General features: G+C 41.0%; 5 protein-coding genes across 6 annotated transcripts; 2 read left to right on the forward strand and 3 right to left on the reverse strand.

The window, feature by feature from the left end:
* Positions 1-1,428: 1,428 nt before the first annotated feature.
* Positions 1,429-26,568, reverse strand: recql (RecQ helicase-like). Of its 2 annotated transcripts, none has more exons than XM_080050879.1 (16): positions 26,432-26,568; positions 25,739-25,815; positions 24,407-24,616; positions 24,150-24,329; positions 23,929-24,035; positions 18,978-19,176; positions 18,691-18,857; positions 18,032-18,113; positions 17,253-17,401; positions 16,705-16,822; positions 16,393-16,531; positions 16,144-16,235; positions 15,832-16,048; positions 14,622-14,742; positions 7,718-7,834; positions 1,429-1,543 (listed from the first exon to the last, which is right to left on the reverse strand). In XM_080050879.1, exons 2-15 carry the CDS (start codon positions 25,761-25,763, stop codon positions 7,751-7,753), a joined length of 1,890 nt encoding a protein of 629 aa, XP_079907005.1. In that variant the 5' UTR covers positions 25,764-25,815; positions 26,432-26,568; the 3' UTR covers positions 1,429-1,543; positions 7,718-7,750. The 2 variants fall into 2 exon arrangements, with proteins under 2 accessions (XP_079907005.1, XP_079907006.1); XM_080050880.1 differs by having other exon boundaries at positions 1,440-1,558.
* Positions 26,569-27,082: 514 nt separating this feature from the next.
* Positions 27,083-36,166, forward strand: golt1ba (golgi transport 1Ba). The gene is made up of 5 exons (XM_080051283.1): positions 27,083-27,223; positions 27,949-28,040; positions 29,011-29,189; positions 31,956-32,037; positions 34,598-36,166. The coding sequence occupies exons 1-5, from the start codon at positions 27,199-27,201 to the stop codon at positions 34,634-34,636; spliced, it is 417 nt and encodes a 138-aa protein (XP_079907409.1). The 5' UTR covers positions 27,083-27,198; the 3' UTR covers positions 34,637-36,166.
* A 4,737-nt stretch (positions 36,167-40,903) lies between these two features.
* spx (spexin hormone) lies at positions 40,904-45,008 on the forward strand (the record flags this gene model as incomplete). Its single annotated transcript, XM_080051077.1, has 6 exons — positions 40,904-40,909; positions 41,360-41,443; positions 41,543-41,600; positions 42,237-42,299; positions 42,417-42,503; positions 44,944-45,008. The coding sequence occupies 6 exons, from the start codon at positions 40,904-40,906 to the stop codon at positions 45,006-45,008; spliced, it is 363 nt and encodes a 120-aa protein (XP_079907203.1).
* Positions 45,009-49,470: 4,462 nt separating this feature from the next.
* Positions 49,471-93,120, reverse strand: gys2 (glycogen synthase 2; the record flags this gene model as incomplete). The annotated part of the gene is made up of 16 exons (XM_080051078.1): positions 49,471-49,656; positions 51,751-51,831; positions 52,238-52,401; positions 52,675-52,770; positions 53,707-53,833; positions 54,897-55,010; positions 62,210-62,288; positions 62,432-62,491; positions 66,648-66,754; positions 67,432-67,552; positions 67,641-67,758; positions 70,411-70,555; positions 87,622-87,807; positions 89,409-89,600; positions 90,742-90,923; positions 92,997-93,120. 16 exons carry the CDS (start codon positions 93,118-93,120, stop codon positions 49,471-49,473), a joined length of 2,082 nt encoding a protein of 693 aa, XP_079907204.1.
* An 8,203-nt stretch (positions 93,121-101,323) lies between these two features.
* On the reverse strand, positions 101,324-121,001 carry ldhba (lactate dehydrogenase Ba). The gene is made up of 8 exons (XM_080051188.1): positions 120,847-121,001; positions 113,557-113,693; positions 112,848-112,965; positions 107,206-107,379; positions 106,502-106,675; positions 106,265-106,382; positions 102,086-102,209; positions 101,324-101,574 (listed from the first exon to the last, which is right to left on the reverse strand). The coding sequence occupies exons 2-8, from the start codon at positions 113,683-113,685 to the stop codon at positions 101,407-101,409; spliced, it is 1,005 nt and encodes a 334-aa protein (XP_079907314.1). The 5' UTR covers positions 113,686-113,693; positions 120,847-121,001; the 3' UTR covers positions 101,324-101,406.
* Between the last annotated feature and the right edge of the window lie 23,178 nt (positions 121,002-144,179).

Below are 144,179 nucleotides of genomic sequence, written 5' to 3' on the forward strand. Positions count from 1 at the left end.
AACTACTAAACTGCATGTGTGTTAACTCCATTCCGTCCTTTAGATTCCAAGAATTGATCTCAATCTCTAATCCAATCTTTCCACTTTTTGGAAGTTCAGTTTATTAGTTAGTGAATAGATTGGCATATAACCAAGATCATATTCAAATTGAATTACAGCTTTAAGAAGGTACAAAGGTTCAAATTATATTCAACACATGTTCAATTTCAACAATCTAAGGTATGAAAGCCCCAATGAATACATAAAGTATATTCCCACATTATTTATTTTTCTTTGTTTAATAAATAAATAAAACAATGACGTCATGATGTTCTTACAGTTCATTCACCTGTATGTTCCCAGGTCAGATGTGTGAAGTTAAAGAGCTAACAAAACGTATATGTAGGCCTACAACAAGAGTCTGACAACAAACTCTAAAGATGGTATTTGGAGAGAAATCATACACCAGGGTTCCCACACATTTTTACCATTGAATTTTCAAACTTTTCCATGGCTTTTCCATAACCTTATTTGAGTAGCTTTAAGTAGCTCGGCATGTTTCGCAATCACATGGCTCAACAATGAGGATCTTACTGCGTTTCTCTTTAGCCATAAATGATTAAACACGTACTTCCAGTCATTCTAACGGATAATCAAACTGGTCGATTTTAAACAATAGCAATTCAAGGACCTATTTTGCATAACATTAGACATATTATGGGATTTGAATGAACATTCTTTACTAACCACTATCTAACATTTGTGTAACTTCAAAACTTTTCCAAAACATTCAGTTAATTCCAAACTAAATGTAAAGGCCTGCAAAACAGTTTTTGAAATTCCATAACTTTTCCAGGAAGTTCATGACCGTGGGAACAGTGCTACAAAGTGGCTTCTACACTGTGACAGCAGATCAAACTATTGTTATCTAAGGAACAGAAGACATTTAGTGACAATACATTCTGTATATATTAAACCTAACTTCAAAGGGAAGTCAGTGGAGAACCAGCTTCCTCCTGCCACTGACTCTAGTCCACAGGCTGCGTGCTGTCTGTGCGATGGTCCCCCTACGGGGCAAACGGAGGCTCCTCAGAGGCTCTCTGATACACGCCAGCACTCCTGGCTCTGCCTCCTGCCCCAGGCATTCATGGGAAATGTAGTTTATTCGCCTGAGCTGGTTGCTGTAGTAGTTCCTCAGGTCACAGAGCTCCTCGGCTGCACTCTCAGAAATAATGGAGGAGGCCTGGGATGGAGAGCTGGGCACAGTGTTGCTGGATGTGTGGGGTTTCCTCCTCCCTCTCTGAGGGGTGGTGGCTTTGCGTTTGGAACAAGGTTTAACTGGATGTGAGGGCCTTTTCTCTCCATCAGCGTTACCTTTATTCTTCATTTGAACATCAACCTCAATGGCTTGATGAAGCTGCTCCTCTTCCTCTGTGTGGCTGAGCGGCTTGACGTGTTGTCTCCTGGTCCTCTGTTCTTTAAATGCTTTGGATTGTGGACAGCTGTTGTCCATTACAATGGGGTCCAAGGTCACATCAACTCCCTCCTCATCAGTTGAGCTGTCCTGTAACCATGGAAACTAGTGACAATCAACAGTAGATCTTAAACCTGCCATAACATTTATAAAAAGAGACACGTCACTTTAATGGGTTACCATAATATTACGTATCGTCTTTTTATAGTAGTAATCGACTCAAATACAAAGATTAAGAGAAAAAAGGAATCCATAACATACAGTGCAGCCTGTGTACGTAGTCAGTGAGAATACATGGATGGAGTGAGTGAATGTTAGTGGCAGTGAGCATGCTGTGAGTGTGCACATGAGTAAGAGGCTTGGGCGATGTCAGCGTTGTCACTGTCAGATGACTCATTCATGTCCCAACATGTCCACAGAGACTCAATGACTTGTTCCTTGTTTCTATCAGTAAACTGTTGTTCTCTTGACTAACGCAGTAGAGTAACAGTACAACAACACTGAAACAGAGTCAGGCAACTGAATGAATTCAAATCAATTCTACAGCCTGGTTTATGATTATAAGCTTGAAAGTAGCCTAAAATTCTATTGAGGTTCTGAGCTTGTTGATCGCCAACTATTAGTTAAATCATCACAGATCCATTGATTTTGGTTGGATTTTTATAATTTCTTTTTATGGAATGAGTATACTGATTAGGGAATAGAATGGCATATTGACTGATGTCATAACTTGAGGGAATAGTTTATTGCCAATGATGTAAAGATGAAAATATTGGAAAATAGTGAGAAAACGCCTACTTTTTTTGCATTAAATTGAGCGAAAATCATGTAGAAATGTGTTTTAAAAGTAATTTTTTCATAGTATTTTGTCACCACGTGTTCTTTACACCTGGAATGCATTTATTGACAGCTTACCCAACCCACTAAGGATTTGAGGAACTTTTTTATTTTCCCAATATTTCTATCAAACAATGACGGATACATACACTAAAATAGCCACAATTTTTTTTCGCGATATTTCCGGCAGAGCAGACCCTCCAATTATTGTTTCTTAGGATCAAAGGTAACAGAAAAAACACAAATAAAAAGTATATCAGACCAGGTCAGGTCCAACCCATTTTAAAGAGCTTTTGAGACTTTGGCCCCCCGACTATTAGGCTTTATAGATATAGTTTCAATTAAACCGAGTAATTGCATACTAGTACAGTCATGTGAAAAAGTTTGGGAACCCCTCTCAGCCGGCATTATAATTGACTCTGCTTTCACACAAAAAAGATAAAAGTGGTATGACTTTAATTTACCAGGAACAGCTAAGTACTGGGATGTTTTCCAAACAAAGATTTTTTGAAAAGCAGTATTTAGTTTTATGAAATTTAATAAAATGTGAAAAACTGGCTGTGCAAAAATATGGGAACCCTTGTGGTCTTGCTGATTTTAATGCATGTAACAGCATGTAAAACTGATGACTTTAAACACAAAGTTGGTTGGATTATGTTGTTAAGCCTTGAACCTCATATAAAGGTCTGTTTAATCATGATAAAAGGTATTTTAGGTGCCTTAATGCAAGTTCCACTTCTCTTTGACTCTCTGCAGAAGTGAGACAGAATGCGATTATCAAAACAGCTCCCAAAAGATCTTAAAAACAAAGATTATTCATTGTCATGGTTTAGGGGAAGGCTACAAGAAGCTTTCCCAAAGGTTTCAATTGTCAATTTCTACTGTAAGGAAAGTTGTCAGGGAATGGAAGGACACAGGCACAGTTGCAGTTAAACCCAGGTCTAGCAGACCAAGAAAAGTACAAGAGCGGCATATGCGGCGGATTGTGAGAATGGTTGCACACAACCCAAAGATCACCTCCAAAGACTTGCAAGAACATCTGGCTGCAGATTGTGTATCTGTACATGGTTCTACAATTCAGTGCAATTTGCACCAAAACATCTGTATGGCCGGGTGATGAGAAGGAAGCCCTTTCTGCGCCCACGCCACAGATACAGTTGCATGGAGTATGCAAAAGCTCATTTAGACAAGCCAGCTTCATATTGGAAGAAAATGCTTTGGACTGATGAGACAAAAATTAAGTTATTTGGTCTTTATAAAAAGCAGATGTTTTGGTGCAAATTGCGCTGAATTGTTGAACGATGTACAGATACACAATCTGCAGCCAGATGTTCTTGCAGGTCTTTGGAGGTGATCTGTGGGTTGTGTGCAACCATTCTCACAATCCTCCACCTATGCCGCTCCTGTTTTTTTCTTGGTCTGCCATGCCTGGGTTTAACTGCCACTATGCCTGTGTCCTTCCATTTCCTGACAACGATCCCTACAGTCGAAATTGACAATTGAAACCTTTGGGAAAGCTTCTTGTAGCCTTCCCCTAAACCATGACAATGAACAATCTGTGTTTTTCAGATCTTTTGCGAGCTGTTTTGATGATCCCATTCTGTCTCACTTCATCAGAGAGTCAAAGAGAAGTGCAACATGCATTTAGGCACCTAAAATACATTTTCTCATGATTAAACAGACATTTCTATGAGGTTCAAGGCTTAACAACATAATCCAACCAACTTTGTGTTTAAAGTCATCAGTTTTAGATGCTGTTACAGGCATTAAAATCAACAAAACCACAAGGGTTCCTATATTTTTGCACAGCCAGTTTTTCACATTTTATTTTATTTCATACAACCAAATACTGCTTTTCAAAAAATCTTTGTTTGGAAAACATCCCAGTACTTAGCTGTTCCTGGTAAATTAAAGACATACCACTTTTATATTTTTTTGTGAAAGCAGAGTCAATTATAATGCCGACTGAGAGGGGTTCCCAAACTTTTTCATATGACTGTAAGTGATTTAGGGGTTGATCTACTAAACGTGTGCGCGTATAGAAACATGTGCAAACAGGACACGCTGTCCGTTTAGTATGTTTGCATTAATGAATATGCTAAATCAGGCGTTCCTTCCAAAATATGGGAGAAGTAGAAAAAAGGTTTATGTAGCACACGCACTGTGATTTACAAAGCCTGAAAATAATTGCGATCATTGTGACAGAATGAATCCAAACAGGGTTTTTACGCGTTACGGTTTCCAACAGGAGCGACTGTACTCATGTGAAACCTGGGGCCTGTTGCATAAAACCAAGATAAGGGATTAACCTAGGATATTTTGGTTATCCTGACTTGCGTTAGCCATGATCCGGTTGCATAAAAGCGGAGGGACATAAGTTACCATGGAGATTTATCCTTGTAAAGGATAAACTTATTCTGTTGTTCTGATTGGCTCAGTCAGCTGTCACTCCGATCTGAAATCAAGGTGTTTAACAGTTATTCCATGATCTTCTGTGTACTGCTTTAGTTTCATTAACCTGTTTTAAAGTACCACATAAAAGTCTGCATTGTCATTTAGTGAAATAGTTATTTATTTATTTAACCTGAACCATTTATAATTTACTTAATTATAACTAGTTTTAGATTCAATTATATAAATTATAACAATTTATGTGATAGTCTGTTCATATTGCAGGCTATATTTATACAATTGATTATCGATGGCAGATGACGTTGCAACTGTGGGTCACTTTGGATTCACTTTGTACTTATAACCATATACAGGTGCATCTAAAACAACATTGAATATCAATGATCAATTTCTGTAATTTAATTCAAAAAGTGAAATTTAAATATATTCTAGATTGATTACACATGAAGTGAAATTTATCTAGAATAAACACACTTTTGAGAAGGTCGACATTTTTGTATTATAAATCCTTTTTTTGATTGTTTTGTAATATTCTAATATTTTGAGATACTGGATTTTTTATTCCATGATCAATCAATCATCCTAAAAAAAGGCCTGACATATTTCACTTTGTGTAATGAATCTAGCAAAGTTTCACTTTTTGAATGGACTTTCCATGATATTCTATTTTAGATGCACCTGCAGACTGCTCACTGTCAACTATTCTATCATTAATCAATACAGGGACATCAAGATCATTTGGCAGAAACAGGTGCTCTATGAAATGAACTGCCCCGATTTACAATAGCAAGGCATTTTGGGAAAATGGGCCGTCTTTTCCATTTTTACATCAGTACATCTGTGTTCGATCATATACTATCTATGGTTCGATCTCTGGGGGCCTCTACGGATCCTCTTTTTTGCATAGGAAATTTCCTTTCCTATCGAGATGACCCAGAAGTACTCGGCGGATAGGTGATTTGAATTCTCAAAATGCTTAGGAAAGGCATAGGAAAGGAGCCTCGATTCATCCTTTAACCCTCCTTTAGCATAGGTTACTCCAGACCAACCTATGCGAAATGAAAGGAGATAGTGGTATCCCATAATCCTTTACGGCGGCAATATTTAAAGCAACAAGCCACCGACGAAGCTTACCGACTCTTCACATTTAATGAAGACTAGGCTACTGGGGGCAGTTCATTTCAACATCAACATAAGTGTAGCCTCTTTTTTTCCACATGTGAATTGGGCTTCAAGTGACCTTAAATATTCCCCTTGGCCAAGTCCGATCTAAGTGGTTCTCACTCTGTTGGCGACAACCTGATTAAAATCAATATGAAAAGAACGCATGGATCAAACAAGCGCATGTTGTAGTCCATTTTCGGAAAATAGTGTAGTTCCACGCTAGTGACACACGTCAGCAATACTCGCTGTCGCACAATGACGTCGGTTAGGAAAAGTGGAGTCGAAATCATTTGAAACAGTGCTGTCTTTTCCTATGTTCGATAGGAAGCACCTTTCATCTCTCCTTAACCCCGATGACGTTTGGGGTTAAGGCATAGGAAAGGAGGCGTATAGGTTAGGAGATTTGACTATTCGTAGAGGCCCTGGGTCTACTTCTGAAAGCTGTGGGCTGGCACTTAACAGAATGATTTACACCTGGCTTGACAAAGCGGCCCCTTTTCATCCTGGATTGGCGTTTATGCAACTGACTAATCCAAAGTGCCCAGGCTAGACTTTGTCAAGGCTGGCTTGATCAATCATCCTGGATATCTTAACTCCACTTTTATGCAACAGGCCCCTGTTTTATTTGCAGAGGCTTTTTATTAAGATATGTGTTCTTTTGTTCTTCTTCTAGTGTCTCTTCATTTCATCAGTCCTCCTTTTACCCACAGCATTTATTTCCTCACAGATTCTCTCTCATATTGTTTCTTTGAGTAATATTAATATTAATGGCTGTAGCTCAACAGTGCGTGTTTTCCTCATCCATTAAGACGTCTAATTCCATGGCATTACATTTCTCTTAGCGCTTGCTGTCCCTCTGCTTTCTGTCCAAACACAGAAACCAGTAACACACTAAACCCTCCTTTAGATCTACTTCCTCTAACATGTTTGCACCCGTTGTCATTTGTGCATTTACTCTCAGTTGATCACACACAGAACAACCACAAACCAGAAAGTGCATCTTTTAGAATGCTCACGCAGTCTAGCACTCTCTATTTAGGGTCTTAGTAGATCAACCCCAATGTGTGTTACAGTCAACACTAGTTTTAATTAAGGCTTTTTACTGCAGACATAGAAATCAAACAAATATGTGATTTTTAATAATCTGTTAGATCAGGGCTTATACTGGTTAACTACTACACTGTCTGACCAACTGCAAATAAGCACACGGTAACATTAACTTGTCACACCTGACTGAATGGAACAAAATGTATTTTACAGTGTAGTTTGGGATTAGACAACATACGTAGGTTGCAATAATTTGAACAATTTAAGCCTTAGTTCTTCTTCGCTGTCCATTATTGTATCTGTAAATTCACAGCCATAGTTTAAACTTCTGAAAAGAATCTATAGGCTTGATAAGGAAAGTTATGCTGATTAAAGGTTGTGCAACGCATACAGCTCTTAATTACAAGAACATTATAGAGAGTAGAAAATAAGACAATAGTTACAGCAGTAGCAAGCTAGCTAGCGTGTATGAGGTACAGCATCTGATGTTATATTTATTTGCAATAGGTCTCAACAGCTCATCAAATGAACTCATGTAAAACAGCACTAAGAGGTTGTGGTGCAACTTGTCCTTATCGCCCAAGCCTGCTGGTTAGAACAATTAGGTGATATCATGCTTGGATGACTTGACCATTGGGGATCCATTAAGACACATCTGATCAAAGCATTTGAAAAGGAACAAAAAACGCTCAGTGTTTATTTATCCTGCAGCATTCACAAACATAAAATCAATTTAGAGTCAAAGCGTGGACAGTGCCATGCTAACATAAGCAGTAGTATAGAATGAAGAATGTTGGACAGTACTTGGTCAGCTTGTCTTCTGGACAGGGTGGGGGCTTAGGGGAGGTGTGTCTTGACTTTCTTGGACTTGGGGGCGTCTCCAGCACTGTGACCTGATCTCTTTCCCTCTTTGGCCTCTACCTGCAGGTCATTAAAACAGCCTTTACCTGAGAGCCCTACAGGGGGCACTAGAGGCCAGCACATGGGACTATCAAGTCTACACAGGGATAGCAATGACACAATCCTCAATGTATCACTCGCAGGTCCCTCACTCACTGACTAGTTGGCTTCAGGCCTTTTCATCAGCAATCACAAAATGAAGACAAAAGGCTGTGTTTTCTTATGTGTAGAGCAGCAGTGGAATCTACAACTATTGACTGATTATTAGTGATGAATTAGAGATTAGCAGCAGCTTTGTGGTAATAGTGTGAAAGTTATTTTTATTTTAGAGATTGTAAAATATTGAAAATACAATTAGCGTTGACACACAGGCTTTTGTAAAGACTAAATGATAATTACACTGTAAAAAAAGGTCACAACTTTAAGATTACATTCAATTACGACTTACCTGTGGTTATGTTCTTAGAAACAAATAGAAATCATGTGGGAACATTTTAAAGTGGAATGGAAGAAAGTCACATTGGAAGAACATTCTCATTATTGCACAATGACAGGAGATGTTAAGTGGAGCACTAAAGAGAAGAGCATCTCGCTGTGATGACATTGGCCCTCATGTACTAACAAGTGTTTGGAACTGTTCTTACTTTTAAAAAAATGTGAGTACGCAATATCACCGTCAGATTTATGACACTGAGTGGGTGTCATGGCTCCTTAAGTAAAGCATTTCACACCTCAAGAGACACACAATACATGTGGCCTGAGATTCAGACCGCTGCTCAGGTGAAAAATGAATGTTCCGATATTAAAGTCAAAGCAAAAAAAAAGAAGTAAGAAGAAGAAAATAAACAGGTGGAGGACAAGGGCCACCTGATTTGTTAAAGACTGTCTGGAATAATTAGACAAACGGCCATCAGTGGCATATTAACAATACATGAGCAAGAAAGGATTTTTTTTCATAATTGTAAGATTATATATTTTCAATTGCCTAAGTTTTTATTTTTTGGAATGAAAAACAGCAAGCGGCGCTAATCTGTATTGTGGCCCGAAAAAATACGAAAGCCGGAAATGATGGGACAGCTCTCTAGAGCATAAACATAGATAGAAATACGTATTTATATTTATGGACCATAAGAGCACAATTTTTAGCAGAGAGTGTCGAGCATGGTGTCGAGCAGTCAACAAGGGTTGATGCATGCGAGTACTCGCAAAACGAAACGAACAAACACATTCAAACGACGGCTAGCTGTTGTTAGCTGTTTGTGCTACCCGCCTCACTTCCGGGCTTCACTGATTCGCTAGCCCTCCACCAATCAAATTGCTCCAAATGAAAGACGGTCGGCGCAAAACAAGCACGACTACCTCTACGTCGGCCGACGTCACGGCACACACCAAACAGATTTGTGTCCCGACCCCCTACCGACACTACGACGGGGATTATCTGGCCGGTGTGTCCTGGCCTTAACGCTGCATTGCAAGGTAAGACTGGGAACTCAGCTTGTAGTTAAATGTTTTTATTATGCCAACAATTTAAGATGAAATTGCATCAATTTCAGGGTTATTCAATACATTTGGCCAATGCATTATTAAATTAGAGTTAAAAACATATTTTATAAGCCTTTTTTTAATGAAAGTGGTTTTAATATTCTATGTCTTTAGTTAAATGGCCTTTGTTTACATTTGCTAAGACAGTCGACAGTCAAAGACAGTCGATTTGTGCTTACGCATGGTCTGAGGCATTTCTAAACTTGTTCTCAGAATAAGAAGAAATTCAAGTACGAAAATATTGATAAATCCTGGGTTTGTGGGTGAAACATTCATATGCACGGCTTAAGCAGGAATCTGTGCGTACGCACTGTTGATTTATGAGGGCCAGTATGTTTACCCATTATTATCACAGAGAAACTGTTTTTTACAGTGGACAAACCTAGCGAATGTCAGCAAGAATAGTTTACCTATGTTTAGCATTATTATTTTACACCTAATATAATGTGTACAACAACAGTATCCACTCATACCTTTTTAAATGACTTTGTTAAATAATAAATCCTACCTTAATGTGAGCTACCGAGCTGAATTAAATATTTGATCAATATTGTCTTTTTGAGCTACTGAGAGTAGAAGCTGCTTTACTGAAAAGCATCTTAGCATCTGATCTTACCTCAAATGAACTCATTCCCTCTGTCATGATAGTGGATATGTATAATGTGACTAAACTGTCTGCAACCAGGTCCCACTTTATATTACTCTACTATTATTTAGGGTTGGGCAATATTATGACATTTATCAAACAACTAAACAAATCCCAAATCAGATTTACTTTCCTGAGCGATTTAATATAGCGTACTAAAGTGTGATATCAAACATGAGCTGAATAGCACTGTGTTTCACTAAGGAGGCTTTCTCACCTTCCCTGTTTGGTCTGGACTGTTCTGTTTATCTGAACCTAAACTACAGGTGTGAAACCTCCCGTGGACTAAAGAGGCGGACCTAAAGAGGCGAACCTAAAGAGGTGCACCTAAAGAGGTGGACCTAAAGAGGCGGACCTAAAGAGGTGGACCTAAAGAGGCGGACCTAAAGAGGTGGACCTAAAGAGGTGGTCTCAGTCCGGATTATACTGTTGGGTTTGTGTCCAGTGTGAGGGCAGGTTTTGGAAGGTTCAGACTTTTGGACCAATTACAGGAAGTCCTGACCGGCTATCTCCAGTCACACAGAGGAGAAATGAAGAGCAGACGAGGGAACTGTAGTCATAGCCGGAGGTGTGCGTTGTCTGGGCGGCTGCCTGAACATATCAACGCCTCAGGAAATGACTCTGTTTATAATTTTTTCTTCATTCATTCATTCAAACTGGTGAAGGCTAGCCTGGAAATCCAGGCCTGCCGCTGGCAAATATAATTTGCTGTGCCTGTTGGTCTGGACACTCTCCATTGAAGCTAACGTATTTTCCGCACTATAAGCCGAACTGGACTATAAGCCTCAGGTGTTTTAATGTTTAATTACCATATGTAAGAGTACGTGCACAGAGGGGATTGTCGGGAAAGTAATTAAATAGATGGGCCAGTTATTTGCAGTTGCTGTTCGACACAACGCTCAGTTTATTGCACTTGCATCAAAATATTTAATTTTGTTAAAACTTTCTTTTATCCGTTTTGTGCCGTTTTGTACACGTTTATAACATTGGATTGGAGTTCATTTGAAACGAGGAGTACTCGATTATTAACGCCCATCCCTAGTAGCTACAGAACATATACAGGTCCTTCTCATATAATTAGCATATTGTGATAAAGTTGATTATTTTCCATAATGTAATGATAATAATTGAACTTTCATATATTTTAGATTCATTGCACACCAACTGAAATATTTCAGGTCTTTTGTTGTTTTAATACTGATGATTTTGGCATACAGCTCATGAAAACCCCAAATTCCTATCTCAAAAAATTAGCATATTATGAAAAGGTACTCTAAACTAGCTCTTAACCTAATCATCTGAATCAACTAATTAACTCTAAACACCTGCAAAAGATTCCCGAGGCTTTTAAAAACTCCCAGCCTGGTTCATTACTCAAAACCGCTATCATGGGTAAGACTGCCGACCTGACTGCTGTCCAGAAGGCCATCATTGACACCCTCAAGCAAGAGGGTAAGACACAGAAAGAAATTTCTGAGCGAATAGGCTGTTCCCAGAGGGCTGTATCAAGGCACCTCAGTGGGAAGTCTGTGGGAAGGAAAAAGTGTGGCAGAAAACGCTGCACAACCAGAAGAGGTGACCGGACCCTGAGGAGGATTGTGGAGAAGGGCCCATTCCAGACCTTGGGGGACCTGCGGAAGCAGTGGACTGAGTCTGGAGTAGAAACATCCAGAGCCACCGTGCACAGGCGTGTGCAGGAAATGGGCTACAGGTGCCGCATTCCCCAGGTCAAGCCACTTTTGAACCAGAAACAGCGGCAGAAGCGCCTGACCTGGGCTACAGAGAAGCAGCACTGGACTGTTGCTCAGTAGTCCAAAGTACTTTTTTCGGATGAAAGCAAATTTTGCATGTCATTCGGAAATCAAGGTGCCAGAGTCTGGAGGAAGACTGGGGAGAAGGAAATGCCAAAATGCCTGAAGTCCAGTGTCAAGTACCCACAGTCAGTGATGGTCTGGGGTGCCATGTCAGCTGCTGGTGTTGGTCCACTGTGTTTTATCAAAGGCAGGGTCAATGCAGCTAGCTATCAGGAGATTTTGGAGCACTTCATGCTTCCATCTGCTGAAAAGCTTTATGGAGATGAAGATTTCATTTTTCAACAAGACCTGGCACCTGCTCACAGTGCCAAAACCACTGGTAAATGGTTTACTGACCATGGTATTACTGTGCTCAATTGGCCTGCCAACTCTCCTGACCTGAACCCCATAGAGAATCTGTGGGATATTGTGAAGAGGAAGTTGAGAGACACCAGACCCAACACTGTGGATGAGCTTATTAATAATAATAATAATAATAATAATGGATTGGATTTATATAGCGCTTTATTTCTATGTGACTCAAAGCGCTTACAGGGTTCCAGGTTCCATTCATTCACACACAGTCATACCGGTGGTGGTAAACTACCATAGTAGCCACAGCTGCCCTGGGGCAGACTGACAGAAGCTTAAGGCCGCTATCGAAGCATCCTGGGCCTCCATAACACCTCAGCAGTGCCACAGGCTGATTGCCTCCATGCCACACCGCATTGAAGCAGTCATTTCTGCGAAAGGATTCCCGACCAAGTATTGAGTGCATAACTGAACATAATTATTTGAAGGTTGACTTTTTTGTATTAAAAACACTTTTCTTTTATTGGTCGGATGAAATATGCAAATTTTTTGAGATAGGGATTTTGGGTTTTTCTTTACTTTTTTGCCAAAATCATCAATATTAAAACAATAAAAGGCTTGAACTACTTCAGTTGTGTGTAATGAATCTAAAATATATGAAAGTCTAATGTTTATCAGTACATTACAGAAAATATTGAACTTTATCACAATATGCTAATTATATGAGAAGGACCTGTACTGTGCTGTGTAATTATTATATTATTAGCCGCACCGTTATATAAGCCGCAGGGTCGAAAAATGGGGAAAAAGGCGCGGCATATAGCCCGAAAATTACAGTAATTATATTTGTCAGAAAATTCTGAGCTACGTTTCAATTGGTTCTTACTGATATGGGCGGGCCAGAGCCCTATGTATGGTGCTCTGGGGCGGACGTAACCGGATGACGATAGTGCTGTGCATGCGCTGCCGAAGCCGTGATAGTAAACAACAGAGATGGCTGCGGATATGTTGTTTGAGTTTGAGACGGCTTTGGCCTCGACACTTTACGATGTGGAAGACGCCATTAACATCTTTCATTAGCAAGTAAGAGGAATGTTCTGTTTTGCCAACCGACCACGCCAAAAGTTTATTTAACCAGTTAACCCGCTGTTCACTAGACGAACGGGACATAAAAGGTGAAGTAAGCGGTTTATTTATGTTAATATAAGTGTTAAATCGCTCTTTATTCATACAGTGATCACTTACATAATGTGCGCGTTTCATAAAGCCGATCCCTCAGTCAGCTGCTTTGCATGTAATCGGCAAATAAACTTATTGTAGTATCCCGAAATTTTTATCCAATCAGAAGAGAGAACGCTACAAACCGACACTCGTCTCACTCATATATAGTATATACACTCCATGGTCTAACTGACGGTGCACGCCAGAGCAACAGATGGGTGAATGTGTATGCGCCTACAATGGCAGAGCAGGTAAAAATCCTTCCCAATGTCTGTTTTGATGGTTTTTATCATGTTTTATCATACTTATGGATCTGAGATGATGCTAGATAACTCGCTGCTTGAAGACCGCAGTGCATTAATGTGGTGACGTAGGGACGAGACTGCTTACTGCAGTAACTGACAGGAAGTTAGCTAAAAGAACCATTCCGCTTACAGCACCTTTAATATGTCACCTTGTTCATTGCTCTGATTGGTTGTAGTGCTATCCAACTGCGTGCAGTGGTATTTGAAATGCACGCGCAGGAGCCGCCCCTTGAGTTGGGAAGGTCTATTGATCGTGGCCAGACCCTCTATCGTTCTAGATATGGGTCTGGACGTGGGTATGTCATGGAAAGTTATTCAGTTTGCTGGCAAAACTACAATGTGAAACCAAACCTACGACGATCAAATCCATGCAGAGAAGACCCCTAAGTCCAATATCAAATCCAACTCCTTTCATAAACTCCTCATCAAATCTAGTTAGATTTCATTTTCCACATTAGCAAGTTACTACATATACATGTCCTAAATACTTACTTATACTACAAGACAAGTGTGTGTAAGTAATGATAAAATGTTCAGAATAAAATCCCTCCGAATTGGCCAAAAAAAATCTATTCCCAGTGACACATTTTGCGGCTTCTTTAGAATAGGAGTAAAAGCAATGACTGGTCGTGTCTAACTAAGGGAATCACTTGTATCTTGCCAAATAGTTTGGGCGCTCCAGAAGTATCCCAATCAGTTAGGAGCTGCACAGGTGTTCACACAGAGACGTGTGAGAGGAGAGAGATGCTTTGGGACACGTATTCCTCTAGAGGAGAGAGATGCTTTGGGACACGTATTCCTCCCAAAGCCTAACAGAAGACAGACTTTAGAAAAGGGACTGAAGGGAGCAGTCTGCCTTAACTTTGCTGCAATGAGTGGAGTTGTGGAAGACATTTGGAACAAGTTATTTCAGTATAATCCTTGGTTTCATTTTGACCAAATGAAAACTACATGATGCAATCTGCTAAAGACTGTCTGTCCTGACTCACCCCAGCAGATTGTGTCACCATCTTCATGCTGAGTGTGTGATTGGTGTTCTTGAGCAGAGGAGCTCTGCGGCCCAGCTTCATGTAGAAGATGGTGGTGTATGGAGTGAAGCTGAAATCCTCTCTGAAGAGTTACAATACATACGTTACAATCCTCAAACACCTTATAATCAACATTTTATTATTGTCTTTATTTACAATCTATCTGCTTGGAGTTAGCACTTAGATAATTACAGTTGGATATCAACAGATCTTTAATGGCTAAATCGTTGCAGGTAAGTCACAGGTAAGTCCTGTATAATTGACAGGAGAACGGGTTTGTAAATCAACTCTACTCAACTATACTTTATTGTCTTTTACAGTGAACGAAATGATTGCTTGTGCCTACCAAAGAGAAACAGATACAAAAAAATAAGTAAACTGTTATATGCCTCGTTTCCACCGAGTAGAGCGGGTCAGGTCGGGTCGGGTTGGAGCGGCTCAGAGAGGGACAGCTCACTTTTAAGAATCTCGGTGGTGTTTCCACCGCCGACCCTACCCTTACTGATAGGGCGGGTTTAGGCTGGACTGCGATAGCCGCCGCCAGAATATGGGTCAAACTATCGGGCTGTGGAACAACTGTGGTCAAGCCAGCGGTCTCTCGTTTTTGCTTGGTCAAATCAGCCGTTCTTTATTTATTCCCCCTGTGTTGTTGTGAGCGTATTACGCCGGTAAACGCACAGGGACAGCCCAGTGCAACTGATAGAAACAGTGAGCGAACAGCGCTGGCTGCGGCAGCTACGTGACATCGTAGCAGTGGGACACAGTGTAGCCAACTGATTAATTTAATGACGAGGAAAAACACCACGCAATAAACAGTGCTGCGCTCAGATTTTCTCCAAAACACAACTCTCCTCACTCTTGCCGAGGTGACTACACACGGCGGAAATGATTCTTTCAACCAATAAACGGACGGCATGTGTAGCTCCACCTTTTCGGCACCCTTTCAAGCGGCTGGTACCCCAACGGAGGAGTACCGAAAATAGGAGCGGCTCAGAGCGGTTAGGCTCGCTTATATCCGTAACCTACCCAACTTTTGGCAAATGGAAAGCCAAAATAACCGGACCGAACCGCTCTGAGCCGCTCTACTCGGTGGAAACGATGCAATAGACAGGACAAGAAACAGGACATAACATGACAAACACATGCATGAGGTGGTGTACATGAATGTCACCTGAGATATCCCTGCAGCAGAAGGCGCACTATGACGGCCTCAGCCTGGGCTCTACACAGGGTGGTGGTGTGGATCAGAGCACGCTGCTTGGCTGGACACTTCCCCATCCAGCGCTCCAGCAGCTTCAGAGGAGTCAGCTTCTCATCCTGGGACGCTGCCACCTCCAGGACCTGCACCAGCTGCCGGGCATGCTGGGTAATGTCCACTGTGCTGAAGTCTGGCGGGGCAGAGGTCACATGATTAGACCTAAACCATACTTGGCCAACACTTGCAACCAGGAATTTGATTTAAACATGTCACATACATACAGACCTTTTGCACAGCGGCATGTGTCACACATGTGGTTACATCCTTCATTATCCCACACCTCATCGAAATGAACAGCCATGAGCGAGCGCCGACACCTTCACACAGCAAGCATGGCACTCAATACACTTTCATTTATCTCACCCATCACACTGTGTTGAGTTCTGAGTGTGTGTGTGTGTGTGTGTGTGTGTGTGTGTGTGTGTGTGTGTGTGTGTGTGTGTGTGTGTGTGTGTGTATGTGTGTGTGCGTTACCTGTCAACATTCTGACAGTAGTCCACCATCTGCTGCAGCTTCTTCTGACCAACGTTCTCCATCACCACCATGGTGCTGATCCTGAAGATATCAGAGAAGCCAAAGTAGACGATGCAGTCTGCTGGACGGTCATCTCGACCTGGACACACACACACACAAACACCACACACACACACCCCCCACACACACACAGACACACCACACAAACACCCCCCCCCCACACACACACACACACACACAGACACTTAATGTGGTATATTTGCTTAAAAATCTGAGCAGTAATATTGTGTCCTGACAGAAGTCAAAGTGTACCAGCGCGTCCACTCTCTTGGTAGTAGTTCTCGATGGACTTGCTGAGGGTGTGGTGGATGACAAACCTGACATCAGACTTGTCAATGCCCATACCAAACGCAACTGTGGCTACCACCACCTACAGGACAACACAATCAAGACATGCTATTAAAACATGCTCAAATATGCATACAGGGCAGCATTACATGTAGACCACATTGTCCCATTAATAGATCACTTCATCCACCCAGATATCATCCATTCATTAGGAACTGGTTATTAGCATTTATCACTACTGTGTGTGTGTGTGTGTGTGTGTGTGTGTGTGTGTGTGTGTGTGTGTGTGTGTGTGTGTCGTCAAGACAAGTTTTTTCCAGTTTTTTGTTATTGTTGTCTTTCTTTGTTTTGTTTCTTTTTTTGTTGTTGCTGTGTAAACTGCTGTGTTAGGCCTATTAGTTTAGTCTTGTATTTGTGTACAGCACTTTGGTAAACCAATGTTGTTTTTTAAATGTGCTTTATAAATAAGTCTGACTTTGACTTTGTGTGCAAGATGTGTCCCACCCAAACACCTTGATTTTGTTGCCACTCCATTTGCGGTGGATTCGTGACTTGTGCTCCGGCTCCATGTTAGCGTGGTAAGGATAGGCCAGGATGTCTCTCTTCTGGAGTTCAGACGACACTGACTCAGCATCCTTCTGAGAGAACACATACACGATCCCTGTGGCAACATATCAGGATATATGACTGCAATGTATGGCAATACAGTGACTGCACAAAATATTTAGACCTTCACTTTGTTAAAACTTTGTTTTAAATTTCAATATTAAAAAATTGCTATTTTGCCCATCCATCTACACGCAATAACCTACAATGACAAGGTCAATACATATATTCTTTTTTTGCAAATGTATAAAAAATCCCCAAACTAAAATCTCTTATTTACAATAGTATCTAGAGCCTTTGCTGTTGTAATCCAAATTGTGGTCAAGTAGATCCTGTTTGATTCAATTATACTGGAGATGTGTTAAAACTTCATTGGAGTCCATCTATGGCATACTGAATTGATTGGACATGGTTTAGAATGGCCACACTCTAGCCATTCAGTCTACATGTCCACAGGTATTTTGCAAACCGACCCCTGAGCTGCCTCAGTGGAAAAGGGTTATCCAAGACTTAAATGATTTTAGGGTCTGAATACAGTTATACAGTCAAAGTTTGCCGTTCTTGTTTCTTTATAAATTTGCAAACATTTTAAGCCACTGTGTACTTTTATATGAATCTATGTCATATGCAGTCTTAATGAACAATCACTTAACCTCAGTGTGATGCTTTATATTTGCTGAAGTACCTGACTGGTCCTTGTATCTGTTCTTGATCAGAGAGGCGATTTCACTTATTGATGCATCAACGTTAGACTCTTTGATAAGCACCTAACAAACAAGCAGACTGTTAGTGGCACAGTTCCATTGTCTACCAAGGTGTTAACAGTTAGAGGAGGGATGACCCTAAGGGCCAATAGCCTTTATGTTGGTTCGTATGCTTCAAATGTTTCTGGGCTTTTCAGCTCTTCAAATATCTACTTTGACAGTATTTTTAGATAGAAGTACTTTGTTTTTTGTCTCTCATGTTTAGTAAGCAGGTGCAAGGCACTGCAGCTGATGTTTACAGACAAACAGGTGTGTAAAGCCCAGTTCAGACCAAAGATTCGCCACGCAACGAGACGCAACTGCTCGCAACGAGCTGGCCTGGACATTCTAGAACTGGACCTGGCGGTTAGACATGTTAAATCTTTGGCCTTGGCTTGCAACACGCTGCAACGAGCAGTTCACACTTCTGCCACTTCTCCCCGCGACGTTCTAAAACCGTCTCGTTGCAAGTCGTTGCGAGGTGAATCTTTGGTCTGAACTGGGCTTTAGCGGGTAAGAGCATTTGCTTGCCAGAAACATTCTGTGTGTGTGCTCGTGTATGGAAACTTGAGAGAGTGAGTGAAGTTGCTATGGTTACCACCTGGTAGTTGAGATTGGTTCGGTTGAAAGATGCGACGATTGTGATTGGCTGTGGCACACACAGGATCTCCTTACAGTCCTGGAGGACATTACTGGTGGCTGTGGCTGTCAGGCCAAGCAGTGGCACTTTGGGGAACTGTCTCTTCAGAATCCCCAACAATTTATAATCTGCGCACACACACACACCACACCACACCACACCACACACCCCACACACCACACACACACACAGTTAGTTAGATTGTATGTATAGAAGGTTGTGTCCATCCAGGTAAGGGTCCCTCTCACCTGGCCTGAAGTCATGGCCCCACTGGCTGCAGCAGTGCACCTCGTCCACAGCAATACGACTCAGCAGCTTTGCTTTGTAGGCTTTCTCCAAACGAGACACGAACAACTTGCTCTTAGCAATCTTCTCTGGAGTCACATACACCAGTTTAAAGGGGGCGTTGGGATCTGTCATTCCAGCCATCACTGTCTTGGTATGCTCCTAACAAATGGTTTATACGTTTTAGCTTTGTTACACTAGGAAGGGTGACATTTCATACCTAAACAGGATCATCCATGATGACCCAAATACATTTAGACATTCATTTTTAACACCTTTTGACAAAAAAAAAAAAAAGACTTAATCTCAGTGAAAAAAAAGCCTGTCTTATGTTCCATTGCAGTTGATACAACACAATTCATTGTCACGTGACTCCACTGAGGCAGCATCAGCTACACTTTAAGGGCACACTCACACTAGGGCCGCTGTTCCGTGCCCGAGCTCATTTGCATACTAAAGTCTAGAATGTTTGGCTAGTGTGAGCACGCCATCCGTATTCCAGCATGGAACACCCCCTTGGCCACGGCACACTTGGGAGAGGTGTGCCAGAGAGAACGGCACAGATGCTAATGAGATGACACGCGTACACGCACATATACGCAACCTGAGCTGGATGACGTAGTCCATGCACGACCCTTCTTCCCCACAATAATTGTAAACAATGGCGGCAAGAGGTTCACGAGTGGGTTCCGGTGCGATCGCAAAGTGGAGAGTTTGCTAGAAATTTGGGCAGCTGGATAAGACCCACAAAAATTCTGAGGTGTTTGGGGCAATCCGAGACTACTGTTGTTCTCCATTGTTGTTCTACTAATTCCAGCAGTGAGTACGCTTGGTGATAACGTATGTATCGTATTACGATGTGATGGCGTATGTATGATGGAGCAATCGTGCCCAGGCCACGGCCATTGGGAGAAGTGTGACCACGGGCCAGCGGGGGACTGGGGAGGGGGGAATCTTCCTGCAGCATGGAACAGGGAAACTTGCCTAGTGTGCGTGCGCCCTAAAGGCCTGCTACAGTAAAATACATGTTTAATATAACAAAGCCATCAGATATAAAGATTTTAGCAGGAAATCTGCATTTCAGCATGCACCAGGAGTGAGTACTTTTTTCACACTTTGTACAGTATGTTATAAAAGATACACTTGGAAAGCAGGATGTTACTATATAGAAGGAAGCCAATCATATCTAATTGTGCTCTAGACACAGTAACTTTAAGTGATTTTTTTACAATAAACTGCTGCAGACTAAAGGGCAGTTCACCCACATTACAAAATAATCTCCCATATTAACTTGTAGGTACCAAACTGCAACCAAATTCTATAGAGGAGCTTGTGGTATTCAGCAGGTATACTTTCCAGAAAAGCTTCCATATTGTTACGGGCACGTTTAGAAAACCTTTCCTGTCTATATTCCTTTTGTTTACTAGAGCTGATTGTTGACATGCTGTAGCTGTCTTTATGAGGTTTATGTTAGTGACTACACTTCCCAGCCCAACAGGATGTGATGTCACACAGGTGCACAGTCTGTTGGGTAATGAGCAGCAGCCGGGCAGCTGGAGGAGATTGTTTGACACTAGGGCTGGGTATCGTCAAGGACTTTGCGATACGATACGTATCACAATACACTGGTCACGATACGATATATCACGATATATTGCGTATCTTGATATATCACGATATATTGCGATATTCCATAAACAAGTTGCCTTGTCAAACATAACAGCACAATATATTGATATTGCACAGACAAATTAAGTCAATACTATTTCATTCATAACTTCCTTTACTATTTTCTTCCTTTTTTTTGGTTTTGGCAAATGATCAAACACTGCTGCAGCTGCTTAACATCAAAATAACATATCCAATTCACTCTTGTACTAACTGTACAGGACACAATGAAAATGAAAACACATCAGTGTGCTTTTGTGACAAAGTGAATCTTAAGTATTCTTATAAACAAAACTGATCTAACTTCAATAGTCAGTATCCTAGAGGCTCAGGCCTGACAGCAGACATGGGTTTGAATCCGACCCGTGGTTGTTCTCTGCATTTCATTCCCTCTCTACCCCATTTCATATCTGTATCTCTGCACTGTCAATAAAGCCTTGAAAAGCAAGAAAAAAAATATATATATATATTTTGTTATAAAAATCGATACTGATATCGCGAAACTAAGTATCACGATTAGGGCTGGCCCGAATTATTCGAATATCCGAGTATTCGTTTGTTAAATTAGTATTTGGAGCTCAATTCAGTATTCGGGATATTCGTTTTTTTTTCACAATTTGTTTTTAAATTTTTTGCAAAGGTAGCTCAAACTGCAGTATATTTTGTCAGCAAACAATATTTGGATACACAAGTTATAAAACAATTGTAAAATACAAATTAGATGTTCATTTAAAATATATTATTGAATTATTTGAACTTTGACCTAGTTGGCCGCTGCCCTTTGCGCAACCGGTGATGTAGTAGGCTACGTGATGTTACAAGAGTGAGGCAAACTAAAAGCGGCACTAAGCGCAGTAGGGAGAGAGAGATGGAGGAAGAATAGATTGTGTTCCTAATAACTCTATAGGCTACCACAACATTAGCGCGATTTCGGAAGGAAATGTAATGCTTATGCTTGGCGTAATGCTAACGTTAGCTTAGCTCAGCTGTTTGTTTACATCAGCCATCATCAACCGTGACTTGCTTGCATCATGGGAATAGGCAGTCAATAATGGATATAATATGGACACAAAAGACTATCAATATTGGATCTTTGTATGGATTTATAAATCGCCGAAAAGATGCACGTTCCTGGATGAATTGATAAGCTCCTGTACGGTTACGATGGCGCAGAGGACCGCTGATTTGGAACGAAAAACAGCTGTTGGCTCCACGGGGAAAAAGTAAGGAACTCCAACTTTACTACCGTTCGAAAGTTATTAAAGCATCAGCAAACTACGCAGCTTGCTGTCTCGGCTCACACACTCGGTTTCAGTGAGTACATTGGCATTATTAATGTTGGTTTGATGGTGTGTTTTTCTGGAACGAATATCCGAATATTCGCTCGGAAAAAACAACGAATACTCGAAGCCTGAAAAATGGCATTCGGGCCAGCCCTGATCGCGATATATAAATTTTTTGACACAGCCCTATTTGACACAGACACCTGCAGAAGACAAGAGGAGGATCGGTGCTTGGCTCAAGCATAGCTGGCGTCAGTGAACAGTTATTTGTTTTAAGCTTTCACAACTACACTGAAGGATCTCTCTTCCCTATCACACTACTCAACGTAATACGACTGGACTGGAGGCTCATGGGAGCTGGAGACGGGGCTCTTCTAACCAGTGGACTAGGTGAGCATAGCTCCACTTGGCCTCTGTCTCATCAGCTCTTTGCTGGGGAAGGGCTTGAGAAGAAAGAGGAGTGCTGTAGCGGAAAAGGGAGGGACTGGAGAAGAACGGGGAGGAGTTGGTGGGAAAGGGGAGGAGTTGGAGAGGAAAGAGGAGGGGATGAAATGGGAAGGAGAGGGGTTGGAAAGGAAAGGGGAGGTGTTCAGATGAAATGAGAGGAGCTGGAGATGAAAGGGGAGGGGCTGGAGTGGAAAGAGGAGGAGCGTCAAGGTAAGAATTTACCAAATTATATCCAAATATATGGCGTATCGACTTTAGTTTAAAATGACACCTTAAATGTTTAATTACATTGCATGGTTCTTAAATTATGAGTTTGAACATTTTACCCAGCGGAATGGCGGCCATCTTGGATTTGGCCTCTCACTGTCCGCAAAGGTAAAATCTGACTTCCCTCCACATCTGAAAATCAAATTTATGGCATGTACTTACCATGGTAGAAATGTCATGCTTTTCTCAAAAAGTGCACAATTGTTATTAATATGTGACTTAATCTGCTGTACTATTTAGTTCTTTTTGTTTTGTTGCAGTATCAGCAGTCAGAATACTGGGCTTGTGGCGGCTGCAGTACAAAACTATTTATCTAATCTAAATTCTCCTCAGTGCTCAACGTTAACATTTTTAATATGTGCTGTTGTATTTTAATTTATGTATTTTATGTAAAGCACTTTGGTGAATTTAGATTCTTATAAGGTGCTATATAAATAAAAGTGACCTTGACCTTGAACATTGAATTAGCTTGATCTGTTGAATGTGAGATGTGCGCTGTTTTGACAGCTGATACCGTAACATGGGATAAACAGAGTGAATAGTGAGCTGAAGGTGGTAGGATGTCCTAGAGTTATCTAGGTTCCTCCCAGTAACCATGAGGTATCTGGTTCCTCCTCCCAGTAACCATGAGGTCTCTGGTTCCTCCTCCCAGTAACCATGAGGTCTCTGGTTCCTCCCAGTAACCATGAGGTCTCTGGTTCCTCCTCCCAGTAACCATGAGGTCTATGGTTCCTCCTCCCAGTAACCATGAGGTCTCTGGTTCCTCCCAGTAACCATGAGGTCTCTGGTCCCTCCTCCCAGTAACCATGAGGTCTATGGTTCCTCCTCCCAGTAACCATGAGGTCTCTGGTTCCTCCTCCCAGTAACCATGAGGTCTCTGGTTCCTCCCAGTAAACATGAGGTCTCTGGTTCCTCCCAGTAACAATGAGGTCTCTGGTTCCTTCCAGTAACCATGAGGTCTCTGGTTGGATCCCCGGCACCGGACAGGAGAGTGTTAGTAGTAAAAATGGTGGTTGCTGCTAATATATCTACAGTGCACACCATCTCTAACATTATGTCCTTGAGCAAGGCACTTAACCCCAAACTGCTCCAGGGGCGCTGTACTATGGCTGCCCCTGTGTGAGGACCCCCTCCGAAGTGTGGTGACTTGAGAGCAGATATGCGGAAAGACAAATTTCAATGTGCCTCGTGTAAATTGACAAATAAAGATAACTTAAACTTAAGAAGTGAATATGGCTGCTATTGTTACCTTGCTACTGGAGGCACACAGCATGACTGCTGACACATTGATGGAGGTGAGGTACATGATCTGGTCCTCCATCAGGGACACCAAGGGACTGATCACCAAGGTAAAGCCTGAAACACACAGCAGGATGGATCAATCATTAAGCTGCTATGGACTCACTAAAACATTTCATGATCTTATTAAGTGTATAAGTGTTGTATGATATGAGCAGTGTGTATGTGTACCCTGTGAGCAGACAGCAGGCAGCTGGTAGCAGAGGCTCTTCCCTCTGCCTGTAGGCATCACCAGGAACACATCTCTGCCTGACAGGCTCAGGTTGATGGCCCTCAGCTGCAGAGCTCTGAACGTGGACAGATGGAAGGAGTCCTTCAGCTGCTGCGCCACCTCTTTGGACCAGGGAAAGTCTACAAGACATCAAGAGGTTAACAGAGGCCAGCACACAGCTACTGTGCCTCACTGTATAACCCTGTATGTACACTACCTGTGCCATCATACTGCTGTAACTCCTGCTGTGTCATGGCTGGCTCAGGCCCACATGACTTGTCAGCAGAGGAAGATGGTGGCTGGTCTAGCTGCTGCAGCAGAGTCTTCTTATGAGCAGTGAGCTCACTCTGTTTCTCCAGCAGCTCTGCTATCTGCAGCTCCACCAGCTCCAGCTCTGCCTCCACACTGTCCAGCTCTGCCTGCACATCTGGACACAACACTAAAACTGTCAGCAGCTAGCAGCAACTAGCTGAAAGTAATGTTCTCATGGTACTGTATATGAGAGGGGAAAAAAGAGATGTGGAACACAGCCCATTTTACTCATTGTATTCTCCTGTTTTAGCAAATAAATAAATAAACCAAAGAATTAGACAAACTGAAAAACTGACCAGATAACAGTGATATATTTCATTATAAACAGAGCTTTGGAAGTTTGGAAGATTTCGTAAAATCAAAAAGGGGAATTTGTAGAAAAACATAGTCATAGGTATTTTCTCAAGGTTGCAGGTGGGTTGAAGTAAAAATACCAAGACGATTGTTACTTCAACCTAGCCTGGTCCTACCAGACCATCGTACTTCATTTCATTTGTACAGAAGGTCTGGAATCGCTCAATTGACAAACGTAAACTCATTTGAAGGCGGGTGTCTGTTGAAAACTATTGGATCTGCCCAGTGCCACTCTGGATCTGCCAACCAATCGCATAACGTTTGGTTGTGACGTATGTCATGCGCCGGCTTCTGACTACAACTGAAACAAACTGAAACTGGCGCACTCATTGTTCTCAGCACCTCCCTCTGTTCGCGGATTGGACCGGTAAAAAATCTACAGGAGAAAATCCACGAATATACAGCGGGCCCAGACTGACTATATACTGAAGGGAAATGAAAATTGAGCGGGACTAGGTAGGAGGGCGGTGCCAGGCTAACGTCAACCCAGGTGCTATTGAAATTATTTAAAAAATCTTGTTGGTGTAAAATTAGGACACAGGGTTAGACAGGATGTTTGTATGGTAACATGTCATCCTTACAGTGTGAACAGAGAGAGGCCATGTCTCACACTGCAGGTGCACTAGCCCTCTAGGGATCACACCTACAGCTAATCAGCTAGGGGCTGTTATGGTTGTAATCTAGTGTAGAGTGTCATATGGTGTCAGCCTCCTCATACTAAATAACAACAGGATTGGTACAGGAGACTGCCTGTTTACGTATTAGCACTCTTTTGGTTTTAATGAAGTTTGAGTCATTTTTCAAACAAATACAGTTTTTTGAAATGTAGTTCAGCCACTGTATGTCTCAGATGTGTTTCTTGGTCTGGAAAGAAGAGACCTACCACTAGTTCTGCCATCCCCATCCATATCTCTCTTTAGCTCAGAAAGGAGTGGACCTTCAGGCTGTTGATATGATTCCCTGGAAGACAGACAAACACATTCAACTAATTCATTCAACTTTTAACCTTAAATCCTTATTTCACAGATAAATGCTGTTGTCTACTACAGAGGTTCCTCGTGTGCCTTCACTTTACAGGGCTACTTATGATTAACCTAAGACTGACTGCCTTCATATCATTTATTTATTCAATAACTTGTTGACTTAACTGAAAACGGGGCTTCTAATTATTGCTAAATGTTTGATAATCAAGTATTCATTTTTTGTTTAATTTGGTAAGTTTAAGATTTTTACCCCAAAATATCTATCCATTGCCAGTTCTCCTATAAAGTCACAAAGTAACTGAACAATGTTAAGTAACAACACAGCAAGGTACATGTTGTGTGCCATTATGATCAAGCCTGCGACAACATTAGCGCTGCACCTGTGTCATCACAGAGCAGCAACTTACTGTTAGCTGCTAGCTTGCCATAAACCATAACATACAAACCAGGACCTGTAATATGGAGTATGTTACGCCTTCCCTTTCTTTTATTGTCTAAAAGTGCCGCTACTTGAAAAGCATTCCATCTTTAGTAGGCGAAATTAACGAACTGATCATGGACTAAACTTCGAAAAAGCATAGTTTATGACTAACCATTCAGCGGCTCCGCCCGGACCGCTTTCTTGTTGTTCAATTCACGTCACGGTTGCTATAGTAGACACTGTGCAAGCAAAAAGACATGACACCGGGGGGCTGGCTGCTGCTGGCTACTCAAAGTACCCCTGGCTCCCATGGACATGTAAAGAAAGCCGCCAAGCTCAGGCAGGAAATACACGTGGGGGAAATACAAAATAAAATCGTAGTGAAACGTCCGGTGGAGGTTGGAAGAAGCGATCTTTTTCCATTTAATAAATCAACATTACAACACAAAAACTCTTGGTTTCCACTATGTGTGCGTAATATATTGCTCTTACAACATTTTACTTAACGCATATTGTTGGTACGAGTGCAGCAACATTAAATCAATAATTAAAGCTATCAATAGCCTATGTATTTATTTTATTCAACGCACTTCATAGGACATGAACTCCGCAATACCAATTCAAGGAAATAGTGTGTGTTAGGCCTAATGAGACGGTGTGTGTATGTGCGTGCGTGTGTGTGTGTAAATGAGACGGCAGAGATAGTTAAATCATGGACCCAATAATGACTGTAAAGAACGATGGTTTACAGTTGCCGTGTTGAATGCGACTCGGCTCTGTACCGGAAGATGACATCGCGAGAAGGTGTGTTTCCGGAAGACGTGGCTGTTGCTGCAGTGGCAGCTGTCATCCTTATTCTTCTTCTTAGAGTATACATTGAATTGTTACTAATATATTCTCTGTTTGTATTTTACCTTCACTCCTTCATTCGGCGTCAAGATGATTTCGCTAACCGACTCCCAAAGTAAGAGCCTATGTATTTGAGTGTCTCTTAAGTTTGCTATCCTTTCTATCAAACCTGCTCCATCTGAGATTCAGCCTCTGGCTAACTAGCAACTAGCATTCAGTGCCAGTAAAGTTAGCTTAAGTCTTTCTAAAGCTAGAGAAAGAGAGAGACTACCTACACACTGTCTTTATTCTTTAACATTCCATACACTCTGGCCCAAACCGCTTACCCTTACAAGTTGAGTTGCTTCTGTCAAGCTCCTGGCATTAAGGTAGCATTATTTACTATCTATGGGTAGCATACAAAATGTTGTATTACCGTACGTTAAACAGCGGGGCTCTAGTGAAATTAATAGTTTTTGTTTTGTTATCAGAAATGTTGACATTTATTTGTTCACTCAACTTACTAAATGATTATGACATGCAGAACTAAGCTTAGATAACTGTGTCCTGTAAAGTGTTGGTCACTGGTGGTCAATCACATGCTAAGGATATCCAGCTCTATATTTCAGTGTACAAGCTAAGTGAATCGTGTGTGTGTGTGTGTGTGTGTGTGTGTGTGTGTGTGTGTGTGTGTGTGTGTGTGTGTGTGTGTGTGTGTGTGTGTGTGTGTGTGTGTGTGTGTGTGTGTGTGTGTGTGTGTGTGTGTGTGTGTGTGTGTGTGTGTGTGTGTGTGTGTGTGTGTGTGTGTGTGTGTGTGTGTGTGTGTGTGTGTGCGCGCGCGCGCGCGCGTGTGTCTTGCAGAGATCGGAATGGGATTGACAGGCTTCGGTGTGTTCTTCCTCTTCTTCGGGATGATCCTGTTCTTTGACAAAGCGCTGCTGGCTATTGGAAACGTGAGTATTTGTGCGTCATTGAACTGATCTGTCTGTTATAGGCTGCAGACAAATATACAGGAGGTGACCCTATCTTTATTTCCTATTAGCTGGTCTTTGCTGACACTGATATGCATTTGAACTAGTAGAATTACTGGAAGAAGTCATTCACCTAACATGCTCTTAAGTATCTGTACGTGTGTGTTATAAATCTATCTGATCTTGAGAAGTATCATAAAACACCAATCGAGCTGGACTCTGTAGAAGCAGCTCTGACACCATGTCTGTTGCAGCCATAGATAGTATGTAACATTGACAGCTTCTTATTCAAATAAAGCTTTCTCAACACCTGCACCAGCTTTGATGTGCTGCTTGCATCACTTGCCCCTGTCTCTTACTGTTGGATCATGTTCAGCTTTAGATGTCAGCAGGGCTACTTTACTGATTAAGTTTTACGCGTTAAATATTGGGGACTCATGAGAGACAGACAAAAAAAGAATGGTTAAAATTCAAGAAGCATATGCTGAGGTATCCTGACCCTTAGTCCCTAGTTTGGCCCTTTATGGTTCTCCAAAGTGAGATTTCCTCTGAATCGTCCAAGCCCGTTCAGAAACCACAAAAGAAACGATACACCTGTTTATAAAGGAAGTAGTAGTCGCAGCAGTACATTAATAAAGCAACTCTGATTTGTCAAATCTTTGCCTGCTTTTGTTGTGCTACTATTCAATATTATATTTAAAACTACAATTTTTTAAAAAGCCCAATTTGTTGAGCACCAAACACAACACATTCCAAGTCTTGATATTGTCTCTAGCAACAACAACCAGTGATTTTTCTCTCTCTGATTGGATACTGTGTAGTTCAGATGTGGCAGATTGAAGGGTCACAAAATAAACTCTTCCGACAAGACATATGACAAGTTGTCTATTTGTTCCTGCCGTTTGAAAGGAGCAGTGATTGTCAGCTCTCATGCCATCTCTTCTCATGCTAGATCCTGTTTGTAGCTGGCCTGTCCTTCGTCATCGGGCTGGAGAGGACCTTCCGCTTCTTCTTCCAGAAACACAAGATGAAGGCGACCAGCTTCTTCCTGGGCGGGGTTCTGGTGGTGCTGATAGGCTGGCCCATCATAGGAGTGGTGCTGGAGATCTATGGCTTCTTCCTCTTGTTCAGGTCAGAGGAAACACACACACACACACACACACACACACACACACACACACACACACACACACACACACACACACACACACACACACACACACACACACACAGCACACTGACAACACAAGGCCCTAAAAACATGACATGAGAAAAACTTGCATCTAGTTGTCATACCATGACCAAGATGTGGGTGGGACTTAAAGCAACAATAGGTAACTTGTCCACCTTATTAAACATTTTCAAAGTCAGTCTAAGGGAGAATGGAGTGTACTGGTGGCCTAGCAGTAGCAGCGTTAGTTCACAGCATTCAGCTGTTAGATCTGGTACAATGGAGACAGAGGAGAACGGTATCGGAGGAAACCATGAATAAAAACAGAGAAAGTGGCCGAGCAAGAAGCTGGACCAGCGTGAATATTGGACAGGCTTTTACATGTTGGAGAGAGCTTCACCAAACAGTGGGCTGCAACACCAACTTTCAGTCTATGGTCCAACGACGAGCTAATTAGAAGTTGCACCAGGTGACGAAACTCATGTAATCCAAATGATGTATCAGCCTTGCATATAAATGAATAAATCGACTTTACAGCGCTTCTTTCTGTTCAATCTTCTAATTGTATAATGGCGCTTTTCCACCGCATGGTATCAGCTCGACTCGACTCGACTCAACTCGCATTTTTGGCTTTTCCACCGCAATTTCATGGTACCTGGTACCACGTAGCGGCTGCTTTTTTGGTATCGCCTCGCTCTAGGTTCCAAGCGAGCTGAGCCGATGCTAAAAGGTGACGTTGGCAGACGGCCGGCCACTGATTGGCCAGAGACTATTGTCTGGCCAATCAGTGGCCAGAGACTACCGGCTTCATTCTGTTGTTTATTCTCCCCAACTCTCCGGGACTTTTGAGTGTATTTACGCCGCGTGCAGCCTTCTCTGGCTCTCTATCATTTGATTTGCAACACAGATCTGAATTTATTTTCCATATATTCGCTAAGCTCACCCAGTGTTGGTTGTTGGGGAAGTTACTTATCATACGAGAGGAGACATGTAGGGCAGCTAGCAGCTAGGCTAATAGTAGCCAGCTGGGACAGACATGATAGCGAGCGATTACATTACAAGCCTCGGACTGAACTGATTACCTCAATAAAATATTCAGGCTGAGACACGGCTTGCATTTGAAAACACGTATCCTGAAACAAGCACTAAACAGTCAACTTTATCATGCACGTGCTTACGTGCATAGGGATGTACGTGACGCATCCCTACAGCTGACTGTGTGGCAGAGTCACACATCGGGACAACAACCATCCCTTTTAATGGCCCGTAGCAATATTCTTCTACTTCTTTTAGCAAACAGATACAAGGGGGGTATTTCTTAAACATTTTTCATCCGTGTTTTTGGCGGTTGGTTCAGTTAATAGTGCAACAACTGCTCGCAATTTCTGCTCTGCTACTTTGCTCCGGAGTAGGCTTTCAGCCCCTTACGACGACCCCGCCCACGTTCAGCAGGTACTATTTGCGGTGGAAAACGACCCGTGCTGCTACCAAACCAAGTTGAGTCGAGTCGAGTTGAGTCGAGTCGAGCTACATTTGCGGTGGAAAAGCGCCATATGTTTGGAGTCTTACAAAGCTATATCAACTAACGTTAGCATCAGCGTTAGCCACAGGCTAGACATCATGGTAACAGCTGAATAATGTTACACATAAACACAACATGTAAACCCCACATGTAAACAACGGGCTGTAGACGCTAGAGTAATATTCGCATGTAAGGAAACATTGTTGAGACTGGAATTGCGTACCGCAGCGGCCATTCCGTAATACTACAACACACCCTTTAGCAATGACTGAATATAAGACCTCCCTGTACTGTGCATCTGCAGGAGCAAGCGTTGTTAATAACTTTAACACTACAAGTTTAGTATGATTTTGTGATTTCCAATGTTTTAATTATATGCCGAATGTATAAACAGACCATACTTTTTTTTTTTTAACCTTTATTTATACAGGTAAATCCCATTGAGACCGGAGACTCTTTTTCAAGGGAGACCTGTTTTCCTTTTCCACGTTACCATTCACACACACATTCATACACCGATAGCAGGCTAACTATCGACATTCACACGAGGCAAGGTGGGTGAAGTGTCTTGCCCAAGGACACAACAACCATGACACAGGTGGCAGGGCGGGGATCGAACCTCCAACCCTTTGATCATCGGCCGATCCGCTCTACCACCTGAGACACAGTCGCCCACACAGTTTTAATAATACATTAACTTATGTACATTCCAGATTTACGTATCTGGATAGATTAGTAAGGAAACATTGAATTGACAGATCTCTGAAGGGAGTTTTGTACCCGTGTGTTACATTACCGTACTGCAGCCAGACTCTTTCGCCAAACCAAAATTCCTGATAGTTCACCGACCTACACTGCCTTTCAAAAGGTTGATTGGCTACAGTCACATGGCAGAGAGGACTACTCTATATTTTTGAATGATCAAACATGCTCACAGTTTGTAAAAGTCCTACAATTAAATGTTATATGTTGTTTGGAGGGTCTTCCAACAAACAAAAAGTTTGTTGTCCATGTAGAACAGTGCAATAGTTCAACCGGACTGACAAAGGGAAGATACTATGGCGTGACACATCACAGTTTAAACCCCCTTTACCATAACCAATGAGCAGAATACAGAGGGTCATAACACATCTCTATTAGGACTCTGACTTACGTTTCTCTCTCTGTTTTTGTGTCTTGTCTTCCCCCCTCTCATCCCATCCAGGGGTTTCTTCCCAGTGATAGTAGGCTTCATCAGAAGAATACCAGTGCTGGGCTCCATCCTAAACCTGCCCTTCATCAGTGCAGTGAGTATAAGGCAGCTGTGTAGCAGCCCTGTGCTCTGCTTTGTTCACATGCAGCATGCCTCTTCCTCTTGTTTAATACTCCTTCAACACAACCACAACAGATGAACCAAACTGCCCAGCTCAGCTCCGACACATCTCAGCTACTCTGATCAATCAATGCTTTCCCTTTGCCTGGGTTAGTCGTACACTTGGAGAAAACCCTTTAAAAAGTTGTTAAAAATCCATTCAAAGTCTGACTCAAAATCTGATTATACATCGCAAGAATGTTGTTTGAATTCAACCAGAAAAAGGCAGTTTGGTAAATGAACTGTTGTCAGGACTTGAAGGTGGCTGTCACTGTTAGATGTACAGCTTGGTGTTAGCAGCTTGAGATATCTGTGTGGCTAATGACATGCTCCTACCATGCTGTTGTGTGACAAGTGTTTTGTTTTGAGGTGAATGTCTCTCTGTCTTTGTTTTTTGTTAAAGCCTTCGTAAGGCTCTGAGGACAATCAGCAGTCGTGGTCAGTCAATGCAGATTTCCCATTGCATGCTAACATATTTAACATGCTTTACAGTCATTACAAAACAAGTGCTTCATGATAGAAATAATTAATAATGATTTTATAATTGTTTTGCCTCTCACTCACACACACCACACAGAACTGTGAGTGTGTGCACTGCATGGTGACGGTCCTGGCCAACCACTGGGAGGGTGTAACTACTGAAACACACATCCTACCTCTACTGCGCGTCTGCATCAGACTTTTTTTTCGCCTACCATTTTAACACACTGCAGCGGCCACACATCCATCCTCGGACACGCTGCCGACGGCCGGCGGAGGCGCTTCTGCAGCGACGCTTCACTTTACCTCAGGAGGCTCGCCTATTTTTTCAAGGAGACGCACGTCTCTGCTTTAACTGATAGAGAAATACTCTGTTGACTGACAGTCATACCAGCAGCCTTCAGTGTAATTTCACGATTTCCCTGTTTGTTTCTTTCAAAATAAAACTCCCCACAAAATGTGAAAAAAAAGGCAACGAGGCACTATGATCACTGTCAAGAATCAATATTAATCATGTGCATCATAAAATGACATGAAACAACTTGATATTAATGGGAATTATCTATGAAAACTCTGTGTAAAAAAGACAGGGCTTTTAGGAGCAGCGCTGCAGCAGCAGCTGAGACGTTCCATGTGTGGCTGAAAACAGCGCTCCAGAGGCAGCAGTAACAGACGCAGACACACTCCAGAGGTAGACGTAGGATGTGTGTTCCAGGGGTTAGTGCTTCAGTCTATTTAACATGTGGAGAACCCTGCCATCAGTGGACTGTCCCCTCCACCTCCACACAGATCGCTATCACTATTACTTCATTAACTCCAATTGACAGTAAATCATGTATCTTTGCAAAGGCAAAAGTCTAAAGTGGACGATGCAACAATATGCAACAGTGCAATATGTTGTAATATTAAATTGTTGCCTTAGCCAGCTCTCCTTTGCAAAGAGGGTTTTGTCTTTAGCTGGTTAAATCAAATCATTTGACAGCTTACTATATTTTGAACTGGCCCTTTATAATCCAACATTGAAAGATATGGGTCTATAGGGGGCGCCCTTAGCTCAGTTGGTAGGGCGTCCAGCAGCGGACCGGGTTTGATTCCAGCCCACGGTCGTTCTCTGCATGTCACTCCCCTCTCTGCCCCATTTCAACTCTGTCTCTACACTATCAATAAAAAGCATAAAAATGCCAAAAAAATATCTTAAAAAAAAAAAAAGATATGGGTCTATCACCTAACAAGAGATTCATTGCACTTCCTCTGTTCAGGCATTCTAGGTGAAGATATATCAGACCACAAAGTTTAAACCCATAAAAAACATCACAAACACACAATCAAGTGTTGCAATATGGTAACATTGTAATAACAGCTAACTCACTGGTGGTCGGCTGGCTGTAACCTTGCTAATAGGTTAGTTCTCCATCAGTTGTGCTAGTTCATTTAACCATCATTCCCTTGAGCCAAGGGTCACTTCCTTGATAGTCTCCCATTTTATTTTCAGTTTTCAAGTTTTATATTACAACATGTACAGACAGGGGAAAAAACTGAGCAGAATCCAAAACTGCAAATCCATTGGTCCATGATTTTCCATTACACTTCACTTTGAATTTTCTGTTATCAATGCCGGTGTTCTAATTTTGTAGACACACTCATTAAAGGTTTTGTTTGTTGTTTCACGAGATATGAAAAAGAAGATTCCATATAAAAAAGACAATTTTAAACATCCTAACTAAAAAGCTTTCTTTATATAATCAACGGCTCAATAATTCTTCAAAAATTAAAACTGAAATCTACACTGGGAAAAGTTTAGTGTGAAAAATGGGAGGAAGACTTCTTCTGTTCACCTGGGCTGTGTCCCTTAAGTCATGCATGCTTTCCATTACACAATGCCTCAGGAGTGTGAGCAAATCATGGTGTAATTCACTTTGCATCTCATTGACAGTGTGTCAGATCATTCTTAATAGGTTACAACCTCCAGGTGACCCTAAACACTCTTTCTTTCTTTCTTTCTTTCTTTCTTACAGTATGTGGACAAAGCAGGCGAGAGCAGCTCCATGGTATAACAGTGTTGACCCAGCAGGCTGTTTGACTACAGCAGCTTGTGTACATGTCCCATCAGGCTGATTTCTACCTTCCATTCCCATCCCTCCCCCTCCAGCAGGCAAAGACTGCTTTCTGTCTGTCTGTCATTTTACTGCCCGGCTCTTCCAATGGAAGGTTGAGCAGATTGTTGCAGCCTCAGTCTGTTACTATAGGGTGCAGTTACTGAGGTCACCATAAAGATCTATCAAATGCTATTGATCCCGTCACTGTTGAGTGCATCTGGTATGGACATGGAGGAGGGAAGACTCCTTCCAGGCCCCATGGACTCTCTTCAGGACTTTCTCACTTTGTGGACACAAACAGAGACTCTCCACAGGGCCGAGGGAAGGAGCGACAGCTTGCCATATTGTCACTGTTCTGTGCCTGTGCTTTTACAAAAGCTTTCAAGTCCAAACACTTTACTCCATTTTGTCTTGCAGGTATTTTAATACCAACTGTTACTATTGTTATATGTGTTCCTTTGTTACATGTAATTTCTCTTTATGGGAGGCTAATGAGTATTTCAGTTTAAATAACTGGACTGATTAGGGCTTGCCTTCAGGTAGATTGAGAAGTAATGGGATGATACTAGAAAGTGTTACTATCATTATGACTAGTGCTATGAAAGTCTGGTCATGCCAGAACCTGGTAAAAAGTCAGTCATGATGACACATGAATGGTAAAGTTCATTTAGTTTATTTGGGAGATAATGTGACTACTCCCATGGCTAGCTAGCAAACTACTCGACCTGTTGAGCGCTAACACAATAATCAGCAAGGAATATACTGGTGCTAGTCTGTCACAAAATAACTCCATGCTAGCTTGCTCACTTACTGGTAGTAGCAAGCTAGGTAGCTCAGTCTATAATAGGGAAATACTGTAGGTTCACACAGAAACATATTGGACCATCATGATCAGCATGGTTACAATATCTGCATATTGATATTTATAGCACACTGAAACTGATGGCTACCTGGAAGGCAGAAATAAATAAAAAAGTATGGTAGACTTTCAAAAATGGGTAGGGATATATAAGGTATATTTAAAAAGTATATATATGTTAGTTTTTTCAACTTTGATCTTATTGAAGCCAAAATGATAACAGTAAGACCTAAGTTTTAATAAACATATATGGTGGTGAGGGGGGGGCATGTAAAACACTGGTATGGTTCTTTGAAATCAAAAAAATATTTCTCCAAGAATTCAGATCAGTTATTACAGTTGTTTTTCAGTTGATTAAGTTTCAACAAATGAATTATTTTACAAACATATAACATGACAAGCCTTTTGACTGGAATGAGCCTAAAATTGTACCACCAGAGAATCCCTTCCTGCCCTGTATTCACACCTTGTGTTTCTCCAGAGTCCTTCAACCCTGTGAGCAGCTTTAAAGGAACTGAATACAACCAATCCTTTCAGTTCAGAGCGTATCAGAAAACTCAAGTTACCTGTGAAATGATCATTTTCTTGTATGGCACTTTTGTAAATATACTATGGAAGTAAGCTTCTTATCTGCCATGTTGTTTCTGGTCATTTATTCCTGTTTTACAAACTGTTCACTAGATGTTGGCTATTACTCGTGTCTGTTGTGGTTGTGTCATTTTAGATGAAATGTGCATGCCTTAAAGGTTCAGTAAGCGGAATGGTCGGTTTAGCTAACTTCCTGTCAGTGACTGCAGTTAGCAGTCCCCTCCCTCGTCCCTACGTCACCACATTAATGCACTAAGGTCTTCAAGCAGCGAGTTATCTAGCATCATCTCAGATCCATAAGTGTGATAAAACATGCTAAAAACCATCAAAACAGACATTGGGAAGGATTTCGAATCGCGGCCATTAATAACATCCATAAACTGTAACTTATATCAGCGATCGGGACTGCATGTAGGCTACTTACTCACACACGGGTGATCCAAATAAACACGTTTCAACTGTGGAATGATCGATTACTGCGGCAACATGCCCTCTCACACATCTGACCGAGAGAGAAAAGAAAAGGAGATTAAACAGACTCTCCGGCCGACTGACGTCACTGCCACTAACTGACAGCTATAATGTCATCCACACTGAACAAAACACATCTTAACACACTATAAGAAATAACAACACTGTAACCTATAAACTTTGGGGCTGTTTCTACATGTAGCCTATGTGTGAGTGTCTGTGCATGTATGTGCTGTCGGTACAACATCCAATCAAATGAGACCAACGTAGTTTTTTGATCCGACAGCATTCATCCAATGAAATTGCAGGACAACCAATGAAGATGAAGTGCTGTCAAACAACGTGCCAGTTGGAAAAAATGGTAACACTTTACAATAAGGTACACAAAAAAAAGTACTTACCCTTTTAAAAAGGGTAGTTTACCTTTTAAAAGGTAAACTAACCTTTTTAAAAGGTAAACTAACCTTTTAAAAGGTAAACTAACCTTTTTTAAAAGGTAAACTACTCTTTTTAAAAGGTAAACTAACCTTTTTAAAAGGTAAACTACTCTTTTAAAAGGTAAACTAACCTTTTTAAAAGGTAAACTTACCTTTTTAAAAGGTAAACTAACCTTTTAAAAGGTAAACTAACCTTTTAAAAGGTAAACTTACCTTTTTAAAAGGTAAACTAACCTTTTAAAAGGTAAACTAACCTTTTTAAAAGGTAAACTACTCTTTTAAAAGGTAAACTAACCTTTTTAAAAGGTAAACTAACCTTTTTAAAAGGTAAACTAACCTTTTAAAAGGTAAACTAACCTTTTTTGAAAGGTAAACTAACCTTTTTAAAAGGTAAACTACTCTTTTTAAAAGGTAAACTAACCTTTTTAAAAGGTAAACTTACCTTTTTAAAAGGTTAGTTTACCTTTTAAAAGAGTAGTTTACCTTTTAAAAAGGTTAGTTTACCTTTTAAAAGGTAAACTTACCTTTTTAAAAGGGTAACTACTCTTTTTTTGTGTACCTTATTGTAAAGTGTTACTGAAAAAATGATACCAAAGATAGTTTTGTTCGGGTATAAAAACTACGAGTTGGTCAACATAAAACAAATTAATAAATGTGTTTATTCTGTAACGGAGTGGTTTAAAATGAAGAATAGTATTGCATGATATGAGTTAAATGTCAAAAATCACTGGTAAATAGTGCATTTAGGAAGTGCAGTGTCCGTACAATTTAAAGGTTAAATTTAGGTTAAAAGGACTTGAAATGACTCAAAGCTCAAACTGCAGGACTTGGGACTTGACTTGAGACTTGTCAGCATTGACTTGGGACTTGACTTGGGATTTGCCTGACTTGACTCGAGACTTGACTCGGGACTTGAGGGCAAAGACTTGAGACTTACTTGTGACTTGCTAAACAATGGGCCGGTTTCACAGACATGGATTAAGCCTAGTCTTGGACTAAATGGAATTTTGAATGGAGATTGTCCATTGAAAGTCCAATTTAGTCCAGAACTAGGCTTAATCCATGTCTGTGAAACCGGCCCAATGACTTGGTCCCACCTCTGCTAACAAGTGTGTCAAAGAAAAATTGCTCAGTCTTGGTACCACCCCCAGTGGCCACCGGAAGGTACTACAATTGTGGTCACTTCCTTATTGGATGCTGGTAAAAATCTGAGGTTTGGGGCTTGGCGCATACACATTCACCCATCTGTCGCTCTGCACGTGCACTGAGACGGGTGCCGGTTTGTAGCGTTCTCTCTTCTGATTGGTTACCAGTTTCGGGATCCCCGAAAAGTTTATTTGCCGATTACTTGCAGAGTGAGTGACTGAGAGATCGGCTTTATGAAACGCGCACACTATATAAGTGATCACTACGAGTAAAGAGCGATTTAACGTATTATTATATTAACATAAATAAATCGCTTGCTTCATCTTTAACACAAGCAAATACTAGATAGTGATGTGAGCCCTTGGGAGGCCATCCATCACTTTGGTGACTGAATCTAAACCTGAATAACTACAGTAAGTGTAGAAACAGTGAATAAAGAGCACAGAGGACTAACTGAATGTGTGATCAGTGTGAAGATGAATGGGCGACACAGTCATAGAAACAGACAGTAATCTTCTGTTCCTTCCTCTGGTAGAGTTCCAATGACGAGGAGCACTTCATGTATTCTAGCCACCACCCCACCAACCAAGGATGAAAACCTCATGCCCGTTCTTCTAGTACCACTATAACATCCAAGTTTACAGTTGAAAACCAGACATTCTAATGGTTAAATTGGCATTAAATGTACCAGTAGAGAGAGAGCACATACACCTAGAAATGTGAATATACATAGTGCCTTGGCAATCAAAATGATTGATTTTGGTCCAATAATTTGGTTTGCCATGTGATCAATTCAATTCAAAGGGTCTTGGTATGAAAGTTCCAATAACAATGTTGCCAAAGCATCAAAATACAATTTGTCCAAATTTTCAGACATTACACAATAAACAATTATTGTGTATAGTTATTAACAGTATCCCATGCATTCACATCATATGAGGTGTTGACATTATAGCCCTACATCAATTGGACCTGGGGTTACATCATTTTGTTAGATTCAATGAGGCCCATGAAAGACCGTTCCCTGTTGTTCACTGATGTATATCGTCAGAGCTTTCAGAGAAAATATCACAAATTGTAATAATGACTGATTGGATTGGCTGTAACTGGCTAATGGTTCAATAGCTGTTTAAAGCCCTCTCCACATTGCCAGCCATATCATTCTAACTGAAAATAGGCTTAAGTCATTTTAAATGTTCAAATATGATGATACTAAGTGTAAAACTATCTGTATGTGCCTTCAGAAACCTATCAGGTCTAATGTGTGTGTTTTTATAGAATGTAAAGTCCCCATCAGGTCATTAAAAACCCAAAAGTCTCCCTAACAACAACCCTTATTATATCCTATTGACATATCTGTCTTTTTTATGGCCTAATAGCTCTTAACTACTGACAAAACAAAGAAATCGTTAGCAAACTAAATAGTACTATATATTATAGTGTCAGACCATTCATTGATTGAAATTGTTGCAGGAAACCAAATGATGCTGTATATATATCAGCCATTAGCACTGATCAGGGGCCATTCTAGGATCAGAGCTTTAGGCTAGCCTTTTGACTTATTTTTCAACATTATTTTACAAAACAAATGCAGTTAATGTCATTTTTGGCCTCTCATGAATAGCTGTTTTTCGGGGGTCGGAGGGACCATTGGATATCATTCTATGGGAAAACTGAATATTTTGAATATGCAGTATCAATAACTGAATAACTGGAAATGGGTAGACTTTGAGGCCATTGCATCACACATGAATGCAATTGGGCTCTAAGAATCAGCTTTTAGCCCTTTCAAATTTCTATAGTGCTAAGACTTATAGGTAGGCTACCAGTGTGCAGAAAAAGGGAAGGGAAGAAGGTGATAATAATATAGACATGTATCAGACGTGGCTGTACAACTGAGACTCTCACCAAAGCCAAATATAGCTCATTCACATATCTTGATGTGAGAGTTGAATGGACCTGTTTGAAAATGATGCTCAAACGCTTTGCCGACTTTCAAAGGCATGTGATGTGACCACCACTTCCTAGCAGCTGGAATAACATGGTCGGCATCTTTCTGTTCATCTGGTTGTGCTGTGGCCCAAACACACTGACTCTTCCTGACCTTTTAGGGGGCCATGGATTAAATGTAGTGGGTTAAAATCGCACCTGTCGCTGACTCTGATTTCACAGGAACAGTCCAGACCAAAATCCTTTTTAAAACATGGAGATATTTATTTTACTGCAATGTATTCATATGAAACTGAGTTACCCAACCACCTGACCGCTGTGTTTTATAATAGAAAAAAGCAGCTTTTCTATTACAGTTTATCTGGGGTCATGACCTCAGGTTAGACAGTGAATGGTTGATCCTCTGGAGTTGTGGAGCCTGGGACCATGTCTGGATCTCATGTCAACAATCAGCATTCTGCAGATCACTTTTTGGCACCACACCGGCTTGCAACCCTAACAAGACTCACTTCAAACCCTGACAGAGGAGTGCACAGTGCGTATGGCAGCTGTTTAAATTCAGAAATATGCCTGCTTTACTACGGCTTTCTATGAACGGAAGAGAATTGATCGGTGTCTCGGTTCATTCACTCTCTAACCCGTTTCATCAAATTGGCCTGACCTATCGCTGCTGGCGTCATGGAGCAAAGGGTATTTAAACCAGGCAGAGCGATCTGCACCACAGGTCTGTAACCGTTTGACTGCTCTACACCAGGCTCACACATCTCCGACACCATGAAGGTAAGTAGGCTACAGAGCAACACACGCACACACACAGATTGTTTTTCAGATTACCTTTCTACAGGTAGAATGCAGACAACATTTTGAACAAATGTTTCATGATAGGCTATTTATAAAAACTCTGTCCGCTGATCACTCTTTACAAGTTGAGGATTTTTAAGTGTAGGCTATAGACCAAGATGTTCTTTTAATGTGTTGCACATTATTAGGCCTACTTCTTATTGGAAACACCTTTTCTTTCTTAACGAGGTTCGTACAGATATATAAATTATATAACATAGCCTACTCATTTTCTCTTAAGTTTCAAAGTTAGTATACTCCATGAATTCAAGGTTTGCTGTAGCCTGCGTTTATTACGTCTGTCCCCATGTCTCTCTCTCTCTCTCTCTCTCTCTCTCTCTCTCTCTCTCTCTCTCTCTCTCTCTCTCTCTCTCTCTCTCTCTCTATCAGGGTCTAAGGAGCGTCACATTATCCTCTGTCATCACTGTGTTGCTGTTGGCGTCCTGTATCTCACAGTCCTGGAGCGCGCCTAAGGTAAAACTCTTTATCTTTGTCTGGACACTGAGATGTATCTGAATACAGCAGAGGCTATATAGAAAAGACTTTGTCTGTCTGTCTGTTTGTTTGTTAAAGGGCTCTTTCCAACGAAGAAACTGGAGTCCTCAGGCTATGCTCTACCTGAAGGGCACGCGTATGTATTTACAGTCACACTTTATAATAAGGCAGAAACATTCCTCACAATTCTAGTTGAACTGTTCTTGACAGAATCAAGCTCTAGGAGCCAGATGGTTGTCCAGTGGGTCATACTGTAAGCTATAGCCCATAATAATACCTGGGACTTCAAGAAAATATCAATACATGATTTGTTTCTAGATTTGTACTCCCTTATTAACTAGGCTTACTAACTTCCAAAAATCTTCTTCCCTTGTACCATGGTATGTAGCCTACACCGTAAATAAGGAAATACAATGTGCATTGAGAATAATTAGACTGTACTTTGAAACATTGTGTAGCCTAATAATATGATATGTCATTTTCAAACATTTTTAAAGTAAAAAAAAAAAAGGTTTTATACATAGGCAGTCTGTCTGTCAATCAAGACAAACAAGGCAGAGTTTGTGTGTGTCAGACAATACGTTTGAAACACATATTGTGGTGCTTCACTGTGGTTGGTCTGCTATGTATCATGTGTAACCCTTTTCATGTGTCATAGCCTATGTGTTTCTTTCAAGGGGTGAGTAGTTAGTGTGTCCATATTGCTCTCACTACAGGGAGACAAGCTGCATTACAAAGTCATCTCTCATCTGTTTTTCTTCTTGTTTTCCAGAGGGACGCAGGTTCATCTCAGAGGACCGCAAAGAAGGAGACGTCTATGACACACTACACTTAGGTACAAACAACATGACTGAAGAATGAATCCCAGCTTTATGTTAAGTGAGAACTCATTGTTAGAAGTGGAGTCCCCTTTGAGCAGACAGTGAATGTGTGTGTGCTTGTTCCCTGTCAGAGACACGCAGTCAGAACACAGAGAAGCTGAGTGTGGACCAGGCTGCCACTCTTCTGCTCCACTTCCTCCGGCAGGCCAGAGAGACAGGTGAGCTCTGCAGCAGATAAGACATGTCTTTATATCTATCTATATAGATATCTATCTAGCAGGGCCTAGGCTACATTATGATCAAAACCATTATTGTGCTTTTATAATAATTATGATTAAACACAGTTCATTTGTAAATACGTTTATTTCTTAAGCCACTAAATGGTTCATAGGACCAAACTGAACTTTATTCAGGGATAATATTGTTTTTGTATCATAAACATGAAGTGAACATACTTACAATTCTCTCATTTTGTTTTTCACTTAGACATTCCTCTGAAACTCAAATATATATCAGAAGAAAATAGATCCTAAAAAGGGAATTAAAAAATGTACATCTCGGTCCTGTGGCCATGGCGGTGCTGCCAACATGTTTCATGCTGCTGTTTGGAGGTTATCTATTTCCTCTAGTTCTATTTCCTCTAGAGGATTTTTTTTTATTTGAGTGGAAGAAGTCCCCGCATCACATCGTACAACTATTATCTATTTGATAATTCCTCTGCATGTTCATTAATACACATTAACACCAGTGTCTGCAGTGAAACTAAAATCATCTTAGCACCTAACAGCCGCTAGAGAAAGATTGTGGACATATATATATATAAATTATTATATATATATAAATATTTATTTATATTTATATTTTTATATAGGGGAGAACGGGGTAATCTGAGCCACTTTTTACATTTGCTCCCCTCTAAGCGAGCTAAAATTATTTATCACTCAAATTTACACATTTCCCATTAATTCAGGATGTTTCCTAGAAACGGGCATTAGCAGAATTTTTTCAAGACAAAGGGCAGTGAAAATATGATTGTTTTAAAAAAAGTTGTCATGTGGCTCACTTTACCCCAGCTGTGGGGTAAACTGATCCACTTACTTTTTCCACTCTGAAACTACCATAACAACACATATTGTAACAGTAAGAATCCTGAAAGCTAGCCACACATTCCAGAACTAATGTCGGACTAGAAAAAGAATGATGGGGTTTGGTCAATTAAGCAAAGCAAATTTTCTAAACACTTGAAAGTAAATCTGAACAAAATCAAATAAGGTGCTCTTTCCGTGTGGTTGCCCCAGGTCGTCTTCCTGGTGTATTTCCTTGGCATGATGACTTTTCTACAATGTGTATGACATTAAAATAAAACATATGTAATGTAATATTACATTAAAATATGTTTAAGACTAAACTTAACTTGTGCCTCATGGTGGGGGAAAGTGAGACAGTGGCTCACTTTCCCCCACCTCATTTGGCTCACTTTCCCCCACCACCACAATTTGAGAAAAAACTACCTTTCTTAGCATTTCAGGCTAATCTACAGTTATCAGCATCACATGGTTTCATATGTTGGTAGTTCATCAACACGTATGATAGAAGTTTTTCTATGTGAATACATTTGCTTTGGCACAACAGTTGATTAAGTTGACAGCAAGAAAATTTACTTTTACATGCAAAATACCTATTTTGGTGAAAAAACCATGCCTACCACAGCACCATGAGGTCCTCTCTTTCAGGGCCAAGGGGAAATGAGAGGGGCTTGAAAACATATATCTCACATGACCACAAATGTTTTCCGTTGCCTAGATACAGGGGGTGGCTCACATTACCCGATGCCTCAGATTCCCCCGTTCTCCCCTACTATCTATGCAATAACCCTACTATTTTTTTACTTTGTCTCCTTCCACTTCCTTGTGAAATCCTCTGCGGGGATTCTCTAGCAGGCGCAGAAGCAAACTCCGATATGCGATGTCCGATCCCTGTATACATGCAGAGAGAATGCCGACAATGAACGAGTTATCTAGGTGTTCTTATCCGACTTCTCTTGTCCGTTATTGTGCCGATTAGTGTGTGAAGTAGATCGGATAAAGGTGTTTACATGTAGTTTAAAAGTCCTGTTGAAGTCTTATTCATTTAGTTACCCGATTATGAGTCTGCATGTAAACGCACTGAGTGACTGCAGTTAGCAGTCCCCTCCCTCGTCCCCACGCCATCACATTAATGCACTGCGGTCTTCAAGAAGTGAGTTATCTAGCATCATCTCATATCTGTAAGTGTGATAAAACATGATAAAAACCATCAAAACAGACATTGGGAATGATTTTTACCTGCTCCGCCATTGTAGGCGCATATGCATTAACCCATCTGTTGCTCTGCACGTGCACCGTCAGTGAGACGGGTCCCGGTTTGTAGCGTTCTCTCTTCTGATTGGATAGTTTATATTGCCGATTACATGCACAGCGGGTGACTTAGAGATCGGCTTTATGAAACGTGCACACTATATAAGTGATCACTGTATGAATAAAGAGTGATTTAACACTTATATTAACATAAGTAAATCGCTTACTTCACCTTCAAGGCTTAAATATAGTTTTTTTCTTGACTCAATAAATACCAATGTATTCCATAATGTAATGTTAATGTGTTCTTTCTCTCATGTAGCTGATGAAAACCCAGATGAGGTGTATTTCCAGGAGCTGCCATTGTGGAAGAGAGAATATTTCTGATAGTCCTTCATACATTTGTAAAGCTGCCAGACTACTGTCTTTACTATTAAGTAAAGTAAGGTCTTCAGTTCTGTCTGCCTTTTGTAAATATGAATTCTGAATATGTTTAAAATGTGATGTTTTCATAAAAATAGTTTGAATTCAATGGACTGAGATTTTTTCTTCCTTGACAAAATGCGTGTTTTTCTTCTAACGAACTGCCAGACAAACATACAGTATTAATGATGGCATATCAAATACACACAATAATCAAGGTTTTATAATGCAGTATTCAGTTTCCTCACTTAAGTAAAATGACTAATCCAGCACGGTAACAAATACTCTGTAACAAGTGATGTGAGAGCAATCTGTAATATCAACATGAGTTGGTTGAGGTGGAGCTCCTTTTAAACTCTTTTATACGTATGTTCAGAGGTGGAAAGAGTACAAAAATATTCTACTCAAGTAAAAGTATGATTACTTGGATGAAATTTTACTTAAGTAAAAGTAAAAGTACTGGTCTAAAAATCTACTGAAGTAATAGTGAAAAAGTAGCTGATTTAAAATGTACTTAAAGTACAAGTTACTAGTTACTTTTTAACAGCGGGAGGGGGCAGGGGTCTCTTCTGTGTAGGGCATTCTATATACAAGGGGATATAAATCGCAGACTAGTTTTGTTTAATTAATGCAACACTTTTACAAGTCATTATACTTTAGATAAGCAAATATGGAGCAAATAGTCTGTTAATGGGGAATGGGAAAGTAACCGGTCTACAAACCTAAACAGACTGCAGCTGCAGTTCTAATAATGTAATTGTGTACAATTGATCTAAACCATGGAAATTGCAAGGTTAGGCTGCTCGATTTTGACAATAATCATGATTATTTTGATTGACATTGTGTAATCACAATTATTAGACAATTATTCATTGATTTAAGAACTGCAACAGGCACTTATTTAACATTTGAAACCATGACTTTTGACTTTAAACATATCCTAATTGAACTGAAAACAAGGAAAATGCAAATAGGTAATAATATAATAAGTAAAACATATTTTTTATAATTAAATAAAATAAGTGTCAAAATCAAAATAAACCGTTGCAAATGTTGTTGATAGAGCACTTCTTTTGCTAGCAAGAATGTGAGGGCATATTTTAATGTAGGCCTATATCTCATGGAGCTAGCTGGATAAGCAAGTTGCATTGTAGGCTACAGTGTTCTTAATTGATGACTGTTGTGGTGGCAAGAGTCAAGGAGCTTTAAACTTCCTGTGTTTTTTATTCCTTTATTGCTTGGTCATAGACCACTTGGATTTGACTTAAAGTGAGTAAACTAATTGGTTGTGATGTTTTGAGGTGCAGTTGGGTCGATTATGCCTTTTTTTCTCTCTCTCTCTCTCTCACGGTCGCGCATGTCATCTGACTCGCGTGTCCGCGCATAACATATCTTGCACATTGTTTTAGTCTATTACTGTTACCTTTCTTCTCGAGCAAAGTAGGCCAGGCAAAGTAACCCATTTTTGGGCCAAAAAACCGACAAATTGTAAAAGAATTTTTTTCAGCTCAGATAATTTCTATGAGGTGTCCAGAACAACATACTAAAAGTCCTAAGAAATCCTAGTTGAGGAAATATGTTTAATTCTCATCAATCCGAGATGTGTGCCAATAAGGCGAGACACCAATAAATCCCAATAGGGCTATTTTTTTCCTTTAGTCCTATCAAAATGAAACTTTACACAATGAAAGTATCCATGACAATGAAAACATTTTGTATTACAAGTTTCTTTGAAAATGAATTTTAATATGCAAATGAGCTATACACTAATCGTACATGCCCAAAATCAACCCAAATAGGCTTAATTTTTTCCTTTACTCCTACCACAATAAAACTTTACATAGTAAAAGTATACTAGAAAAGTAACTTTTTTTGTATTACAAGTTTCTTTTTAAATTAATTTGAATATGCACATGAGCTCCACACTTATTGAATATCCAATCATCCTACTGCCAATGGGTGATGGCAATGCTGCTTTTAGACTGGCCTCAAACCTGAAAAACTGCCTGGCTTACCTGCCAGGGGTATAACAGGTGCCTCTCATGAATTAGATTTGTCTCTTCAAATGCCACTGCACGCAATTTGATAGCACTACAACCAATCAGAGCAATGAACAATGTGACGTATTAAGCCCCGTTCATTTAGCGAACAGTGGGATTAACTGTTAAATTTAACTTTTGCCGTGGTCGTCTGTAAAACCGAACATTCCACTTACTTGCTAATGAAAGATTTGAGCGCCGTCTTCCAAATTGTAAAGGGTCGAGGCCAAAGCCATCTCAAACTCAAACAACATATCCGCAGCCATCTTTGATGTTTACTATCACTGCTTCGACGGTGCACTGTCGTCATCCGTTTACGTCCGCCCCAGAGCACCATACATAGGGCTCTGGCCCGCCCATATCAGATAGAACCAATTGAAACGTAGCTCAGGATTTCTTGACATATTTAATGAGCTTCAATGGAGAGTGCCCAGACCAACAGGCGCAGCACATTTAATTTGCCAGCGCCTAGTGGCAGGTCTGGATTTACAGGCTAGTGCCATTCCCTTTCCTATGCCAGATGTAGAATCACAGCCTGAAATGGCATGGAGAAAGAGGAGATTGTCACGCACCTTGGGACCAAGTAACTCCTTTGTCTACTTTATGCACCATATCCGTGTTATTTTTGTTGCTTTCTTTGGTTCTTGTGCCATAAACAGCTCGTGTGCATTCAGATCAGCATGATGCAACAAGAGTACTAACAGGTCTGTGTCATCACCTACTGAGACTGTGTCTTTTGTTCTGGCAGAGGCAATGGCAATTTGGACAATGAGCACATCTGCATCGTGCTTTGCATGGTTTGTGATATACCATTTTTATCTTACAAGTTTCTTTGAAAATGTATTTTAATATGCAAATGAGCTATACACTTATCAAATATAGGCTACCCAAAATATATCCGCATAGGCTTCATTTTTTCCTTTAAAGATCCAAGTGACTCCTGCAGATATTGCTGCGGTTGGTTGCATACACATTCAGTACTTTATGATTCCTCCTATACGTGAACCTATTGAGTATCAGCCACTGGCTCTGTTGCCAGCAGATAACAAAACATTACAGCTGGATGTTTTGTGGAAGACATCCCTACTCCTTCACTCTCAAAGGCCATCATGGTCTGGTATGATGCAGATCCTGCATCTTCTAGATGAACACCCTGGGAGAGCTTCAGTAACATTCCTTCCAATGATTGATCTTGATCCCAGTGATGAATCCTGCATATACTCAACATTGAGGTTTGTGGCAACTCAAGCTCTGCAGTATGATGTGACCCCTGTTCTGACGTTCGACCAACCCCTTCTGGAAAGCCTTGACCATTATAGGTTAACTTCTAATACAAATGTTTTACTTTTCATTTAGACTTTCATTGTGTAAAGTTTTAATGTGGTAGGAGTAAAGGTTCAAATGAAGCCTATGCGGACATATTTTGGGTAGCCTATATTTGATAAGTGTATAGCTCATTTGCATATTAAAATTCATTTTCAAAGAAACTTGTAAGACAAAAAATTGTGTTTCACAAACCATGCAAAGCACGATGCAGATGTGCTCATTGTCCAAACTGCCATTGCCTCTGTCAGAACAAAAGACACAGTCTCAGTAGGTGATGACACAGACTTGTTAGTACTCTTGTTGCAAGTCTGATCTGTGGCAAGTCTGATCTGTATGGGTTCACTTTGGTGGGCCTACACTGACCTGGTTTGATCTCTGTTTTATCTAGTGCCACCCAATTTCTTCCCTAAAGATCTCTCATTACATTGGTCCATTTCATCACTCAATTTGGCCCACCTGATTATGTTTACCTGCTCAATAGCAGGTAAACATAACCCTGAGCTGCATTGGTTAAATTGTTAACCAATGCAGCTCAGGGTTCACAAACTTTTGGATATTCAATAAGTGTGGAGCTCATGTGCATATTCAAATGCATTTAAAAATAAAATCGTCTAAAAAGCGCCATATAAGTCAAGTCCATTTACCATTTACCATCTATACGTCACCAGTGCCCAAGCCATACTCAATATTAGTGAGTGAGTGACATTTCAAAGAGTAATATTTGACATTCCTATGCATGAAATACCCTCAAATTTGTGTTTCGTGTTCAATTGACCAAGGATTAAAAAAAATCTAATAATAACCCTTTCAATTATTCAATAGCCACAATACACAGTTTGTAAAGTTTATTTGTGCTTTAATTTTCACTGTGATATGTTTGGATGAGAAGATATACACTTTATCTATCAAGAATAATACACATTGTATGTACAGAAACTTTTTTTTGTGTAACCTTCTGTAACAAAAGTTGAAGTAAAGTAAGCAATACAGTAGGGATTGGTGATTTATTTTTCAGTTGTATTGTACTCTCCTTCACTGGTGTATTTCTGGTGAATCCTCTCTTAAATGTCAGTTTCCAGACTCTCCCCTAGCACAAAGGGAGCCTTGATGTTGAGCCGGTCCCTCTCTGCCTCCTGCTCTTCATCGTAGCTGTCCTCCTCTTCATCACTGTGGTGAGGGGTGGAGTGCAGCGAGGCAGAGGGGGAGGGGGGCACGGAGTAGGGCCGGGGGTAACTGAAGCCTGGGCTCTGGACACAAAAAAGGCACTTATTGCAAATGACACTGCTTTTCTTTTTTATCTGTGTTTTAACCTTTATTTGACAGTTGGCAGTAGATAGTGACGGAGTGGAAATGGGGAGACAGAGAGAGGATGACATGCAGTGAAGGTCCACGGGTCGGATTCAAACCCGCGACCACTGCGACTAGGACTGAGCCTACTGTACATGATAAGCGCTCTACCCACTATGCCACTGGAGCGGCTCCAAATGAGACTGCTTTAAAATGTTTAGAGAGCATACACTAATATTGACTGTTTTTCACTTCATTTCTATACCAGAATTTAGACTCACTGGAAATAGATGAATCAGTTGCTACATGGGATTGTAATGAAGTCTTCAGACATGTCAGACCTGACGTCCCCTCCTGACAGTATTTCTTATTCTAGTTATAAAATCCAAGAAAGGAACAAAGAAAAAGAGGAAACAAGGCCTCTATTTCTGTGTCGTTTAGGCCTTGTACTCTCCTCTTTCCAGCCCATTTCCTCCTTTTGCTGTTTCTTTGCAGCTAGATAAGTACACCTCACATTAGTACATTTTAATGAATCTAAACGTTTTCTTATTGTGGTGGAAATTCAAATTTGTATCAAACATGAAAATGATTGTTCAGACATAGTATCAGTCATAGTGCTTTGGGTCAATGGAGGAAGAGCAAAAGGAGAGCGGCGGAGTCGTATTTACAGTAACACTTTGATAGGCATCAGCACACTCCACCATCATGTCATGTCATTCATCCAAATGTTAGGCTGTCAATTAAAGCCCAACACGTGGGTACAAAGCCCCGGTATTCACTCTGTGTCTGTGCAGTAGTAAACACTACATGAGGGATTCTCAGCTTTATCTACAGTATGTGCAGTGAAAGGAAGGATTTCTAAAAGTGTGTTTTAAAGGTTTTGTTACTGAGTTGTCTCAGTAAAAACTATTTGCTCCACTACAGTAATCAGCCTGCAGACATACCAGCAGGTTGAGAAACCTTTGACTGAATGAAAATCAACCCATCCATAGAACCACAGGGAAGGGACTCCTTGTTATATTAGCCTCGTTTGAGTAGGAGCCGTCTGGCTCAGACCTTTGCAATTATGACGCGCGTCTTGCTGAGCGCACACCATTTTTGCAGGATTTTTGCTGTGCGCTCAGCAAGACGCGCGTCATAATTGCGCAGGTCTTAGCAAGACGGCTCCAACTCAAACGAGGCTAATGTCTGAGAGGTCTTAAAGGCCCTTGCACACCTGCCGCGTTTTATTCGTGCAATTAATTCGTTAATTACCGAACGTATACAGAGTCAATACAAGCTTCCACACCAGCGCATCGCAAATTTGCGTCTCTTATTTTTTCGAACTGAGTTTGATTTTTCTGGGACGTCGCTTCTTAAAGTGAGACGCGACAAAAATCCCCATTTCAAAACATTCGCTTTTACGTGCCGTTTATTCGCGTCGCGCCCGGTGTGCAAAGGCCTTAACATGTCACTTTGAAGGATTTTTGTTATGTGTGTGGTTCCTATGTGTCATCTCAATGTCTCTTTGTGGTCATTTCATTAACTTTCTAGCCAGCAATGGCCAGGGGACACCACAGGACCAATTAGATTCAAGACTGAATAACTCCAATGTCATTGTGAAAGCACAACTACACTCCAATTCCATTGACGTCAAATGGTGCATTTTCAATGAGACTTTAAACATATTAAAAATAATCAACAAGATGGAATTTGATTAAAATATATACAGTATAGTATGTATACTGTATACTGTATATTTAATATATCAGCATTAAAACACAGCTTCTAAGCACTATTAGTTATACGTATGAGCAATATAATATAAATATAAAAGACACAAGGTGTTCATAGCATCAGCAGCAAAAGGACAGGACATTACAGTAAAGGGGGCCAAGATTTAGTTTGGATCATTTCTTGACATAGATAAAGGCGCTTTCACTATTATCCCATTAAACTACTGCACATGAAGCAATTTCATTCAATAGGATCAGCCATTTTGTGCATATGCAAATGTAAAACAAACTTTACAGTATTGTCACTAAGGGCTCTGGAAACCCTTCTCTACTACTCACCTCTAGAGGGGCCATGGGATCCAGCTTGAACTGGTCTGGGAAAGCTCTGCTAAGAGCCAGATGACGAGCGTGGATGTAGAACTGCAAATCACAAGGAAGCAGCGATCAACAACAATTGAACTAATCATTTGCTTTTAAATAGGCTGGCACATCAGGGTTCCATGTCAAACAGCAAGCTGTGAAAAGAGATGGACTATAGAGGCTGGGGGCAGTACACTAAAGTGGCCTTCCTGTTTTGCTCCCAAATTTACATTGAGTAGATGAACTGATTGCTTTCCAACTTGTTAGGCACTCGACATACAGAAAGTTGTCTTGACTCAATGTCGCACCTCATAGGCATATCAGTTAGGCTTTTTAAATGAAAAGTTCCTTCTTACTTCATGCTTGCAGACAGACAGTTGTATTGATTATTATTATAGTCTGATTCCTATCCTGTACATTGTATGTGCATGGGTGACTATACTATTGTGCTGACAGAGACACAGACCCGGCCCAGGTATCTCCAGTCCAGCAGCTCTGACAGCCTCTCAGTGCGGTTCCTCTGGATGACTCTCTGTCTCAGAGACTGCTGGCTGAAGGAGAACATGAACTGGGTCAGCTGGTTACAGGACTCTTCTGCTGAACGGAAGCGCCGGTCCACTATGTAAATACCTGAGAGGGACAACACAGGCATGGGCACATGCTGACTTTGAATTCACATGATGAAATGGCTCCTTAAGCTTTGAAATGAGACAGCAAGAGCACTGATGTGCACATGTGTGTGTGTGTGTGTGTGTGTGTGTGTGTGTGTGTGTGTGTATGGGCGTGTTTGTTTGTGTGTCTGTGTGTTTGCGTGCGTGCATGTGTGTGTGTGTGTGTATGTTTGTGTGTGTATGTTTGTGTGTGTGTGCGTGTGAGTGTGTCCATGTATGTGTGTGTCCACACCATAGGCAGTAGGGTCTGAGACATGCTCCTCCATGAAGCAGCCGAATCCTGACAGGTTGGTGGTCACACTGGGAATGCCCATTACAGTGCATTCACCTGTGGAAGAACACACAGCTCAGAAGTGCTACAGTATGTTTATGTCATGTGTACCCAGGCAAAAAAAGAGTATACTTTAACATACTAAATTTAAGCACACTCATTGAATGCAGCTTATATCTGCAACGGAAATCTTTGCAACGTTCATGTGTCACGTGACTCGGTGACTGGCCCCCGATTGGCCAGTACGCACATTTGATTCGGAAACGTGGACTGTGATTGGTCGAATTAAATGCACTGCGACGACTGGCTGTTTTTTGTTTGGTTCGGTGAGGTGCACCGCTGCTATTCGTTCAGAACAGAACCTGTAAAGCTGAAGCCATTTAAAACAATGTTTACACGTTAGATGAAAGGGGGTACGTTTAAAAAATGTGCCTATTTGGTATAGTGTTGTAATGAACTATTGAGATTGTTTTTGTTGTTGTTGTAATAAGTAGGCCTACACTATAATTCACATTGCTACATAATATACATTTTATAAGTACAAAAAAATCAGAATTTTTTGATTAAAAGTTACATTAGTATAGTCTGAGATGTATACTATTTATATATATATATATCTCTTCGGCACTCGGCCTGCGGCCTCGTACCTACGACCGAATCACAGCAGCGCTGATATAGAGCGACAACATGCTCCCTCTCATGTGATATTGCTTAAATAGTCCACATATGAAGCCTTATGGCACAGTGTGCATTGAGTTCACAGCAAGGTAAAGTCTGCTTCATCTTGGATAGTCTGCTATATTGCAAAGGGTTAACTGGATACACAGCATGTTTAAGAACATAATCCATCTTTGCCTCGTGTGGCGGCTGTGGAGATTTGTGTAACAACTGCAGTGCGTCTGTATTTTAAGAACCTGTAGCATTTGTGAATGTTAATACAGGTGTACACTGGCTTTGTATACAGTAGGTTCCAATGTTGTAATAAAGCGTTACCAGGTGTGTATCCCCATGGTTCATAGTAGGAGGGAAAGACTCCCAGGTTACAGCCACGGACAAAGTCCTCATAGTCCATAGGCAGCAGAGGGCTGGTGGAGGACAGGAACTCTGGGTGGAAGATGATCTGAGAGAAGGACACAGGTCAGAGAGATGGAGAGAACACACAGCAGGCTCTCAAAGGAAAAAGATTCATTCACCACTGGGAACTGTTTGCTATGTATTTGTTGTACACTTTGTTGTAGCTTGTAGTGTGTGAATTAATATTGCAATATATTTTATCAACTAAGATTTGCTGTGGTACCCAAAGAAGATTTGACCACAGCATAACCAACACATCCCAATACAATTTTGAAGGCTTTTTTTCTTCCCGATAATAGAAATGATTTTATTTTAATAAACTGTGTAGTGGCTACATTTCATTTGTGTAGTAATCTTACATTACAAACAATAAAAGCCAAATCAACTCTCTATTATTTTGATGATATTTTACTATGACTACTACCTACTATTACTATCAATAATGACTCTTCCCGATACAGTACTTGATAAAAAAAGTTAGTCTGTTTGTCCTTTGGTCCGTTCACCAATATTTGAACATCTATTAAATGGATTACCATGGAATTCATTCATGGCTCCTAGACAATAAATCTTACTGGAATACATTTAGTTCACAAGTTTAGTTTAGCATGTCTGACTACAGGCCCAAAAGCTGCTAGCACAGCTGCAAACTATTTGTTCACTTCTTTCCACAAAGTGCTCTTTACGTGTGCACATGTCCATTGTCAAACACTGTGTGTCATCATCACCTTGCCATTCAGTAACCTCTTTTAAATCACTTCTTAAAACACATTTTTATAGACTTGCTTTTACGTGATGCCGTCTATTTATTCTTTTTATTCTCTTTCTCAATTTCTTTCTACCCTAGCACCTATTAATCTTGTTTGGTTTGTTGTGTGTATATATATGAGTATGTGTATTTATCTTTTTGTATATATGTTTTCTTATTAGTATATACTTATCTGATTGTACTTGCTCGTATGTATGTTGTTGAATCACTTTGTAAACCATTGTTTTTAAAGGTATAAATAAAGATATTATTATAATTATTCACTAAGTTTATTCCGCCAACTTCACAACCATCACACTGATGAAGCACATAAAGAAAGTCGGGAAGATGTGGTGTGCACCTTGACGCGGTCGTTCCTGGCATTGAAGAGTCCGATGCGCCTGACGTTGGACAGGATTGGATCTGTTGCGTCATCCAGCATGTTGTGAGTGGTCACTGGAGGGAGGCTGTGTCTCTGCAAATCAGTTTGATTTCATTAGTTTGCTTCATTAGTGTGATGGAATTAGGAATCGCCACATTTTTAAACTTATTCTGGAAACCGATTAGTGAAGAGAGATATGGCAGTCCACATTCAGAATGAGATTTGTATCATCATAATGTCAGTTTAAAGGGATGACATTCTGATGACGTACTTTATCATTTGAAATGATCTTTACTTTGATATTGGTTTGCAGCAAATCAATTTCCTCTAAGGAATTATAATGTCCATAATCGTCAATCAATATAGCTTATGCTCATTACATCATGATTAAACACGGAAACATTCTTACTGTAAGTCAACTGTGTCAGCTGAATTTCTATGAACGTAAATATTGACATGCCTGCATCTACACATACCAACACACATGCCTAAAGCAGTGCAGTGAGGGAAAGGACATAACGACTGTTTGATCCATTGGTCCGTGACTAGTAACCTTTCAGCCTGTCAAGTATTGATTAGTGCAGGCTAGAACTAAACCCTAGGCTAATGATATCTGATTACTGTCTCTCACATCACATCATGGCACAAAACAAAATGCTTTGTTTTACAGGTCACACAGTTTCCTGCCATTTCCATAAAAGGAACTATAAATTCTTAGGAAGGTTCCTGAGAGGGAGTAAACATATTTCCACTTGTATTCTACCAATTAATTGCTGTCCTTACCTATGCCCTTTTCCCACCAAAATAAGAGGGTCTACGCAGGTTTTTGATCCAGTGTTAATACACAATTTAGGCTCTGTAAACAGGTATGTAAACCAAGAGGCCCACCGTAGCTAAATGACCATTTACAGAGACTGCATACACACTGACAGGTAGCATATCATGTGGATATTCACTCATTTTGACAACAAGCGTTCTCCAGAATCACTGACTGTACTTTCAAATTGGAAATGTCTTTCAACAAAGCTCAGCTAAACTGCTCACGACTACTAGAGTAACTGAACGTTAGTAACTGACAAACATCTTACTAGTACTACATAGTTAAAAATGACAAAAGCGCAAGTAGTTTTTTAATGTTTTTGTAATGTTTTGACGTTTCAAAGCCATGGGTGAATTTTGGGTGAAACACTGGCTTACCCAGATATTTGAAGCATTGAACAGATACCTTTGATTGTACTATTAGGGTTAGGGTTAGTAAGTTAGTTACTGCTATTATTAAAGGTCTGACGTTAAAGGCCAATGAAGGGGTACGGGGAGAGATTGTGGAGTAGCTAGTTATGACTTGGTTATGACATCCAAACTAGTTCCAGCAGAAAGACACTGATTGGGTTTAATCTCTGTCTGGGCCAAACCACATACAGTTGGTTTGCTTCCTTCACTTATTATACCTTACAATACTGGTACATCAATTTACTGTTCCTTAGTTAATGCTTAATAAGCGTTAACCTGAGCATTTTTCTAGGCTATTAACTCCACACATCAATTGAAACTTTTATTTGGGTGAACTGCAGAAACATGAATGACTACAACAATGTTACAATTTGTGTCAACTATTAAAGATATTTAAAGAGGACCTATTATACTACTTTTCTGGTCTTAATTTCTTGTTTTACACTGCTATAGAGCAACCTGACACGAATCACATCACAAAAAACTATGTAGATTTTCGGGAAGCTCTTTCTCTTATTTTGGCGATCCAGCACGTCCTGTCAACACTTGAGTGTGTGTGCTTCGGCAATCTCCGATCCCTCCGCCTGTGCATCGGCCATTTCCGCTACCCTCCCCCACCCCCCCCCTCCTGCAAACCCCACTCCGTTGTGATTGGTTACCTTCCTTCCGGAACACTTTCAGTGGCGGGAAGCGCGAGCATGGACCTATAAGGGCGCGAGGCAGACGCGAGGCAGACGTGAACAGGGAAGTGACAGCATTACCATACATGGAAACATCCGCGTGGTGACTTCACAAAGTTACATGCGACGTCACAAAGTTACAAAGGGTAGACCGCTTTGAACACGTGACTTCTCGACTGGCTAGAATAGTGTTTAGTGCTCGGCACAGACACCCCAGACGGTCAGCAGGGAATACGTCGAAATGCATGTAAGTCATTATTTGATAATTTAGTATGGTTAAGCATGACTATGAATCATCATAACAACGTTTATAGGTCATAAAAGTCAAAAAGCATCATAGGTCCTCTTTAATGTCTTGAAATGTGTTCTTCATTTAAAAAGGTTAAGAAAGACTACTCTAGTGTGTGCGTTAAAGCAGGCAGTATTTTAAAAGTGGGGCTGGGAGGGAAATAGGGAGGGCTACAAATAAAAAATGGCAAAGAGAGAAATTATCTGAACTGCATCTGTCAGACCAATCAGAAGTCTCCGTTCCATTACTCTACATGCATTTTCAGTCAATACCACTCACACTCCATCTTCCACCACTCAAATATTGATGTTGGCATAAAGTCCTTTAATTGAGAAAGATCTTTTTAAATTACTTTGCTTGTAACACTTTGCTGTAACATACATCGACACAGTCAGTCTATTGACCCATGGTCTGGGGTAGAGGAAGCAATTTCACACTCGGTTCATTCAAGCTTTCCACTCAGGGTATCCCCCTTCATAATCAATCTCCAGCCTAGGCCATTGCTCACATTAACCACTCCTGCTTCCGCATCTGTATCTTAACATAACTGAAAAACAAAGCTGTGAATGTGAGATAAATCTTTTTAAATGTTTTTTTTTATTTTTGTCTCTGTTGGATGTTTTACACTGCAAACCTCAAAGCGATAGGAAACTGGATGAAGAAGTGTTTATCATATTATAGGGGAGAGTGGGGTGAGTTGTGCCGGTGGGGAAGTTGTGCCACCCCTTGTTTCTAGAAAACCATAGAAGAAATTGGAAATGTGACCATATATTTAAGAGGAGCCACCCATTTGACTCATCCTGTAAAGAAGGGAGAAACATGGCATAAGATAAAAGCATCTTTAAGCTCAAAAAACTGTTTTTTGCCTTTCAAAGTAAAATTTCCATGATCAAGGTTTTTTGATTATTTGTCTGAACAATTATAGAGAAGTTTGAAAACATTTGACACATGTTTTAGTGCTTTAGTATGCTATACTTAGTGTCTATATAGTTAGCACGATGTCAGCCCTAAACTGCTGTATCATGCTTGTTATCCAAAATTCTGGGGTTGGGGTGATTTGTGCCAGAAGGCCTGGGGTGAGGTATAAGTAAGTAAGTAAAATGTATATATAAAAGCACATTTTGCGCTGTCCTAAGTGCTGAGCATAGTGCATTCATTAGGTAAAAATGAAGGTAAAATAACAATAACTAAAATAAAAGACATAAAGCCCATACATCCACATATAAACAAAGATAGTAGTGCAGAGGTAAGATAGTTAATGGGGAGGAAAAACCAGGGTGTACAGATGGGTTTTGAGCCTTGATGGCAGAAATGGAGGGGGAATCGCATATGCCAGGTGGCAGTTGGTTCCACAAGCACAGAGCAGCTAGTGCAAAGTAAACTTCTGAGAGTTGTGCCATTGGCATGGCTGTATACACTGGTCACCAAAAGAAAGTGATTGTCTACAGTAGCTCAGAAGAAACTGACATCTCCATTCCACTTAACGACACCACTGATGAGAGTTCAGATGGCCAGAAAGATGATGATGGTGACTTTGTCATTGTGAGCTTTGCAGGTAAAACCATTAGATCTGCTAGGCTATGTTTAAGAAAATTGACCTTCAACCTTTGTAAAATATTGACTTTATTTACTTTAAATAAACCTTACGTAAGTGATTGTCTAATGGATCTGTCTTGCATTACAGTTTATGAGATATATATAAATGGCACAATTTACCACATGGTATTCTCTCTTGTGGCACAACTTACACCACACCGCGGGCAAGTTGTGCCACAACAAGATAACTTTTTTTCCGAAATGTTTCTTAAACAGTTTATTTCAGATCCAAAGTTATTGTTGCACATATGGATGCACAACACCCTGAAATATATGTACATATTTGAGTTGGAGACTTTACTGTCAAGGCCTCACTTTAAAGTCACTTTGACTAAAAAGTGGCACATCTCACCCCACTCTAGGGCTGCTCGATTATGGCAAAAATTCTAATCACGATTATTTTGATTGATATTGTAATCACGGTTATTAAAGACGATTATTCATTGTAGGGATGCACCAAAATGAAAATTCAGCCAATTCATTCAACATTACATAAACAAAACTCCCAATTGTGCTCCTCAAACATAGCCTACAACTATGTAAACCAAAGCCACACAAAATAAATAATCAGTAAAACCTTCGAATCTAAGAGTAAAATTAATATTTTACTAGGGATGTGATTGTGAACCATTCATTGATTTGTACTTCGACTTATAAGAGGAGGTAGGCTATGAATCTACAAAAAGATCGACTTATTACCTTCTTTTTTTTTTGCAGTGCACGTTGAGTTGCTGTAAAAAAAACTACACCACAGCTGACACCGTAATGTTGAGACTTCAGAATTTGTATCAGAGCGCTGATCATAAACATTAGACGCTTTATTTAAACGAAGTCCATGCTTAGGTGCTGGTTGTAACTTTTCGTCTGTAGACTGAAACTAACGGAGGGGGTGCGTCTCACTGTATATTTGCTCTTGTCGCGCAGATAGTTTGCCGACATGGCACAATATATTCAGGCTCGAGAAATGCAATCAGAAAGCGGAAGCCTTTCCCCTCAACAACATTAACGTGCAGGAATCCCCGACTATCATTTTACCCGTAAAGCCACAGAGCTTTTCTGCGCGGCGGCTCGCACCGGCAAGTTCTCACAGTGAATGACACCGTTACCCACCGCCATCACAGTGTCTCACTCACACCATGTTTCACCGAGTGAAACGCTGCTTCAATCGCGCAAGGCTTTTGTGTTTCGGTGTAACATCCTGGACGAGCGTTTTAACTTTATGCTGAATAAACAATTGCACTGGAATCGCTGAAATCGACAGTGTTCGGGCGGGGGCGGAGCGCAGGTGGAGACAGAAGGGTGCGCTGCATTTACTACACATGACCCGGCGTGCCGCACAATAACCGTTTTATTACGATTATCTTGTTTTCATGATCGAGGGAAGCCAAAATTGTAACCGAAATCAAAATTCAATTAATCGCCCAGCCCTACCCCACTCTCCCCTATTGTCCAAAATCATCATCTGGAAATGAAGTTTAAAAATTATCAAATTCCATGGATGATTATGCGGTCCTATCCTGAAACTTCTCAGTTACTGCCCATTTAAGGGCAAGGAACTCCAATTTGTGGGCGGGATACCTGGTTTCACATGTCAACAGACCACGGCTTGCATAAACAATGACTCGCTTATGTCCTTCTTGCTCCTCATAGAGGGCAGCACCGAGCCCTGAAAGTGCTTGCATCTGTATGTAAAATGTAGGGCTGTTTGGGATCGGCAAACCCAAGGACAGGACAGTTGTCAGCTTTTCTCTTATGCTGTTGAATGCTGTCTGGCAATCAGGATTCCATCTGTCGCCCGAAAAGGTATTTTGGGTTGTGGTACATCTCCCTGTTTACTCTGTTGTTGGTGGATAGTGTGACCGTTGAGTGGCTTTACAATCTCTGAAAAATCCTTGACAAATCTACGGTACTAACCACAGAAACCCAGGAAGGTTCTTAGCTCTTTCAGGTTGTTTGGTTTTAGCCAGGGCTCTAATACAGCTGTCTTCTCAAGATCTGTTTCAATGCCCTTCTCTGACACAATGTGGCTTAGATACTTCACAAAGGTCTGGAAGAACTTGCACTTTTAAGGTGAGAGTTTCAAGCCATACTATTTTAATCGGTTGAAAACCCATGTCAACCTTTCCTCATGCTCTTCCAGTGTTAATGAGAAGACAATGACATAATCGAGGACAGCTAAGGCTTTCTTCAAGTTCAGCCCTCTTATGCAGCACTCCATGAGCCTCTCGAACATGCTAGGGGCGTTCGTTATCCCTTGGGGCCTCCTGTTGAAGTCGTGGAACCCTAGTGGGCAGACAAAAGCAGTTTTGTGCTTGTCCTTTTCATCCATTTCTTTCTGGAAGTAGCTAGATTTAGGTTTATTGCTAAGAACCATCTGGATACAGTCACTGCTGAGAAGGAGTCTTCCAATTTGGGTAAGTCGTATGGATCTTTGATTGTTAGTCAGGCCTCACTTTGTGTTTGCATGATGACTCGTCACTGAGTGTATGTGATGTTTAATCTTGTCAGTGTGACCAAAGTCAAGGTCCTGTTGTGCAAACACCTCTGGCATGGAGTTCAGCTTTTCAGGTATCCTCTCTTTCCACTCACTGGGTACTGGAGAGTTACCAAAGTCAAACTAAAGATTTGCTTTGTGATCGGTCTCTGTCGGGGAGTCTGAGAGAAAAGATTTGATTGAACACACTTTTGATGTTGTGTATCTCTACTGCTTTGGGATTCAGGGTGATATCATGGTTTGAATCCTTTTTTAAGGATGACTGGTATGCAGCGTGGAAGCTTTGGTGGTAAACTTGCCAGGCCGTGTGATACCTGTATACCACCTTGTAATTGAGCTGATTGTGGTGCCTCTACCATCACCCACTTTAAGGCATTTGTTGCTCTGCAGCGCACAGATCCCTTTTGGCTTACCAGCTGTGATCGTCTCTGCTCTGTAGCTTTACTTCTGTTCTTCCATGCTAAAGTGTTGATGCCAATGAACATCACAGAGGACAGAGTGGAAAGCCTATCAGGCACAATCAGAGTGTTGGCACCTCTTTATCTACACCAAATGTGCTCATGGGGAACTTGATGGTAACTTCAACAATGCCAAGGTAAGGGACACCCTGACGTTGGCTCCCTTCACTTCCAGAAGGTTATTCAATGAGTTGATGGGTACATGGGAAAGGTTCTCTTCATAGAAAAAATTGGGAATTGTCATTACTTGTGAATGTGATGGATTTCCAATCCGTATGAAAAAACCTGGCAAAAACTGCTGTGGATTAAGGATTTAAATCCTCACAAATCCCTGACCAGGTAGGTATGGTTTTGCATTCTTCTTTAGCCTTCTTTTGTTTGCTAATTCTCAAGTTTATTTAGCTGCGTCTCTCGTCTCTATTGTCAGCAATCTTCCAGCTGCACTTATTTATCCTCTTAATGAATTGTTTATTCTCATTATATTATATATGGGTTACACTCGGGTAATGCCTAGTGTGAGTGCGCACTAAGAACAGCTCCAGTACCTGAGTGGCATAGATTGCTCTCTTCATAATGGTGAAGTCATCTTTTTCCAGAATGGAGTTCATGTCAGGGATCTGCCCTCTGAGGTTAGAGCAAACAATCAAACATTGAACACAGAACATGCCTGATATCAATTCATCACAGAGAACTAGAGTTGATTTACAGAGACATCTGAAAAGTCTAAAAACCAATGAGGGGGTTAAGTCATAGTGTCCAATACTTACTTTAACAGAGCCTCATACAGGTTTTTGCCAAACTTCTCCTTAACAGTGTGAGCTGTATCCCTGTGAAAAACCAATGGAAACCTTTGTTAGAAATGTACCTTTGATCCAGGCTCTAGAACTTCACTGGAGGCATACTGAGGCACATAATACATACACTTTCTATTAGGATGACCTCAAAGACAGAGTTTGAGAGAGCATTCTGTAAGTCAAAGCCCTATTTTAAGGTTAAGGTCCTGTTTACATTGGAAACGGTGACGGTGCATCCGAAAAAGTATTTTTGCAGATGCAAATATGTAATGTTTTTATCATTTACATGATAACAGCAAATGCAGGCTTGAAAACATAAACTTTTGAAACCACCTTCCAGTTCCAGGGTGGAATCTTTTGAAAACGCAACTGCAGCAACACCCTGTGAACTAGTGAAACGGTCTCTGTGGTAACGCTGACGTCACTGCTCCACTCCACACATGCGTAGTCTATTACATTTGCTGTCAAAATAGCAACACGCGAGTTAGAAGACAACATGCACGGTGTCTCCGCGGTGATCAGCGGAGAGTCTCGTGCAGGGCTCAAATATAACACTCTCTAAGTTCTGGTACATTTGGTCTTAGCTAGTAGTAAGTTATTGAGACCACCCGCCACTTTGGCTGGGGAAAGATTAGTGCTCTGCCCGTTTTTCGAGCAAAATAAACTTGTGTCACCACCGGTAATGCCAGGGACACGGCTTTCTACATTAAAAAACACTATCTATAGATCAGCGTGCAGCAGTTAAGTTACTGGTAAAACAAACAAAGCGTTAAGGCTGGGGCTTCACATTTAAAGCATTTCACTAGTTAAGTACGGGCCCTCAATGTATTGAGGGCCCGTAATTATTACTCTCCACCATACTTATTCTTCTTACTTCTGCCGCAAATTTCGAGCTGCTACTCCTCCCACACCGTTTCACTGAAGAAAGTTTGAGAGGCCACGCCCCTCACACCGTAAGTCCGATTGACTTGAAATTTCTCACACAGGTGTATGTTAGGGTGCTCTACAAAAAAGCCTCTGGGAGCATATAAGTCCGCCAGGGAATATTTCCCGCTAATTAGCATAAACTGAAAAACAGGGTGTTATCCCCTTTACCACGTTAGACTCCTCCCCTTTACAACATTAGGCTCCTCCCCTTTACAACATTAGGCTCCTCCCATTTACCACATTAGACCCCCCCTTACCCCACTAGGCTCCTCCCCTTTACCCATTAGGCTCCTCCCCTTTACCACATTAGGCTCCTCCCCTTTGTCCAGTTAGGCTCCTCCCCTTCACAACATTAGACTCCTCCCCTTTACCTCGTTAGGCTCCTCCCCTTTACACCATTAGGCCCCTCCCCTTTACCTTGTTAGGCTCCTCCCCTTTACAACATTATGCTCCTCCCCTTTACCGTGTTAGGCTCCTCCCCTTTACAGCATTAGGCTCCTCCCCTTTACACCATTAGGCTCCTCCCCTCCACAACATTAGGCTCCTCCCCTTTACATCATTAGGCTCCTCCCATTTACCACGTTAGGCTCCTCCCCTTGACATCATTAGGCTCCTCCCCTTACTCGTTAGACTCATCCCCTTACCCATTAGGCTCCTCCCCTTTACCCCCGTTAGACTCCTCCCCTTTACCGCAATAGGCCCCCCTTACAGCATTAGGCTCCTCCCCTTTACCACGTTAGGCCCCTCCCCTTTACCACGTTAGGCTCCTCCCCTTTACATCATAAGGCTCCTCCCATTTAACCCGTTAGGCTCCTCCCCTTCACAACATTAGACTCCTCCCCTTTACATCGTTAGGCTCCTCCCCTTCACACCATTAGGCTCCTCCCCTTTACATCATTAGGCTCCTCCCATTTACCCCGTTAGACCCCTCCCCTTTACCACGTTAGGCTCCTCCCCTTTACATCATAAGGCTCCTCCCATTTACCCCGTTAGACCCCTCCCCTTTACCTGTTAGGCTCCTCCCCTTCACAACATTCGGCTCCTCCCCCTTACCTCGTTAGGCCCCTCCCCTTTACCATGTTAGGCTCCTCCCCTTTACCCCATTAGACTCCTCCCCTTTACCCAATTAGACTCCTCCCATTTACCCCGTTAGACTCCTCCCCTTTACCCGTTAGGCTCCTCCCCTTCACAACATTAGGCCCCTCCCCCTTACCTAGTTAGGCTCCTCCCCTTTACACCATTAAGCTCCTCCCATTTACCACATTAGGCTCCTCCCCTTTACCTCGTTAGACTCCTCCCTTTACTGCGTTAGACTCCTCCCCTTTACCACGTTAGACTCCTCCCCTTTACATCATTAGGCTCCTCCTAGTTACCCCGTTAGACTCCTCCCCTTACCCCGTTAGGCTCCTCCCCTTTACCCCATTAGACTCCTCCCCTTTACATCATAAGGCTCCTCCCATTTACCCTGTTAGACCCCTCCCCTTACCCCGGTAGGCTCCTCCCCTTTACATCATAAGGCTCCTCCCATTTACCCTGTTAGACCCCTCCCCTTACCCCGGTAGGCTCCTCCTCTTTACAGCATTAGGCTCCTCCCCTTGCAGTGTTAGGCTCCTCCCCTTACCACATTAGGCTCCTCCCCTTTACAGTGTTAGGCTCCTCCCTAAGCTCCTCCCCTTTACCGCGTTAGGCTCCTCCCCTTTACCTTTATAGCCTCTCAGACCATAGGGGTCAGCCATGATTATTTTTTTCGCCGCCATTGCCCAAAATGTTTACGCAGGGGCGGGGCTTATTATCAAATTGGCCATAACTCCTTAACCATAGGTCCTATCATCATCAAACTTGATGGGTATGTGCAGAAGTCATGTGGTAGCATGTCCCTCGAAGCTTATCGAGATTAACCCATATGGGGCGCCACAAATGCCCCCTGACTCTGATTGACCTGTATTACACTTGTACAGCTCATGGTGCTCTACAATATAGCCTCTCGGACAGTTTTTTGAATTTCCGCTAGGGGGCGCTGTTATTAAGCCCCAACTGAAGAAAGTTTGAGAGGCCACGCCCCTCACACCGTAAATCCGATTCACTTGAAATTTCTCACACAGGTGTATGTTAGGGTGCTCTACAAAAAAGCCTCTGGGACCATATAAATCCGCCTGGGAATATTTTCCGCTAATTAGCGTAAACTGAAAAACATGGTTTTAACCACAACTTTCTCAAATTTTTCTTTATCAACACCAAATTTCTCATGGAGCCTCGGGGGACTATGACACACATGCCCGTAAAAGATTAGTAAGAAAGCTTGAAAAACATGGCCGCCATTGACCAAAACGTTTACACAGGGGCGGGGCTTATTAGCAAATTGGCCATAACTCCTTAACCATAGGTCCTATCATCATCAAACTTGCAGGATATGTGCAGAAGTCATGTGGTAGCATGGCCCTCTAAGCTTGTCAAGATTAACCCATAGGGGGCGCCACAAATGCGAAAACCATAATTCAAAAATGCAATGTTTGACAGGCTACGCCCCTTTCCCACTGACTCTGATTGACTTGACATTTCTTACACATGCACAGCTCATGGTGCTCTACAATAAAGGTGGCGAAATGTGTGTGTAACGTGATGATTTGTATTTTCTGTTTAGTCATGCCACTGCCGTATTTTATAGAATAGTATTTTATAAGCTAGTCTTTAGCTGTATTTTTCTATTGAAACATTTTTCTTATTAGTTTTTACTTTATTCATTTCTTTTATGATTCGGTCTCCCAGTGTTAAATTGTAGTGCAACTGTTGAGCACTGAAGAATAAGTCTATTTTGTTTTAAGTGCAACTGTTGAGCACTGTGGGAATAAATAAAGTCTTTTAAATTAAAATATATCACTCTGTCACAATAATTTAAATGTGTTCTATAATATATTAATGCTACAAAAACCCCGAATTCATTGTGTCCTGTGTGGCAACCAATTCCACGGGCTACAATTACATGTCAGAAGCCAGCTGCGATCACAATGTGGTTGTACTAGGCGACTCCATATATGGAATTTGTGTAACTGTATCGGTGTGAATAAAAGTCACTGGAACTAACCCGGTACAATAAAGGTCAATATAATAAATCTTCCTTGTGTGTATTGTGTATTTGGGTTAGTGTTTTCCACTGCTTTATATACCTATACACACAGTGTAGCCTATATATAAGTTATAAAACGTGCATGTACATGTCAGTTTATGTTGGTAGTAAACTCATGTAAACCACGTCAGGGCATACCAGAGCTGTTTGCGCACTGCCTGTCCTTTCAGTGACTCCACATTGAAGTTGTTGGTTTTAGCTGGCATGATGAAGAAAACTACCACTGTCACATCTTTCCTGTGGACCTGTGAGAATCAAAGTAGAATGAAGTGGTTACAGGTCATTCAGATTCATAGCCAAAACAGGAGTTTCCTCCTGTTTTGGCTATCAAGAAAAATGAAATAAAACAGAAATGAATTTAACGTAACTTCTCTGAGGGGCACCACCCAGAGTTAACTGTGAAAATTCTCATAAATGTTATCAATTGAATTGATAATTAAATCAATAACTATACAAATTATTAATAGTTAGAAGGTCAAGGGAGTTCTAAATGGAAGAGGATGGCGATGTTCATTCTTCTGCTATATTAAAGAAACCAACAAAATTAAAACACACGTAATTTATTTACATAAAGTAATAAAATCAACACACATCAATGCCCTTTTTTGGTACGAGGAAGTGAGGCGGAGTCAAACTCTGACAAGATGGCGACTGCAGCCAAGAGGATTGGATGCAGTTGTAAGAACTGAGATCAGCCCGGATGTGTATCCATTTTATATACTATCTATGGTTCTTCTAACACCATGTTGTGCTCTAGAGTCAAATACAAGTGAGATCACCTCAAAATAAAATCCAAATGAATGAACACATGTACACATTCACTACAAGAACAAAGGGGAGCAGGATGAAGGAGTTATTTGGACAGGTTTGCATGCTGAAGAATATACTTGTCACATCTCATGAAGGACTACAGGGACCTCACCCGTAATAGGTAGTTGAGCCTGGACAGCGATTCAAGGAAAATGTCAGCTCCCTTGTTGGAAAACTCATACCGTCCAGCAATGAAGAAGAAAAGGGTTTTGTCCATATTGAAGTCCAGATGACTGCAGAAAGATAAGAATCACTAGAGGGTTTGAAGTAGTCACACAGCATTGGTGTAAGATCAGAACTACATTGATAAAATACACCCACCCATAGAAGTGTCCTCTGACAAACTCCTGGATGCGGGCCTTGCTGGTGGAGTGAAGGTTCTGGAACTCATGCATGGCTGAGAATTTCTTCACATTCAAACCATTTGGGGTCACCACATCTGTACCATATAGACAAGAGAATAAGAGCGTAAAGGGACAGTCTGTTCTTATACAGTAGTGATTGAGGACAGGTAAGGATGTCAGCAAAAATATATTTTTCATCCTCCATAAATGTTGATGCATACATATTAATAATCTGGGCCCGGTTTCCCAATAACGTCCTCTCTTAGCGCACTATGAAGACTCCTACGTTATGACTTACCAAAGTTGTTTACCTCTGTAGTCGTGGTTCCCGAACAGTCTCTTAAGGCCAGGACACACCGGCCCGATAATCGCCGTGGGAGAGTCTGGAAGGGGCGGGGACACGAATCTGTTTGGTGTGTGCCGTGACGTCGGTCGTCGTAGATGTCGTCGGGCTTCTTTTGAGCCGATTGAACATGTTCCTAGAAGGATTTCTAGATTTCTTTGAACATGTTCAATCGGCGGCGGGCAGTCTTTCAGTTGGAGCAATTTGATTGGTGGAGGGCTAGCGAATCAGCGAATCCCGGAAGTGAGGCGGGTAGCACAAACAGCTAACAACAGTTAGCCATTGTTTTAATGTGTCTGTTTGTTTCATTCAGCGAGTACTCACATGCATCAACCCTTCTTGACTGCTCGACATCATGCTCGACACTCTCTGCTAAAAATGGTGCTCTTTATGGTCCATAAATATAAATACGTATTTCTTTTTTTTAAGATATTTTTTGGGCATTTTTATGCTTTATTGACAGTGTAGAGACAGAGTTGAAATGGGGCAGAGAGGGGAGTGACATGCAGAGAACGACCGCGGGCTGGAATCGAACCCGGGTCCGCTGCTGGCCGAGGCCCATGGAGGGGACGCCTTACCAACTGAGCTAAAGGCGCCCCCATAAATAAGTATTTCTATCTATGTTTATGGTCTAGAGAGCTGTCCCATCATTTCCGGCTTCCGTATTTCCACAATACAGATTAGCGCCGCCTGCTGTTATGGAGACATTACGTCCCACGCAAGCGCAGAGCGTACGGAAAGTCAGTAGTCGGCTCGGTGTGTTCTTGGCACTTTTTTGGCCGCGACGGGCAGACTGGAGCTGCCTGAAACGGCAGACTCCATTTTCGGGCAGTCGGACCGGTGTGTCCTGGCCTTTAGGAGAAACACTCCTTACGTCGTTCGTAGACGGCGCTGTCCAGAAAGAAAGTGCTGAAATCGATTGCTCAGAGTTCGATTTTACATTTCATGCGCAGGTGCATGACAGCACTATATTATAAAACATATTGCAGTCATTGCGAATAAAAGATTGCTAGAAATCCTTCTAGGCCGAAACATTTATTTAACACTAGAAGCGCCAGCGTTCTCTTTATAGGCTGCATAATCAAATCTACCCGTGTATTTCTAGTGTAATATAAAGTCATAAATTAGTTTGTTTAATCATCATCTGTGTTTTGGACATCTTGTTTTATAATCTAAGTATCTTTTAAGAACACTGATCACGTTTCGTAGCGACTGATGGCCAAAACAGCGTCCAAATGAGCTAAAATTATAAATACAGTAAACATTAAAATGGCACACTTACTTTAAGGTAAACTCTCATTGATTATTCATTAATTTTTTCACACGCTGACATGTTTTGAGGCGGAGGATCCGACGCACTCTGCCCGGCTCAGCTGACAGCTCTCAGCTGTCAAATGATCCGGACGAGCCGCGGTGTGTGGAACACAGTGCGGAGGTTCTAGTATTAACCATGGTCAAACATACTACCATAGCCTATACAGATTTAAAAACAGATATAGAAAATATAGAAACAGCGGAGGAGATTAAGATTAAGATTGTTTCCAGCACTTATTTTCTTCGTGAATGACTTTAAACCATTGGTGAAACACAACACTGGCAATGTGGCAGTTCCATGCGCAACAGGGATGTCACTCGTGTCCGTTTTACGCATGGTGCTTTAACGGAAGGAAATGGGGTCTGTATCTCTGGCGATGCCACAGCGATCGCAGGGACTTTCACTAGTGTCATACAACTAATAAATCTGACTGTATTTCATATCAAAGGGACACAGCGATGACTGTATTTAATATCAAACTGATAAAAAATTATCCAAATGTATATCACGTATAAAGTATGTTCATATTAGCGGACATCGCATCCATTAAGTTAATGCTGATTGTCAAGTCAGTTAGATTACTAAAACGTACTTGTTCATATAGTTTGAACACTTTGTGAATCAGAGTGAATGGTATTCTGCTAAAATATCAAATAGCCTGCTTTAAATATATGTGATATACACTGTACACAGTTGGATAGTTTTTAACAGTTTGTTATTAAATGCAGTCATCGCTGTGTCCGTTTGATATGAAATACAGTCAGATTTATTAGTTTAATGACACAAGTGAGAGCTGAAACATCCCTACGGTAGAGCTGAGAAGGCTCTGCGGGCGCTCCAGAACAACCTTACCAACATATGACGTAAGAAAGAGATTCGTAGCAAAGAAAGTTTCGGGAAACAGGCGAAATGTTAAGTAGGAACTATAGGGGTTACGAATGACGTAGCGTAGAAGGCTTTGGGAAACCGGGCCCAGGCTGATAGTTTAGCCGATTTTGAGCCAAATTAACAATATAACCATCCTTAAAACAAAACACATTACAGTATAATAATTGAGTACCATGATGCAACTGTAAAAAGCTTCCCCACCTGGCTTCCTGTGCAGCATGTGATGGGCTTCCACAGCAGTGATCTGGGACACTGTGGTGAAGATGTGAGCACAGTGGACCGCTGCTCTCTCCAGGCAGTAACGGTGGTAAATCTGCCTCTCACCTGCCTCCTTGTCAACGTTGAACTACACACACACACACACGCAGGCACACACACACACACACACACACACACACACACACACACACACACACACAGGCACGCACGCACACATACACACACACACACACACACACACTTTAGTCTAATCACTGTGATATTGTACAACATTACTGATTAATTGGTATGTGTAGGTAAATAAGTGTAGTCTGATGACGTTTTAGACAGAAACCTGCCTATAAATGCTATTTAATGTATTTGAGTAGTGACGCGTAAAGCTGTGGCTCACATGAGCTGTGTTCCATGTCCATACTTTTAACTAGCGGTTGACATACACTATCAGAAAGGGCCACTCAGTGGATTCTTCACAGCATTGTGAATGTGGGCTCCCCTTCTCAAAGGTGTGAACCACATTGTTGCTTGCCAAACCTGTATTTTTGAATGTGTAAAATGATAATCATGCAACAAAGGTAATAGAAATACTTATTTTTACGTAGACGTATTTTTCATAGCGGAGTGTGGGTGCAGCAGCGGGTGTGGCTGGCTGAGCAGGATCTCTGTAACAAGGCACACATGGGAATTATCACCAAATCAAGCATCCATAAATGCCTGGATAATCTGCCACACTCCTGTGCCAGATTATTCCGTTGCAGTTGGTAGAGATCAGTGCCTAATTTATCTGTGCTTCCAAGTGTTTCAAGCTATAGATCAGTTTATCTGAGGAAACCATCCTCCCTTCCTCCTCCGTGGTTAGAGTGGCCAGGTGGGAGATGGAGTGGGTGATCCAAGAGGCTCAATGTGACCAACCTACCCCTGAGAACTGTCCCCCTGACTGGACGTTCCTTCCGCCTTCTGCCAGGCCTCCAGTGCTCCAGTGGGGACATGCATCACCTGCCATCCCGGTTTTCATCGGACCATCTCCCCTGCTCCACCAGCGTTTTTGGTGTCCATCCATCTCTAATGACACCAGAGAGTTTGTCTCCGTCTGTGCCCGTAGCAAATCCTCCGATCTGCTCTAGAGACTGCTAACCTTCCTGTCCAGAATGTGTTCAGACTCCATGGCAACCCTCAGGACATCGTTTCCGACCGTGGCCCTCAGTTCTCTTCCCAAGTCTGGAAGGCCTTTCTTCAGGCCTTTGGGGCGTCAGTCAGCCTCTCATCAGCAAACCATCCACAGACTAACGGCCAGACTCAGCAGGCCAACCAAGACACAGACACCCTGTCTTTGGGCCACACATCTACCCTGGGTTGAATACACCCACAGGTATGTCACCATTCATGGTTTCATTGGGCTTTCAACCTCCCCTCCTCCCGGTCCAGGAAGATGAGGTCGCCGTCCCCTTATGCCTCGTTTCCAGAGGTGGGTCGTAACGCGCTACATTTACTCCGTTACAAATACTTGAGTAACTTTTTGAATAAATTGTAATTTTAGGAGTAGTTTTATTGCAACATACTTTTACTTGAGTAAATATTTGAAGAAAGAACGGTACTTTTACGCCGTTCCATTTGGCTACGTGACGGTCGTTACCTTATTTTTTTATATATTTTATTTATTACATGCGAGAGCTATTTCTCTCATGATTTCTCTCCCCGGGGACGTCTTCAGCCAACATCTCTATCACGTGACTATTTCAACCAATAAAAACCACATTACAAAAGCTTACCAATCAAATGCAGCCACTTCAGTCACATGACAAGTGTTGTCATGTTGTCATAGGGCTCAACAATGTCCGCGGACTTTTTTAAAGGCTGCGGTTCCGCAACGATGTTGTGTCCGTGGCCGTGCCATGTAGGTTAAACGCATATTTTACCGACTATCTGGGTGAGTCGAGAAAATGGAAGAAACCGCTGATTCCGAGGAGCAATAGCCACACCCCTGGCCTCACATACAGACTCACAAGCTCTCAATTACACAAACTCACAAAATAATAATCACACACTTACAATCACAGTGACACAGACTCCCACACACTCGCAATTACAGAGAAACTGTTCTTCTTTGACACATGTCCTGTTCTCCCTGTAGCCTACTCACTTCGCATGCCCCAGTCTGGCTGTGTGAGAGTATGAGAGTGGTCTCTTTGTTCAGCCACTCTGTAGTTTCATACGTTAAGTGAGTGTGCCAGCAGGTTTTGATGTGTAACAAAGTTTATTTTTGCGTGTTTTATATTTTTGGGGCTAAACACAACCTAGATCATTTTCTCAGGGCCAGTGACATATTGTAGGAATTTGTTTTAAAATGTGTATGTGCAAAACAATTGCAACAGTGTTATAAGAGTATTGGTTTTAATTAATATAATTTTGGACAAGCCTAATTTATTATCATTTTATTTGAAGGGTGATGTATTTAATTTGGCAGATAATTTATGTATTATTGTTTGAGTTCAAAGGTTATTCATTTGATTTTTAAATACCTTATTTATTGTTTTATTTAAAATTATGTTATTTAACATATCTTTATTTGAACATTGCTGTTTTATATTATGTTCGTGTCTATTCTGTACTGTTTGTGTTGCTCTGTATATTTCAAAAATAAATCCGGAGTAATTCAGTAGGCCTACTTGTACTCTTGAGTACTTGAGTAGTCTTTTCACTGCATACTTTTTTACTCTTACTCGAGTAATAATTTGTATGAGTACTTTTACTTCTACTTGAGTAATTATAATCTTAAAGTAACTTACTTTTACTTCAGTACATTTTTTGGCAACTCTGCCCACCTCTGCTCGTTTCCACCAAGTAGAGCTGGATGGAGCGGCTCGGTCCGGTTATTTTGGCTCTCCATTTGCCAACAGTTGGGTAGGGTACGTATATAAGCGCGCCAAACCGCTCTAAGCCGCTCCCATTTTCGGTACTCCTCCGTTGGGGTACCAGCCGCCTGAAAAGGTGCCGAAAAGGTGGAGCTACACACTGCCGTCCGTTGATTGGTTGAAAGAATAATTTCCGCCGTGTGTAGTCACCTCGGCAACAGTGAAGAGTCTTGTGTTTTGGCGAGAAATCTGAGCGCAGCACTGTTTATTGTGTGGTGTTTTTCCTCGTCATTAAATTAATCAGTTGGCTACACTGTGTCCCACTGCTACGATGTCACGTAGCTGCCGCAGCCAGCGCTGTTCGCTCACTGTCTCTGTCGGCTTGCACCAGCGTAATACGCTCACAACACGGGGGGAATAAATAAAGAAGCGTCTGGTTTCACCAAGCAAAAACGAGAGACCGCTGGCTTGACCACAGTTGTTCCACAGCCTGATAGTTTGACCCATATTCTGGCGGCGGCTATAGCAGTCGAGCCTAAACACGCCCTACCAGTAAGGGTAGGGTCGGCGGTGGAAACACCACAGAGATTCTTAAAAGTGAGCTGTCCCGCTCTGAGCCGCTCCGCTCCGACCCGACCCGACCCGCTCTACTCGGTGGAAATGAGGGCGGCTCTTGGTTTGGCTCTCTTCTCGCGACCTTCCTCTCCAGACGGAGAGTAGGAAGCTGGCTCCCCGGTACATCGGTCCATATGAAGTTTAAAAACTATTCAATCCCAGTGTGATTGAAGACTGAAGTTGCTTCCAGCATTGGTGTTGTTGAAACCTGTCTCCACCAGTGCTCTGAGCCCCCCGGCCGAACCCCACCTGAATGAATCACCCAGCCAGCACACCTTCCCCTGCCTCCAGCCAGAAACATTGGTTGCGTTCCGAATCGCATACTTTCTAGTATATAGTATGTAGAAAAAAGATTTAGGATGTCCCGATTCTTATGTAGAATGGAAAAAATAAAGAGTATGCGATTCGGAACGCAACCATTAAGTTTTTTCAATTAACTCCCCTTTAATCATCCACACCTACTTTCTCTGCATTTTGGGGTCCAAACTCAAACGTAACAGCCCTCACTCAATATGCACTTTTTGTATCCCACTGCTAATTAAACACCTAAATGTTTTAATTTTATCTATAAATATATTGTAACATAATCAGACATATCATATACCGTTTGATTTTTTTTTTCTATTACAGTATTATAACAGCATACTCAAAAATGACGATTTAGAATGCTACTGAAACTACTATGTAATTCCTATTTTTTCTAATGTTAACATACTACTTACAGTATGTAAATCCTGATTTGAGGAAGTATTCAAGAACTGGGACAAAGCTTTGGCAATTTAAAAAGCCTAACTACGCTTCCAATGAAGATAAATGAAAAAACATTCAATCTATTAATGGTTTTATTAATTTATTTTAATTTAATTGGCAATTTTCATTTGCAGGACTGAAACAGTTCTTTGCGTTCTCTATCCTGGGTACTGTGTCACAGTCATTAAATGTGTCTTATTAATATTACATTAAATACCATAAAATAGAAGAAGTTCCTTTGGACAGACTGAGGCTTCCAAACACCTTGTGTGTCAATGGTTGAGCCAGAGATTGGCCTTTAGCTCCACACTGACCTTTAGGATGTGAGGAGTGCACAGCCAATTACACTGACCCTCAGCACACAACTCAACATCACTAATGATGCTCTAAGTGGCTGTAGAGGCTTGGGATATTTGGCCTAAACTTTTGAACGTGAAAATGAATGATTTGGAACAGGTGTGTGTGTGTGTGTGTGTGTGTGTGTGTGTGTGTGTGTGTGTGTGTGTGTGTGTGTGTGTGTGTGTGTGTGTGTGTGTGTGTGTGTGTGGGTGGGTGGGTGGGTGTGTGTGTGTGTGTGGGCTAGGCCTTTTTAAGTGTAGGCTAAATTAATATTTTGTTAGTTGGACTATCAAAATATTACTAAAGAATGTTACTAAAACCAGTAAACAAATGGTTACGTACAGTGCATACGGAAAGTATTCACAGCTCTTCACTTTTTCCACGTTTATTAAATAGCAGACAAAAGTTCAGTGCTTTTTATTTACAGCCACAGGCACATGAATACGTGTCTCTTCTGAATTTTCATTTATCAGTGCACTAAAGAGAGGGAGGTTACAGTTTTGAATGTAATAACCAGTTGACAACTCATGGTTTTAGGTCTAAAGGACAAAAGGGAAAGGGACAAACGGTTTTATAAATAACTGTAGGCTGTAGGTGGAGGTTTATGAAAATAGAAAAATACAAAAAAAAAATAGCATAATAGCAGAAAAGGGGGGAAGAGAGAGAGAAAAGAAAAATCAGAAACGATCTTTGTATATCTTGTTTGTTGTGTTATTAGGGGGAGGGACTGTTGCAGGCACATGTATGATCCATTCCCTGTTTGTAATCTGTTGTTTACTAGAGCTGAATGTTGACATGTTGTAGCTAAGTTTATGAGTGTTATGTTAGTAACTACACGTCCCAGCACCTTAGCGCCAGGATGTGACGTCATGACGGAAGTGCGAGGGACTGTTTGAAATTGGACAGCAGCCGCGCAGACAGATGTAAACTCACAGACAGATGTAAATGAACAGATAGACAGAGGTGGGTCGTAACGCGCTACATTTACTCCGTTACAAATACTTGAGTAACTTTTTGAATAAATTGTAATTTTAGGAGTAGTTTTATTGCAACATACTTTTACTTTTACTTGAGTAAATATTTGAAGAACGGTACTTTTACGCCGTTCCATTTGGCTACGTGACGGTCGTTACTATATTTTTTTGTATATTTTATTTATTACATGCGAGATCTATTTCTCTCATGATTTCTCTCCCCGGGGACGTCTTCAGCCAACATCTCTATCACGTGACTATTTCAACAAATAAAAACCACATTACAAAAGCTTGCCAATCAAATGCAGCTACTTCAGTCACATGACAAGTGTCATCTTCATCTGACATGAGTTGCAGGAGGGACACCATCAAAATAATTATTGTGCAATCTTTAGATTCTCTCCTTTGTGGGCAAAATCATCTTCATGCCCTTTACTGGAGCTTTAAAATGTCGAATTAACCCTTATTGGTGGAATTTTAGTAGTAGGTGAAATGTAGCATTCATTTTGGGGGAAATGTTTTGATAATCAATTTTCTTTTTTTCAGAATGAATACCATGCAGAGCTCAAGTCCTGCCTCTCTATAATCTATTTTCTCATCTGCTGGCTTCTGCCATCATAGGGTTTTACTCCGGGTGCTCGACAACTTTAACGGCAAACTTATAAGTATTATAGATGCTATTGCGCCCACTAAGATGAAGGCTGTCTCTGGTAAGAAAAGATCTCCTTGGAGAAATGCCCCGCAGGTCAGAATAGAAAGAAGAGAGTGCCGTAAAGCAGAACGCAGGTGGCGAAAAACAAATCTCCAGGTTCATTATGACATCTTCAAAGAGAAACTGTGCACGTTTAACTCAGAACTGAGAAATGCAAGGCAGTCTTTCTTTTCTGACATAATCACCAAAAACAACAAGAATGCACGTGCCCTGTTTGCTACTGTCGACAGATTAACAAACCCTCCCGTGTCAGTAGCGTCTGAACATCTCTCCACGAGAGCCTGCAATGAATTTGCCTCCTTCTTTACTGAGAAAATTCACAAAATTAGACAAGCTGTCACTGCATCAATACCAAGTTCAACATATGTGTTCCCTCTTACATCAATTCAAATACAATGACAGAATTTTATCTTATAAACCACAAAAACCTGGAGGACATTAACAACACCTGAACTCCTCATCCTGCTGCCTTGACATTCTGCCCACAGGCTTCTTTAAAACTGTTTTTAGCTGTATGGCCTCAGATGTTCTACAAATTGTCAACATGTCCCTTCAGACAGGTGTATTCCCACAGGCCCTGAAAACAGCAGTCATCAAGCCACTCCTAAAAAAGAACAATCTAGATACATCACTCGTGAAAAATTATAGGCCCATATCTAACCTACCATTTTTAAGTAAAATCATTGAAAAAGCTGTTTATCAACAGCTAAATAACTACTTAGCAAAGAACAACTGCTTTGATGTTTTCCAGTCAGGATTTCGACAACACCACAGCACTGAGACTGCTCTGGTTAAAGAGGACCTATTATACTACTTTTCTGGTCTTAATTTCTTGTTTTACACTGCTATAGAGCAACCTGACACGAATCACATCACAAAAAACTATGTAGATTTTCGGGAAGCTCTTTCTCTTATTTTGGCGATCCAGCACGTCCTGTCAACACTTGAGTGTGTGTGCTTCGGCAATCTCCGCTCCCTCCGCCTGTGCATCGGCCATCTCCGCTACCCTCCCCCCCCCTCCTGGAAACCCCACTCCGTTGTGATTGGTTACCTTCCTTCCGGAACACTTTCAGTGGCGGGAAGCGCGAGCATGGACCTATAAGGGCGCGAGGCAGACGCGAACAGGGAAGTGACAGCATTACCATACATGGAAACATCCGCGTGGTCACGTCACAAATTTTTATGCGACGTCACAAATTATGAAAGGGTAGACCGCTTTGAAGACGTGACTTCTCGACTGGCTAGAATAGTGTTTAGTGCTCTGCACAGACACCCCAGACGGTCAGCAGGGAATACGTCGAAATGCATGTAAGTCATTATTTGATAATTTAGTATGGTTAAGCATGACTATGAATCATCATAACAACGTTTATAGGTCATAAAAGTCCAAAAGCATCATAGGTCCTCTTTAAGGTCCTCAATGACATCCATTTAAACACAGACAGTGGCAAAAGTTCTGTCTTAGTTTTACTGGATCTCAGTGCCACTTTTGACACAGTTGACCACAGCATATTACTAGATCGACTAGCAAACTGGGTTGGACTTTCTGGAACTGTACTAAGCTGGTTTGAATCCTACTTAAAGGATAGAGACTACTATGTGTCAATAGGCAATTTCACATCTGAGCGGACAAATATTGAATGCGGAGTTCCCCAAGGTTCCATTCTTGGGCCTCTTCTGTTTAACATCTACATGCTCCCACTAGCTCAGATTATGAATAAAAACAAATTATGCTACCATAATTATGCAGACGACACACACATTTACATAACCATATCACCAGGAGACTACAGTCCGATACAGGCACTGAGTAAGTGCATTGAACAAATCAATGATTGGATGTGCCAAAATTTCCTTCAATTAAACGACAAAACTGAAGTAATTGTCTTTGGTGCCAAAGATGAACAATTAAAAGTCAGCGCACAGCTTACATCCGTTATGTTAGAAACCACACCCCAAGCCAGAAATCTTGGTGTAATCGTAGACTCCGACTTGAATTTCAAGAAACACATTAAATCAATTAATAAATCAGCCTACTACCACCTAAAAAACATATCAAGAATTAAAGGGCTTATGTCTCAGCAAGATTTAGAAAAACTTATCCATGCATTTATCTTTAGTAGACTTGACTACTGTAACAGTGTCCTTGCTGGCCTTCCAAAAAAATCTATCAGACAGCTTCAGCTAATTCAGAACGCTGCTGCTCGAGTCCTCACTAGGACCAAAAAAGTGGATCACATCACCCCAGTTCTGAGGTCTTTACACTGGCTTCCTGTCACTCAAAGAATTGATTTCAAAATACTGATGTTGGTTTATAAAGCACTAAATGGTTTAGGGCCAAAATACATTACTGATATGTTGATACGTTATGAACCGTCCAGAGCCCTTAGGTCGTCTGGGACAGGTCTACTTACAGTCCCTAGAGTTAGGACTAAACAAGGAGAAGCAGCTTTTAGTTATTATGCACCAAAAATCTGGAACAAACTCCCAGAAAACTTGAGGTCTGCTGTAACTCTCAGTTCTTTTAAATCGAGTCTGAAGACTTTTTTGTTTCCATTTTAACCTGCAATTTTTATTTTATTTGCTTCTTTTATTAGCTTTTAAATGTTTTATAATGTGTCTCCATTTTAACCTGCAATTTTTATTTTATTTGCTTCTTTTATTTGCTTTTAAATGTTTTATAATGTGTTTTATGTATTCTAATCTTGCCCCTGTAAAGCACTTTGAGTGGCCTTGTGTCTGAATTGTGCTATATAAATAAACTTGCCTTGCTCTGGTTTCCCTAAAACCACACAGCAATTAGACACTAGCTATTGGTTTCATTATAGTTTTTTTCGATCGCTAAACCACAGTGGGCACAACTGTAGCTCAATGTGCAAAACTCTAACTACAGTCTGCACTACCAACAGTCACTGGAGCTGAACAGTTCACTTCACCTGCAAAATAGGCTCAGTGCAGCAAACACTATGAATTGTCCACACACTGTCAGTCAGAATATGCTCTGAGTACAAACACTAGCATCAAACACCAATACACAAATTTCAAACTTTTAATCTTTACAGTTTGAATAATTTGAGTTATTTCACACAAATTACATAATATTTTCTTTGATGAAAGGGTGAAATTCTTTCACATGAAATAGTTTATTTTATAACATACCAGTTTTTTAGGAAAACAAAAATAAATGAAAATCTGAAGCTTGCTTCAATAGATACACATTTTGTATATTTTATTGAAAACATTTCCAAATGTAGTATTTATCTGTGTAAATATTCTATAATTGTAATACAGAAATCTATCCTGTAATGTTGTCATTTACTGTAAGGAAAGGCAACTCTAAGCTGTTTGTTTGCTGGAAACTCCGTATTACAGATGCAACTTTAGATTTTTGCAGATTGGGTTGCACTCTCAACCCTGCCTCTCTCAATGAGAGACCATGATTCACAACAGGGTCTATCAGTGTAGCCCTTACTGTATTTCATCAGACATTACAGCTCTATGTCTTCCTCCACACATCCACACTCTCACTGCCACTCTTCTCCCTCCCACAACCTTCATTGGTCCATTTCCAAAAAAAAAATATATTTTTGAGCTTTCCCTTTATACTGTAAATGTTCACTAACAAGTCTAAAACAAGACATCTTAGTGTTTCAGTTGAAATTGCAATCTGCAGTGTTTGAAATGCATTCATTCTGTTTTGAATGTGTGGTTTACAGTTGTGGCAGTAGTGTGTTAGTGTTTGAAAAAAAGGGCTGGAAATCCACAGTGTTGTGCAGGCTGTGGTTAAGCCATGAGATAGGTGTGCAGAGTTTTGAAAATTGTGTTTAATCAATGAAAAACGAGCTAGAGTTTGGTCCGAATGAACCGTTACTGTGCATACTGTTGTTAGAGTTGTGCACTTGTCGTTCCAGTTGTGCCCACTGTGGTTTAGCAATCGAAAAAAACTGTAATAAGAATTTGTAACATCTATAATCTCATTCTATCGTCAAGCAGGACTTGGGTTCGGGTGGAGGGCGCCGGGTTACATATTATAGCAATAAGAACCAAACTATTAGGTGTCATAAAAAAAGTAATAACTTCAAAAACAACAACAGTTCAATAAACATATTCAAATTCAAATGTCTGCCTATACCTCTTGTCATTTACTGTCACCATATACCTCAGACTGAAGTCACTTTCACTTCAGTTTTCTTTGTTTCACACAAAACAAAGAAAACAGTTTGTTCTTTTGCAGCTTGTTATTTCTTGTGAAATCCACTTGCATCATCAAAACAATCATTCTTCGTTACAATCATGAACCAAAATTCTTAGTTCTTACTTAGTGGATACAGTAGGCTTATTTGATTGTAACATAACCAGTTAACTCTCAAAAGCTTCTTGGTGACCCTAACCCTGTCCCAAATATTGTGGCTTTATTGTTTGAAAGTTACTCCAACCACATCATCCAAACACAAATGCATTTAAATTTTAAATGAAGGAGTGTCATACCTGGAGAAGGTGACACGAGCCATAAAGACGACAAAAAACATGGCTGTTGTGGTTTCTGGTTCAGCTTTGCAGGGCAGGCATGTCATTTCAAAGTATAATGCTGTCAGTAGTATTTGTGACTTTGTTTGGGCTCTTTTTCTTTGGCCTGTACATTTCAAAACATTGTCTGTCATTGCCTGTGGCCTATTTTCCCTCTTCTTCATTGTGGTTCATTGGCCTGATAACTGAACAGGGAGGTGCACAGACATTTCGGTGGGCAGGCGCAATAAAAAGAAAAGGTGCATTAACCACAGCAACATGCACTATTCCCACCCTGATGATGTCACAACGCTGCCACCCATAATCAGTAAATTTGTTCATAACATGGCATATCATGTTGGATTTTTTTTTTAAATTTCAATGAAAAAAAAAACTGAAAGAAAAACGTAATTATCTGCATCAGAAATTGCATATTTGTAAGTTGCCCTGCATGAAGGAACACTTTTCAATGCTAATTAAACTAGCTTGATTGCTTGATTACTAATTTCTACTGATGAACTGACCTTTTTTTATTATCAAATAAAAAAGTCAGTGTTGTTTCATAATTAAAAAAGTGCATAACTTAGTGAGTCAAGTTGCAAAGTTAATTTGAGAGGGGGCTTCATACTGAGTAGCTACTTTCTACATTTTTAAATCATATTTTTGTGGATACTAGTAAACATTTATATCTTACAGTTTTTGCAGAATGCTTGCATGTTACATGTTGCAGACTTTGGCCCACTGTGTGAATAGGACAAAGCACATGGAGATAAATCTCTAACTTATACGGCAAAATTAAACTCTTGAAACAAAACCTAACAATCGCATTTCAAAACTGTAGTAACTCTAATGTTGTCAGGTATTGATCTTCATCTCTTATCTATTGGAAGAGTTTATGATGACTGCACGTATTACAGTTTTTACCTAATGCTTAAACACTAATAGTGGTTGCTATGCCCAAAGCATCACAACCTCTAACTTTGGTGACCATGCCCTAAACACAAGCACCAACCCTATAAACACAATAAGTGCTTTGCACTGTGTTTGACATTCTCCAACACACTTCTTGCAAAACACTACACACTGTTTTTCACATAAGACACATTGTTCGAAAATGAAATCTCCTGCATTCATTGGGAAAACACATCTATGTAAAATACAAAACACAACTAAAATTGGAAAAGCACACAGACTCACACACATGAAAAATAAAAAATATAGCTAATACACTCAACAAAAATATAAACGCAACACTTTTGTTTTTGCTCCCATTTTTCATGAGATGGACTTAAAGATCTAAAATTCATTCCAGATACACAATATTACCATTTCACATTTCAAATGTGTGATAGTGAGCACTTCTGCTTTGCTGAGATAATCCATCCCACCTCACAGGTGTGCCACATCAAGATGCTGATCTGACATCATGATTAGTGCACAGGTGTACCTTAGACTGTCCACAATAAAAGGCCACCCTGAAATGTGCAGTTTTGTCTCACAGCAAAATGCCACAGATGCCACAAGCATTGAGGGAGCGTGCAATTGACCTTTGGCTCAGTCCCCGCTAAGCCCCGCCCCCGAATGCAAATAAACCAATAGCGTTTAACTACTAACGACCCAGGATCCAGACTCGGACATTCTCAGCATCTATCTCCATAGAGAACCATTGGAGCCTGCGACACTTTTGTTGTTTTCTTGGCTTTATTAATTGTTAAAGATGCAAAAATGGCCAAACGATGTGCCTGGGGCACATGCAACAGCGCTAAGTGATTACGCCAGCTGCTCTCATTCACGTCGTTACCCCCGCGGATTTTAAAGTCAACATTGCAGCTGCTGTCAGTGCCCGCAGATATTTCAGACTGGAGGAAATTTAACAAGTTGGATTATATTTTAAAAAGGGAAAGAATGAATAGCAAGAGAAAGGCCTGCGCCAGCCTTGGACGGTTTACAACAGCGAAAAGGACCAACAATGTACGAGCGTTTCAAACGGACAGGTAGCCTAAATGAACGGAAGGATGCTAGCTAGCTGTGCTGTCAGTCAGACTGTCACTGGATGATAACTATCAGCTTGCTTCTTTCTACAGCCAGGGAATCAGATTGGTGAGTCAGAAACTATTTTGGGGTTTATTTAATAATCAGTTTGGATGAATTGATGCCGAGTGCAAGCCATGATGCTTTTTATATTCAATTGAGCAGTTGTGTTTTCATTGTTGCTGATGGTCAAACAGTTGGAGCTGTGCAATAATCAAGGATAAAGAGATGGTTTAATTCTGATGCTGGACATAGCCTGTATGCTACTGGTACTTTATCTATTAAGATTTAGTTTATGGAGGTGCCCAGTTAGATTTCCTACAGAACAGTGCGTGCTGTCTTTTATTTTGAAAGCTAAACAGAAGAAGCCTAGTAGCGTAAATCGGCGAAGGTTTGACTTGTTCCCCTGCGTACTTCCCGGCCCTTGATGTGAGAGACGAGTCCGTTTAGTTGATGGATGAGATGTTTTATCATTTAGAGAAAACTACAGTACGCACAAACAGAACCTGCAGTCACTGTCGTGTCATTTCATATACGTCTGGTCTGTGTGTGTATGTGTGAGAGAGAGCTGCCATATTGTAAACAAGCAGTCAGCTGCGACAACTTGTCCGAGTTAGCAACAGTAACTAAGGAGGGCGGGGCTTAGCCAAAGGTCAATTGGCATGCTGACAGCAGGAATGTCAACCAGATCTGTTGCTCGTGCATTGAATGTTCATTTCTCCACCATAAGCCGTCTCCAAAGGCGTTTCAGAGAATATGGCAGTACATCCAACCGGCCTCACAACCGCAGACCACGTGTAACCACACCAGCCCTGGACCTCCACATCCAGCAGGTTCACCTCCAAGATCGTCTGAGACCAGCCACTGAGACAGCTGCTGAAACAATTGGTTTGCATAACCAAACAATTTCTGCACAAACTGTCAGAAACCATCTCAGGGAAGCTCAACTGCATGCTCGTCGTCCTCATCGGGGTCTTGACCTGACTCCAGCTCGTAGCTGTAACAGACTTGAGTGGGCAAATGCTCACATTCGATGGCGTCTGGCACGTTTGAGAGGTGTTCTCTTCACGGATGAATCTCGGTTTACATTGTTCAGGGCAGATGGCAGACAGCGTGTGTGGCGTTGTGTGGGTGAGCGCTTTGCTGATGTCAATGTTGTGGATCGAGTGGCCCATGGTGGTGGTGGGGTTATGGTATGGGCAGGCATCTGTTATGGACGAAGAACACAGGTGCATTTTATTGATGGCATTTTAAATGCACAGAGATACCGTGATGAGATCCTGAGGCCCATTGTTGTGCCATACATCCATGAACATCACCTCACGTTTCAGCAAGATAATGCACGGCCCCATGTTGCAAAGATCTGTACACAATTCTTGGAAGCTGAAAATGTCCCAGTTCTTGCATGGCTAGCATACTCACCGGACATGTCACCCATTGAGCATGTTTGGGATGTGCTTGACCGGCGTATACGACAGCGTACACCACTTCCCACTAATATCCAGCAACTTCGCACAGCCATTGAAGAGGAGTGGACCAACATTCCACAGGCCACAATTGACAATCTGATAAACTCTATGCGAAGAAGATGTGTTGCACTGCATGAGGCAAATGGTGGTCACACCAGATACTGACTGGTTCTGAGTCCCCAGACCCCCAATAAAGCAAAAAAATGCACATTTCAGGGTGGCCTTTAATTGTGGACAGTCTAAGGCACACCTGTGCACTAATCATGATGTCACATCAGCATCTTGATGTGGCACACCTGTGAGGTGGGATGGATTATCTCAGCAAAGCAGAAGTGCTCACTATCACACATTTAGACAGATTTGTGAACAATGTTTGAGAGAAATGGTAATATTGTGTATCTGGAATGAATTTTAGATCTTTAAGTCCATCTCATGAAAAATGGGAGCAAAAACAAAAGTGTTGCGTTTATATTTTTGTTAAGTGTAGCTGCCAAAATAATTGGTCTCCCCACACCCACACTGTCAGAACTGAATCTCAAGGCCATCTCACGCATTGCATCCACAATAGCACACGACAACTCACACCCACTCAACTGCCACTTCACTGTCATGCCCTCCGGACGCAGGTACAGGTCCCTGTTGTGCTGGAGGGCTCGCTATGGTAAAAGCCTGGTACCTGCAGCCATAGCAGCCCTCAACAAAAGGCCAAGATAAATCACCCCAGTCCCACCCTGTTTATATATCCTGTATGTATGTTTACTTTGTTTCTGTCTATTGTCTGTCGGCGTGCAGCCCATAAATGTACATGTGATGTGAAAAAGAATTTCCCCTTGGGGACAATAAAGTCTAAAGTCTAAAGTCTAAACCTGTGGACTAGCTCTCAATGCTAAAATTGTTGAGGAATAACTTTGTAAAGCGCCATGAATTACAGCTCTTTATAAATGCAGCCAATTTAATCAATACAACTTCTGGCTGCGCATTGCTGGCTGCACTTACTACATTGAAATAAAAAAAATATATATACTGTAGGTAGAAATATATGTAGAAATTCCAAAAAGCACTTTGTATTTGTAATAGCTTTTAGAGAATACGTTTTATGGTGTATATTCTGACCTTAAAGAGATCCTATTTTACTACTTTTCTGGTCTTCATTTATTGTTAAAAACTGCTATAGAGCAACCTGACACGAATCACATCACAAAAAACTATGTAGATTTTCGGGACACTCTTCCTCTTACCCTAGGGAGCACAGCAGTCTCTCTCTACACACTGCTTTGAGCTTCTCCGCCCCTCCCCCCCTGCTGCAAACCCCACTCCGTTGTGATTGGTTACCTTCCTTCCAGCGGCAGGAAATTTTCCAGGAAGGTGGGGGCATGCAGCCGGAGCTTGCCTGAGCAGCATTACCATACATGGAAACATGACAGAAACGACCCGAGCGTGACAGAGAAAACCCGGAAATTTGAACAAGTTCGGCTCGACCGGCTGCCATAGTGTTTAGTGCTCTGCATAGCCACCCCAGACGGTCAGCAGGGTCCAGGAATACGTCGAAATGCATGTACGTAATTATTTGATACTCTAGTATGGTTAAACATGACTATAAATCATTATAACAACGTTTATAGGTCATAAAAGTCAAAAAGTATCATAGGTCCTCTTTAAAGTATGAGGGGGCGTTGACTTGAAGGCAATTCAGTTGAACGAGAAGGTGGTTCAGAAGTGAGTGCACATTTCATAATACATGGGGGTTACTGTTCATTTGTTCACCACAGCCACATCTGTTAAACAGCCAGCAAGTAGACTAACCGAAGTAGTGGCGATACAAAACAATATGTATTGGTCACACCAGAGACAATCAGAACCCTGTCATATTCCAACAATCTGGCAACAAGGATTGTTAAAACTCCAATTTTTGACACACTGGTCTGTATACCAAATCAGTTTGGACTTTCTCCAATCTCCTAGGGGAGGAGCCCGGCCCCGTCTGTTAGTGGAAGGCAGCCCCTGATTCATGTAGTCATAATCTAGCCTCCAGTCAGACCAGACCCTCCCCACTTTCCGTGCGTTGATGAAAGGCAGCCTCTGGTTGGTTCTTGTAGTCGTTGATGTCACATGGATCGATGAATAAGCTTGTGAGATATGGCTGGTCTCTCGAGGCTAGATTGACATCTACATGAACCAGTCAGAATCTGCCTTCCACTATGATGGACACACGCTAGGTCAGAACGCGGGTCCTGAATGTCCTGGTCCGGCTCCTCCCCACTGAGATTGGATAAAGTCCAGACTGATCTGTGGGAGAGCAACCAATGTGAAGCTCAGAGTTCAGGCTAGGGAGTGCTGTTGTACTGTAGTATCAGTATGGCTGGGACTTAATAGGCACAAGGCCACAGGCCAATTGCAGAAGATAATCACAAGTTATACAACAGTTCTTCAAGTTACACCCATAAATTACCAGTTATAGTCAACAACATAATATGATTTGTTTGTTTATAACACAAATAGAACACATAGAACATTAGCAGGCTTCCTATGACCAATGCACCCTAAAAATCACCAGAGAAAGACACACGCTCCGATCTGTCTGGGTGATCGTCTCAAGATCCACTGCACAATCCAAACCCCATGCTTCATTTAACCAAATGTATGAGTTTAATTCTGCAAGGGGGAAGTCATGCAATAAAGCCCAAAAACTGCGTTCACTGCGTCTGGATGCTGGATGGATGATATGTCTGCTGCTCTCACACACCAAGCGGTGATTAGAACAGCTATAAAGTGTCTTCCTTCTTAACCCAAATCACTCCAATGCTTCATGTTTGCAACTGAAAGTCCCTCTACAAAACTGCCTCCATATGTGTAAATGATAATGATAATAATGTGGCAATAGCCTGCTTGGTGTCTACATGTTAGAGTATTTAGCAGAGACAGTATATCCATGTCTGGTCACTTCCTACCTTGTCAAGGTTGTTGTAGAAGTCAGCGTTCCCGGCACAGAGGTAGCGGCCCAGCAGGGTGGCGTGTGTGGTAAAGATAGTTGCCATGGGGATCTTGCGGGCACGAGAGAGAATGAGCCCCGGGCCGGCCTGCCACTCATGGAAATGAGCAATGATGTGGGGCTTGTCTCCCAGCTGATCTGTTAACTGAAACACAACAGAGGAGTGGGAGTGGGAAACTAGTAGTGTTTAGTAGTAGTAGCAAATTCTAACATCTTCAGCCACAGATGACAGGAAGCAGGAAGTCAGCTTGTTGTGTGCGCCATACACAAGGCTGTGCTTAAATATCCATACGGCAATATATTGTGATATTTATTTTCGTGATATCTGTATCGTATCGTCAGCTCCAGTATTGATATTTTAGAGGAAATAAGTTCAGGTTTGACAAGTTGTGAACTACAACCTCCACTCAGGTAGATGTCACAGTACAGCCGATTGCCTAGAATTGCCGGGTTTTGAATTTGAATTAAAATTTGCGCTTAATTATCGATATAATGTGATGTACTAAGACCACCCAGATATTATACAGCAACTTGTATTTCAGCTGTATATACATTTACATTGGACGGTTTGGAATATTGCAATATATCACAATATGCATTGAATCGTTGTATATCGCAATACATTGTGATACAATGCATATTGTGCAATATTGCATATTGCGACAACGTTCAATGTAAATGTAAAAACAGCTGAAATTTTAGTTGCTGTATTGTTGTGTATCGTGAAGTCCTTGTTAACACACAGTAGGGCTGTCCTCGACTAAGACTCCTGCTTATTGATCCATATTCTCATCAGTGAGACTACCGTGTTGATTTATAAACGCACAATAAAGGCCTCTATACACATGATGGCTTTGCGCTGGCTGTGCCATTATATGCAAACAGAAGGGGCGGCCCGGCCGAATCTCAGGGGTACAGGATTACACGTGCCGCGATCACACATATGTTGTTGTTTAAACAACATAGGTTATAAACACTGCAACCCTTGGTGTGGCACACCGCTTGGATCCCCCCTACCCAGCTTAACATTTGATGACTTATACCTGAGATCAAGCGCATAGTTGTTATGTAAAGGCAGCTTAAGGAGATTTATTAAAATATTTGTATTAACAGTCATATCAATAGGCTGACCTTTATACCAAAATAGGTTATGCATAATGATTTATTGGGAGAAACCAAGGAATTCCATGTACAATCAGACATTCAGCACCCCAAAATGGCCGGAATAGAATGATCATTGTTTCATAAACACATTTTGCAACTGTGAGATTTGCAGTGGAATCAGGCTCCTCCCTAGCCTGGTTCTACCAGACCATCGTACTTCATTTCATTTGTACAGAAGGTCTGGAACTGCTCTATTGACAAACGTTCACTCACTTGGAGGCGGGTCTGTCTGTTAAAGTTTAAAACTATTTGATCTGCCCAGTGCCACTCTGGATAGGCCAACCAATCGCATAACGTTTGGTCATGACGTATGACATGAGCCGGCTTCTCACTTCAACTGAAACTGGCGTGCGACTTCGACGTCATCGTTCTCAGCCACTCGCTCTGTTCGCTGATTGGACCACAAGAAAATCTGTTCGAGCAGGAATCCATGAATACATCGCAGCCCCAGACTGACTACTGAAGTGAAATTAAAATTTAGCGGAAGTAGGTAGGCGGGCGGAGCCAGGCTAGCTCCTCCCACCGAATGTTCAAATTGTTGACTTTTCGATGTCATCCCTAATACACAGCCCAGCAGCTGACCTCTTTGAAGAACCATGTGATGAGTGAGCCCAGGATGAGCGCGTCGTTGGCCTCTCTGTCGTGGTAGGGCAGCCCGATGCTGCAGCTCTGCCACAGGTCTCCCTTCCAGCGATCCAGGTTCCAGGCTGCAGAGCTGATGTCAAACAGGATGACATAGGGGCTGCCCTCAATCAGCCAGCGCCCAAAATGAACCTGCAGCAGCAACAGCAGCAGAGGAAGCCCAATTACTATTTTAAAAAAAATCAATTTTCAAAATCAGATTTCACGTGACGTGACTCTCTACATTGGAGACATACTATTGTCACTTTTCTGGCCAGTAAAAGCGGCAGAATAAGTTCTCAGTGTCTTTACATCAATGAGAAAGAAAGACCGACATACAGAAGTTGTTTGGTAAAAGTCTTAGTGATACATTTAAAACTCTACTGAAGGAACACATGGAGTTAACAAGGAGAAAAATATCATTAACAACATTTGTTTCTTCAATATTTTATTGATGTATTTATAAGACTTATAATGACCATCTTAAATGTCATGACATTAGATTACATCCAAACAAGCCATTATTGTGGTAGCAGTATTGCATTAAATGAAATATTGTTGATATATATATATTATAGTACGATAATTGCAGTACGATAATTCTTGAAGAAGACGGGATACTGTTATTATGACAGCTGTATATGATATATACAGTATAATGAGACCATAAAAGATAGATGCCTTGTACATCAGGGTGTATGACTCCCTCTAGTGGCCATAGGTTAGTGGAGGGTGAGCCAGACTGCGGTGGTGCTAACCATTAACAGACAGTACACAGTGACACTGTGCCAATGGAGACATGAACATGAACTTGATGCATGCTCAGCATTACACACAGAAAACAGATTACATTGATTTATCTTAGTAGTGGAAGCAGCAGTGGTTATGTTGGTATTATTCAAGTAGCAGCTATAACGCCAGTAGTACAACTAGAAGATGTTTAACTTCACAGAATCACTTGTTCTGTGTGAGCATTAAAAAACAATGAACTTGAGTTAGATCATTCTGATTAGATTATTATTCTGATTATTCTTTTTATTGTTGTTGTTATTTTCATTGTTGTTATTATTATTATTATTATTGCCAAAGGAAACTTGGACATGTGGACAGGAAGAGGTAAGGTTCCAGCTACCAACTCCAAGATTAATGGATGACCCGTTCCACATTAAATCACCTTTTAATCCGAATTATAGAAATCATAGTAAAACCAAGACAGTCCAGTGAATGCATTAGACATTGAGATGTGAATGTATTATGCTAGTTATTACAGTCTGTCACACTGACTGTGTCCTACCTGACAGCCGTTGTGTATGAGAGCGTCCATAGCCTTCCTGATGGCAGGGTTTGGAGGCTCACAGCCCTCCACCTGGCTCTTGAAGTTGTGTTCAAAGTACGGCCCCATCAGGAAGTAGTTCTCCCCCCATTCATCCACAGTGATCTTGGCCTTGGTCTGGATCACTGTGTAGATTCCCCCAACTGCAGGGAGAGGAAAAAACTTCTCTTAAGACATTTTTTTTTCATATGTTCTGTTTTTTTACATTTAAATATTAACATCTTTGTCAAAGATTAGGCACAGGGTGATTTAAACGTGTGACCAGGTTACACAGGTTATTTGGATGGGTTCATGGTGCATGCATAAAATCAAATCAAAAAAAGGATATGAAAAAGTATTAACACGTCATTTAATCAAATCAATCCGTTCGATTTCCATTGATATGTCCTGTTGATATGTCCTGTTGATATGTCCTGTTGATATGTCCTGTTTATATGTCCTGTTTATATGTCCTGTTGATATGTCCTGTTGACATGTCCTGTTGATATGTCCTGTTGATATGTCCTGTTTATATGTCCTGTTGATATGTCCTGTTGATATGTCCTGTTTATATGTCCTGTTGATATGTCCTGTTGACATGTCCTGTTGACATGTCCTGTTGATATGTCCTGTTGATATGTCCTGTTTATATGTCCTGTTGATATGTCCTGTTTATATGTCCTGTTGATATGTCCTGTTTATATGTCCTGTTTATATGTCCTGTTTATATGTCCTGTTTATATGTCCTGTTGATATGTCCTGTTGACATGTCCTGTTGATATGTCCTGTTGATATGTCCTGTTGATATGTCCTGTTGATATGTCCTGTTGATATGTCCTGTTGATATGTCCTGTTTTCAACATTGCATTGTGTCCTGACGTTACCCATTTTTTTTAAACATTAAATCTAGTTTCCCAGTTACTCCCATGTAACCACCTAATCACTTGAACAAACACTTACAGTATAACCGTTGAAAAGGTCTGTTCAATTCTGGACGATGATAAGACTGCTCTAGCTCTGTGCAAAGGCTGTGCTTATCCTATGTTTATTCAATTTAAATGTTCCAATGTTCCTGAGGTAAATGGGATATATTTCGCACACATCAAATTCTATTTTGTTACAGACCAAAACAATGCGGGAGTGTTTTTCACAGTCTCTTATTTGGAAAAACAAAAAGACAAATATTGATCAGCGACACATACTGACGTCTAAACTGCATCAGAGAGCAGCTGTTATGTAAGAGCTGAGCCAACAGCACTCTGAACCATAACCTCCACACTGTTTGACAACCCCACCATGCACTGCAGCAAAGCAGAGACACTCTTATTCACATCTGTCCACATGTTCTGCTTTCTGTCAAAATGATTGCACAGGGGAAATATTGAACATGCAGATAACAAAGGTGCAGGTTCTGCTGCAAGTTTACCGGAAGAAAAGTCAAATGAATAACGGGTATGTGAGAGGCTCACATGGAAGCTACTAGATCAACGTGAAAGACAGATCAAAGATACATCTAAAGTAACTTCTAACCTGTGCCCTCAGTCAACACTTGTAGTTCAAATATACACCACAGGAATATGACATAACCGTACCAACCTACCCTTTAGATTATTGTAGAAATGTCATTTTCACTGGCAGACCATTCATACCTAGCGTCATAGTATCGGGTTAGGGTCACGACCTCAGCATCAGTCAAGTCATGTTATTGCAAAAAAAAAAAAAACTTCCTTATTCCTGTAGACACAATCTATGCTCATATAATTATTCTTATGTGTTGAGACAAGGTGACAAAGCAACACTTCAAGACATGTTTTGACATCTCACGTTTAATTGATTGAGCACGCTTGTGCTCTGTCAAAATACTCCTTTGTGATGTCATGCTTTATGCTGATGATTTAATAATTGACGCAAATGAGCGTGTGAGGCTTATACATCCAAAGAAACAGCGGCTCCACTTTCACTACTGTTTAATGGTTAGCTCTTTAAAGTGAGCACACCCTGTCTCTAGCGCAACACATTTCAATATTTGATCTACAAGGGGCAGAGAGGCACAGTTCACACGTTTACACCAAATAATACCACCAGTAGTGCCCAACAGACAGGACATGCAGTAAAATTAAATGAACTGTGTGTTTGCTTCATGTATCCTGAAATGTTCAAATGTAATATTTCATATTTCAAGTCATGCCTATCTCAAGGATGAATCCATTCAAACATCCTGATCCTAAGCCTTGTACCTTTGTTGGTGACCTCCCAGGCCACCTCAAAGAGCAGCAGGTCCTCCACAGGCAGCTGGTCGTCCTCCCAGGCCGGCAGCAGCCCACTCAGAGAGGACATGGACAGGGAACGGGACAGAGGCATGGTGCCACTCCTGGAGCTCCAACACACACACACACAGACACACACTGGTAGAAACAACTAACTGGAGCTCCAACAAGCACACGCTGGAGGATACAACTAATGCAGACTGAGAGGGGACAGACCTACAGAACACTACAGGACTAGATAAAAGGGAGGATGGGGGCAAAGAGCTGAGGCTGACCTGAGGCCAGCAGGAAAGGATATTTACCTTACACACACACACACACACACACACACACACACACACACACACACACACACACACACACACACACACACACACACACACACATGCACCAGGGTTAAAGGTTTGGTGGAGTTCTGTGTGACAAACTGCAGGAGATTGTGAAATGTAGATGAATGGGCAGGTTAGGGTCATGGACATATAAAGGTTAGGGTTAGGGCCATGAGGAAGCCCAGTGCAAGAATATTCTCTAGGGATGTCATTATGGCTATTTATCCAGTCATAATTTTAAGCATCATTACTCTAGCATGTTGAACATGTATTGCCTTTATTTTATTATTTCTTGTTGAGTTTGACGGACAATGCTCAATAATCAACAGAAAAGGGTGCAACTAAAATAAATCATTACTAAGGGACATATACATGCATTTCCATGTTAACCTTTGCCAGGTGTGACCAGGGCATAAAACACATAATTTATTATGTAAAAATCCATATACCTAGCCTAATATACAGTATAATGAATATGTATTATATATTGACACTTCACCATTGAGATGGACAAGAAACATAGGGAGAGCGTAAGGAGGGGAAGACATTGGAGGATGTTACTGTTCCACATATCTGGCTAGACAACCAGGCCAGTAAGACACAGTTACTTAATGCTTAAGCTTTAAAACACTTGTCTGTCTGTCTGTTTGAGCTTATAAATCATTAAGTAAGCAGTTATTAAGGGTATGCTTACTTAATGCTTATTGAACATTAACTAACAGTTAATTAAAAGTACTCTTATTGTCCAGAGTTACCATTCTATTTTAAAGATCAGGCACAAGCATCATACATTGCTGCTGATATGTTCTTGTTACATTGCTGTCTTTATTCATTGATGCAACATGAATTTATAGTAAAGCCTAGTGGTGGACCAGTAAGACTACACGCAGACAGATCTGCAAATGATTGATAATGGAATTGAATTGGAAAGTTATGCTGAAAACAACTACCGGCACCAAAGGTGAGACATAGCTTGGACTCATATTTTGGTCTTTTTGCTCTAGAAACTATTTGGCTGAGAATGGCTATAGACAAAACCTGCTGATGCTCAGACCTTCCTAACACCATAGTGTGGGCCATGCCATAAAACTGCCGTTGTCTGTTAGACAAGAGAAGACTATCCAGTCGACTGTGCAAGGTATGTGCGTGTTAACACATTTCAACATTGTGATGTTGTCTAAACAAAATAAAATCTATGTTGTTATTTGAACTAACCGAAAATACAAACCAAAAATGGTAACACTGATATGCTCACATACTGTTCAACTGAATACACAGGGAGTATAATACTGCTGGCCTTGGTATCAATAGTACAACGTGTAGCACATTAACGTTGATGTTCACTCCCTCTCTGCATTATGACATATGAATTGAATTTCACACAAGTCTAGCTGGAAACGTAGAATCAACAGTTTTCTAGAAACAGCTCAGTAAAGCATTGAGCCGCTGCTCTTTTTGCATCAGTAAATGGAACCTAGATTACACATCCTCTTTTCAGTCATTTATCTGATTTTCATGACTTCACCGTTTGGTTTTTATGTTTTCCACCATGAATACGAAGTACAATATTGCCTTGTGTCCAATGATCCTGGCAGCAGACTGGGCTGTCAACATTTCCCAGAAAAGCTAATGAATGATGCATTTCAGCACCTGGAGCGGCAGACAGCTCCGCAATTTACAGCTCAGAGACGCAGAGGGCTGTGGTTGGCTGAGCTGAAAGAGCACAAGGTCACCTTGCCGGAGGTATAAAACAGGCCTGGTAGGAGTGAATGTGTTCGTAGGTTTAACATAAACACATCGATATACACTGTTTGTACACACAGAGGAGTGTTAAGATGAGGCTTGTTGCTGTGGTGCTGGTGTGTGGGCTGATGGTCGCTCAGGAAGGACACGCTGGATCTGACTCTACACATAGGACACAACCAACAGGTGGGAAACACATCACACCCAACTACAACATCAACTAAGGTTTACACATTCAAAAGTTATTTATTAACTTGAATCCAATTATGTACTGCTGCAAGGCCACAAGGCTACATTCACCCAAGTGCTAGAATGTCATTTTGAGGTGCTTGAACTTAGCTTGAATATATTCTAGTACATTTATTTTACAGCTATAGTTACTTTGCTCATTATTGTTTTACATACAAAATATATCAAGCCTATGCAATCTGACATGTTATAGATAACACTCCTTAGCCTTATCTTAACAAGATCTTAGAAATTCAGATATCTGGCTAACCACACATCCTAACGTCTTTATTTAAAACTAGCATATTTTTTAAGTGCTTGATAATACGTAAATATTTTATTTACAAACATTAATGTCTTAATTATGTTATAAAGTCCTAATGCAATTTGGTTGTGGTTAAAAAACACTACAGTCCTTATTTATTAATTGTTTAAATGCTTAAATGTAAAACATTGGATTACAATCTCAGTGAGTAGCCTACAGTACAGGATGGGTCTTCACCCATATTAGGTTAACCCATCATAGAGAAATTAGATTCAGTCCCACCTTCACAGTGGCAACAATTAAACAATGTTAGCCTACATCAGAATGAATCAGTAATAATAATCCAATCAAATGTAATACATAGTGAAAGTAGCCTAATCCTTTAATAATTTATTCAGTAATTATTATTTTTTCTGGTCCTTACTGGCGAATTACTTGACCTACTTAATTTATTTTTTATTTTTTATATAGGATATATTTCCAGACTTTGTGAATCTGAAATAAAAATAAAAGTGAAACTAAAATCCCAGTTTGACTGTATGTTTGCCGCTGTCTCCTCAGGCCCACTCGTGACTTCCGTGCGGAGGAGGGGTGCAGCGTTGCGGGCGGAGGACACCGTCCCATGTCTGTCCCTCAGAGAATATGACGAACAGCTGCTGTGCAACGACCGCAGGACCAAATTCAACTTCAACCCCTTCGGTCTCCGCTTTGGGAAACGCTACAACGGCTACATTTACAGAAGAGCCGTTAATAAAGCAAGGACACATAAGTTATCGCCCCTTTCTCTCTTCTCGCGAGAACTGGAGGTGCCTACCTGAAACAGATGTGTCTTCCTCTGGACGTGTGTCCCATTGGGGATAAATGTATTTTCATGTGTATAAGAAAGGCCGTCCGATGAAATCATGTTTCTCTAAATAAAACTTTTGTACCTACCCATTTAATGTGAAATTCTTTTTTATAACATAAACAACAATTCACAAGATAGATAGATAGATTATATATAGGCTATAGTTATTAAATAATAAATAAGGCACTGAAGATTGCACAGTCAGGCACAAAGGCATAGTGATAATGAACTTATTCATAATAATAATGCTGATATTAATATTGATAACATAGTTGTATATAATAAATATAGTGTAGCAGCAGCATCATATCATATATAATAACAATAAAAGCAATCATAACAAAAGTAGTAATAATAATAGTAACATAAGGGCTGTCAAACGATTAACATTTTTAATCAGATTAATCACAGGGTTGCTGTGGATTAATCATGATTAATCACCATTAATTCTACCATTCGAAATATGCTGAAAAATTCAAATTTTCTCTGTATATTGATGTAACTGAAAAATGAATGACAGAAGGTGGATATATACATTTAGAATTTGTTTTTTTATTCATGGAAAATCCAAATGATTGTGTTAATACTGAAAATAAATGAAAATCAAACTGAAGCTTAGGCCTACCTTGCCAACATTTGCCACACCTCTGAAATATATAGATATATAGAATGGCAATTATTTGGTGAATCAATGGATGAATGTGTTATTAATTCCATATGTGAATGACATTAAATTCAATCATTTCTGGTCTGGTTTTGCATTCCTGAATACAAGTCAAGTCAAGTCAAGTCAAGTTTATTTATAAAGCACATTTAAAACGACAGCAGCCGACCAAAGTGCTGTACAGGCAGAATAAGATAAAAAACATAGGCAAGACAGAGACAAAATCACACCAGGGGAAAAAAGAAAAAACACGCATAAAATCATTAAAAACTAAATTTAAAAATGAAATAGAAATATCAATAAGAAAGTCAGAAAATATGCCATAATCAAGGGGGGAATGCCAGGGAGAAGAGGTGTGTTTTCAGTGACGATTTGAAAATGTGAACAGACTGTAATGATTTAATGTGGATGGGGAGGTTGTTCCAAAGTCTGGGGGCAGCTGCGGCAAAGGCCCTATCACCTCGGGTCTTAAGTCTGGTTTTTGGAACCTTGAGCAGCAGTTGGTCGGAGGAACGTAGGGATCTGGAAGGGGTATGCATCTGTAAGAGCTCACTGAGGTAAGGGGGGGCCAGGCCATTCAGGGCTTTAAAGACAATTAAGAGAAGTTTAAAATCAATTCTGAAGCTGACAGGCAGCCAGTGAAGTGAGTGAATACAACTTGATTGCAGTCCACGGTGTGTGTGTGTGTGTGTGTGTGTGTGTGTGTGTGTGTGTGTGTGTGTGTGTGTGCCTGTGTGTGTGTGTGTGTGTGTGCGCGTGTGTGCGTGCATGTGCGTGTGTGTGCATGTAAAATCAGCCCACGTCCTGGGAAACAGTTAATTTGTGCCAGAAAGCTGAAGTTGATGTCACTTAATAGTCACACACTCTGCAGTGGCGTGCACAGGTAGACAGTAGGTGGTGCTATAGTACCTGCCCTTTGCCCCCTGAACCAATCAAGTGCCCCTTTGAAATAAAATAATAATTTGAAAGTCCCTTTTTTTTTTAACATTGTATGTGGCCCATGCTGACATGATCATCTATAAATGCTCCAGGAATAAAAGCAGCAGTGCACAGCTGAAAGGGCGTTACATGTCATGTGCACCGGCCCCAACAACATCGATGACCTTCCCATCCAACGTAGTCTTTGATTGTCCTGGAACATGCGAGCAGACACCTTCACATTCCGGATTGAAGACGACCAGAAGCCATTCACTCGCAGAGGGGTGCAGCTGTCCACAGTAAGTAGCCTCTATGACCCCCTAGGGTTTGTTGCACCCGTTTCTGTTGACGGAAGGCTCACCACGCAGGCAGAGGATTGAGTCTCACCACTCACAAAACACATGGAGATCGAGTGGACAAGATGGAAAGAGTCGCTTCAAGACCTACAGGATCTCCAGATAGCTTGTCCATACACATCCGTCTCTACCGCAGGTGCACAGGAAAGATAACTCTGTCTTTTTGCAGATGCATTGGTGAAAACTTTCACAGCTGTGGCCTACATTAAGTTGACGAGCCACGAAAACCAACCTGAGGTTGGCTTTGTCTTTGGGATGGCAAAGCTGGTTCTTCAACATGACCTAACTATCCAAATACTAGAACTGTGCGCTGTTTTACTTGCTTTTACAAGCTGATAGTTGGAGAGATGGATGTCACATTTGACAACATGGCATACTATACAGATAGAAATGTTGTCCTGGGATACATCCACAACCAGTGGAGGAGATTCTGTGTTTGTGCATAACAGGGTTCGTCCGTTACGTCCGTTAAGACCTAAACTCATCCGACGTTGGATCTGCTGCTCCAGCCCTCTTACACACGTGGCTCACTGGGCCAGACTTTCTCAAGAGTGAATACTTGTCCATGTCTGAACCTGAATGGAGCTACGACCTCATTGATCCTTCCTCTGTCTCTGAAGTACGTCCCCAGGTATGTAGTATCACACATGCAGCCATAGGTATGGTTCATCCTCAACACTTTAAACACGTCTGTAAGTTCAGCATTCTCGTCACAGCAGTCGCACACCTGATCTATGTAGCACTCTCCTTCACCCGCCCTGTACCAGGTGATTGCCAAGGGTGCTACATCTGTCTTCCTACAGAGGAAGAGCTGGCGACAGCCAAAGTGTGCATTGTGAGGAGCATTCAGAACCAGTGCTATAAAGAAGAGCTGAAATGCATACCCACAGGCTCCCCCATTCCACCCTCCGGCAGCATCTGGAAGTTGCATGACCAACTTCTGAGAGTAGGAGGACGCATAGCACAGTCAAGTCTGGCCCATGAAGTTCTCACTAAACTAATGTCCGAGGTAGCTGCAGGTATGAACGCGAGACCACTCATCCCAGTATCATCAGATCTGGAATCGCCTCTCATCCTGACCAGCAATGCTCATGATCCTTAAAACAGGCTCTATTGCTCCTCCTCCTTCTGGCCATTTTGATAAAGCACATCTCTTCAATAAAAAAGGTCGAAATACCAAAAACAACAAAAACAACATGGCCATTATAAAAAAACATGGCCATTATAACCAAGACGTTAAGTTGAAGTGGAAGTCGTCAAAGGTGAAACCAAAAGGATTTTCTTGCGACCTGTTCTCCAAAGAATGATTCTGTTAATTAATGTGGAGTCCTGAAAGACCCCAAGCCGGGAGTGTTCTGCCCCTGGCATTGAAAGTGTATCTTGGTTGTAATGTGTGTAGCAAAGGTGCGTGTACCTTTAAGAGGGAATGCTATAAGGGAGGGGCTGCAAAGTGACAGGGAGTCATGAGCACGTCTTTCATGTACAAAGCATCCAAGATCAGCAGGTTGATCAGCTCTTCAATTATGATTGGGTTCACTCTCTGTGGAGTTTTTTTGGGAAACGTTTAACTGGTTGGAGACCTAACTTAACTTAACTTAAATGTTGAAGATTGAAAGGTGTTTTCTGCAGTTTGGTAATAATAATAATATATATTAAATATGTTTTGTGACAAATGATTGATGAATCTAAGAATTTCATTGCCAGCGACTACTCTGTAATTGTTGTGTATATGACAATAAAACCATCTTGAATCTTGAAGCTTATCGGTGCAATTCCAATCCTCCTTGTTCCCTCCCTAAAGTGACTTCTTCTTTCTGATGATGCTGGAGTCTATTTGAACATCCCATCTGATCTGACCCACAATCCAGTGCACACCGGAAGTGATGTCACAGAAGGTGCCTCTGTATGAAAACAACCAGGGATATGACGGATATACAGTATAGGCAAGAGGCAAGGGGGCGCCCTTAGCTCAGTTGGTAGGGCGTCCCCCCCATGGGCCTCGGCCAGCAGCGGACCCGGGTTCGATTCCAGCCCGCGGTCGTTCTCTGCATGTCACTCCCCTCTCTGCCCCATTTCAACTCTGTCTCTACACTTTCAATAAAGCATAAAAATGCCCAAAAAATATATTTGAAAAAAAAAGGCAAGATCAAGGAGCCATATTAGGATGACATAAATAAGTAAAAGTATGTCCCAATTGTATGCCTACTGCATGCTAACTAGATTATTTTATTGAGCATTTGTAGTATGTAGAATAGTAAAAAGAAGTCATTTCAGAACATATAACTCACACACACTTCCCTTCACAAGGTTAAAGTTTATTATGTTTCAGGTTGCTTTGTCCAACACAGTTCACAATACAAGGTCAGACCATCACAACTGCAGCTAGAAATTCTAACACAGCTCCTCTGTCTCATTTTGCTAAGAGGAGGAAAGAGGAAGAACAAACCACCGTCAAAATCACAATGTTTGCCTGTGTGTTGACCTAGAGTCAGCCAGCCTATTCTATGATCACTCATTCTATGAATGAGTGAGTGGAAGGCAGTGGGGGGAGGGCACTGACACTAAGGCTTTTTGAGATTTGGGTTTGATTGTGTTCATAACAGCTGAAACACAAGAATCCATAAGGAGTAGGCTACAGTAACACATGTCATAAACAACACGGACACAGTCACAGCAACTTCAGCTACTAGATGTTGGGGAATAAATGTGCTCATTTTTAACAAAAGGAGAATCCCAGTGTTCTTAGACTTCAAGGTGTCATGTGATTGACAGGAAGTAGAACCATTTCATCAGGCCAGATGACGAACAAGTAACAGTGACGTTTACCACTGGCACACTTTAGGAAAAAAAACACTGGTACACTGTCCTTCAAAATAAAAATAATTTAGAGTTTAGGAAATAGGAACTTTATAAAAGGAGTGTGTGTATCACTGCAGTCTACTGTGTGTGTGTGTGTGTGTGTGTGTGTGTGTGTGTGTGTGTGTGTGTGTGTGTGTGTGTGTGTGTGTGTGTGTGTGTGTGTGTGTGTGTTCAGATGTCCTTAAGGTCCCTCTGGATGCCCCACAGTGTGTCAGCACTCTTCTTAAGCTGGGACACTTCTCCTTCATTGAGGGTCATGTTGATCACACTGCTCACTCCACTGCTGTTCAACACACAGGGCAGAGACAGGAACACCTCCTCACCAATACCATACATGTCCTGTAGGGGGAGGATACATACACTGAGTTAGACACCAAAGCTCTCATCACACACAAACTAAAAACACACACACACACACACACACACACACACACACACACACATTTTAAGACAGTTATTACGGTTTTGCCAAAGACTGAGTTGATTGTCATGTGAAATATGTATTACTTCATATTTACTAATCATTCACTACATATTTACATATGCTTTATTTCTGTGAATTAGATAGAGAAGGTGGATATGAATCTCATTTCTAGAGAAGAACCTCTCTACCACCAAAACCTGTGTGTGTTTATGTGTGTGTGTGTGTGTGTGTGTATGTGTATGTGTGTGTGTGCGTGTGTTGTTGTATGTGTGTGTTTGTGAGTGTGTGTGTGTGTGTGTGTGTGTGTGTGTGTGTGTGTGTGTGTGTTGTTGTATGTGTGTGTGTGTGTGTGTGTGTGTGTGTGTGTGTGTGTGTGTGTGTGTGTGTGTGTGTGTGTGTGTGTGTGTGTGTGTGTGTGTGTCTGACCTTGACCATGGTGGATACAGGATGGACCCTGCTCATGTTCTTGACGATGCTCTCAGTCAGGTCAGCCACACTCAGACCGATGGCCCAGTTGGTGTATCCCTTCAGCCTGATCACCTCGTACGCACTGACACACAGAACAACAATCATTCAACACTTTGATAAAAAGTATGTAAACACATAGCATTAATCCATTGTTTATATCAAAATTATAGTTGGTGAAGCTTTAACTTTGCTTTAAGTACCTATAAAAAGGGGGCGCCTTTAGCTCAGTTGTTAAGGCGTCCCCCTCCCGGGCCGGGCCCAGCAGCAGACCCGGGTTCGATTCCCGCCCGCGATCGTTCTCTGCATGTCACTCCCCTCTCTGCCCAATTTCACCTCTGTCTCTCTGCACTATCAATAAAACATAAAAATGCCCAAAAAATATCTTAAAAAAAAAAAAAAAAAAAAAAAGTACCTATAAAAAGTGCTGTAGTAGATGCTTATTTAACTTCAGATACGGATAGTTACAGTTTTTACCAAATGCTTACACACATGTTGCAGACTTTGGCCCACAGTGTCAAAACTTAACACACAGGCCGAATAGGACAGAGCACATGGAGATAAACTTCTAACTTATACGGAAAAATGAAACTATTGAAACAAAACCTAACAATCCCATTTCAAAACAGTTTTTAGCATCAAAACAATACACCTTTGAATGACTCTTTCCTAGCAGCAACAACACACAGATGTGCTTTATGCAAAACAGAGCTGTATTCAGTACTTTGGATGGTTTTTGACTTTAAAAGTCTCATACTGATTTTTTTGTGAAAGATTGATCCACTACAGTTCATCTAGGCACATGAAAACAAAATGTAAACGCTTCAGATTTTTATTTTGCCATTTCAGGTTTTTGCAAAAGTAAAAACACAAAGACACACAAGAAATGGTACAACTAGAATTATCTACAAAACATAGTGTTGTAGGGGAATGATTGGAAGACATTTTGGCTATGGATCCTGTCTCCTGTTGGCATCTGGCCACATCACCTCATCCACGTCAGAGGCAATATCCTCCCTTGCCAAGCAACGGGGGAAATATTGCCTTGCAGAATTTTTTGGAAAGATTGATCCACAATATTTTCAATTAGACACATGAAAAAAATATAGAAAAGCTTCTGAAAAAAAGTTTATATTGCAATTTCATGGTTTTGGCCAACAAAAGAAAAAAAACAACGAATAGGTAGGATCGCAGTTCAACAAGCAATTCAGTGTGTCACTATGAACTCTGAAACAATTACAGTAAAATAAAAAAAATTGTTGTAAGGAATGGGGCGAGTGGATTATGAACCCTTTGGATACCGCCTCCCGTTTGCGTCTGGCCACATCGCCTCATCGACATCACATGCAATGTCATCCTTTGAGAAGCAACTGCGAAAATATTCCTGATATCCAGTCTAAATGTCCTTGTTATGGAGCTATTGTGTTGTTGGGCTGTATCTCAGACCAGCCTCCTATATTGTTAGGCCATGATCTATAACATGGTCCACTATAGTGACCCTGTCTCCGTCTGTTGTCTTCTTTGTCCTCGTCCTCCTGCCGCTCTCTCTTGTCCTCTTCCCCTGACTCTTACTGTCTCACAAAGAAGCTGAGCTCACCTGAAGTCTATTTGTAATGCTAAGGCTCACACTGATTGGTATTATATTAGCTTTATTTTTTTATTTTTCATGTGTGTGAGTTTGTGTGCTTTTCCAATTTTAGTTGTGTTTTGTATTTTAAATAGATGTGTCTTCCAAAGGATTGCAGGAGATTTCCTTTTCGAACAATGTGAAAAACAGTGTGTAGTGTTTTGCAAGAAGTGTTTTGGAGAATTTCAAACACAGTGCAAAGCACTTATCAGGGCTGCCAAGTTTCAACAAAAGTTTGGAGTGAGATTTTTTGGCCGAGGGACCCAAAACCGTGTCCTCTTTCCCACCCAATCATTTTTGCTAGTGTCCTGCAAGTTTACATATTGTTCATAATAAATCAGAAATAAAAGACAATTGGAAAATGTGATAAAACATCAAAAATCTTATTAAAATAAACAAATTCATGAAGTGCAAAGTCGTAGGACAGGTTTTAATTAAGCGTTGGGTGCGGACATATTGTAAGTGGGGGTCTGGGGTTCCCCCCCAAACATTTTTTGAGCATTAAACACTTAATTTCCTGCATTCTGGTGAATTTTTATGAAGCAATGTGTGCCTTTTCTGCATTCATTTTAATGTAAAGTAAAAGAGAACATTCACGGTTTCGCTGACACAAATTTAATTGAATAGCCTACAATGCATGTGTAGTGCTTTCAAATATCTCCTGTAGCCTATTGTTTAAACATTTGGTTAAACTGTAATAAAGGTAATTATTCTATATCATGTCTACTATTGAGGGATGAGTGGCTGGTGGTATTTTACTAGCAGCATTAGGCTTTATTCAAAGAAGAAAAAAATTAGGGAACAGTTCAACACCAATGCAAACTACTAGGCTAAAATAAAACATCTGGGTTACTTGGTCCCTCCTCTTAGGCTACCTTGATTTGTGTTATGAAAAGTGCTATAAATGTGCAATACATAGGCTACAGTTCATTACACAGAAGAATAAAAGCATTTTTATTGGCGGATGAGCCATTTGTTACTTTGCAAACCTAATTTTCAAACTAAATTACCAAAAACAATATACAAAACGATCCAAAGATCTTCTGAATTTACTTGAGTGAGATTGAAGGTTTAATATGTTTGATGCACGCGCGCTCACCGGCCGGCGGGGACACAATTCTTATCAGCGGTAACTTGGCACGCTATCAACACACACCTCGCCTCCTTTATATGTCCATGCTCGCCTCCCGCTTCGAATGCACAGTGCACATCAAAGCATAACGTTAACGCGCGTTCAGAAAGAGGAAGTCACGGCACTCATGTCTGTTAGCTTTTCAAAATAAGAAATTTAAAATAAAAGTCCCGCAAAACAAATGTTATTTAGAGGATTAATTTCCCCGCGTGAGAAATTTGAGGTGTGGCGTGTGAGAGTGTGAACTGGTTGATTTGCGTGTGTCTCACGGCCAAAGAGTGAGACTTGGCAGCTCTGCACTTATTGTGTTTGTAGGGTTGGTGCTTGTGTTTAGGGCATGGTCACCAAAGTTAGAGGTTGTGATGCTTTGGGCATAGCAACCACTATTAGTGTTTAAGCATTAGGTAAAAACTGTAACACAGGAGTAACAATTGAACTTTAAAGGAGACAGTGACAGCCCTCAATGATATCTATGTGATGAGATTGGTCCATTTTACTGGATGTTTACCTCAACAGATATTAGGGGCTGTTTATACGAAAACACGAAACGGTGCATACGCGAAAATATTTTCGCGGATGCACTATATCATTTACATGAAAACAGCAAACGCAGGCATGAAACCGCAACTTTTTGAGATCTACTCCCAGGGAGGATTTTTTCGAAAACACAACGGTTTTGGTTTCTTGTAAACACCAAAACCATTTTCCCTTGTAACGTTGACGTCACGGCTCCACTTCACACATGCGTAGTCTATTACATTTGCTGTCAAAATACCCATGCGGCACCCACGCGGCATCATCACTGTGATCAGCGAAGAGTGTCGTGCAGGGCTCAAATATAACACTTGCCAATTTAGTCTAAGCGATTAGTAAGTTATTGAGACCACCCGCCACTTTGCCTGGGGAAAGATGTGTGCTCTGCCGGTTTTTCTAGCCAAATAAACGTGTGTCACTTCTATATGCCAGAGACACGGCTCTCTCTACATTAAAAAACAATATCTATAGATCAGCGCGCAGCGGTAAAGTTACTGTTCAACAAAAGGAGCATTAAGGCTACGGCTTCACAGTAAAAGCATTTCACTGGCTAAACATTAATAGCATTTCACTGGACAAACGTGAGTTGACTTTCATTTTGAAGTACGCCTAACAGGAAAGTAGCCGCTCACAAAGTCCCTTCACTATCAGCATGACTTCTGTTTTCACGAGTTCAGTGCATATTTCAAATAAATTGCGTCTGAACAGGGTTTTTTTTTTAAATCAAAAACGGGAAAACTGTCACGTTTTCACCGTGTAAAGGGCCCCTTACAGATTGAGATGAGATGATTTGTGAAGCTGAATCCTTGCTCTCTGTTCATACGTCACCCACACACACAACACGTACCTGTCCACTACAGCCTTGTGTGTGGCCTTCCACTGCTCTTTATCAGCGTCAGTGCCTATCTCTGGGTTCAGCTTCTGCAGGTTGACTCCTGCCACGTTAGCCCCGCTCCACACCGGCACTGGAATACAACCACAAGTACAGTTCATTCTTCATTCAATTCACGTTTCATATGCCCTGATGCCCTGCACATATTGACCCAACCAATCTGCCTATGACTGTTAAAGAGTGTAGCTGTACCGCTGGTGTCTCCATGCTCTCCCAGCACCCAGCCGTTGAAGGAGCTGGCGTGGATGCCCAGGCGCTCGGCCATCAGGTAGCGGAAGCGGGCTGAGTCCAGGTTGGTGCCGCTGCCGATCACACGGTTCTTAGGCAGACCGCTCAGCTTCCAGGTCACATAGGTCAGGACGTCCACTGTGGAAGGACAAGCCGGGTTATTGACATGGTATATGTTCATACACCCGGTCTGAGCTGGGAAAGACCTTTAATGATTGTAGCTTCAGTGCCCCTGACTCCTGGAACAAATTACAGCAACAATTTAAAATAAATACCTTCGTATCCTTTAACAAATTTAGACATATTATCTTAAATCTGCCAAACTCGGGGGCGCCCTTAGCTCAGTTGGTAGGGCGTCCCCCCCATGGGCCTCGGTCAGCAGCAGACCCGGGTTCGATTCCAGCACGCGGTCGTTCTCTGCAAGTCACTCCCCTCTCATTTCAACTCTGTCTCTACACTATCAATAAAGCATAAAAAAAATGCCAAAAAAAATATCTTTAAACATTTTTCCTTAAAGGAAATGTATGGCAAAAAAATAAATAAAAAATAAAAAAAATCTGCCAAACTCTACCTGTAACTGTTTTAGTTAGGCTATAAAGTACTTTCACTCATTTGATTGTGTGTGTGTGTGTGTGTGTGTGTGTGTGTGTGTGTGTGTGTGTACTGACCAGGGTTGGAGACCACGATGAGTGTGCAGTTGGGGCTGTATTTGATGATCTGGGGGATGATGGCCTTGAACACGTTGACATTCCTCTGCACCAGGTTGAGGCGGCTCTCTCCCTCCTGCTGACGCACACCAGCTGTCACCACCACCAGCCGAGAGTTAGCAGTCACTGCATAGTCTGAGAGAGAGACAGAGAGGGAGACAGAGAGGGAGAGACAGTTAGGGAGAGAGAAAGAGAGAGAGAGACAGAGACAGAGGGAGAGAGAGACAGTTAAGGAGAGAGAGAGACAGAGGGAGAGAGAGACAATTAAGGAGAGAGAGAGACAGATAGGGAGAGAGAGAGACAGTGAGGGAGAGAGAGACAGAGAGACAGACAGAGAGGGAGAGAGAGACAGATAGGGAGAGAGAGAGAGACAGTGAGGGAGAGAGAGACAGAGAGAGAGAGGGAGACAGAGACAGAGACAGAGACAGAGAGGGAGAGAGAGAGAGACAACGTAAAAGATTCAATGAAACAAAGAACATTTATTTTTAACAAGTTCAACTCCGTAATCTCAGATTTAAAATAGCTGAATGACACAACCTGAGGGACAGTGAATGACACATTAGGCCTCATTTATCAAACTTGCGTTGAAACTGGTGCAGATCCTGGCGCAAAAATCGCCCTACACCAGGTTTCACGTGGGATTCATCCAACGGTCGCACCTCACCAATCTCAGTAGAAATCGTCACCATCAGGGAGCATTAAAAACGGAGAAAAGGGAAGGAAATCACTGCTGCGCTCGACAGCGTTGGAGTTGACAAAAGCTCTCCAGAGGTTTGTATATTTTATTTATTTATCAATGTTATCGCTCAAATAATATAAATTAGCATAATATAAAAGTTTATGTCGCTATTTCTTTACATATAGGTGAATAAAAGTGGTCTGACTTAAAAATGGCCACAATTTGCGTGTTGCTGCTCTGAAATGCAGCAGCATGCAGACTGGAGGAAGCCAGCCAGAGCCCAGCCTGAAACTGACCCCACTGAAGAGTGTGTGGCCAGAGGAGACACACCAACACACACGTAATGGGAAATATTTAATAAGTACTTTTAAACCTTTTACGCATGCCTTATTTTTTTCCATAAAAGAAATACACGTCTGCACTGATGTGAATGTTTAGAATGTATAAGCCCTTCAGATGGGATTACTCAAAGGGTGTTTTTCTTAATGACAGCTGGGCACGAGTGGTCGAGCGAATATGAATCGGAGCCAACTGCCCGTACGCAGTCCCATGCAGCGCTGCACAGTACACTATTGAATCAGTGCTCCTACTCAATGGCACACCAAAGGCTGCACATTTTTAAGTGATTAATATGTTTATCTCGGTCTGAACAAACACTGCTTTAGTATGATCTACTAACAATTGTCCAACAAAGTAATCGACTACAGGAACAGCCTGCACTGCAAATCCATGCTGTTTACAAACTTGCATACATGAGCTGAGAGCTGGTGTCAGGTTTGAGCGTACCCTACGCTCACGTCCAAATTGATAAATGCTGAGGTTTGCGTGGAAATGTGTACACCCACTAGGCTATTCTTTAGTACGCACGATTGATAAATGAGGCCCATACTGTACATACACAAATACACAAAAACACACACACACACACACACATACATACACAAATTCCCAAACCCACACACACACACACACACATACATACATACACACACACTATATAAGTTAAAATATTTACATATATATACTGTATATATATATATATATATATATATATATATATATATATATATACCGTACTTTCCGTACTATATGCCGCACTGGACAATAAGCCGCAGGTGTTATAATGTTTAATTACCATATGTAAGAGTTCGTGCACAGAGGGGATTGTCGGGAAAGAGATGGCTGCTTGAGGAAGCTCCCACATTTCAACAAACAAGTTGCATATTTGCATAACGTACGTAAGTGTTACCATTTTGTGCAATAGTAGCTATTAGGGATGGGCACGAGTGTTTTCGCTACTCGTGTGATCGCTTGCATTCCTCGAGGATCAATCGATTCCTCGTTAAACTTTTTTCTATTTTTAGGACGCAACGCATCTGTCTACAGAACAACGGTTGACCGCAATAAAGCGCTCAATGCTTATGTCAAACAGTCACAGTTGCCATATGATATTAAGGATTTATTTTCCACAAGTTTAAAACACATTTTCCTAACTGAAAGTAATTAAATAAGCGGGCCACAATTTAAACCAATCGAGTAGGTCTGCGGTGGAGAGAGAAAAAAGAGAGAGAAAAAAAGCATGGGCTGTAGTTGGCTAACATTCAAAATAGACATTTAAAATAAGAAGGGCAGCAAATACAATAAAATTATTGTCCTACAATTTAAACACATAGATAGGCTAAATCACTCACCAAAGCAGTAGAAGTAGTAGGCTAGTATAACCAACCGCGTAATGATCACTCCTGTCCGTGACTAATTACCGCGACTAATTCCTCGTTAACGGAACGTTACACCGTCGGCTTTTGAATCTCAATCCTATATTCCATAATAAAGGCTTCTTAAATGTTGTTTGCTCGAATGTGCCCGAAGTCAGCCTGGCTTCTTGACTTTCCAAGTTTTCCAGCACCGCATTCAGCTCCGCGGTGCTGTAGAGACCACACACTGGCTGCGCTGCACGGAGGTGGCAGTTATTTGCGGTTTCTGTTTGACACAACGCTTAGTTTATTTAACTTGGATCAAAATATTTAATTTTGTTAAACTTTATATCCGTTTTGTGCCGTTTTGTACACGTATATAACATTTTAAAATAGGGGCGGCCCGCCGGCCGGCCTAAAGGCTACAAACACTAAAAAAAACAAAAAACGATTTTCCTCATCCACCAATCGAGATCATTTGAAACGAGGAGTACTCGAGTACTCGATTACTAACGCCCATCCCCAGTAGCTACAGAACATATACTGTGCTGTGTAATAACAGGGTCGAAAAACGGGGAAAAAGTCGAGGCTTGTAGGCCGAAAAGTACGGTATATATATATATATATATATATATATATTAGTGGTGGGCCGATAACGGCGTTAACGTGCTGCGTTAACGCCAGACTCTTATCGGCGATAAAAAAAATATCGCCGTTAATCTCTTGTTCCTCTTATTTTAGCGCGGATATATACCTGGCCGAATTGCACTGTAGTGCACGAGTCAGAACGAGTCCGACTTCGCACCTGTGTAGCCTACCACATCAAACGTAACGTGCTGACATGGATGCAGCTAGGAAGCCGCCGGGTTTGCTTCAGGGAAAATGTATTTTTAAGAAGCTTCCCAATGGAAACCTCGACAAGACCAAGGTTGTTTGCACCTTGTGCAATGCGGAATTGGTTTACTGTAGGAGTTCTAACAGTCTGTGCTCTCGGAAGCGGCCGGGGCATGCGTGTGTGCAATGGGAGAGCTTTGTGTGGAGAGAAAAAAAAGAGGCAAGGGAAATCGCCAAAGCCAATGCATAGCCTCGACTCATTAAAGGTTGAAAATCACTGAATTACACAACATGTAGGCTAGCCTATGGCTTAAGGCTATGGAAATCATTATGGAAACAATATTTTTTTTTTATCAGTGATAGCTCAGCTGATCTCGTTGCTATAGAGACCACGTCCGTCCGCTTTGTTTGACAACTGACAGAGCTGCCAAGTCTCACCCTTTTGGCCGTGAGACACACTCATATCAACCAGCTCACACTCTCACACGCTGGCCTACAACTCAAATTTCTCACGCGGAGAAGTTAATCCCCAAAATAACGATTGTTTTGCGGGACTTTTATTTTGACAGTCTTATATTGAAAAGCTAACGGACATGAGTTCCGTGACATCCTCTTTCTGCACGCAAGTTAACTTGATGCATTAGGTGTGCACCTGCACAGGAGATGAGCCCCTGGTCTGATGCGCCACCTGGCTTGAGAAACACGTTCTCAAAGACTTACTTTGAGTCATTATTTAGGAGCACACACATATTATGAATGAATTCAAATGAGACATTTTAATCTAGATTAATCTAGATTAATTCCAAAATTAATCTAGATTAATCTAGATTAAAAAAATTAATCTATGCCCACCTCTAATATATTTATATATATATATATATATATATATATATATATATATATATATATATATATAGGGGAAGGTGGGGTGATTTGTGCAACTTTTTACTCAAAGTGATTTTAAAGTGAGGCCTTGACAGTTATGTCTCCAACTCAAATATGTACATATATTTCAGGATGTTGTGCATCCCTGGCAATAAAAACTTTGGATCTGGAATAAACTGTTTAAGAAATATAGCTTTCGGAAAAAAAGTTGTCTTGTCGCACAAATCACCCCACGTAAAGTCACCATCATCATCTTTCTGGCCATCTGAACTCTCATCAGTGGTGTCGTTAAGTGGAATTGAGATGTCACTCTCTTCTGAGCTACTGTAGACAATCACTTTCTTTTGGTGACCAGCGTATACAGCCATGCCACTGGCACAACTCTCAGAAATGTACTTTGCACTAGTTGCTCCGTGCTTGTGGAACCAACTGCCACCTGACAAATGTGATTCCCCCTACATTTCTGCCTTTAAATCAAGGCTCAAAACCCATATGTACACCCTGGTGTTTCCTCCCCATTAACCTCTGCACTACTTACTTACCTCTGCACTACTATCTGTGTTTATGTGGATGTATGGGCTTTACGTCTTTTATTTTGGTTATTGTTATTTTACCTTCATTGTTTACCTACTGAATGCACTATGTACAGCACTTTGGACAGTGCAAACTGTCATAAATGTGCTTTTATAAATACATTTTACTTACTTACTTACTTATAACTCACCCAGGCCCTTGCGCACAAATCACCCCATCCCCAGAATTTTGGATAATAGGCATGATGCAGCAATTTAGGGTTGACATTGTGCTAATTATATAGACTCAAAGTGTAGCATACCAAAGCACTAAAACATGTGTCAAATGTTTTCAAACGTGTCTATAATTGTTCAGACACAATAATCAAAAAACCTTGATCATGGAAATTTTACTTTGAAAGGCAAAACACAGTTTTTTGAGCTTAAATGTGCTTATATCTTATTCCTTGTGTCTCCCTTCTTTACAGGATGAGTCAAATGGATGGCTCTTCTTAAATATGTGGTCACATTTCCAATTTCTTCCACGGTTTTCTAGAAACAATGGGTTTTGCAACTTCCAAAATGCACAAATCACCCCACCTTCCCCTATATATATATATATATATATATATATATATATATATATATATATATATATATAAACAGTGCATTAGATATAAGAGATATAAGATATACTGTTAAGTTAATCAAATGAATATAAATCAATCCTAATGTTGTGTTAATGTTCATATTACTATTTGTTGTGTACTATCTGAATATTTGGACAAATTGTATTTTGATGCATTGGCAACATTTTTATTGAAACTTTCATGCCAATAAAGACCCTTTGAATTGAATTGAAAGAGAGGGAGAGAGAGAGAGAGAGAGAGAGAGAGAGAGAGAGAGAGAGAGAGAGAGAGGGGGGGGGGGGGAAGAAGATTGGGTAGGAATGGCTGGGATGAGAACCTCTCCTGAGCATGTATAGCAGTGGGTCCTCACCTTTGTCTGCCACTATCTTGGAGGTCTTGAGGAAGAGGCTGCCATGCTGAAGGTCCATCATCTCTCCTTTCAGCCGGTCCTCCATCACATCCACCAGAGCCAGCTCATCACACAGGTCCTGACACCAGCACACACATGTTAATACACCTTTCAATAGGCCTTCAGTCCGCATTCTCATCTTCATTGCAATTTGAACAAACAATTTGGATGTAAAATGGTCCTTCCTGAGCTTCTACAATGTGTGACACACATCTAATACAGTTAATATTTTATTACACACACACATGAGAAGCTCCTGAGAACACTAAACTCAAATATAGGCATTTGAGACAAAAACAAATATTTGTGTATGTGTGAAGATGTTTTAGAAAACGTGTCAAACTCAAGGCCCACGGGCCAAATCCGTCCCGTTTCAATCTTTGATCCGGCCCGAGTATCAATTTAGGTTATTATATATTTTTGGTATCCAACAACCTGAATATATATATTTATATATATATATATATATATATATATATATATATATATAAATATATATATATATATATATAAATATATATATGATATGTGCCATATGTGTGACCTTTGGTTATTGGTGAGAGATATACTCTGACTCTGTACTGTATGTTTGTGATTTACAGATATGATGATATGACTTGATTTGAGCGCTTTACTATTTGTCTGGTGCTGAAGGTTAGTTGAGTCTTACCCTCAGCAGGATGCTAACAGCACAGGCCATGCCCACCTGGCCCACCCCCACCACCGTCACCTTGTTCCTGGGCGGCTCGGCCTGGCTGCTGGCCAGAGGGCTGATCAGCTTCTGCAGCACGGAGGACATGACGGCAGCTACAGGGAGACACACACACACACACACACAGCTCACACACTACTCTGCGCCATACAACAAGCCTACAGCAGTGCAGCAACACACAGGGCCAAATCACAGTCAGGAAGCACTGAGTAAGTGAAGGGTTAACAGCTCAGTCACTTCATAGTCTAAAACAGTAACAGTACACACATATTTTCACTTACACTCACAAACATAAAACGTTTGAAAGGAACAGTCGGGTTACAGAGAATTGTTAGAGTCATCGTCCATAAATCTTTCAATGTCTAAAAGTCCTCAGACGTCCCAGTGTTGTCAAAAGCCCACAGAAATTCAGTTTACTGTGATAATAAACAGAGAAAATCAGCTCAGAAACTACAACCTGAGAATGTTTGTTTGAGAAATGCCTAAAATAATAAATCAATTAAAAAAATGTATGTCCATTAGGGATGAGCCCGAATCCGAATATGTATTCGGATAAGCACGGATAATGAGTTAGATACGGATACGGATAATTTCCGAATAGTCCCGTTATTATTCGGGGATTTTTTTTATATATTATGCGCCTAATTGACGCAGCGCGTTCCGCCTCAATGACACAACAGGTAGAATGACACTAACAGCTGTTCTGCGGTGGACATGAGAAGACCGGGCGCGTCGTGACCCGCGGTCTCTCTCTTTTTATCCACTGATAAACGCAGCGCGTTCGCCCTTTCCCTTGAATAGAGGGTTCTACCTGTCGCATTCGCTGCCGTTTTTATGTGAGTTTCCTCCGCTGCCGTGGCGGAGAAGAGACGAACCGATGGAATATGCTGCACCCCGAGTCACCGTCAGCCCTTCCCCGATGTATTTACATTCACTAGGCCTACTGCTTAAACTCTTTCAAACACCACAACGTTTCCATCAAACTGATGCTTAGGACCTGTACTTTTTCAGCTGTCAATCAATGCGTATACGGCTAGGCCTACTTCAGGACCTATACAATAAAATCGGAAACTGCAAACTTGACACATTAAAATCACATGTGGCTTTGTGGAAAGGCTAAAATATTATTTAGGGTTTATGAGATTGGTACGTTGATACATATATTGTTCCTAAATCTTAGTTTAGTAAAACAAAAGTAAAAAAGAGGGAGGGGGAGAGATAGAGATAGAGATAAAAAATAATCATGAAATACAGCTGTATTTCCCCCAGTGAAAGGGATACCTTAATTAAGTTAAAAGTAACTTTTTACTAACAGTTAGTAGCCTATGCACAGATTCGGGCTGTTATTTATCAATATTTTAGTTCCCTGAATTTCTTCGTATTCTGAGAACAAAGAAGAGAGAGAGAGAGAGATGAAAAGGTAGAAATATATCTGACTTTTTGACTTATATTTCAACATTACATCAATGCGATGCTTTGAAGGGACAACAATTGCATTGACAATGAATATTAGTTTAGAAAATCAATTTAGGTGTGACTTCCTTTAATGTAGGCTAATGTAAAAGAAACTTCCGGTATACGCCACGCCCACTTCTTGTTGTGTATCCGGATACAGATACAGATACAGATAATTTTGTTGGTTGAACAGATACAGATACAGATACAGATAATGACGTCTCCGCACACCCCTAATGTCCATTCATTTCAGTCAATCAACAACTAAACCAATCATTTAATCTAACGTTCTCTATCAAAGCCATATGTCCACTAGCACTAAGATGAAAGACATCAATCAAATCAAATCAAATCAGTTTTATTTGTATAGCCCAAAATCACAAACACATTTGTCTCAGTGGGCTTTACATTTCATACAATATGATATACGATACAATATGATACAATATGACACCCTGCCCTTACACCCTTAGCTCGGCTGAGAAAAAACTCCCAGTAAAAACCCTTTATCGGGAATAAAAAATTGAAGAAATCTGACTATGACTAATGAGCATTCACTGCAAAGAGGACTTTCATTCTTGTATAATCCACTGTTGTTGATTCACAGTGTATGTATCAAATGAAGGAGAGCCAATATGAAAATACAGTAACTAGCCACCATGTGTGTGTTTGGCACTGATAATCAAGGCTCATCAATTCATTTTCTGTACACTAACGTATTGATAATGTATGATTACAGCCCTTCTCCCCTGTATAAGACATAACAGGGAGAGGCAGCCTTTAGTTTTAATGCACCCAAGCTCTGAAATAAACTTCCAGGGGACTTGAGGTCCGCTTCAACACTTGGCTCTTTTAAATCAGGTCTGAAGACCGTTCTGTTTCCGTTTCAACCTGAAATTTTAATTTCTCATTTTGAATTATTTTTTTATTTTTATTTTTTTTGGAATGTGTGCTCTAAACTTGATGTATTTTGTTCTTGCTTAAATTCTTTTTTGAATGTGTGCTCTATGCTTGATGTATTTTGTTCTTACTTGATGTATTTTGTTATTGCTTATGTAAAGCACCTTGAATGGCCTTGTGTCCGAAATGTGCTCTAAAAATAAACTTGCCTTGCCTTGCCTATAAGGGAGTGAATCCAACCACTAGCAATACAAGCCCTGGCTGCTAGGCTAAGAGTCAAAGACGTACAGGAGGCAGAGCAGACGGGCATCACAAAGCGAGACATCATGATGAAGTGAAAGGCATGAACCAAAAACAAGTGACTGCTGACTGACAGTCACTGGACATTTTAAAGCCCAAGTCTTATCAGGACTGGCACTATCATTGCCGTCATTTTCTTCACTTTTGGTAACAGCACAATCAATGCCCATGCTAATCTGAACATACAAGCTGTGTCTATGTTTCATCATTATCATATCCTTACCCTGCGTTGTATGTGTGACTCAGTTCACCCTCTGACACAACATGGTGGATTGCCATTAACACAGGTATACAGTGCTGTGTGTGAGTGGCCCATTCAAGACACTGGGACAACTAGATGTGTTCTAAATCTACTTGAAAAACTGTCCAAATATAAAATGAGTAACTCATACTAGTATAAGGGAGGGATAGACTAACAATAACAATAACAATAATAATAATAATAATAATAATAATAATAATAATAATAATAATAATAATAATAATAATAATAATAATAATAATAATAATAATAATAATAATAATAATAATAATAATAATAATAATAATAATGTCTACTCTCATAAAATAGGGTCTAAATATATAGAATTCTCGTATGTATTAAAGCTATTTGTGCTTCAGGTTATTGTTTTAATGTGCTTTTGTCACTTCAGGCCACCATTATAAATAAGAACTTGTCAAGCATGTCAAAGAAAAAAATAAAAGTGTGTCAGGTCAATGTCATGTTTGTCTCTTTATTACAAGCTGCATTCTCAAAGATCTGAGTTTTGCAAGCTGAAGCAGGCAACATCAAAGTGCCTAAGAGGATTCCAGTCATGTCCCTGGCTCCTGTTGTATTAGCACTGGTCTCAGGTCAGTGTGGATTGAAGTGGACTCTCTATCAGCACTGACCACATCATGCATTAGAAACCATCCCAGAAGGAGAATGTTTGTTTCTGAGCCAGACAGTGACTGTGAGGGAGAGGAACTGGGCATATTGTGAATATTACATGAAGATTTATGGCTTTCAACACATTGTTCAAAGTTGTCAAAAGGCAGAAAGCCAACGGGATCAAGAGGAAGAGAGGAAAGTGGGTGAGTAGTAACAATTTGAACCAATGTCCAACGTTCCTTAAAAAGAGATAAATGTATTATTTCTCTATTATGTCTTGCAGGCTCAGACACTGGTTGGCTATGGATACAAACAGACAGAAGTGAAGGTCCACATCCATAGTCTGCTTCTTTGATGCGAAACCAGTTGAGAGCGGATTCAATGTTTTTTTTTTCGATGTTTTGGTTTCACGTTCACAATGTAGGTGTAAAAATGCAAACAGCTTGCCATTTCTACCATTGCCTACATCACAGATCATCAGTCGGTTGTTTTCATGCCAGCCCATAGCAGACTGTAGTGGGCGGAGCATGTGTGCGTATGCTCTGACACTGTGCACTAAATAACTTAATAACAGGTTTAAAGATCTCCTATTATACTACTTTTCTGGTCTTAATTTCTCATTAATGACTCCTATAGAGCAACCTGACACGAATCACAGCACAAAATACCATGTAGATTTTCGGGAAGCTCTTCCTCTCATCTCAGCGATTTCAGCATTCTCTGTCCACACTCGGCTTTGTGCTTCTCTGCCCCCTCGCCCCCTCCAGCAAACCCCACTCCGTTGTGATTGGTTACCTTCCGGAACACTTTCAGCGGCGCGCAGGCAGATTTGAGCAGGCAGGTGGGGGCATGGCAGGAGCGTGCCTGAGCACGTTGCAGCATTACCATACATGGAAAAATCCAGATTCTCTACGTAACGAATCCCGGAAATTTGAACAAGTGAATCGCGACCGGCTGCCCTAGTGTTTAGCGCCCTGCACAGCCACCCCAGACGGTCAGCACGGAATACGTCTAAATGCATGTAAGTCTTTATTTGATTCCTTAATATGGTTAAAGATGACTATAAATCATTATAACAGCATTTATATTTTATGTATCTAAATACGAATCTGATGAAAATGGGGGCGGGACCTGATAAGCCTTTGGCTTCTCCCGTCACCCTTCGGACAACACAAAGTAAGATGTATGAATATATGAAAGAGAAAATTGTGTATTGTGTGGAATTGTCTGAAAGAATAATAAATAAATAAGTAAGTTTATAGGTCATAAAAGTTGAAAAAAATAAAAGAAGCCCGACGACATCTACGACGGCCGATGTCACCGAACACACCAAACAGATTTGTGTCCCCGCCCCCTCCAGACTCTCCGACGGCGATTATCGGGCCGGTGTGTACGGGCCTTTAGACTGTAGCTTATATGGAAACATACTCAACATCTAGTCACTAATATTATTATTATTCACTCAGTACATTGGAGCGAACCTCTAATTCCCTTCAATCTTCAACAAGTGAACAACGAACGTCATGTTGAAGAAAAGATTGATAAAGATATTGTTGTTCAGCCCTGGTGTAATGTTATGTGAACCCTCCCTCAACCGTCACATACAAACAAGTTGTTTGCTAACAGTCTCTTATTAAGCTTTATTTCACTCCTGTCCAAATCCATCCAGTATAAATCACCACCATATTTAGAGTTACTGTATAATCTCAAATGGCTAATAAACTGTATGGAAACAGTTAACACTTGGCAGAGCTACAAGGCATAATATCAATTTGGAAGTTGCCTTTTATTAACTGCACATGACCAGCTGCAGACAATAACTTTGACATTTTTCCATTTGACTTGATTCGATTACTTTGTGATAATGTTTTAGAAATCATTGCCAATACTAACACTGACTGCAGCTGTAAAGTACTTTTTTCGTAAGATCAAAACAGAAACGATTTGAACTTTTTTTTTTATTATCAGCAAGTTTGTAAAGGGGTTTTTAGATACTGAAACTATAAAATAATAATAATCGTTTTTTAATGTATTCATTGCAAAATACCAGTAGAATAGTTTAGAAGTTGCTCTTTGTTTTTGTAAAGCTGATACAATTTGAGCAGTGAGCCTAAAGAAAGACAACTGATGTTGCTTCTTCACTCAACACTATGTAGACACGTGTCTCTGTAATGAAAGATTCTGTTCAAAACACTAGAGTCAAACATGACGTGCCTTCTTCCTCTCTCTGTCCACCTCTCTCCTCTGTTAAAGACATCATAATGGGACATAGGCTACATAGAGTCCCTTCATTGTCAAACTTCCTCCTACAACACACTGTTTCTGTTGAGAAGTTTCAATGTCAAGAGCCATTCATTAGCCTGTTATTACAGAGGTTGAATGGATGAAACATGATGAAAGGAAGCTGATACACAAAGTAATATTCAAGTCAAATACTAAAATAACTGAACTGAACTGAGCGATAGCATCCACCAGTCAAACCCCAGCATAATTCAGCTGTCAGTGAATGATCAGATTGCATTTCAAAGCAAGGTCAAATGAACATGTGTAACATGTGTAATGCCTGGACAAAGAGACATGCTGTTCACAAACAATGGGACTGAAAGCAGCGTTTATATTTCACACTAACTCCACTGTGATTGTGAAGTTATTTAATCCAACTATGTGATCCCTGCCCAGGGCCCAGAGCCACTGTTTGGGAACCACTGACCTTATTAACTATCAGTATGCACAAAAGACAAAGGCCTCTGAGCTCACACCGTAATCTCATATTTAGCCTGTTGGAACATGTTGCCAACATGTTAAGATAGCAGCTCATATCAAGGTCAAATGGACGTCTGAAATAGCAGGCGGTCATAATGGGGAGGCGCTATGTCGCTATAAAGAGACTGCTGGAACTAGAGCAGGGCTGTCTGCCACACAGACAATAGAGCTGAACAATGCAATGCCTCATGGTACAATCACTGACATGATACATGAGCGTCTCACTAGCTTCATGCTATGAACTTGACATGTCCTATCAACACAGCATGTTATAGGATGGATCTACATTTGATTAAGCTTTCATTCTGCTCTCACTGGGTTTAATGTTATGTAAGAGCCTGGATCCCGACCTAAGCCTAGAGTCTGGTGATGCTGGGAGACTCAAAGTATGACAGCTTTGAATTCCGAATGTAAATATGAACTCCGAGAGAGTTCAAGTTCACTGTGAGTTATTTGCGATGCTGCTTAATTAGGCTACTAAATGTTGCTACAGATAGACTAATGTTCCAAGTCAAGTAGGCTACACAGCGGCAAATACATTAACTGATCCGCCGGCGTTATCATATGAAATGAAAAATATTTTGACATGATGTAACCTAAGCCACGGTAGCTGCTATCATAATAACTGTCACAGAAGCTGACATGACATCATCCACATTCCGCACGTAGCCTTGGCTACGCCACGACTTATCAGAAAAAATACATAATGATCATAAGGCTGTAGGACTGTCTACACACAGAAACACTGAAGATCTCTGTAATCATGTTAACAGTTCAATGGTATTGACTTGAACTTCGCATTAAATGAAAATGGTTTCCTGCAGCGGGCGCATCCATTAGCCTACTACTGCTGCTGCGCGCGCGCGCGCGCGCACACACACACACACACACACACACACACACACACACACACACACACACACACACACACGGGTCGGCCAGAGAAGAGCAATACATACGTTTAGACTGGTGTTTGTAACGGCTCGAGGTGCTGAACTGGTCCGGAGGAGGGCAGAGAGATGGAGAGAGTGGAACCGAGCGGGCAGTGAGTAAGAGGAGGAGGAGGAGGAGGAGGAGGAAGAGAGGATGGCAGCGTGAGCAGGCGTGTATAAGGGGCGGGCCGAGCGGAGCAGCATGCCACGCTGTCTGCGGGCCATTCACTGAACAGAGGAACAATAGATTACATTTAGAGCGCTCATTCAATCCCTCTACACAGCTTTGTCAGAGTGAAGCAGCTCATGGTAGGCTACACTTCTAGAGTCAGTCAACGGGTTACTCTGAAGGGCTGCAGCACTAACCAGAGCCAGGAAGCTGACTGCACTAACATGTCTGCTTCAAAACTCTTAACTGCAAGCTAAAGGATCTAAGTAGTAGTCTGGAAAGTGCTTGTTGTCAAAAATAGTGAATATCTCACCTCACGGTCCGCTACCTATCCGTAGTCTACTGTTTGGTGTCAATACAGCCTGGGCTCTGTAAACTGGCATGTTGCTGCATTTATGCAGAAAAACAAAAGGCTATACAACTCCCACACTCAATTATCGATCTGTTAAAGTTACTTTATATATTTCCTACATTATTTGCTATTGTGGTATTTTTACTTTTACAGAGTGAGTCAAATATCTGGATACTTCTTTCATATGTTCAACAGTAAGTGGCTCATAGAGAAATAGAGGAATCTGCTTCATGTTCTTATTAATAACATTAATCTACATTCATTACCATTCATGCACAATTAAACACGTAAAACCCTTCACACTTGGAACAAAATATAAATTGTTTAATTTTCCCATATTATAAGCAAATTAATACATTGCAATGTGAATTGAAATACCAACAAATCCTGTCCAATACACACCACGGGAACATGCTGTTCTCTGTCCTCACCCCTCCCCTGCTGATGCTGCACATGTGACGATTGATGCTGCTGTGGTGATACAGGCTGACAGCCAATAGGAACTCAGCTCGTGCCCCATTGTTCCTCCAATTGGAAGAGAGGATGCTGATCCCTGCAAGGTGCTCAGTCAGCTCCACCGCGGGCCATTGTGTGTGTGTGTGTGTGTGTGTGTGTGTGTGTGTGTGTGTGTGTGTGTGTGTGTGTGTGTGTGTGTGTGTGTGTGTGTGTGTGTGTGTGTGTGTTTGTGTGTGTGGAGAGAGATAGAGTTCTGATTGGCCAGAGGAAGAAGGCGGGGCTAACATGTTGTTACATAACACACACTCCAGCACACTGGTTATCGTGCTGCCTCTTTGTCTCTGACCTACAAACACCCTAAACACTTTCACTTATTTCTCACAACACTCTGTAACAATATAATGCTGTTAGTTTCAATGACTAAACAGACTGCTTTATCCCTAAGGCTGCTGGGTTGGAATGAACTAAGAACAAGGCTTATTGGGAAAAACAATTGTGGGAAATGCATGTCAAAATAAATTCAAAGAGAAAAATCTAAAGACCCAAATAAAAAATGAAGAAATGCACTATATACAATAAAAGCTCTTTGTTATGGACCAGACCAGGACTGTTGTTTTATCAGTACTGCAAACACCTTCATCTTCTTTTGCAGCATCGATTCACAACCTTTTGTCTTGTTTTTTGCCTTTATAGCCAAACAATTCAGGATAGGGGAGAACGGGGGAATGTGAGACATCGGGTAATGTGAGACACCCCCTGTATCTAGGTAATGGAACACATTTTTGGTCATGTGAGAATTATGTTTTCAAGCCCCTCTCATTTCCCCTTGGCCATGAAGGAGAGCACGTTTTTTTCACAAAATATGTTTTTGCATGTAAAAGTAAATGTTCTTGCTTTCAACTTAATCAACTGTTGTGCCAAAGCAAATTAATCCGTGTACCTTCCGTTCAATCCATATCCGTTTGGAAATCAAAACACGAAAAGTGACCTGTTTTTTCAATAATCATCCTCTCATCTGCATTATGTATTATACTAAAACACGTTTTTATCCATTTTTAATCACAATTCATGACCAGGATATCAAATATGAGAATAATGGCCTAAATGTTGATTTTGAAAAATACATGTTTCAATTTAGTGAAAGAAGTGCGTGCGCGCGCCCAGAGGCGAACATAACCATTACGCAAAGGTAGGCAATTGCCTTGGGTCTCATAATCATCTAATAAATGTTTGTTTTACTCTTCATTCTTTATCACCGATTACGTGCGGACGTCAGCATCGCACTGGGAACTGAGGGACACATCCTACATTATTGATAATGTTATTGATACTCGTGATCAGCTGAGGCATGAGCCCCAGTGCAGACAGCTGCATATGAAAGCATTTTTATGGGTTAGGCCCACGAGTGAAAATTGCGTCTGAGGCGATCGCCGTCTCTGTCTCTCTTTTTTTCCCTGTCTTCACTTGCCGAGTCAAAGTGGGCAATCGCCCAGTTTAAGGGCGCGCACGTGTGTGTGTGTGTGTGTGTGTGTCGAGGAAAGAAGAAACTTGTCTAGGCTGAATCTGAATTGAGCTTTTTGTAAAATAAGGCTCTTGATGGTAGCCTATGACAGACAATGACATAGCAGCCTTTGGCAGCCAGCCGTAATATGTTTCCCCTCTCAATTTTTTATTTATTTATTTTTTATTTAACCTTTATTTAACCAGGAAAGTCTTATTGAGATTAAAAATCTCTTTTACAAAAGAGTCCTGGCCAAGACAGGCAGCAGCACAGTTAGTTACAGACAATCATTTAAAAACAACAGAGAACATAAAAATAGAGTCACAGTCAGAACATCCTCAAACAAAGCATGTACAGACAAAAGAGCCAGCTTCAACATCATTGAGTAAGGACTTGAACATGTTTAGAGAAACCAGCTCCTTAAGTTTTAGCGCATTTTGCAGCTAGTTCCATGAAAAAGGAGCAGCATAACTAAATGCCCTTTTCCCCAGTTCAGTACGGACTCTAGGCACAGTCAGTAAAAACAAGTCCTCAGAGCGGAGCTGATACTTTCCTGTGCTTTTCTGAATGACATACTTCTGCGGGTATGTAGGAAGAACACCGAGGATGGTTTTATAAATTAGGATATGCCAATGATGGAGTGGACAGGGCAAACCATCCAACTCGAGCATACAAAGAGCAGTGGTGTGTGAGGGTTTTAAAATTAGTAACAAATCTCAGTGCTCAGTGGTAGACCGTGTCCAAAGACTGTAGGCATTTTGAAGATGCATTCATATATAAAACATCACCATAGTCCAACACAGACAAAAAGGTTGCAGCAACAAGTCTTTTTTTGGCTTCAAAAGAAAAACAAGATTTGTTTCTAGTAAGTAAGTAAAAACCTCATTTTATCTTCAGTTTTTTCAAAAGCTGCTGGATATGAGGTTTAAAAGAGAGAGCATCATCAATTATAATTCCCAGATATGTACATTGAGACACAGATTCAATGAAAGAGCCCTGCAAAGTGGTGATAGGAGGGAGGTCCAAGGGCTTTGATTTAGCTTTTGTGAACAGCATGAGCTTTGTCTTGTCAGCATTTAAAACAAGTTTTAAATCACACAGGTTACGTTGCACAGTGTTAAATGCAATTTGGAGCTGACAGAGAGCCTGATTTGGGGTAGACGCAGAGCAATATATCACAGTGTCATCGGCATAAAAGTGAAAATTTGTGTTTGGGGCTTTACAATCCAGACAATTAATGTAAATAATAAAGGTCCTAGAACCGATCCCTGTGGCACACCCTTGGATACATTAAAGCGGACCTATGATACTTTTTGACTTTTATGACCTATAAACGTTGTTATGATGATTTATAGTCATGTTTAACCATACTAGATTATCAAATAATGACGTACATGCATTTCGACGTATTCCCTGCTTACCGTCTGGGGTGTCTGTGCAGAGCACTAGACACTATTCTAGCCAGTCGAGAAGTCACATGTTCAAAGCGGCTTGACGCTTTGTAACTTCGTGACGTCGCATGTAACTTGGTGTCGTCACCACGCGGATGTTTCCATGTATGGTAATGCTGCCACTTTCCTACCGTTTCCTACTCGCGTCTGCCTCGCGCCCTTATAGGTCCATGCTCGCACCTCCCGCCACTGAAAGTGTTCCGGAAGGAAGGTAACCAATCACAACGAAGTTGGGTTTTCAGGAAGGGAGGGGAGGGGGCGGAAATGTCAAAAGCAAAGTGTTTACAGGGCATGCTGGATCGCCAAAATAAGAGAAAGAGCTTCCCGAAAATCTACATAGTTTTTTGTGATGTGATTCGTGTCAGGTTGCTCTATAGCAGTGTAAAACAAGAAATTAAGACCAGAAAAGTAGTATAATAGGTCCTCTTTAAGAGAGCTAGAAGTAATACCTTCTGCTCGCACACACTGAGATCTGTCTGATAGATCGTTTTTAAACCAACCGACAGCTTGATCAGACAAACCGATGCTGCAGAGTCTTTCTAATAATAAAGCATGATCCACAGTATCGAAAGCCTTTGATAGGTCAATAAAAAGGGCTGCACAATGTTGCTTGTTGTCTAAAAATTCAATAAAATAATTTAAAACATTTAAAGCAGCTGTTGACGTACTATGTTGTTTCCTAAAACCAGATTGAATTCAGATAAAATACTGTTTGTTGATAAAAAGTCCTTCAGTTGTTGGCTTACAATGGATTCCAATACCTTATTTAAAACAGACAGTTTGGAAATGGGCCTATAGTTGTTTAGCACAGTGGGGTCCCCCCCTTTTAACAGTGGGAGAACAAAGGCAGATTTCCAAATAAGGGGAATTTCGTTTGTCTCCAGGGATAAATTAAAAAGATAAGTCAAAGGTGGTGCAATAAAATCAGCAGCTAACTTTAGAAAGTAGGGTTCAAGATGGTCTGGACCTGCTGATTTTTTTGTGTCTAAACATTTCAGGGCTTTATGCACCTCTGAATGTGTAACAGCGCCAAAAGTAAAAGCTTGTCCCTCAAAAAAACAACTACAAACAGAGCAAGCAGTGGAGCCTTGACCTTTGTTTTGAGAGTTAAAAAGTGAACCAGCAGCAATAAAATACTCATTAAAACAGCCAAGCATGTCAGCCTGTTCATACATTTGGATAGTCTTTGACAATACATGGAGGTAGCTCAATACCATTTTTATTTCCAGTTATTTATTTAATAGTTTTCCAGAATTTCAACGGATTGTTTAGGTTATTTGAAGTTTCAGTAAGGAAATGATCAGCTTTGGCTTTTCTAATTGCCACTGTGCTTGCATTTCGCAGCTGCCTAAAAAGCAACCAGTCTGATCCAAGACCAGTACTCCTGGCCTTAGACCAGGGGTGGGCAACCCGCGGCTCGCGAGCCGCATGCGGCTCTTCGCCCAGCTTCGTGCGGCTCTTCAGTTCATATCAAATTATGTGATTATAATTTTTTTTTTTTTTCTTTTATACTTTTTTTTTGTGTGGGCCTATGTGTGTGCATGTTCGCAAACGTTTCATGCGGCTCTTACGTTCGTTTTACATGTTGTCTATTATTTCATTTTTTATTTTATTAATGTGTATGCCTGTTCGCAAATGTTTAATTGAGGACGCAACATAACGTTCGCAAACGTTTGGTGCGGACGCAACATAAAACTGCCCGCTCAGCTTGGAGGAAGGTTTTCCGTGAGTAAACTATTTGTGTCAAGTTCGCTCCGAAACAGAGTGGGAGAGTTTATATTTTTTGTTGAACGTTATGCCAAGCCATTCTGCCTTATATGCCAGGTGTCATTTGCGCATTTCAAGGCTTCAAATCTTCAGCGCCACTTCAGCTCTCTCCATGCTAAAAGTAAGTCCCACAAAGCAACATGCATAGTAAGAGAAAAACGCTATTTTAAATTGTTATATTTTTGTTTGTGGACTTGGTTGAACTGAGAATGTGTGTGTGAGGCAGTGCACACAATGTTCATTGTTGAAAATGACTGCCCTGTCGTCTTTAGTCCAGTCCTGTCATTATCACAGGGGCGGCCTTAACGATCTGGGGGCCCGTTTCAAGTCCTAGTGTGGGGCCCCCTGTTTTTTTTTTGTTTTTTTTAATAAATAATGCTTGTGCATGCATGTGCAAGCTCCCCGTGAAAATAAAAACGCCCCCCCCCCCCTAAGATCTTACTGGCCACCCCAGTGCCCCCCCCCCCCCCCCAGTTCAAATGTTATTTTTAATTTTTATTTTATTTTTTTAATTACATTTTTTTTCTGATATGTATCCTAGTTCAGAGATGATTTGTATTTTTTTTTCTTTCTTAACTTTTTTTGATAGGTAGTTGCCAAGTTCATGACACAAACACTCCAATCCACTGATATGAGATCAGTTTGCAATTTTCAATTACTAAATTAATGGTAGGACTGTGGCCACTAGAACTGGTCTCTGGTCAGCAAAGGTCTTGAAAACAGCATAAGTGTGCTTGTGACATGCGTGCCACCCATGCATGTGTATAGGCACGTGTCCCAGCAGATTTTTGAAATCTGAATACAAAAATTAAAGTTTGTAGTTAGCGAGTGTAACATGTTCTTAGCAAGGGCAGACTTTCATAAATAAAGGTTTATTTTTTTAGCAAGATATTTGGTCAAAAGCTAGTGGTCATCCGTCCCTCTGTCCAGTTGTTAGGCATCTGGCTGCTAGCAAGTTATGTTGTCTTGCTAATTTTACTATTCATCTGAGCTGAAATAAATATTGACTTTTTCCTTTATTATCTTCGCGAGAATGCACCAGAATGCTTAGATTACATATTAAAAACACAAAAAAATCTTCTGGGGGGGATGCCCCCAGGCCCCCCTTCAGGGGTTTAGTTTTCTGACAAACATTACAATGGATACTAACATGATTTGGGCATTTGGGATTATAAATAATCTTTGAATTGGTTGTACAGCATATCACATGACATGCTATTCATTCAGGGGTGCGATGGCCACCCCACTCTAACTCTGTGGCCCACCTTGGCCACCCCCAGTCAAAATTAGTAGTGCGTCTCTCTCCACTCGCATGTCATTGCAAATGTATTACCAGACACGTCAAAAGCCTCCCTTCTGAAAAGGCCATGATGGCGAGAGTATATTTTATTAGTAAAGGCCACTATTAATTAATTAAAAGAATAAAATAAAAATAGAAAAACGGGAGGACGGGTCCCGTGGCCAAATCCCGGTACTCCCGGACTGACTCATTTCGCGGGAATCCCGAAATCCCAGGACCCGTCCAGCAACCAACACAGGCCTTTGAAATAAAGCCCAGTTCAGACCAAAGATTTGCCTTGCAACTGCTTGCGATGAGACGGTTTTAGAACGTCGCGGGGGAGTAGTGGCAGCAGTGTGAACTGCTCGTTGCAGCGCGTTGCAAGGAGTCGCAGAAGATTCAACATGTCTAATCGCCAGGTCCAGTTTTAGAACGTCCAGGCCAGCTCGTTGCGAGTGGTTGCAGTTGTGTCTCGTTGCGAATCTTTGGTCTGAACTGGGCTTGACCCATCAATTAAAAACCAGAATGATGAGCTCAACTGGAGCACTTGGAGTACAAGGGGAATTGAACAATTGTCGTATCTAATTTTGCACAATAGGGTTCAATCATTCACAGAACTTCAGAATCAATTCAAACAGTCAAACCAAGAATCGTTTAGATATTTACAGCTGAAAAACTGGATAATGAAAAACTTTGATTTACAATCCGATTTGGTTCCAGGGCCATTTGGGGAGGTTATGTTTAAAGCAGGAAAAAAAAGAAACCGACTGTTAATTGGCAGAATATATAACATTCTCCTAAAGGAACAATCTACTACTCAATACACTACTCAATGCATAAGCTCTATGATAAATGAAATAAAGATCTACAATTTAAAAAAGCCAACACCAATTGGAAGAAATGCTTGTATCTAACAAATAACATGACCACAAACAAAAATCTCAGGTTAATACAATATAAACTGATGACAAGAATATACTACACTAGAGATAAATTACATACGGACTCCTCTGACCAGTGTGTGAAGTGTGGCTCTCAAGACTCCCTCATACAATCCTTTTAGAATTGTACGTGTAGCTCTCGTCACAACACACAGACACAGGTCGGCTTCTTTGAAACGGGCGTACTTTAATGGCACGTTGCATCCACACAATGGTCACGCGGCTCTCGTGATTCTTTACTCCTTTACGCCTTGAAAACTATCACAAATAAACATAATACAGAACGGCAAATCAGCGAATTATACAGCAGTTACATAAGCATGAAATAAACACAGAAATATGACACTAATTGGCACGTGAAAGCTACATGCATAATACAGGAAATAAAGTGCATTAAAATGATGAAATAAAATACCTCGCTGGCCGCTTGTTGTGAAAAGAGGTTTGTTGAAAGTTCTTTTAACTCACTTCCGGGTTACAGAGCATGGAGTAGGTAGTCGCTTTCTAGCTCCCACTAACTATTTCAGACTTAACTGACTAAACCCTATTTTCATTGATTTTTTTTGTGCTTGTATTGCCGGTAACACTAACACTGATTCGGATAAATGCCTGAGGAAAGAAAACCGCAAAAAGAGATTCGGCAGAGTCAGATATGTCCTCGGACATCGTGGTTAGCATTGACATTAATGCTAGCTCAATGGCTTCCATTCCAGACTTGCTTGAGCAGCATAGAGCAGCCATAGCTGCTGAGTTCAAGTCATCGTTCGCCAGCATGGACACTAATCTAGACAACATCCAGGTCGTGGTCTCAGGCCAGGGGAAACGTATAACTGATCTCGAGGAGAATGCAGAAACTGTTTGCGGACGCCTGGAGCAACTTGAGGCTACGTGCTCCACACTGCAGGAAGATAACAAGTCGCTGAAATCTAAACTATCGGATTTGGAAGGGAGAAGCAGGAGACAGAACGTTCGTATTGTGGGCTTACCAGAGTCACTTGAGGGCGCACGCCCCACCGCCTTTTTCTCCGAGCTTCTCGTCGAGGTTTTTGGTAATCCAGCTCTCCCTTCCTCCCCGGAACTGGACAGAGCTCACCGCACTTTGGCATCCAAACCTGGCCCGGGCGAGAGATCGCGGCCCGTCATCATCCGCTTCCACCGATACCAGATTAAAGACTTGATCATGAGAGAGGCACGTAAACGAGGCGAGCTGGAATACCACGGCCACAAGCTCCGGTTCTACGAGGACTACAGCGCGGAGGTCGTGAAGCAGCGGGCTGAATACAAGGGGGTCATGGCTGAGCTTTATCAGCGCGGTCTCCGACCCTCTCTCCTCTTCCCAGCGAAGCTTTGCATTACTCTCCAGAGCGGCGAGAGAAGGTGGTTGCGGTCCGTCTCTGAAGCATCTAACTACATCTCTACATAGGGTGTGAGTCCGTAGTAAATACGATTGCCTGCTGTGAGTATACAAATGTGGACAAATGCTCTTTTCATATCCCCAGCCAATCTCTCAGACTGGTGGTACTACACGCATTTTTTCTCCCTTTTTTAAAATTAGTAAATCAGCTGGGTGAGCGTGACATTTTTGTTGCTTGTCATTTTGACGTATTGTCTAACTCACTCGCTTTTTTTATTTGTATCTCTATTTTAAAACGGCTGGATAAGCATGTCTGTTTTTTTTTTGTTTTTTTGCCATTTGGACAGATTGTCTAACTCACGCCTTTTTCTTTTTTTTGTATTTTGAATCTGCTGGGTGAGCATGGTATTTTTGTTTAGTGTGTTGTCATTTTGACAGTTTGCTGGATTGTTCATAGTGTTACAAGCTGTTATGGGGTGAATTGTAAAAGACTTATGTGGGAAGCTAGCACAGGTCAGGAAGTTAAAGCTTGGAATGTTTGTTGTGAGACAGGTAAGGGTCTTTTGGGGTTTGCTGTTTAGAGCAATGGGGTGGGTTCTGGGTGGGATGGGGTGGTGTTAACTGGGGGTTTAGCTGATAAGTCATCACCTGCTGTGTTTTCAGTTATCTATGTTTTCCTTTTTTTTGTGTTTTTCTTTTCCTCTGTATTTTGCTACTCTTTTTCTTATCGGAGCAACTCTTTTTATTCTCACTATAACTGAGCTAGATGAAGGGCAATCTTAATTTAATTAGTTGGAATGTCAAGGGGCTAAATCACCAAGCGAAAAGGGGTAAGGTCTTAACCCACCTAAAACGGCTCAGGGCTGGAATAGTTTACCTTCAAGAAACCCACTTACATGACCATGGGCGATTAAGTAAATGCTGGCGTGGACAATTTTTTCATTCTAATTTCAGGGCTAAGGCTAGGGGCACAGCTATCCTTATTGATAGTAATATTCCTTTTGAGTCCTCAAACATTATATCAGATAAAAATGGACGTTTTATTATTGTTTCAGGCAAACTTTACAATAAGTCAGTCATCTTGGCCAACGTCTACGCGCCTAACGTCGATGATGTAGAATTCTTTAAGAGATTTTTTTCTCAACTCCCTGATCTCAATTCCCATTCTCTTATTCTTGGTGGGGATCTTAGATCGCTCTTCCCCCAAACCTGCCACTCTTAGCAGATCTGCATGTTATCTCAAATAATTTCTTGCTGATTATAGCCTCTCTGATCCATACAGGTTTTTATACCCCACAGGAAGAGAATATTCATTCTTTTCACATGTCCACCACACTTACACCCGAATTGATTATTTTTGTGTTGATAATTCATTGATGTCAGACCTAAAGTCATGCAGTTATGAAAGTATTGTGATCTCAGATCACGCTCCTCTGCTCCTTCAACTGGCTTTCTCTGACGTCGTTGAGTATACAGAAGGCTGTGGAGACTGGATCCATTGTTGCTCACAGATGAGAGTTTTCTTTCACACATCTCTACACATATTAAAACTTTTTTGAGTATAAATAAAACACCAGATGTGTCCAATGCAACAATTTGGGAAGCCCTGAAAGCCTATTTGAGAGGTGAAATTATATCATTTGCAGCATACAAAAATAAGTGTACAAAACAGAAACAAACTGAAATTGCTGATCAGATTCTGAACATAGACAGACAATATGCTAATTCACCTTCATCTGAACTTTACAAAGAATGTTTAAAACTTCAGACAGAATTCAACCTTCTTTCCTCTCGTCAAGTTGCTGACCAGTTGCTTAGGAGCAGAAGTACTTTTTACGAGCATGGTGACAAGATTGGCAAACTCCTGGCCAATCAACTGCGCGGATTTAGAGCGAAGCAACTCATCCCTGGAATACGGACAGACAGTGGGTGTACAACATCAGATCAGAAATTGATAAACGAAAAGTTCAAAACATTCTATTCAAATTTGTATAGTTCTGATTGTACAGTAGACGTAACGGTGATGGAAACCTTTTTCAGTAACCTAAACATGCCTTCCCGGGGCTCTAGACTGCGACCAAATGCTCGCATTTTGCGACCATTTTTGGAGACAGTGCGAGTAGTTTTTAAATCTAGGGGCACGCGCGCGAGCGGAAAATTTGCCGACATTTGTATCATTATTATTAGTACTTAGCGAGAGAGAGAGAGAGAGAGAGAGAGAGAGAGAGAGAGAGAGAGAGAGAGAGAGAGAGAGAGAGAGAGAGAGAGAGAGAGAAGTCCGCGAGTGATCAGTTAAACGATCAACAGCGCTGATCACGTAACCTACTCTCATCTCAGTGTCCCGCTGTCGTCACGTCTTTAACATGTTGCCAACTGGTGACTTTTTCCGCTATACCTGCCGACTTTCCGCCATAGCGATAAGGCTGTTAGATTTATTTTTTAACCGCGCGCTCTAGAGCAGAGTAGCAACGGAGCTGTCTACTCCTCACCGCTGACAGCACTCAGTCACACGGGCAGTCTGATAGAAACCCCCCGCCACCTGCAGCAGCCAGCAGACAGCACCGTGTGTCAGGGGACGTTTGTGAACACGAAAATTGTTTGATATGTCCACATTCAATAGGCCACTGCATATCTATAAAAAGCTAACCTTGTAGTAATACGGCAACAAAAAAAGTGTGTAAAGTGAGTTTGTAAATATGTAAATAGGCCTAGTTAATTTGTAAACTACCTGGTCAGCATTTTCTGTTCATTTTGCCTCTTTCAGAATAGCATAGGCTATAATGCAAATTAGTTGATAATGTCACCTAGCTCCTACTAGTTACTTTTGGGCCAATAACTAGGCTATTTTCCTGGAGTCAGCAGAGATAGAGTAGGACAAATCAGAGGACTTGGATGTAGAGGTGGTTGTGGTGAAAATGGGCACAAAAAAAAAATCCTTTTCCTAAAGGAATGTCTGAAGAATTTCACATGGTGATGCAAAATCGAAAACACAATGAACTGTATCATCTGTTGTCAGTGTGGTCCAAAACACGCTGGCAATACAATATCAATAGGCCTAATATAGTTAAAATTGGGAAACATTTTAATAGATGCGTTGCAGGTCTATTTAATGTTTTATTTAATGCCCCTAAATTTTCTGCTTGCGCCCCTAAAAATTCTGAGTTAGGGGCGCCAGTGCTCCTAGTAAAATAGGTTAGTCTGGAGCCCTGCTTCCCTTTCTCAAGACCTGAGACATAGCCTTGAGGCACCTATTACTCAGAAGGAAATTATTGCAGCAATAACATCTATGCAATCAGGCAAATCTCCTGGTCCAGACGGACTTCCATCTAACTTTTTAAAGACATTTTGGTAACACTTTATAATAACTATCCGTTGTAACTTGTTAATAGATCATTAGTAAACTCTTAATTAATGATTTATTAATGATTTGTTAAGTGTTTGTTAGCAGTTTGTTAAGAATGTATAACAATGCCTTACAGACAGTTAATAGACCATTAATAAACTTTTAGTTAATTGGTTATAAATGACTTGTTAAATGACAGTTAACCGTTTGTTAAGGATTTATAACTGTGCTTTATAGATAGCCGATAGATAATTTTCAAGCTAGTAGTGAATTACTTACTAATGACTTATTAAGTATCAGTTAATAGTTTATATGTGTTATCGGGACGTTATTCTAAAGTTGCAACTATTCCTCATGTATTAATTGTTTGTAAATGAGGAATAGTTGCAACTTTAGAATAACGTCCCAATAACATATATAAACTATTAACTAATACTTAAAGGCCTACTTCACCGGTGGGAATATAAAGGTGTATTGAATTCTGAGATCCTATGTAGTATAAATGTGCAAAAAAAATTGAAATTGGTTCATCCTAGCCTGAGAAAAGGCAGAAAGACTGTTTTTTTAACCCTATATTTCTCTTTCTCGTGACTAAATCATATCTCTGTATGTAATATAAACTGGTTAAAAAAAAAGTACTTTGTAAATATTACTGTGACGTCACAGTAAAAGACATCACAGTAATATTTACAAAGTACGTTTTTTTTAACCCTATATTTCTCTTTCTGTGATGTCACGAGAAAGAGAAATATATGTCATGATCCCGTTTGGGCTCCTTGGCCTTATATGTGTTTTCCCTTTTCACCTGTGTTTGTGTGCTGAGCTAATTGCAGGGGTGGAGCCAGGTGTGCTGGAGTCAATCAACTACATTCGCAGCTGCCTTCAATCTTCATCAACTGCGCTACTTATACCCGGGCCTACCTTCCAGACACTGCCAGATTGTAGCTTCTGTTTTTCACACAGTCAGTTCACTCTCTCGCTCACTTGTTTTCAGCTATGCTCTGTTCCACTTTTTCCTGGTTAACCCTTGTTTCTCTGCCACAGTTCTCCCGGCCTGACTCCAGCCACCAGCTCCAGCCCTAGCTCTCCAGCACTACTCCTCGGACCCCTCCTGCCTGCCCGCTCTAGCCTGCTTCCACTCAGCCCCCTGGACTTGCCCCGTTGCTCTCTCCCTGGACCCCCATGCCAGCCAGTTTCCCTCCCCGGATCACGGTCCTAACACCCTGCTGGTTTTCTCCTAAAATAAATCTTCTTTTACTCACACTGTCTCTGCGCCTGTGTCCTCCAGACCCAACCGTAACAATATAGGGTTAAAAAAAACACTCTTTCTGCCTTTTCTCAGGCTAGGATGAACCAATTTAAAAAAAAATTGCACATTTATACTACATAGGATCTCAGAATTCAATACACCTTCATATTCCCACCGGTGAAGTAGGCCTTTAACTAATATATTAACTCACACTTTACAGATCAGTTGTTAATAGATTATTAACCTTCTACTAATACCAGTGAAACTTTGTAAAACTGCACATGGGTGAAACAAGTTCAAGGTACAGAAATTTGACATGATATTTAAAATATCAAATTTGTGTACCTCAACCTTGTTCCAAATGTTGAACATTGTGTTTAATCTATAGAAACACACATATAGGCCTTTCACACCGCCGCAAAATCGGAGCTAGTTCTGGGCTTGTTCGGAGTTAGAGCCAGTGTTTTGGTTTCACACCGCCAGAGAGCCTGCTCCGGGCCGTAAAAACCGGGGGAACTCATACCCCAGGATTGAGCAGGGTTTGATAAGAACTGCTTGCGCGAACGGTTGGGGGAGGGATTATCCTGACCAACCAGAGCAACTCAAACCTCATGCCCGCCATATTTAAAAACACCGCTACTACGAGACGTAAACATAACATAATTACCGAACGTAGCGATCAAATTGACCGGCGAGAATACGCTGTATGGGTCCTGTTTGCTTAAGAAAGCAAAGCGAGAGCCAACAAGTGTAAAAATAAGACGTATTCGCCGCTGTTGTTGTGCTTAAAGCTAGCGGTAGCTTTAGCGTTAGCCACAAGAGCAGCGGCGTCGGGTGACGTACACACACGTTTACAGTGACGTCATGACGTTGCTCTCTTGCCGGCTCCATGGCTGTCTCCGGTCGATGTGAAACCAACCGGTTCATAACTGGGATAAGGCTGTAACCAGTTTTGAACTGACCCCAACACCAGCCTGGAACTGACTCTTGGTTCATTTTGGTGTGAAAGTGGAAATACTGAGCCATCACATGGCATAACAGTAGTATACAAAAGTATACAACAACATACAAACCCATGAGGTTTGGGAACTTTTTGTGGTAAACACTGGATAAACAGAATTTCAGATGGACATTTAATGTCCATACATCCCGGCAATGTCATGGATTATCCGTCCTAATGGCCCTTTGCGATGCTATAAAGCACAGTTATAAATCCTTAACAAACGGTTGACTTTAACAAGTCATTTATAACCAATTAACTAAAAGTTTATTAATGGTCTATTAACTGTCTGTAAGGCATTGTTATAAATCCTTAACAAACTGCTAACAGACACTTAACAAATCATTAATAAATCATTAATTAAGAGTTTACTAATGATCTATTAACAAGTTACAACGGATAGTTATTATAAAGTGTTACCAAAACGGGTTACTTTAATACAGCAACACGATATGGATATCTCCCACAGTGTTTCTATCATAAATTCACTCTTAGCTCTCATTCCCTCTCAGCCAATCACTGTGGGCATAGAAGGTATGAACATGACATCATCCATAGCAACAGGGTCAACACCGCCCTTTAGTTTTACTGTATCTTAGGAGTCCCTCCCATTCCTTAGTAAAAGTTGGTCTTATCAGCTTTGTAAATAGGTTTTAAGAAATTAAACTACTACTTACTAAGAAGTTTTAGCACTCCTTAGGAGTACTGTTAGCGCTAAGTTAAAATGTATTGTGAATACTCCTAGCTTTTCATAGAGGAGCTAGTTTTAGCGCTAAAATGCTTTGTGAATTACACTTATCTTAAAAAGTTAGGAGTCCTAAAATTAGGAGTGAAACGCCCTTTATTTTTGAGAGTTACTCCTAAATCAGCACGTTAGGACCTACTCTTAGCCTTTAAATGTTTTGTGAATACGGCCCAGGATCTTAACTAAACTATTGATAACAGCAGTAAAGAATACGGTAGAATACATTTAGAATGCATCAGATGTGCCCTAAGAAATCCAACTTAACAATTCAGGTCTGTAATCTTTATTGTGTATGTCAGCAGAAAATAGTCAGTAATTTGATTACATGTTCAACCCCCCCCCCCCCCCCCCACACACACACACACACAGACACACACACACACACACCTCTCAGTAATGCATTGAACTTGAGGTTGTAGAACACAATGTGACATCAGCTAATAATACTGCAGGTTCAGACGCAGACACAGTATGCGTACTTCTCATCCTCCCTCCTTAATATACACACACCCCAAACCCATATAACATTAGAAGACACACAAACATTTCTATGTCCTGTGATCTCCACCCTAGTACCCCTCCCTTCACATAATGTTTCATTAGTTACTTCTTTGCAGCTCTTTAATGTAGGTGCCTCAGTTTCTTTCCAGTGTTTTAAAATAGGCTTCTTATATCAAGGGAAGAAAACATAATTTGCCATCCCATAGGATACCTTACACCAGGGGTGGCCACTGTTTTTCAGCATGTGAGCTACTTTGAAAATGACCAAGTCAAAGTGAGCTACCACCTACTATTAGGGGTCAAAAGTCACGGTTCGGTACGTACCTCGGTTTTTAAGTAACGTTTAAGTTTAAGTTTATTTAAAGGGACATTGCATATTAATAGACATTTACATGTAAATATACAGGATTGTAGCAAGTGCTAATTTGCATCCTTTGTCCCTTAACGGTTCTGTTCTGTACGGTACGGTTCTCAGTTAAGAGGAAACATGTCTGCAAAATTGCAGCCTAAGGCTCAATCCCAATTCACCCCTTCGCCCTACCCCTTAGCCCTACCCCTCCGAATTGCGCGTTCACGTGAAGGGGTAGGGGTGTCCCAATTCCCTCTGGAATCAAGGGGTAGGCGTAGGCGTAGGCGTAGGGCCAAACGGCCCTCCAAACGGAGATTTTCTGGACCCACACTCCAAACGAAGGGTTAAAAGAAATTTCCCCGAAAGCGGTGCCGTGTGTCAACGGAAATGGATGGGAAGATTGACAGCCGCGAATGTAAGTTGTTTCCTCAGTTAGTAAAGTACTGAAAATAACGATTATCATCTTATTATTGTGGTAGCCGAATCCCCCGTTGCTTGACAAAGACTCGAACAGGCTGGACTTCGTCATTGTGTTTCAAGAGGTTTATTTCAGGAGATTTCCATCAGACATTTACAGAGGATTTCATGGAGCATCGAAGCAGCCTGAGGCCGCAATGGCACCTACTCGATTAGTTACAGAACAGTGTCTTATATTCTCATGTGTGGGGGGTATCAAGTGTATCATATCTACAATTAGACATATACTCGTCCTTCTAGGGGGTGCTTCTCATCCTCCCTCAGTGACCCTAACCTTTAGACTTTACACAGTCAGCAACCCTTGATATTACAGACTACTGAAATCTACCACATTCCTCCATTTAGAAGAAACTTCTTCTACCAAAAACAAGATGTAACCAAACATATATGAATGGCCTAACAGAAACCTCCAAGAAAACACAGAAACACTCTTTATGAGTAATGTAGGAGACAATGCATAGGTGTAACACATTACTGCAGCAAACTACATATGAATGGGACCAACAATGCAACTGCTTAAACACTGAACGAAGATAAAATGAGAATAGGGTGCGAGAGCCCTCTGCAGCCGAATCTCAAGAGTCTCAAATTCAGATATTTTTAGCCATGGTCAGCTTGCATGGGAAATGTAGTCCATCCAACTTTGGCACAGAGGATGACTCCTCCATTTGATAATTGGCAGACTCCGCCAGACGAGGAATTTTGCTGGCCACCGGCCCAGGAAAGTCCAAGCTGGTATGCGGTTGGTATGCGTTTGACCATCTCCTCTATCAGCCATGACCACGGAATGCACTTGCGACAGCGCGGGGGCAGTACCCCGAGCAGTCAGCTTTCTTGATGACAGACATTGGTCTCCAATCTTTTCCCTCATTTTCTTAGCGTACAGAAAGCACAGAGCGACGTAACAAGCTCGAATCCAGTCCAGCCTTTTTCCCAAAGTCTTAGTCAATAAAACAAGCACACGGTTTTTTCATATAACAGTGGAACTACTGGATACCTGGCCATAACGGAGCCTCTGTGTTTAGTCCCCCAGCCCGGACGCTCACGCCGTGACCTTGAACTTTGACACAGAGCACTCTCATCCGAGTTCACATTATCTCCCGTAGCAGTTCTCAGTTATTTTTAGATACTGGAACAGACAAGCACTTTTCAACAGCAACAGTCCATCTGATCTCATTCCAACAGATGTGTCCCGAAGTGTACAGGTAGTCTCATCATCATGTTCCTGTTATATCCGTTATCGTGACGCCAAATGTGGTAGCCGAATCCCCCGTTGCTTGACAAAGACTCGAACAGGCTGGACTTCGTCATTGTGTTTCAAGAGGTTTATTTCAGGAGATTTCCATCAGACATTTACAGAGGATTTCATGGAGCATCGAAGCAGCCTGAGGCCGCAATGGCACCTACTCGATTAGTTACAGAACAGTGTCTTATATTCTCATGTGTGGGGGGTATCAAGTGTATCATATCTACAATTAGACATATACTCGTCCTTCTAGGGGGTGCTTCTCATCCTCCCTCAGTGACCCTAACCTTTAGACTTTACACAGTCAGCAACCCTTGATATTACAGACTACTGAAATCTACCACATTATCTTAGTTTTACCATGTATGCTTCGTGGTTATGTTGTTTAGTGGATCAAGATTGTCAAAAAAGATCGCTAGTAACTAGCTAACTAGCTAACAACACATAACAGTCATTAGTAGGAGCCGTTGACGCCCCCTTTCAGGCCACACACACACACACACACACACACACACACACACACACACACACACACACACACACACACACACACACACACACACAGAGGTACCCAGCGTATGAACCATAAAATAGATCGCTAGTATGTAGCTAATAATTTTGCATTACATGATAGCAACGCTAACATAAAAAATAAATAAGGACATGATAAACCATACTATGGACCTGTGTGTCTGAAATAAAGTTTCAGACACACATTTAAATTGATGGGTGGATGACTGGGGCTTGTGTGTGTGTGTGTGGGTGTGGGTGTGGGTGTAAAGCAGGAGCTCAAAAACCTAATCTTATCTTCCATCTAATTTTTTTCTTACTTTTAGGAGAGCCAAACATTGAAAAGGCATCTACCTCTGTCTCCTCTCCTGTGCCATCTGCCTGCGCCTCCTTTTCCACGGCCACCTCAAGCCCCTCAACTTCTCCACCAAAAAAAAAATAATAATAATAATCCAATCCTATTTTGGAGTTCCTTGCTGAGGAAAGCTCACTTTTTAAGATTGTTTGAAAGGATGATAGAAAAAATGATACATTCTTGTATTCCTGCGCTTTGTATATCAGTGATTCTTGTGAAGTGGGACAAAACAGGGTGCAATGTTGAAAAAATACAAACTATATGTTTAGGCAAATTAAATTACATGTACAGTATGTATCCAACATATACTAAGCTACTGGGCTAAGCTTTGACACAACCTCCCAGCTTTTGTCCTTTTTATCCAAATGGGCTTTTTAGCTTGCCATTCCTTACTTTGTGTCAACTCCATCAGACACCAAAAAACACAAATTCATTCTCCCTCAATTTATGCTAGACCCATGAGATCACAAATATTCACCAAAACTGATAGAGGCCACAAAAAATATTTTCAAAATGTATAAATATAAAATAATAGAGTTTTTCTAGTAGCCATTTGGTTTTTCAGGAGTTTCAAGATTTTTTATGTAAAATATTCTAAAACTACAACACTTATCAGAGCCTGTCTGACTCTAATGTACTGTGCAGAGGTATAATGTGACAAGAGGTCCTTCATAGTCACAGCTGCCCCTTATTTTGGCTGATTTTATTACATTTTAATGGATTGTCTGACGGTGGTGACAAAAAGTGTCCCACCACTTTGAAACCATATAAAACATGAATGTGTTGAAGAAAAACTGTTTTTATTGATATGAGAGATTATTTAGTGTTGCTTTTGATGAAAAAAGCACTTTTTAAATAATTAAAGTACATTTTTAATAGGTTTTATTGCACATGAAAGATTGAAACCCTCTCTGTGGACACACTGTTTTGGACGTCATGAGAAGATAACAAGTGTCATATATTTGACATAATAATGATAAAATTAAATTTAAGGGGATAATTGTGCTCCAGACATTCTGTTCTTAATCCCTAATACCATTTTAAATTTTAAATATTTTTATTTTTAAAGATAACAGCAGTTACATATGGAAGACGGCCTTTCGTCCCGGTTCTCAAGAATCACTGATGTATGTATTTATTTATTGTCACTTGTATCATCAATATTAATAATTTTTAAATGTTTTTAGATATTTTTATTTATTGTCCCTTTTCAATTGTTAATAAAAAATGATTGATTATAACAGATTGTGATCATTGATACCTTATCCACTAATGTAGATAGTAGTTACATGAAGGGGTAGGGGTGTCCCATTTCATAGGGGTAGATTTTCCTCCCTACCCCTTCACACTCCGTTTGGAGGGCCAAGGGGTAGGGCCAAGGGGTAGGGGAAGGGGTGAAAATGAGAAATGGGATTGGCCCTAAAGGTATTTTCCAGTATAGAAAAGAAAAAAACTGCTGCATACAACCAAAGTCTCCAATAAATAAAATACTTCCTGCTGGAGGAAATTAGTAGCCAGCAGAGAACCAGACCCTCCTAGGGGGGTCCGGGGGCATGCCCCCCCGTGAGATTTTTTTTCACCTTTTTAAAGTGAAATGCATGAATCTGGTGGACTTTGAGAGGAAAATTAAGAGGCTAAATATGAGGAATTTTGTGTGAACAAATAATTTGGAGACACTGGGTCTGATGAATTAGAAGCAATTGAAGAAAGACATGGATTTTCCATAAAAATATTAATTAAAAATAAAAAAATGTATGCAGGGTCCTCTGGGTTGGGCTTGGTGCTCTTTTTCTTTAACAAGACCCATTTCTCTGTAATATAATGAATGCATTTAAATGCAGTGAGAGGAACGAAGCAGAAGAACTCTTGTCCAGCTATGCTGCGATCTTAATATAAAAAACACAAACTCACTTATTCATCCGCGCCCCCCCTGCCATAACCAAACTGTGTATAACCAAAACTGCCATAACCAAACAGTGGGGCGCGCCCCCCAAGCAATTCTAATTTAAAGAGCAAGAAATATACACAAATGCATAGGTTTATCTTAAAGGCAGACTTATAGTCAAACAAAAAAAATCCTTCTCAATGATCACTTCTGCCCCACTAGAATATATGGTGGTGTGTTTGTCTGCACAGTCTTCCTCTCTCTGGCTGAATTTTACATAGTAGAATTTGTCACAGTGTAGAAGCCTCTCCACTTCCTTGACTTGGATTAGCTGTGGTTAGCTCACTGGCTAACAAACTGATATGTACTGTATGTCAAATTAGAAAGTGGTGTCCTCTCTCCCTCCACCGAACGTCGGCGCATGCTCGCATGGCTCGTTCGCTCTTTCATAGTAAAAAAAAAAAAAAAAAAATTCAATCATTATTTTTAATTTTTTTAATTTTTTTTAAGAATGCCACGCGATCGACCCACACTACCCTCGCGATCGACCTAGTGGCCACCCCTGCTTTACACCCTCGGAATACTGAAAAACACACAGCTGAGCTGAAAACTGAATTTTTGTTTTACAAATAGTGTTAACACTTTACAATAAGGGTACATTAATTAACATTTAGTTAATGCTTACTAAACATTAACAAGGCATTAATTAACTGTTAATAACTGCTAAGTAAGGACTTAATAAGCATTAACTAAGCATGACCTAACTGTTATGGCTAGTTAATGCTTAACTAAGCATTAGTTAACTAAGCATAATTAATTCCTAAACAAGCATTGACTAACCGTTAATAGCATTAACTTAACATTAATTAACAGTTAATTAATGTACCCTTATTGTAAAGTGTTACCCAAGTTTTTATATACAATTAATGACAAGTGACACTGATTTAACGTGAAACCAAGATACTGCAGGGTTTCCCACACAATCGTTCACAATTAACCTACAATAGCGCTACATAGGTCTATTCATTTTGCACGCCATGCACTTTCACTGTATTTCTCTCAACGGCGGACTATGTAGCAATAGTCAGACAGCGACAAACCAGGAAATTCACAGTTTAGAAACAACAGCCGGCGAAATGGTAAAGTGCATGCGGAAGGAAAAAGGCTAGACACGCAACTATACAGTAGCGGACCTGTGGAACGGAGGAGATGCTGCGAAGCGCCACATATAGGCCTACTCTAGTAACAAATTAAACCCAAACGTGACACCAACAGTAACTTTCAGTGCATCGTAAACCCAAAGCAACTGCAGGAAAAGGAACTTAATAAATAATGTTTTATATAGATATTAAAGCTGCAGTTGAGAGTTTTTTTACTGTAATATTTGGCAAAACTGTCATATTAGCCATTCAGCTATATGTAGGTGAAGTGGTCTGAAAATATTTTTTTATCACTTTGCTCCCCCCTGCCTCTGTGTGCTGCCCCCCAAAATTGCCACCGCTCATGTTCATTTTGACCAATCAGAGCGAGGTTAGATTCTCCGTTCTTATTGGCTGTGGGACCTTGGCAACGACGTTGATGCGTCAGTTGCGTGAGCGTTCACGACCCTAGCAGTCTGACACTAGCCTAATGTTTGGTACTAGGCTACTACGGCGGACAGCGAGTAGCAATGTCTTCACAAACGAACCCTTAATTTACCATTCCCCGGATACCAACAACTAACACCGCTAAGACAGCAAAAAAAACGAGGAAAGACGAATGTTGAAAAGTTAACTGCTGAAAGGGAGACGGAGAGAGCTCGAAAAAAAGTACACCGGCCATGTCTTCTTGCCCTATCACGTCAAGACCTCTCCGACCGCGACCTCGTCCCCTTCCTCTGCCCCTAGGCTGCCTGCCGCTAGCAGCAGGACGTCCGCTGGCCCTATATCCCTCGTCCTGTGCTCAGTGTTGCCAACTCAAAGCGATTTTGTCGCTATATTTAGTGACTTTTCAGCCCCCCTGGCGACTTTTTTTTTCAAAACAGCGACAAGCGACAAATCTAGCTTTTTTTTCTGGTGTTATTGGTGACTTTTTTCGTCAAAGCAAGTATCACCTCTTCTCAACGAGCAGCGGGAGCACTGACACGCAGCCCGCTCCTCGCGCAGCAGCCCCTCCCAGCTGCGGTCAGAGCAGGAGCATAGATAGTAGGAGATACACACACCTCTCCGCTCTGTTACAATTAGTTTGCTATCTTGCCTGGCTGTTACAGCTACTTTTGTTAGGCCTACCAGCACACTTACAATGATTTTAAGCTAACATACATGGTATGTCTGTGATTAAAATGTATGCTCAATATGTACGTATGTAGTTATCATTACTAATGTTTAATCACCTCGGAATCGGACATGGTGTTTGTCTCCTGTCAATGTAACTGAATTCACATGAACGCGC

The sequence above is a fragment of the Ammodytes marinus genome (genome assembly GCF_949987685.1).
Source record: "Ammodytes marinus genome assembly, chromosome: 22".
NCBI classification, from domain to species: Eukaryota; Metazoa; Chordata; class Actinopteri; order Uranoscopiformes; family Ammodytidae; genus Ammodytes; species Ammodytes marinus.

Coding starts and splice junctions, on each gene's coding strand:
- ldhba (XM_080051188.1), bottom strand. CDS start 113,685: ATGTCCTCCGTGCTGCAGAAGCTGATCAGCCCTCTGGCCAGCAGCCAG. Junction 107,380..112,847: donor CAAGATAGTGGCAGACAAAG/GTGAGGACCCAC, acceptor TCTCTCTCTCAG/ACTATGCAGTGACTGCTAAC. Junction 101,575..102,085: donor CTGTATCCACCATGGTCAAG/GTCAGACACACA, acceptor CTCCCCCTACAG/GACATGTATGGTATTGGTGA.
- golt1ba (XM_080051283.1), top strand. CDS start 27,199: ATGATTTCGCTAACCGACTCCCAAA. Junction 29,190..31,955: donor GGCTTCTTCCTCTTGTTCAG/GTCAGAGGAAAC, acceptor CATCCCATCCAG/GGGTTTCTTCCCAGTGATAG. Junction 32,038..34,597: donor ACCTGCCCTTCATCAGTGCA/GTGAGTATAAGG, acceptor TCTTTCTTACAG/TATGTGGACAAAGCAGGCGA.
- recql (XM_080050879.1), bottom strand. CDS start 25,763: ATGGATGGGGATGGCAGAACTAGTG. Junction 24,617..25,738: donor TGGGGATGGCAGAACTAGTG/GTAGGTCTCTTC, acceptor TGTTGTGTCCAG/ATGTGCAGGCAGAGCTGGAC. Junction 7,835..14,621: donor TGGTGACACAATCTGCTGGG/GTGAGTCAGGAC, acceptor AATGACCTGCAG/GTAGAGGCCAAAGAGGGAAA.